This window comes from Salmo trutta, chromosome 16 (assembly GCF_901001165.1).
Source record: "Salmo trutta chromosome 16, fSalTru1.1, whole genome shotgun sequence".
Classification (NCBI taxonomy): Eukaryota; Metazoa; Chordata; class Actinopteri; order Salmoniformes; family Salmonidae; genus Salmo; species Salmo trutta.
In genome coordinates, this window is record NC_042972.1 from 23,263,262 (window position 1) to 23,393,201 (window position 129,940).

A 129,940-nucleotide genomic window follows, 5' to 3' on the forward strand; every position below is an offset into this window, starting at 1 on the left:
GTCCTCAGCCATCTCATTGTCCCTCCTAGCCAGAAGAAAGGGAAGGAGTCAGATGGCACAGGAGACCATCGGAGGGGAACCCCGCCTTGGCTCAACACCCCTACCACCAAACTCCTTCTCGTACATGTACAGACACACACACGCACGCGCACACACAAGGATTGACATTAAGGGTTGCCCTATTGCCTGGGGCAAGTGAACTGAGCAGTTGTGCAAGTTTAGCCTACTCTGAGGTTGCCCATTGGGTAGGTAAAAAAATACAAAAAGTGACTAAACTGCTAAGAATTCTGAGCCTAAATCGGATCTTTCTGGTTCATCCCCATTGTTTAAGTGAAAGACAGATAATGTACGGCAGTCAGGCAAGTTTAGCCTGCTCTGTGATTTTTTTTTTCAAATAAAAAACAAAATACAAAGTATTCCAGTACTGATCTTTCTGATCCCACCCCTATGTGTAGGTGAAAGGCAGGCAATACATGGCTCTTCTGTGTGTAAGCCTATAGAATCCATATTGTTATCATTATTCCCAGAAACCTGTGAAATGGCACCACCGTCACATCTTGCTAATGGAAACGTTTTACAGGTGTCAGAGGTTAGGCAGGCTGAAATGTTAAGGCTCTTGTAAATAAGGCACAGCATGGAGACGAGGCAGAGAGAGGAGACCTGTAAAACTAGGTCCAATTAGGAGTAAAGAACCCAGAAGGCTGCAGCTTTCTGTCCTCCCCATGACTCCATAGGTCAGTAGAGACCGTCTCTTTACAAGACTGTGCTTCCAGAGACACGCCGGCTGGGGTTAATTGGCGAAACCTTTTCATTTTACAACATCATTTTTAAACCTCTGACACATTGTGTCTTATAATTCGTTTTCATTATCATCTATTGGAGCTTCCGATTAGATAGAATGTTCCTCCCGGAGCATTCCATAACCTTTTTAAGTAGTTAACTGCCCGTCAATTTAACAGCTAAAATCATGGCGCTTGAAGCCATGGGCTGGAAACTACATCACCTTTTTATTACAAGCTTTTATAATGTGTCTGTTCGTTACTCTGGGGTGAGAGGATCTTAAATGTGGATGTGCTTATTGATGTGAAGAGAGTGTCTGGAGAAGGAGAAGTTTAGGTCCACCTCGGTCCGCAGACCCTTACAGCCTCCCAGGAACCATTTCATTCCACAACTAGTTCTGTTCACAGGTTAGTAGGGGGACCGATTCATGGTTTACACTGCTTGGTCTAGTGTTGGCAGTTACTTCGGTCTTGCACTTATAGTTCATACAGGGTCGTGTTCAGTTCTCACCAAAGAGAGATCCCACCTAACAGGAAATCAGACAGTTTATTCAGTCATATACTTCTACTATATTTATGTATGGTGTGTAGTATATATTTTAGCGAGCTAAACATCACTTAGCAATCTCATTAAGCGGTTTGGACCTAGGTTATGGCGTTGGAAATTGGAATGGTCGTAGAGAGCCAAGTTCACCCCCCATGTATGTGCATGTTTAATCAAATCAAATCACATTTTATTTGTCACATGCGCGTGTAGACTTTACCGTGAAATGCTTGGTTACGAGCCCTTCTTAAAGATGCAGAGTAAAAAAAATGCTTTTTTAAAAATTGTAACAGGAGGATGAAAATACACAAGAATGGAGATATAAACAGGAAGTACAGGTACCAGATCAATGTGCAGGGGTATGAGATTCTTGAGATAGATATTTATATGAAGGCAGAGTAAAGTGATAGATAATAATAAGAGTTTATACTATATGTGAATGTATTGTTCCTCCTGTGTGTGTTTCAGGAGCTGATGGATCAGTGAATGGAGAAGATGACTAGGAGGAGGAGTATCTAAATCTGCTCAAAATGCATGAAAAGGAACAGAACCAGGAGCGTTTCTAGGAGTTGAAGACATTAGGGGCTTAGCCCAAAGCCAGTAGGGGGGTCCGGGGGTATTTTCCCTTGGCAAAAAAAATATAATTTCAACAGCTAATTAAAGAATCCCACAGTACCAAAACTCTCTCTCTCTCTCACACACTCACTCTCACTCTCACTCTCTCACTCTCACTCTCACTCTCACTCTCACACTCACACTCACACTCACACTCACACTCACACACACACACATCGACCTGGCCGGGGTATCCTGGAATGACACTGACCTCATCCCGTCAGTTGATGATGCCTGGCTATTCTATAAAAGTGCCTTCCTCACCATCTTAAATAAGCATGCCCCACTCAAAAAAATGAGAACGAGGAATAGATATAGTCCTTGGTTCACTCCAGACCTGTCTGCCCTTGACCAGCGCAAATACATCCTGTGGCATTCTGCGTTAGCATTGAATAGCCCCAGTGATATGCAACTTTTCAGGGAAGTTAGGAACAAATATACACAGGCAATTAGAAAAGCTAAGGCTAGCTTTTTCAAACAGAAAATTGCATCCTGAAGTATTAACTCAAAAAAGTTCTGGGACACTGTAAAGTCCATGGAGAACAAGAGCACCTCCTCCCAGCTGCCCACTGCTCTGAGGCTAGGAAACACTATTACCACTGATAAATCCACTATAATTAAGAATTTCAATAAGCATTTCTCTACGGCTAGCCATGCTTTCCACCTGGCTACCCCTACCCCGGTCAACTGCCCGGCACCCTCCACAGCAACCCGCCAAAGCCCCCACCATTTTTCCTTCACCCAAATCCAGATAGGTGATGTTCTGAAAGAGCTGCAAAATCTGGACCCATACAAATCAGCCGGGCTAGACAATCTGGACCCTCTCTTTCTAAAATGATCTGCCGCAATTGTTGCAACCCCTATTACTAGCCTGTTAAACCTCTCTTTCGTATCGTCTGAGATTCCCAAAGATTGGAAAGCTGCCGCGGTCATCCCCCTCTTCAAAGGGGGTGACACTCTAGACCCAAACTGCCACAGACCTATATCTATCCTACCCTGTCTTTCTAAGGTATTTGAAAGCCAAGTTAACAAACAGATTACCGACCATTTCGAATCCCACCGTACCTTATCCGCTATGCAATCTGGTTTCAGAGCTGGTCATGGGTGCACCTCAGCCACGCTCAAGGTCCTAAACGACATCATAACCGCCATCGATAAGAGACATTACTGTGCAGCCTTATTCATCAACCTGGCCAAGGCTTTCGACTCTGTAAATCACCACATTCTTATTGGCAGACTTGACAGCCTTGGTTTCTCAAATGATTGCCGCGCAATGAAATGAACTGAAAATGAACTGTGTTTGCGTGTGATCAGGGGTGTATTCATTCTGCTGATTCCTTTGAAAAAAACGAAGCAAAATGAGGATAAACATATAACTAATTTGCAACTTTTGGACTAGTGATTACACCCTAGATCAGCTAGATGCAAGCAAGAGTGTGCAAGGCGGTGTTGAATGTGTAACTGTCACCTTGATTACTCAAAAGTCCCTTGACCTGAGCACCTACGTTGTAAACTTCCGTTCATAGTTTAGGTTGTAGTAACCTCATGATGGGTACAGGGAAAATTCAAGTATCGTGTAGTCGCCTAAACCTATTGCTGTTACATTGAGCTGGGTGAATGGAATATGAATGACAGTCATCCAATATGCTGTAATAGAAATAAGGCCATGCTTATAAAAAAATAACATCCTCCCTCATCTTAAACGTCACCGACCGCCACTGAATTTAAACAGGGTTAAATATAATGTTGTAGTAAAGTTCAGCTTCGGTTCACAGGGGGCACTGTGTCACTATGCTTCAGTTAGAAAAACATTTAATTTCTTCGGTCTTAGTTAGCTAGCCAGCCAGTAGTTACCAAAGTGGCTAGCCAGCCAAGCTAGCTACAGAAATGAAACCCATCAAATACACTCCCTGGAAATAAACACTTTTCATATCCTGAAATATATCAACATCCTTAGCTTGCCCACTCACTAAATATACTGTTAAATAACTTTTGATGAGACTTAGAAAATATGTACTGTATAGTATTCTGTCATCCTCGGTTGTATTTGATATGGAATGGTGAGGATACTCTTGTAATACATTTTTTATACTGTGGCTTTTTGAAGTGTACTGTATAGTGTATGTTTGTGTGTAGTTGTGTCATGTGTGTCCTCTACAAATATTTGTGAGGAGTTAGTTTTATCCTTGAGTCTAAATGTTTTTTTCTAACCATTTAAGTGGTTAGACTTTACAAGAAAAATCAGGACTGCACTTAAAAGATGCACTATGCATAAATCGCTCCACCATTCCTGGTTGCTAAATTCCAATAGTTTGCTTAATTTCAGTTTATGTTACGAAACAATGAAGTATAGTGTAGAGAATCATTTTACCATCTAAATAGTTATGAAATATATTTTACATAACCAAAAATATTGTATTTTCAGCTGTTTGAAGCTAGTGTACCAAACAGAAAGTAAAAGAGACAAAAACCAAACTTAACAATGGGAAACATAGACATAGCACACATAGAACAGATCTACTGCTTCTTAGACTTGCTTTCAATCAGAATGAGAGAGCTATAACACACATTTCTATATGAATTTGGTTGGGTCGCACAAAAAGTGACATATTGCAGCTTTAAATAGATGATCTTCATATTCCCCCATTCACTCTTTTTCTGTAGATTTCACTGGTTATGAATTGTTAATACTATATTATAATCATTAATTTCAGACTCAGAGTTCAAAATACAAAAACAGGCATATAGTTTATACAGCTGTTTCATGGAATTTGTACTTTTTCCCATTCAAGAAACATGCACAACTCTATCATGCAATATCACCTACCTGTACATAATGTACCTTATTGAGGCCTTTGCCCTCGCTTGTCCATAGATGCTGTTCTCTATAATGCCCCTAAATAAAAAATTCTACCTACAATCAGAAAAGCTGTTCTTTTACACGTAAACAGGTGTGAAACCCCACCAGGAAGTAAAGAATGATGGCGACGAGTTCAAGAAAAATTGTTTATCATGTTTGAAAACTATTTATTATTTTGTTTATTCAATTCACACTGTGAGACACACGCCACTAGTTTATCTTTATCCCAGAAGTTATCAGAGGATGGGAATGGAATCCATATGAGAAGTGCCACCCCCACAAAGGCGTCAACTCAACAGGTGAAGTAGCATATCTGATATCTGTCACTTTATCATTGTTGACAGTAGTAAATATGCGTTCACCTAGGCATTCGGTTTATGGCAATCATATTTGTGACAGGCAATCTCATTTCTCAGATTGATTTCTACATCTCTGTCTGTCGTTCAATAGGCAAGACTGCACCCTGGGCTCATTGCAGCTGTTATATTCGTATACACTACATGACCAAAAGTATGTGGACACCTGCTCGTTGAACATCTCATTCCAAAGTCATGGGAATGAATATGGAGTTGGTCCCCCTTTTGCTGCTGTAACAGCATCCAAACTTCTGGGAAGGCTTTCCACTAGAAGTTGGAACATTTCTACAGGGATTTGCTTCCATTCAGCCACAAGAGCATTAGTGAGGTCGGGCACTGACGTTGGGCAATTAGTTCTGACTCGCAGTCGGCGTTCCAGTTCATCCCAAAGGTGTTCGATGGAGTTGAGGTCAGGGCTCTATGCAGGCCAGTCAAGTTCTTCCACCCTGATCTAGACAAACCATTTCTGTATGGACCTCACTTTGTGCAAGGGGGCGATGTCATACTGAAACAGGAAAGGGGCTTCCCCAAAATGTTGCCACAAAGTTGGAAGCACAGAATCATTTAGGATGTCATTGTATGCTGTAGCCTTAAGATGTCCCTTCACTAGAACTAAAGGGCATTGCCTGAACCATGAAAAACAGCCCCAGACCATTATTCCTCCTGCACCAAACTATACAGTTGGCACTATGCGTTGGGGCAGGTAGCGTTCTCCTGGCATCTGCCAAACTCAGATTCGTCCATCGGACAAATCATCCAGCAATCATACACTGTCAAACACTGTTTACCAGGGGGCAGGGCTACCGACGTTAAGGCTAATCTGAAGATGGTGCTGGCTAAAGCTAAAACGAGCGAGTGTAGAGAGTATAGGGATATTGTTATCCACGTCGGCACCAACTATGTTAGGATGAAAACGTCAGAGGTCACCAAGCGCAACATAGCTTCAGCGTGTAAATCAGCTAGAAAGATGTGTCGGCATCGAGTAATTGTCTCTGGCTCCCTCCCAGTTAGGGGGAGTGATGAGCTCTACAGCAGAGTCTCACAACTCAATCGCTGGTTGAAAACTGTTTTCTGCCCCTCCCAAAAGATAGAATTTGGGACTCACCCACAAACAGGACCAAGCCTGGCCTGTTGAGGAGTGACGGACTCCATCCTAGCTGGAGGGGTGCTCGATGGAGTTGAAGTCAGGGCTCTATGCAGGCCAGTCAAGTTCTTCCACCCTGATCTAGACAAACCATTTCTTATCTACGAACATAGACAGGGCTCTAACTCCCTTAGCTCCACAATGAAATAGGGTGCAGGCCAGGCAGCAGGCTGTTAGCCAGCCTGCCAGCTTAGTGGAGTTTGCCACTAGCACAGTCAATGTAGTCAGCTCAGCTATCCCCATTGAGACCGTGTCTGTGCCTCGACCGAGGTTAAGCAAAACTAAACATGGCGGTGTTCGCCTTAGCAATCTCACTAGAATAAAGACCTCCTCCATTCCTGCCATTATTGAAAGAGATCGTGATACCTCAAATCTCAAAATAGGGCTACTTAATGTTAGATCCCTCACTTCCAAGGCAGTTATAGTCAATGAACTAATCACTGATCATAATCTTGATGTGATTGGCCTGACTGAAACATGGCTTAAGCCTGATGAATTTACTGTGTTAAATGAGGCCTCGCCTCCTGGTTACACTAGTGACCATATCCCGCAAAGGCGGAGGTGTTGCTAACATTTACGATGGCAAATTTCAATTTACAAAAAACCCTGACGTTTTCGTCTTTTGAGCTTCTAGTCATGAAATCTATGCAGCCTACTCAATCACTTTTTATAGCTACTGTTTACAGGCCTCCTGTGCCATATACATCGTTCCTCACTGAGTTCCCTGAATTCCTATAGGACCTTGTAGTCATAGCAGATAATATTCACATTTTTGGTGACTTTAACATTCACATGGAAAAATCCACAGACCCACTCCAAAAGGCTTTCGGAGCCATCATCGACTCAGTGGGTTTTGTTCAACATGTCTCCGGACCTACTCACTGCCACAGTCATACTCTGGACCTAGTTTGTCCCATGGAATAAATGTTGTGGATCTTAATGTTTTTCCTCATAATCCTGGACTATTGGACCACCATTTTATTACGTTTGCAATCACAACAAATAATCTGCTCAGAACCCAACCAAGGAGCATCAAATGTTGTGCTATAAATTCTCAGACAACCCAAAGATTCCTTGATGCCCTTCCAGACTCCCTCTGCCTACCCAAGGACGTCAGAGGACAAAAATCAGTTAACCACCTAACTGAGGAACTCAATATAACCTTGCGCAATACCCTAGATGCAGTTGCAACCCTAAAAACTAAAAAAGAAACTAGCTCCCTGGTAAACAGAAAATACCTGAGCTCTGAAGCAAGCTTCCAGAAAATTGGAACGGAAATGGCGACACACCAAACTGGAAGTCTTCCGACTAGCTTGGAAAGACAGTACCGTTCAGTATCAAAGAGCCCTCACTGCTGCTCGATCATCCTATTTTTCCAACTTAATTGAGGAAAATAAGAACAATCTGAAATTTCTTTTTGATACGGTCGCAAAGCTAACTAAAAAGCAGCATTCCCCAAGACAGGATGGCTTTCACTTCAGCAGTAATAAATTCATGAACTTCTTTGAGGAAAAGATCATGATCATTAGAAAGCAAATTACGGACTCCTCTTTAAATCTGCGTATTCCTCCAACGCTCAGTTGTCCTGAGTCTGCACAACTCTGCCAGGACCTTGAATCAACAGAGACACTCAAGTGTTTTAGTACTATATCTCTTGACACAATGATGAAAATAATAATGGCCTCTAAACCTTCAAAACCTCTAAACCTTCAAGCTGCATGTCTGGCAGACATATCAGTGTGGATGACGGATCACCACCTCAAGCTGAACCTCGGCAAAACGGAGCTGCTCTTCCTGAACCTCGGCAAGAAGGACTGCCCGTTCCATGATCTCGCCATCACGGTTGACAACTCCATTGTGTCCTCCTCCCAGAGTGCTAAGAGCCTTGGCGTGACCCTGGACAACACCCTGTCGTTCTCCGCTAATATCAAGGCGGTGACCCGATCCTGTAGGTTCATGCTCTACAACATTCGCAGAGTACGACCCTGCCTTACACAGGAAGCGGCGCAGGTCCTAATCCAGACACTTGTCATCTCCCGTCTGGATTACTGCAACTTGCTGCTGGCGGGGCTCCCTGCCTGTGCCATTAAACCCCTACAACTCATCCAGAACGCCGCAGCCCGTCTGGTGTTCAACCTTCCCAAGTTCTCTCACGTCACCCTGCTCCTCCGCACACTCCACTGGCTTCCAGTTGAAGCTCGCATCTGCTACAAGACCATGGTGCTTGCCTACGGAGCTGTGAGGGGAACGGCACCTCTGTACCTTCAGGCTCTGATCAGTCCCTACACCCAAAGAAGGGCACTGCGTTCATCCACCTCTGGCTTGCTCGCCTCCCTACCTCTGCGGAAGCACAGTTCCCGCTCAGCCCAGTCAAAACTGTTCGCTGCTCTGGCACCCCAATGGTGGAACAAGCTCCCTCACGACGCCAGGACAGCGGAGTCAATCACCACCTTCCGGAGACACCTGAAACCCCACCTCTTTAAGGAATACCTGGGATAGGATAAAGTAATCCTTCTAACCCACCCCCCCCCATAAAAAAAGATATAGATGTACTATTGTAAAGTGGTTGTTCCACTGGATATCATAAGGTGAATGCACCAATTTGTAAGTCGCTCTGGATAAGAGTGTCTGCTAAAGGACGTAAATGTAAGTTGCATACTGGACCCTATTCCAACTAAACTACTGAAAGAGCTGCTTCCTGTGCTGGGCCCTCCTATGTTGAACATAATAAACGGCTCTCTTGCCATTGGATGTGTACAAAACTCACTAAAATTGGCAGTAATAAAGCCTCTCTTGAAAAAGCCAAACCTTGACCCAGAAAATATAAAAAACTATCGGCCTATATCGAATCTCCCATTCCTCTCAAAATGTTTTGAAAAAGCTGTTGCACAGCAACTCACTGCCTTCCTGAAGACAAACAATGTATACAAAAGGCTTCAGTCTGGTTTTAGACCAGACAAACATATCAAGACTGTTTCAAGGACAGCTTTTTTCCATCTACGTATCATTGCAAAAATCAGACATTTTCTGTCCAAAAATGATGCAGAAAAATGAATCCATGCTTTTGTTACTTCAAGGTTTGACTACTGCAATGCTCTACTTTCCGGCTACCCGGATAAAGCACTAAATAAACTTCAGTTAGTGCTAAATACGGCTGCTAGAATCCTGACTAGAACCCAAAAAATGGATGATATTACACCAGTGCTAGCCTCCCTACACTGGCTCTCTGATAAGGCAAGGGCTGATTTCAAGGTTTTACTGCTAACCTACAAAGCATTACATGGGCTTGCTCCTACCTATCTTTCCGATTTGGTCCTGCCGTACATACCTACACGTATGCTACGGTCACAAGACGCAGGCCTCCTAATTGTCCCTAGAATTTCTAAGCAAACAGCTGGAGGCAGGGCTTTCTCCTATAGAGCTCCATTTTTATGGAATGGTCTGCCTACCCATTTGAGAGACGCAGACTCGGTCTCAACCTTTAAGTCTATACTGAAGACTCATCTCTTCAGTAGGTCCTATGATTGAATGTAATCTGGCCCAGGAGTGTGAAGGTGAACGGAAAGGCACTGGAGCAACGAACCACCCTTGCTGTCTCTGCCTGGCCAGTTCCCCTCTCTCCACTGGGATTCTTTGCCTCTAACCCTATTACAGGGGCTGAGTCACTGGCTTACTGGTGCCCTTCCATGCCGTCCCTAGGAGGGGTGCGCCACTTGAGTGGGTTGAGTCACTGACGTGGTCTTCCTGTCTGGGTTGGCGCCCCCCCTTGGGTTGTGCCGTAGTGGAAATCTTTGTGGGCTATACTCGGCCTTGTCTCAGGATGGTAAGTTGGTGGTTGAAGATATCCCTCTAGTGGTGTGGGGGCTGTGTTTTGGCAAAGTGGGTGGGGTTATATCTTGCCTGTTTGGCCCTGTCCGGGGGTATCGTCGGATGGGGCCACAGTGTCTCCTGACCCCTCCTGTCTCAGCCTCCAGTATTAATGCTGCAGTAGTTTGTGTGTCGGGGGGCTAGGATCAATCTGTTACATCTGGAGTATTCTCTTGTCTTATCCGGTGTCCTGTGTGAATTTAAGTATGCTCTCTCTAATTCTCTCTTTCTTTCTCTCTCTTGGAGGACCTGAGCCCTAGGACCATGCCTCAGGACTACCTGGCATGATGACTCCTTGTTGTCCCCAGTCCACCTGGCCGTGCTGCTGCTCCAGTTTCAACTGTTCTGCCTGCGGCTATGGAACCCTGACCTGTTCACTGTGATTACTATTATTTGACCATGCTGGTCATCTATGAACATTTGAACATCTTGGCCATGTTCTGTTATAATCTCCACCTGGCACAGCCAGAAGAGGACTGGCCACCCATCATAGCCTGGTTCCGCTCTAGGTTTCTTCCTAGGTTTTGGCTTTTCTAGGGAGTTTTTCCTAGACACCGTGCTTCTAAACCTGCATTGCTTGCTGTTTGGGGTTTTAGGCTGGGTTTCTGTACAGCACTTTGAGATATCAGCTGATGCAAGAAGGGCAATATAAATACATTTGATTTGATTTTGATGACTGCCAGATGGTGAAGTGTGATTCATCACTCCAGAGAACACATTTCCACTGCTCCAGAGTCAAATGGCGGTGAGCTTTACACCACTCCAGCCAACGCTTGGCATTGCGCAAAGTGATCTTAGGCTTGTGTGCAGCTGCTCGGCCATGGAAACCCATTTCATGAAGCTCCCGACGAACAGTTACTGTGCTGAAATTGCTTCCAGATGCAATTTTGAACTCTGTAGTGAGTGTTGTAACCGAGGACAGACAATTTTTACACCTTACGCACTTCAGCACTTGGAGGTCCTGTTCTGTGAGCTTCTGTGGCCTACCACTTCGTGGCTGAGCTGTTGTTGCTCCTAGAAGTTTCCACTTCACAATAACAGCACTTACAGTTGACTGGGGCAGGGCAAAAATTTCACGAACTGACTTGTTGGAAAGGTGGCATGTTATAACAGTGCCACGTTGAAAGTCAGAGCTGTTCAGTAAGGCCATTCTACTGCCAATGTTTGTCTATGGAGATTGCATTGCTGTGTGCTCAATTTTTTTTCACCTGTCAGTAACTGGTGTGGCTAAAATAGCCAAATCCACTCATTTGAAAGGGTGTCCTCATACTTTTGTATATATAGTGTCTTTGCTGTGATTCTTGCTGCAGTTTTTATCAGCAGAAAATATTGCCTTCTCCTCAGGTAAGTGTGAGATTGATATAGCTCATCATAGAGCTGTGTTGGGCCTATGTATTTTTGATCATTATGGATCTATCAGGAAAAACCAAACATTTTGCCTGCCTGGAGATCCAGTAATCTGTATCTTGGCTGCATTTGTGTCAATATGAATGGAGCCTTTTATGGATTTATGATTGTTTTCCCTGGGTTGTCCATTATGCTATGTTCATGTTATTTAATCAATGTATTTTGCTGATGTAGTACCCATGCTGCTATAGTAATGAACAGCTTAAGTTATAGTCTGATTAATAAATGCATGTGTGTCCTGGAGTAACTTAATGTAAATGTTAAAATGTGTTTTTTATTTTCAATGAGGCCACATACCGATAGTGCTAAGGTGGGAGGAGGGACTGAGGAGGAGGAGATGGGAAGGGGTCTCGGTCCTACTCACCTGGAGAGGAATCTGATTAGGTTGGTGGTCCTGGTCATGTATCTCTGTCATCCTCCTTGTCCCTATAGTGGTATAGGGTGAAGTTTTCCCTAACAATTGTAAAGGTTAGGATTGGGGGAGGGGAAGCTGATCCTGGATTTGTACCGAGGGGAACTACAGTCTACTCCAGAACAGCTGTCTCAATTAGCGGTGATATTAACTTTTTAGAGACAGGAAAAGCGTGAGCAACACTTAAGTTATACCATATCATTTAGTAATTTTACCTGCATGTGCAGTACTTGGCTCCTTAACAATGGAACATGACAGATTATTTATTCTATAGGCCTAGCCTACTATATTTTTGCAGGGCTTGTGGGTATTTTTGCTGTGGTAAGATATCTAATTTTGTCCTCCTTCTCCCATCTCCCCTCCAACAGGATATGTTGGAGTGATTCATTAGTTGGATGACACTGCTCTTATGTTAGCTGAGGTGGACTGTGAAGTGTATGTGTGTGGGTGGGTGTGTGTGTATGTGTGCATTTGTTAAGCTGTTACCTCTTCTTCTCCCTGTACCCCTTCCAGTCTACATGCACCAGAAATAGCTGGGCTGTTTTGTCTTGATTAGTTCTAACAGGGCTATTATCCACTGATGTTGAAGTTGGTTATAATTCAGGGAATTGTCATCATGACATGCATGCCTCATTCTACACACCCACTGTTAATAATAAGTGCAAAATGTAATATATGGCTGATACCAATGACAAGAAGAGCCATTCTTCTGTATAGAAGTATAGAAACTGTGTCTGCACTGCATAGGTCTAAGACAATCAAATATCTTTGTTTGTTACTTATGTCCTCAACCATTGTGTCAGTTGGCGAGTATTGTTGCATCATCTTTATGTCACGCCTGCTCCAGCTTGATGTCCAATTTCCATGAAATGTTCACTCCCTGTACTTGCTTCTCGTCTCCAGCGTCGGTCCTTACAGAATGCTGACACCACTATTTGAAGCATCAGGGAGTTCTTGTTTTTTGTTTTTGGTGGTGACGTTTGGTCCGGATGCCACCGCCAATGGAACCAGGGAGCCTCAGCTGGCTATAGAGGTTTCCTTGCCTCAGTTGGCTCGGCAGGCTCCCATCCCACATCATGCCTCAGCCGGCTCGTCTGGCTCCTACGCCACAGCTGGCTCATCAGGCTCCCATCCCAAGTCATGCCTCAGCCAGCCCTACAGGCTCCACGCCTCAGCCGGCTCGTCAGGCTCCCACAACTCAGCCGGCTCGTCAGGCTCCCACAACTCAGCCGGCTCGTCAGGCTCCCACAACTCAGCCGGCTCGTCGGGCTTCTACGCCTCAGCCGGCTCGTCTGGCTCCTACGCCACAGCTGGCTCATCAGGCTCCCATCCCAAGTCATGCCTCAGCCAGCCCTACAGGCCCCACAACTCAGCCGGCTCGTCAGGCTCCCACAACTCAACCGGCTCGTCAGGCTCCCACAACTCAGCCGGCTCGTCGGGCTTCTACGCCTCAGCCACTTAGTCCAGCGCCCATGGCTCAGCCAGGAGGGACTGTTACACCTGCTCCCCGTTCTCCGCTCTAGAGCTCGAGGGCGCCAGGCTGCCCTTCATTATGGACACCTGTCATTTTGTAGTTTTGTTCCCCCGTCCAGATGCTGTTCTTGTTTTGTTTGATGTCCGTTTTCTATTAAATGTTCACTCCCTGTACTTGCTTCTCGTCTCCAGCGTCGGTCCTTACAGAATGCTGACACCACTATTTGAAGCATCAGGGAGTTCTTGTTTTTTGTTTTTGGTGGTGACGTTTGGTCCGGATGCCACCGCCAATGGAACCAGGGAGCCTCAGCTGGCTATAGAGGTTTCCTTGCCTCAGTTGGCTCGGCAGGCTCCCATCCCACATCATGCCTCAGCCGGCTCGTCTGGCTCCTACGCCACAGCTGGCTCATCAGGCTCCCATCCCAAGTCATGCCTCAGCCAGCCCTACAGGCTCCACGCCTCAGCCGGCTCGTCAGGCTCCCACAACTCAGCCGGCTCGTCAGGCTCCCACAACTCAGCCGGCTCGTCAGGCTCCCACAACTCAGCCGGCTCGTCGGGCTTCTACGCCTCAGCCGGCTCGTCTGGCTCCTACGCCACAGCTGGCTCATCAGGCTCCCATCCCAAGTCATGCCTCAGCCAGCCCTACAGGCCCCACAACTCAGCCGGCTCGTCAGGCTCCCACAACTCAACCGGCTCGTCAGGCTCCCACAACTCAGCCGGCTCGTCGGGCTTCTACGCCTCAGCCACTTAGTCCAGCGCCCATGGCTCAGCCAGGAGGGACTGTTACACCTGCTCCCCGTTCTCCGCTCTAGAGCTCGAGGGCGCCAGGCTGCCCTTCATTATGGACACCTGTCATTTTGTAGTTTTGTTCCCCCGTCCAGATGCTGTTCTTGTTTTGTTTGATGTCCGTTTTCTATTAAATGTTCACTCCCTGTACTTGCTTCTCGTCTCCAGCGTCGGTCCTTACACTTAAGTATTATTCACACGTAATGTACAGTTCAAATCGGAAGTTTACATACACTTTTGATATCATCTTATTCTGGAAAAGGATTCCAGAATGGACGAAAGGGTGGAGGGGTCACGAGGAATTAGTATAGGGGTTACCAAACCTAAAATGAACTTTACATTTTTTTTTGTGGTGTGGTGGTTATGGAGAATCATGGGGAAAAGGAGACCAGTGTATCGTTAGACTCGGTGGAGAGATAAGGTCGCCGTGTTGTGGGATTTATTGGATGGGGTCTTTTCAATTCAGTTAAATTGGGTATGCAGGAGGATGTAAATGTTTTCCGAAGGACAGGGAAAGAAAGGGAGAGGAAACATTTTAATGGTGTCGAAAGCCCTATATACTAACAATTCCTAATAAGGAATGATCAACCTCATTAGAAATTAACGGAACAGGGGGATTTAATTATAAAATTCATGAGAAATACTATTCTCTATCCAAATTGTACCATTACTTTAGGAGATTATTGTTATTTCCGAAGGGAGTTATAAAGAGTTGTAATTCTAAATTGATTAGTTATTCGAATTAGTTTATTTTTGATTTAACATGTTTTTTTTATCATGTGCTTGAAAGGGGAAAAATACCAGTTCCCTGAGGTCCTGGTCTTTGGGTGCTTATACAGTGGTTCAGTTTGCATATAGAAAGGAAAATATATGTTAATAAGGGATGACATTTACTTCAAATGGATTGTGATACATGTATTTCTGATTTCATGTTGTGTTTTTGTTTTGATACAAATTTCAGTAGATTGGGATCCTGGAGTTGGAGTTCTGCAAGGGGTTAGTGTGCTAACTTCATAATCTGGTAACTCTTCCAAGAGGTCGCCAGTAGAGTAGGGGAGTATGGGCTAATTTAGAAAATGGTTTTAGCAGTAACAGTATGTTATGCTTTTTGACATTTGTTTTAGAGATGTTATTAAGAAAAGGTTAATGCTATAATTCGTCATATAGTCAATGTTTGTCTGGTTTCATGAAACAGAAATGTAATGAACTTAACTGTTATGATCTGTGCTTTGTTGAGGTTATCATGGAAGGTGACGTCAGGTCGTGTCTTAATGCATGGTAGGAATAATTTGACCACAGACAGTGTGTGTAGACCTCAAAACCCTCCCTAACCGGCTGAAGAAAGAGCGACAAAGGCATGCAATGAGAGACAGTGACTTTTACCACTCCTATCTGAGTCTGAGCCATAAACCGGGGGCCGGGGTGCTGAGAGAGCGTGTGGAGTGAGCATGGAGAGAGAACAAACTCAGGTGAGAGACACGTGTATGTGGGAGGAACGGAAATATCTACTTGGATATTAAATTCAGGACATTATCAAGGGACATGAAATGTGACAGGGAAAAGTGACATGTGCCGTTGGGAAAATGAACTGTAAAAGATATCTGAAGAAGACACAATAGAATGATAAGTGCCGGGTGAAGGAATGGGGGGGGGGGGGGGTATACGCCCTGCTAACTATTTAGACTGAGAATGCATTGAGAAACTGATCTTTCATTACCAGGCCACTCAGGACAGGGACAAAGGGGGGCTGTAATGAGAAGACTTATGACCGGCAATAAAAGGTTGTTTATAAATGTATGTTCTAACAGGGATGATGTGTGCTAAGTTGATAAACTGGAATTCGAGCCCTAGACTCAAAGTAAGCACTGAGGTCAGTCACTCTAAAGTTGGGTTGGATAATTTATCAAATGTTTTAGTTGTGATTGGGATAAAGCGAGAGAGAATTGCTCAAGAGCGATGAGGGGTGGGGGCACTGCTAACATTTATTTGGCCGAGAGAGTCTCCAGAACCTTATCTCTAAGTATCATCCTGAGGGGAGGGGGTTTGTTAGGGGAATCACTGGATGAAGCATGGGACAACCATGAAAGTGTTTTGTTCTCTTTTGTTTTACCCTGTATTCAGAATGTTTATGTTACATCGCATCAATGAGTGGTGCTGAGTTATTAAACATGTACTTTGTTTCTCTTTCCTTTTCAAGTCACTATGTTTTTAGGTTTCGTGGAACAGTTCATTGTTCCAGAGGAGGGAATGATGTATATTGACTAACTGATTTGAGAATGTGTTAATATGTTTATAACTGTAGAAAATGCATTAGGAGTATAGTATGTTATGGGTTGGATGTAATGATAGAGGAGTATCATTCCCAGAGACTGTATGTTGTTACAGGAGATAGCTCATAGAAGAGGGAGGACAGCTAACTGTACAAAAATGGGGATTTAGTCGAACATTACACATACCTAGATCATGGTGAGAGTAGAAGAGATAGTGGTGGCATTTCAGACACTATGGTAAACTTTCAGGACACCTGTGACTCAGAGTTTTGTTAGGTTGGATATTATTCCCAACTCATTAATTTTTCTCCAATTTCTAACAGTCGGTGAACATTTGACAGATTACATGCAGGAAGTGTTCTCACGGTAGTCGCTGTAAGGACACTGACTGAAGAAGCAGTACTAGTAGTGAAGGATGCTATATTGACAGCATGTAATTGGACTACTGCGCAAATGAGGGGTATTGTGAGACTATAGTCAAGGGCCATGTTGGTAGTAGCAGTGGTTACTTTAGTAGCATTGTTGGGATATCAGTTTATGATGACTCATGTCACATTGATTGGTAACTGTTAACTGGGGGACCGATGGGAGGACAGGGGATGCGGTTATTCAAATGTCAAAAATTATGTTGTCAGGAAATGACCCATGTGTTGCAGTGTGTATATCCTCAGGTGAAAGCAGAGATAACCAAGGGCACGTGCTGAATTCTGGAGATTGAATGTAGGGGTGTTGGGCAGGGGTGTTGGGACAGCATTTGGAACACACACTACTCTGTACAGTACCTGCAGTGGTAAAGATCGTTATGTCGCTCCTTGGGGGGGGGGTGCATAGTTCTCATGTGAAGTGAGGTACAGCTGCATAATGGGTGAGTGAGGACACCATGACAGAGGAAGCGGAGCGAGAGAGAGAGAGAGACTAGATTCCACTGTAAGACATACAGATGGGTTGGGTCTGGGAGCTACTTTAAACATCATAGTTGGGTTGGGGTTAGCTGCTTTATTGGTTAATGCATCATATGATAGAGGGATAATTGTACTCTGAACAACATTTTGAAGGCATCGATGGGAAAGCATATACAGTGCTGAGTTACCTCAAGAGGATGTAATGTTGATTAGGGATACACACTTGCATATCAGGTGACGTGCCTATCAGGTGAAAGGGAGGAGATGGGGAACAAAGTGAAAATGACATGACTTGGGAACACCACGAAAGCATGAGGAAGCTTTTTAGAGTTTTCATTTTTGTGGAACCCAGCAGAAAATTATCCTGGAAGCATAGAGTCAGGTGAAGAGAGAGTGGGAATTGTCATGGTCTCAGGCTTTGGTTTTCATGTATATATAATTAGGCATAGCTTATCACATTGTTAATACTGTTATGTTTTATGTAGTTTTGTTGCTTTCCAAGTCTTGTGCTATTTTCTCTCTTAGGAACCAGAAGTGGGAAGTGGAGAAACTAAAAGCTGCTCCATCTGACATAGAACGAGACCACAGATTCAGCTGGAATGGCATTTTGTTGTGTGATGATAAATGGAAATAAAATTGTGTGATCATAGTACAGAGGCCATAAGTCTCTGAATTTGTAAACCTCGCAGTGAATGTTTGTTCATTGTTTGTTGATTTGTTAGTTTGTTTAATTCATGTTTTATAATCATTTGTTCATTTTTTTATTCATGTTTTATTATCATTGTTTATCCATTTATAAGTAATTTCCAAGTTTATATAAATTGAACATTAGGATGCTATTGTTCAAGAGGAAGGACTGTTGTATTCGACATTTTGAACATTGAGATATTAAATAAACGATAGAGAAGAAGAATGGTTCTCTGTAGAAAGAAAGATGCTTTGGAATGTGTTGGGTGGACGGGAGGAGAGCAATGTGTTGATATAGGGGAGACAGATGGACATCTGTGGATTAGGTGAAGGAGGGGTTGAGGTCAAGAAGTGAGGTCAGATCCCCTGAAGGGAGTAATAAGGGTTTAGTATCCTGTTACTCTTTTCCTGTAGCACCAAAAGATGTAAGGATTGGAGAGAAGGAGGAGTGTCTTAAGTGGCATATATATATATATATATATATATATATATATATATATATATATACAGTGAGGGGAAAAAAGTATTTGATCCCCTGCTGATTTTGTACGTTTGCCCACTGACAAAGAAATTATCAGTCTATAATTTTAATGGTAGGTTTATTTGAACAGTGAGAGACAGAATAACAACAAAAAAATCCCGAAAAACGCATGTCAAAAATGTTATAACTTGATTTGCATTTTAATGATGGAAATAAGTATTTGACCCCTCTGCAAAACATGACTTAGTACTTGTGGCAAAACCCTTGTTGGCAATCACAGAGGTCAGACATTTCTTGTAGTTGGCCACCAGGTTTGCACACATCTCAGGAGGGATTTTGTCCCACTCCTCTCTGCAGATCTTCTCCAAGTCATTAAGGTTTCGAGGCTGACGTTTGGCAACTCGAACCTTCAGCTCCCTCCACAGATTTTCTATGGGATTAAGGCCTGGAGACTGGCTAGGCCACTCCAGGACCTTAATGTGCTTCTTCTTGAGCCACTCATTTTTGTTGCCTTGGCCGTGTGTTTTGGGTCATTGTCATGCTGGAATACCCATCCACGACCCATTTTCAATGCCCTGGCTGAGGGAAGGAGGTTCTCACCCAAGATTTGATGGTACATGGCCCCGTCCATCGTCCCTTTGATGCGGTGAAGTTGTCCTGTCCCCTTAGCAGAAAAACACCCCCAAAGCATAATGTTTCCACCTCCATGTTTGACGGTGGGGATGGTATTCTTGGGGTCATAGGCAGCATTCCTCCTCCTCCAAACACGGCGAGTTGAGTTGATGCCAAAGAGCTCCATTTTGGTCTCATCTGACCACAACACTTTCCCCCAGTTGTCCTCTGAATCATTCAGATGTTCATTGGCAAACTTCAGACGGGCATGTATATGTGCTTTCTTGAGCAGGGGGACCTTGCGGGCGCTGCAGGATTTCAGTCCTTCACGGCGTAGTGTGTTACCAATTGTTTTCTTGGTGACTATGGTCCCAGCTGCCTTGAGATCATTGACAAGATCCTCCCGTGTAGTTCTGGGCTGATTCCTCACCGTTCTCATGATCATTGCAACTCAACGAGGTGAGATCTTGCATGGAGCCCCAGGCCGAAGGAGATTGACAGTTCTTTTGTGTTTCTTCCATTTGCGAATAATCGCACCAACTGTTGTCACCTTCTCACCAAGCTGCTTGGCGATGGTCTTGTAGCCCATTCCAGCCTTGTGTAGGTCTACAATCTTGTCCGTGACATCCTTGGAGAGCTCTTTGGTCTTGGCCATGGTGGAGAGTTTGGAATCTGATTGATTGCTTCTGTGGACAGGTGTCTTTTATACAGGTAACAAACTGAGATTAGGAGCACTCCCTTTAAGTGTGTGCTCCTAATCTCAGCTCGTTACCTGTTTAAAAGACACCTGGGAGCCAGAAATCTTTCTGATTGAGAGGTGGTCAAATACTTATTTCCCTCATTAAAATTTTTAACATGCGCTTTTCTGGATTATTTTGTTGTTATTCTGTCTCTCACTGTTCAAATAAACCTACCATTAAAATTAGAGACTGATCTTTTCTTTGTCAGTGGGCAAACGTACAAAATCAGCAGGGGATCAAATACTTTTGTCCCTCACTATATATATATATATATGTGTGTATGTATGTATGTATGTATGTATGTATGTATGTATGTATGTATGTATGTATGTATGTATATATATATATATATATATATATATATATATATATATATATATATATATATGATGGGAGAAATGTTGGGTTGTCTGAATTACAGCTCTACAGATCCTTTGGACAGAATTAAAGTTGGTTAAAGCTTCTCTAGAGTCTGTGAGTTATTTACTCTGAAAAATAAGAACCTAACACAAGAGTGTTGGCATTTACTCTCGGCAGGCTACACTACAATCACTGTTAGTTCTCTATTGAGTTTGAACACAGTGCTGTAGATTTTAACAGTCAGCATGCTGTAGATTTTATCAGGCTGTCGGTGGAGAGTCCTCCAGGCTGACAGGAAATACTTCAGGAATCTCTTCTTTCAGTGATAAGAACTGCCAAAAATACCCAGGGATTGCCTTTTGATTGACTGTTGAGATGAGACCGAGAGGTGAGATCTCTGTCTGTGCATGGTATGGGAATATTTTTTATAAGTTTCATGCGATTGAGTGTGAAATTTGCATTATCTCACTTATGTATTGTTGTGGTTGTGGTTGCTAGATGTTTTGTGTGCTGTTAATCTCTTCATCATCTCTACCAATCCACCCTACATCCATGAAAGAGTCAGAAACATACAACAAGTTATCTTAGGTAAAGTTACTCTTTCTCCATTTGTATTTCTGTGTATCTCTTTTGCCCTCTCTTTATTAGTTTCCCCTCCTAATAATATCATTGTGTTGTGTTTCTCGTATTTCAGCAACAGTGATCACTAAACATTTCCATTTCATTTATTTCCCTATCTTATTCAATACTCTCAATCATTCTTCATAGCTGAACACAGCAATTAGAATTTGACCCTATCTCCTCAACCAAATATTCCAAAGGAATAATTGATTATGAAGTAAATAATTGAATATCAAAGTGATACAGACAGTTCAGAAGACTCTTATGATGTCTGAAGTTTTCTCTTTGTTCCTGATCCATGTATCAGAACTCTGTCATCTATCAGTCAGTCATCTTTATTTATTCATAACCTCCTCCCTCACTTCTTGAAAGTAACCCAGTACTCTGTTTCATCAGAATTAGGAGCGTGATAGCGCTCGTTGTAAAGGAGATAGACATAGGAGGGGGGTCCTACATGTTAATTAAGTCTGTCTCTTAAGTCTGTCTCTCATAATATGATTTTCTTAAAAGTTCTTAAAAAGTGTCTTATCATCATTCGCTTTTTATTAATGTACACTTTGTATCGCACTTTATATTACATGTGTAACCCTTTGGCTCAACTTAGATCTCATCAGAAGAGAGTTTAGTCTTCATAGGTTGCTTGACTAGTTGTACATGAGACATATTATAAAGATGTGTTACACCTTGATGAGTATTTTGTTTTCTCTGTTGGTTTGTAAATATATCATTTCAACACACCTTTCTCTCTGTGCTCATATTGGGGGAAAAATGCTACTGATATTGATATAGATTTTCCATATCGGTGCCCATTCCTCATTCATAATTCAACATACATTTTACATCCTGTGTTCAAATTACAACAGTCAAACATCCACTCTGACCCTCAATCTCTCGTCGGGATGACTGATGAAATTGGGGACATATTTGTCGGACTGGGAAGCAGCATAATCAAGGATGTCAAATTCAGAGACAGCTGGGTGTTTGCTGGAGGCTCCGGGACAAAAGAGAAAAGCCCCTTTGTTAAGGTGAGAAAGCATCTGTAGCATCGACACTGTCTAGTGTAAATATCTATTCTGTAGGGGAAAATGTTGAGTAGTACATCAGTACTATGCACTAGTACTCTCGTCTATACTGTAGTAGTATAAACTGTAGTATATACTATAGTACTGTATAACTTAATACCTATAAGCTCCCTCTTTAATTGTAATGAAACAGATGGTATAGTGTGACAGGTTCTTAAATGGAACCACAGTGTGATTAATTCCTATCTTCTACTGTTCAGCTGGTTGCAAATAATCAGAAGTCCAATATGTACGTAACCTGGCAAGAGATGGTGCACACAGTTGGCTGCTTCCCCAGGAAGATCCGATAGACTAGACATCCCATACATAGATCCCAGAGTAGGACTGCTGATCTAGGATCATGTCCATCCTGTCCATTTATTCTTATTCATTATGAAGGATAAACGGATCCTAGATCAGCACTCCTACTACGAGATGTTTTATAGTTAAGGGCCTTGAGAGACATCCTATGAAGAGGGATCTAGACTGGATCCAGACTGGCTTTTGACTGATGATTGAGGTATTAAAGAAACCACTGTCAGCATCACTCAACAACATGGAACACTTCCCTGTACAGGCTGGGAATTGTGGGGGTTTTCAAGTCAAATTAATCTAGTTTACAGAATTTGAACAAATTCATTGTGTCATTGTGGAATGAGAGTAGAGGAAATTGTTTCAATATAAATGATGCAACTTGGGCTCTCTCTATGGGCTATTTGTTGAACTGCAGTTTGTGGGTTCCACATCATACAGACTATATATCGTACCAGTCAAAAGTTTGGACACACCAACTCATTCAAAGGTTTTTGTTGATTTTTCTACATTGTAGAATAGTAGTGAAGACATCAAACTATGAATTAAACACATATGGAACCATGTAGCAATCATGTGCCTTGTTAAAAGTTAATTTGTTTATATGTTTGAGCCAATCACTCTGTTCATGTTCATGCAGTGTAAAACATTTTTGTTTATGGAAAATATATTTCACAGGGGGTTTACATGGTACAAAGATTATCTTCACTATACTTGATTGTTTTGTCACATAAACTGAAATTAGGCAAACTGTTTAGAATTTTAGCAACCAGGAAATGGCATAACGATTGTTGCATATTTAAAGGTGCAATCTGCAGTTGCTACATATATTGTTAACCTATAAATGAATATGCCCATTGATTCTTGAAGAATATAACTTATAAATGCCTCATGAGCTTAGTCGTAAATGTAAACGAACACTATAAAAGCCTCAAAACATGGTTAAAAGTTCACATTTGATATAATTTATGGTCAGGCCTTGCATCCATTGCTCTATGAATTTGAGAGTGGTTGCATTTCTCTAACCCCATCCCTCAGCTTTTTACTGAAACAGGAGCTGGGAGTACTGTTGTTTCAAATGCTGATTGTTGCTTTAAGGTGTTTAGTATGATTCAGAGAAGTTTCATATGATTTCTCAAAATGGTCACAAGACCACAAGCATAAATCTCCAAGGTGTACTTTTACTGTCGAATTTGGCACCAGAAATCTATATTCAACAGGTAAAAAAAAAGACATTTTTTGACATTCAAATCCATGTGAATGTGGTGTCTTTTCCTATGATATGACATACAAATTATTTTCAGCCTACGTTACGTTTCCGAGATTGGTTGTATTTTATTGTTAACACTCATCAGCAAGGCATTGTTTATTCATCAGATACAGCTGCAAAGTTATTCCTCTTCACGACTGAGATGAGCTAAACAGCCTTAATCCACTGAACAAATAAAAATAGGGGGTGCAAATGTATGTTTCTGCACCTCCAGCTTTAAAAAAAAAAGATCATATGATAACATTTTGCAAACCCACTGCCCCAAGATGAATGGTTTTGACCACTTAAGTTTTGCTCCTTTACATGCTCCACTGCTTTTATTTGTGCAACGTTAGCTAGAAACCACAAGTGTCTATCTAAATTACGTCAAAATAGTGGTGGCAACTTCTTCTGGGGGGGGGGGGGGGGTCCTTTAATCTGTGTCCAGGACAGTAGCCTGTAATGTGTATCTACCATGAGGCGTGTGGAGGTGCTTTGTGATACTGTAAATCCCCAACAATATTGTGGTAGGTGTGATTATGTAAATAGGTCCGCCGATTAGTTTCCTGTGAGTGGTTTTAAACAGGGTGGGGCTTGAGCCCCTGGATAATCCAACCTAGCCTAGAGAGTGAGGCACGGTGCAGAGTGGAGGGAGAGGGGAGAGGGAGATGGAGGGAAGAGATAGAGGGACACTGGAGGGAGAAAGATGGAGAGAGAATGACGAGGGGAGAAAGAGAGTCACAAAGCAAAGGGGAGGGAAGGGAGAGGTAGAGGTAGAGGGAGACAATGGGTGGATAGCGAGGCTACAGGACGACCTGAGTGATCATGTGAATAGAGGTGTGGCCAGGGTGGTAGGCGGGGCTGAGGTGTGATGGAGACAAAGGTGTAGGGTAGTGGAACAGGGATTGGCTGTAGAGGTAGACTCCCAGTCCAAGCCCTGCCCACCTCTGACCAGACCTCGGGATTCATAGTGCCAGTCAGTGACAGCTGTGGTAGCTAGTCTACAGCAGCAACCACCTTAGCTGTATTACAAATCAAATAATGGTAACTATTCAAATAGTCTGAGATTCATATCTTTAGTTCACCTGTCTGAACTCATACTTCTTTATTTGACCAAGTTGGTACAATTATATCAATTCTAAAATCTATTTTTCAATAATTACATTGTGGGAAATAGTTTTATTTAAAAACGAGGACATGATCTCAAGCAAAAAGTTGACTTTGTCTCTGTCCCCCAGCCTCAGCCCCTGCTGGCCTGCTGTCGGACCGAGATGGAGAGCAGGGTCAGGGTCAAGGTGCAGAGGACCAGGAGGGCCCAGGGCATGGGAAGGCAGGTGGACCACCACCTCAGCCAGAGAGTCAGGAGGTGGAGGGGGTCAGTGATCTGATCATCCAGCTCAAGAAGCCACTCAACCCGGTCAGAGTCTCCAAGAGCCACCAGGAGCTCCACAGGGAACTAAGGATGACACACAAGACGTGGGGCTTGCACAAGGTAGCGCACACACGCATGCTGAACATACATACGAACACGCGCACACACAGACATCAACTGCCTTAATTTTTCTCTGACAGAGGTCCATGTCTGGAGGGGAAGCCAGAGCTCCAGCATGTTCTGGAACAGAGGAACTGGGAACAGGGGAGAGGCAGAGGAGGAGAATAAGAACAGGTTCTCTCTCCAACAGGAACTGCTTAAGAGGCATCAGAGGCTGAAGGAGGTTGGTATGCTCCATGTCAACATCATGGTCACATGACTGCCATTGGCTTAAGCCAAGCACACCTTGCTCTCCATGACATGATTTGCATTGCACACAGTTTCAATCATGCCTTACTAGCTCATTTACACACAATGCTCAAAGCAGAGCAGACATTACTTATTCAGCTCCTGCAACCTGTACATACTACATACTGTATATCACGTGTCAAACTCATTCCACGGAGGGCCAAGTGTCTGTAGGTTTTTACTCCTCCGTTGTACTTGATTAAGGTCACTGATCTAGGTCTTAACTGAAAGGGAAAAAATAAAACTAGCAGATACAAGGCCCTCCATGGAGTGAGTTTGAGACCCCTGCTGTATACCATTGGGTTGCAGCTTTGTACATACACACTGTATTCATTCCAATCTGCTCTTGTATTCACTGACTGTCAGTGTCCATCTCTTCCCTGCAGCTGGAGAGAGAGCTAAAGGCACAAAAACAGGGCCTGCAGAGTTCCCCAGAGTTCATCAGAGTTAAAGAGAGCCTGAGATGCACCACCATACTGGATGTGGGGGAGAAGGCAGTTTAAAAGGACTGACAGGAAGCTGTGTAAAGTATGGTTAGAGTGGCATGCTGTTGTTAGAGCGTCTCCATGAAGTGTGGATAGAATGGTGGGGATACGTGACTACATGGAGGTGTAGTAGTGAAGGTGAAGGAATACAGTATCCTGGCAGAATCTCAATTGCATACTCCTTGTGTCCTCTCTCCTCACCTCTTTCTCAAAAGCCATTGAAGGAGAAAGCCGGAGGTCCCTCCCCTCTGACCTTCTTCTCCAATGGCTTTTGAGAAGGGGAGAGGAGAGTGGACGCAAGGAGTATGCAATTGAGATTTTCCCCGACTGGTTGACATTGAGCTATTGGATCTTGTTGACAGATCATGTTGGTGGGATAGTATGCTTGGCATGGTTCAGCTGCATGGGAGTACAGATAATAATAATAATAATAATAATAAATCATTTATTCAACCTTTATCGCGCTATTCATTACATGAAGAAATCTCAAAGCGCTGTAAAGCAACAACAACAAAAAACAAGCAATTTAACATCATTAATCATCATGAGTAGATTGATGGTCAAGAGACTGAAGGTGAGATCAGTGGAGGGAGGTGGTGGGGAAAGATGGATGCATGCATGGTGCAGATTGGTACCTGAACATGTCTTCGACGTGTTCATTTGGCCATTGAAGAACATCTTTACTTACTCCAATTAGGGATTGAGTCCCTCCTAGCCTGGTCCCAGATTTACTTCTGTTGTCTTGCCAACCTCATATGAACATGTTTTGCATGACAACAACTGTCGGATCTGGCTATACATCACAAACAGATCTGGAACTTGATGACTTGCATACAGCTTGAAAGGGTTACAAAAGTATCTCTAAAAAAATTAAAGTTAAATGGATTTCCATCTCATTTTCAACTCTACTGATGGTTTTGTCACTGAACATGTTGCTGTTTAATAGCGAATGTGCCCACTCTGGTCATGGCATGTGTGCTCTAGCTAACAGCTCCTAGATACAGTGTGGGAATAGGCTACATGATGAGAAACTTATGGACAAAAAGAGCCCGATTATGTTTTATTTGTCAAATGGCAGCCAAGCATCAATCATCATGTCATTAAAATAAGACCCTCAATATTTATTGGAAAGGAGCATCAACCTCATCACCGTGCACCTTTTCCACACTGCAAAGTTCATTACTTATTCCATCTGTAGCCTTATAACCTGCATGCTTTCATAATGGGAGGACCACACAATATCATCGTGTGACTCCAAGTTTACTTTTATATGATGGTTTTATATAAATACTTGCGCATAAAGGCGTTTCCACCACCATTTCTCACATACAGTGGCAAGAAAAAGTATGTGAACACTTTGGAATTACCTGGAAATTTGATCTGATCTTCATCTAAGTCACAACAATAGACAAACATAGTGTGCTTAAACTAATAACACACAAATTATTGTATATATTGAATACATCATTTAAACACTCACAGTGTAGGTTGGAAAAAGTATATGAACCCCTAGGCTAATGACTTCTCCAAAAGCTAATTGGAGTCCAATCATTGAGATGAGATTGGAGATGCTGGTTAGACCTGCCTTGTCCTATAAAAACACTCACAAAAAAAAGGCACAGCACACCAACATCAAAACCTCATCCAAACTGTAAAGTATGGTGGAGGGAGCATCATGGTTTGGGGCTGCTTTGCTGCCTGGACAGTTCGCTATCATCGACTGAAAAATGAATTCCCAAGTTTATCAAGACATTTTGCAGGAGAATGTTAGGCTATCTGTCCGACAATTGAAGCTCAACAGAAGTTGGGTGATGCAACAGGACAACGACCGAAAACACAGAAGTAAACCAACAACAGAATGGCTTCAACTAAAGGAAATACGCCTTCTGGAGTGGCCGAGGGGGAGACTTGACCTCAACCCGATTGAGATGCTGTGGCATGATCTCGAGAGCAGTTCACACCAGACATCCCAAGAATATTGCTGAACTGAAACAGTTTTATAAAGAGGAATGGTACAAAATTCCTCCTGACCATTGTGCAGGTCTGATCCGCAATGACAGAAAACGTTTGGTTGAGGTTATTGCTGCCAAAGGAGGGTCAACCAGTTATTAAATCCTTTGGGTTCACATACGTTTCCCACCCTTCACTGTGAATGTTTACACAGTGTGCTCATTAAAGACATGAACACATATAGTTGTTTGTGTGTTTGTCTATTGTTGTGACCTAGATGAAGATCAGATCAAATCTTATGACCAATTTATGCATTTCCAAAGGGTTCACATACTTTTTTTTGCCACTATAATACATTTTATGGACACAAAAAAATTCCACCTTTTCTAGCGTATTTGGTTTTGTGACATTTGGAAAGATTACCGACAAATTTGCTGTTTCCACAGGCCCCTCTTGAAATGTTTTATCCGACATGTACTTTACTCGCATGAAAAGGTTGGATGGAAACCTGGTTATAGTTGAAGTCTCTTCTTTGAGTCATAAAAGTGTATTGAAATGACTTAGGAACTGTGTACACTTTGGAGAGGGGCGTGGCCACTTGGAGACACCAGTTAGTCCTCTCACTCAAACCCTTGTCATTTTTTGACTTCCGTTGCACCTTCCCCACATTTTCCAGAAATATTCTCTATCTATCTTGTTACTGAGTGTATCCAGAGTATTTTCAGATTTCGTTATGAACAAACAAGGCGAAAAGTACAGTAAATTTAAAATGCACATAAATCAACAGCGTAATGTTTGGATTCAGTCTTGTGAACAGCTGTGTCTTCAACTTTGGTCTAATATCTTGAATTGCTACCATGGTTATGCCTATGCTTATGCCATAACCCTATCCATATAGACCAATTCCCACGAGTGGGAACAAAACCAAGGAGAGGTTCAACAGAAGAATGTCTTTACCAAACAAATATTGTGATACTAGTGAATCATTGTTTGGTGACACATTAATGTCCTTGGACACATTTTTACTTTGTCAAAAATAAACCGGACATTGAAAATATTATTAATGGGCATCTATATTTTATATATTTGTAGCGTAACAGACAGCATCCTATGTCTGTTGTACCATACATCCTCTATCAGCCACACTCAGGTATATACTGCCCCCACCAAATGGCAGAATAGATCACAAGGTAAATGTATAAGCAATGTTATTATTATAACATACCATGACACTCACTGTAATGACATCTACTGAGTCGTGTTCAGTAGGGCACACTGTAGCGAAACATTTTGAAATGTTTCGAACAGAACATTTTAAATAGTTTTTCTTAAAGTCCCTCCCTGTTTGAGACTGTTTTCTTCTGTTTGGTGCCTAATGAACATGGCCCTGACTAAATAAAACAAATGACAGTAAAATGACAGAACACACAATGCATAGACAAGGAAGTTGTATTGAATTTCCTGCGATCATATATCGAAGGTACAAATCATTGGCTTCTTCCTTACATGTTGATCAATAAGCCATGATGCATTGCATCCATACATTATTGGCTCAAAACAGCTTTTACAAAAAAGGATAAACAATATATATATATATATACTTATAATAAAGACACTTTTTTGTATTATTTTTTCATACACGTTTCTTTGTGCATTTAAAAGTGTTGGTCATGAGTCAAATAAATCAGTTTGTTAAAAACAAATAGTAACCAAGGAAAGGTTCAACAGAAGAATGTATTTACCAAACAAATGAACACAGGTTATCAGGTTATCAACAAAGTCATGAACAGCAAGTATACCTAACATATAACAATAAGCCATTCACACAGAGTTTGCATATTTTCCATTCTGCAGTCAGTCAGTCACTGTCTTGTGAAGCTAGAATGATTGCTTTTGAGCAAGTATAGCCTGCTAAGGACCAAACACAGGTCATTGGCCTAAACAAGGTAGAGTTCAACTAGAAGGCTTTAGCTAGTACCTCTGATTCAACTTAACAATAAGGATTTGGTATCTAATCCGAACGGCAGTGAAAATGCAGCGCAGCGTGAACCAAACAGAGTAAGGGCTCTGTTCCATCCGTATCGCTGAAGAGGTACAGATTGTGAAATATAAAGATAATTTACGATTGAGTTGACGAATGCAGTGATTACCATGAATGCAGTCTCTGCTAATGCGGGAACATTGCCTTTAAATTTCAAGCAAGCTGTAACGCTGAACTTTTTTATTTATTTATTTATTTTATTTAACCTTTATTTAACCAGGTAGGCAAGTTGAGAACAAGTTCTCATTTACAATTGCGACCTGGCCAAGATAAAGCAAAGCAGTTTGACACATACAACAACACAGAGTTACACATGGAGTAAAACAAACTGACAGTCAATAATACAGTAGAAAAATAAGTCTATATACAATGTGAGCAAATGAGGTGAGATAAGGGAGGTAAAGGCAAAAAAGGCCATTGTGGCAAAGTAAATACAATATAGCAAGTAAAACACTGGAATGGTAGATTTGTAGTGGAAGAAAGTGCAAAGTACAAATATAAATAATAGGGTGCAAAGGAGCAAAATAAATAAATAAATAAATACAGTAGGGGAAGAGGTAGTTGTTTGTGCTAAATTATAGATGGGCTATGTACAGGTGCAGTGATCTGTGAGCTGCTCTGACAGCTGGTGCTTAAAGCTAGTGAGGGAGATAAGTGTTTCGAGTTTCAGAGATTTTTGTAGTTCGTTCCAGTCATTGGCAGCAGAGAACTGTAAGGAGAGACAGCCAAAGGAGGAATTGGCTTTGGGGGTGACCAGAGAGATATACCTGCTGTAGCACGTGCTACAGGTGGGGGGGACTTTACCTAGCAGGGTCTTGTAGATGACCTGGAGCCAGTGGGTTTGGCGACGAGTATGAAGCGAGGGCCAGCCAACGAGAGCGTACAGGTCGCAGTGGTGGGTAGTATACGGGGCTTGGTGACAAAACGGATGGCACTGTGATAGACTGCATCCAGTTTATTGAGTAGAGTGTTGGAGGCTATTTTGTAAATGACATCGCCGAAGTTGAGGATCGGTAGGATGGTCAGTTTTACGAGGGTGTTTGGCAGCATGAGTGAAGGATGCTTTGTTGCAAAATAGAAAGCCAATTCTAGATTTAACTTTGGATTGGAGATGTTTGATGTGAGTCTGGAAGGAGAGCTTACAGTCTAACCAGACACCTAGGTATTTGTAGTTGTCCACATATTCTAAGTCAGAACAGTCCAGAGCAGTGATGCTGGACGGGCGGGCAGGTGCAGGCAGCGATCGGTTGAAGAGCATGCATTTAGTTTTACTTGTATTTAAGAGCAGTTGGAGGCCACGGAAGGAGAGTTGTATGGCATTGAAGCTCGTCTGGAGGGTTGTTAATTAACACAGTGTCCAAAGAAGGGCCAGAAGTATACAGAATGGTGTCGTCTGCGTAGAGGTGGATCAGAGACTCACCAGCAGCAAGAGCGACACCATTGATGTATACAGAGAAAAGAGTTGGCCCAAGAATTGAACCCTGAGGCACCCCCATAGAGACTACCAGAGGCCCGGACAACAGGCCCTCCGATTTGACACATTGAACTCTGTCAGAGAAGTAGTTGGTGAACCAGGCGAGGCAATCATTTGAGAAACCAAGGCTATTGAGTTTGCCGATGAGGATGTGGTGATTGACAGAGTCGAAAGCCTAGGCCAGGTCAATGAAGATGGCTGCACAGTATTGTTTCTTATCGATGGTGGTTACGATATGATTTAGGAACTTGAGCGTGGCTGAGGTGCCCCATGACCAGCTCTGAAACCAGATTGCATAGTGGAGAAGGTGTGGTGGGATTCGAAATGGTCGGTAATCTGTTTGTTGACTTGGCTTTCGAAGACCTTAGAAAGGCAGGGTAGGATAGATATAGGTCTGTAGCAGTCTGGGTCAAGAGTGTCCCCTCCTTTGAAGAGGGGGATGACAGCAGCTGCTTTCCAATCTTTTGGAATCTCAGACGACACAAAAGAGAGGTTGAACAGGCTAGTAATAGGGGTTGCAACAATTTTGGCAGATCATTTTAGAAAGAAAGGGTCCAAATTGTCTAGCCCGGCTGATTTGTAGGGGTCCAGATTTAGCAGGTCTTTCAGAACATCAGCTGACTGGATTTGGGAGAAGGAGAAATGGGGAAGACTTGGGCGAGTAGCTGTGGGGGGTGCAGTGCTGTTGACCGCGGTAGGGGTAGCCAGATGGAAAGCATGGCCAGCCGTAGAAAACTGCTTATTGAAATTCTCAATTATAGTGGCTTTATCGGAGGTGACATAGTTTCTTATCCTCAGTGCACTGGGCAGCTGGGAGGAGGTGTTCTTATTCTCCATGGACTTTACAGTGTCCCAGAACTTTTTTGAGTTTGTGTTGCAGGAAGCAAATTTCTGCTTGAAAAAGCTAGTCTTGGCTTTAACTGCCTGTGTATATTGGTTTCTAACTTCCCTGAAAAGTTGCATATCACGGGGGCTGTTCGATGCTAATGCAGAACGCCACAGGATGTTTTTGTGTTGGTTAAGGGCAGTCAGGTCTGGAGAGAACCAAGGGCTATATCTGTTCCTGGTTCTAAATTTCTTGAATGGGGCATGCTTATTTAAGATGATGAGGAAGGCATTTAAAAAAAATAACCAGGCATCCTCTACTGACGGGATGAGGTCAATATCCTTCCAGGATACCCGGGCCAGGTCGATTAGAAAGGCTTGCTCACTGAAATGTTTCAGGGAGCGTTTGACAGTGATGAGTGGAGGTCGTTTGACCGCTGACCCATTACGGATGCAGGCAATGAGGCAGTGATCGCTGAGATCTTGGTTGAAAACAGAAGAGGTGTATTTAGAGGGCAAGTTGGTTAGGATGATATCTATGAGGGTGCCCGTGTTTACGGCTTTGGGGTGGTACCTGGTAGGTTCATTGATAATTTGTGTGAGATTGAGGGCATCAAGTTTAGATTGTAAGATGGCTGGGGTGTTAAGCATGTCCCAGTTTAGGTCACCTAGCAGCATGAGCTCTGAACATAGATGGTGGGCAATCAGCTCACATATGGTGTCCAGAGCACAGCTGGGGGCAGACAGTGGTCTATAGCAGGCGGCAACAGTGAGAGACTTGTTTTTAGAGAGATGTATTTTTAAAAGTAGAAGTTCAAATTGTTTGGGTACAGACCTGGATAGTAGGACAGAACTCTGCAGGCTATCTCTGCAGTAGATTGCAACACCGCCCCCTTTGGACGTTCTATCTTGTCTGAAAATGTTGTAGTTAGGGATGAAGATTTCAGAGTTTTTGGTGGACTTTCTAAGCCAGGATTCAGACATGGCTAGGACATCTGGGTTGGCAGAGTGTACTAAAGCAGTGAATAAAACAAACTTAGGGAGAAGGCTTCTAATGTTAACATGCATGAAACCAAGGCTATTACGGTTACAGATGTCATCAAAAGAGAGCGCCTGGGGAATAGGAGTGGAGCTAGGCAATGCAGGGCCTGGATTCACCTCTACATCACCAGAGGAACAGAGGAGGAGTAGGATAAGGGTACGGCTAAATGCTATGAGAATTGGTCGTCTATGACGTCCAGAATAGAGAGTAAAAGGAGCAGGTTTCTGGGGGCAATAAAATAGCTTCAAGGTATAATGTACAGACAAAGGTATGGTAGGATGTGAATACAGTGGAGGTAAACCTAGGCATTTAGTGATGATGAGAGAGATATTGTCTCTAGAAACATCATTGAAACCAGAAGATGTCATAGCATGTGTGGGTGGTGGAACTGAAAGGTTGGATAAGGTATAATGAGCAGGTCTAGAGGCTCTACAGTGAAATAAGCCAATAAACACTAACCAGAACAGCAATGGACAAGGCATATTGACATTAAGGAGAGGCATGCTTAGCCGAGTGATCATAAGGGTCCCGTGAGATTCAGACAGCTAGCCGGGCCATAGGTAGCAGCAAGCTGGCGGAAGATGGGGGGAGGTCTGTTTTTAGCCACCTCGTGCGTTTCCGTCTGTAGATTAGTGGGGTTCCGTGTGGTAGGGGGGACCAGTCCAATTGGCAAAATAGTTATAGTGGCCCAAGAAAATTGTCCGATAGACCTATTCAGATAGCAGCCGATAAGACAGCTAACGATTAGCGGGCCGCAGATGGGTGTTCAGGTTACGTCACGACGGAGGGGCCAGTTGGATAACTCCCTCAGGCAGATAACGTCGGTAGTCCAGTCGTGAAGGCCCGATGGGGCTCCGCATCGGCAGTAAAACGGGTCCAGATAGGTGATTGTAGCCCAGGAGTGGCTGATGGAACTCTTCAGCTGGCTAGCTCCGGAATAATTGATGTTAGCTCCGGGACCGACGTTAGCCAATAGTCATTCGGGTAGCAGCTAGCTAGCTGTAAGATCCAGGTGTAAATGTCCAGAGCCTGCGGTAGAAATCCGGGGATATGGAGAGAAAATAGGTCCGGTATGCTCTGGTCTGAGTCGCGCTGTATAAAACTGGCGATAGCTTTTCGAACTAAGGGATAGCTGATGACCGCCAACCGTGGCTAGCTGAACTCCAACGTTAGCCAGTGAACTGGCCAACCTCTGGATAACCGCTGGCTAGCTTCTGTTGTGAATTTAAGATTATAGGTAAATAATACTTATTTTTTTTAAATTGGTGAGGCGGGTTGCAGGAGAGTGTTTTGACGTTGAGTTTTTTGAAAAAATATATAAAAAGATATGCGAAGAAAAGATGTAAACATATATATACATGGGACACGACAAGACGAAGGACAAAGACGTCTGACTGCTACGCCATCTTGGAAAGTGAACTTCAGTGATACAGATTGAATAGAGCCCTAAATCTTAAATAATAAATATAGGCCTACCCATTTTCAGCCTTATTGATGTGTTTAAACTGTAATCATACAGGTAAGACTGTACCTTGAGATTTTCTATCAGACTGCATTCTGTCTTGTCATCACAGTTAGAGAACTGGCTTTATCTTTCCACTCCTAAGCAAACTAAAATATTTCAAATAGTATTTGAACTCAGGTCTGTCTTGGTCACTCAACATGTTGTATGTTACAAACAGAACTGTTACACAGTACCAGGGCAAGGGAGGGGTCAGGGACTATTTATATTTGGTAGGTTGAGAAAGACTACAAAACGACAAATAAACAGACTCCCACAACAACTTATTGTACATCCTAGAGTTGTAATCTAAACTAAATCAACATGGTTACCAGGGAAATGGTGTCAGTGTGTCACTGGGTAGAGATATGACCATCATATAGTCAATGAGGAGGTTAAGGTAACGTTACAGTTCAGACCGTGCTACACGTATGTACGTTCTTCTCACGTCACATTTTATAGTTTTCAGAATTACAGAAATAAATGTTCATCAGGACAACAGAGTAGTAATAATAATCATATGCATGTTTTTGTATATTTCTATGTTGATTATCAACTGTGTAAACATATTATAACCAGGTCATGCAGACAGTAGACCGATACTTCTTCCAAGAGAGATAGGTGCAAAGTACAGAGAAACCAGAGAACACACACTGAGATCCTCCCACCACCACAGAGGACAAGGGTGAAATATTGTTTAAATGGGCATAACATTGAGGGACCTTTGCAGATAGAAATGGCATGCATACAACTGATTTGATTCCCTAGCACGTGGAATATAATTGTAAACTATTCCTAACTGAAATGGTCTCAACATCAAACCCTGTGGTACCTGAACTCTCATGTTAAGTGGTGTGGCTACTATGGAAATGCTCATTGGCTGAGAGGTTGTATAGGATTAATCTGATAGGCTATACGGTATGTGTGTTGCCATAGGGATCTCAGTGTGAACCTCTGGTAACAGAACAGCCATAAAATAAAAAGTATGCCTTTTATAGCCATACATTTCACATTTTATCATTCAATCGACGCATGCATGTGCCTCGAACCAGAAACGCTTTTATGAGCCCAGTCTGAGCCAGAATACAGAGTCAATCCAGAGCCCAGAAAGTCAACTCACTTGTAAACCCTGAATGTTTCTGATGGGGCTGTACATTTCAAAACCAAAACAAGTAAGAGGATGACTAATGAGCCAAATGGGACAAAAAAAACACATTACAATGGTAGGTGATGGAGTCAAATTGGGGTCATGATAGGGGCTGCACCAAATGTTTGATGTATTATAATAATTGATTATGCTTATGTTGTATTAATATCAAATCCAAATAAAATTTATTTATATAGCCCTTCTTACATTAGCTGATATCTCAAAGTGCTGTACAGAAACCCAGCCTAAAACCCCAAACAGCAAGCAATGCAGGTGTAGAAGCACAGTGGCTAGGAAAAACTCCCTAGAAAGGCCAAAACCTAGGAAGAAACCTAGAGAGAAACCAGGCTATGAGGGGTGGCCAGTCCTCTTCTGGCTGTGCCGGGTGGAGATTATAACAGCACATGGCCAAGATGTTCAAATGTTCATAAATGACCAGCATGGTCAAATAATAATAATCATAGTAGTTGTCGAGGGTGCAATAAGTCAGTAACACAAGAGTAAGTGTCAGTTGGCTTTTTCACAGCCGATCTTTGAGAGTATCTCAAAGGGGAGGGGCTAGGGACCCCTCCTCCTATACATGTATAGGGTCCTAGACTACAGATTAACTAATATATATATATATTCATTATAAGGTTTTTAAAATTGTTCCACAGTCTCTCTTAGTCTTTTCTAAGTCTCTGCCTCTTATGAAGAAATGGTCTGAGAAATGTGTGAATTATTGCATGGGGTCTGTGAGAAAGCACTTCAAATAAACATAGAGCCAGGGAGGGGAGTAGAAGAGATAAGAGGCTAGTCAGACATACCTCTATAAATCAACTTGGGGAGTGGACATTTACTGCTGAGGCCTTAGAAAACACTGGAACTATTGTATCTCTCTTGCAAGTTTGTATAGCTGTGTACGCATGGGCTTGGTCTGAGGAGTAGCAGGTAATGACGTATGCAGTGACATCACTAGGGCTGGACTTCGGGCTTAATAAAATAACTTGGGACTTTTCCTATGGGGCAGAACTCATGACAGACATCAGTTGCATATGTGATGTTTGATCTTTGACTTCTGTCCACAGCTGTATTTTGATGAAAATTGTTATGATTTATAAGTGCACATTTTGAGTGTTCCTTATTTGTTAAGTAAATAAAACGGAGCACAGAAAAACGGAACCAACATAGGAACGAAGTAGTAGTGGTTTGAATGTTGATTAACTGGTATTGGTTTCAGTGACATAGAAACAAATGATAAAACATGGTTAAGTGAATAAACTAAGGCACAAAGATATTCTACTTTCTCAGACAGAAAACAACAACATTGCCCTCTCCTAAGACCATATGCACTGTTTGGTCTGGTCTGAAACAGCTCTGAAAGTATGGACTAACAGTGGGATATGACACCATGAATATAGGGAGGTGCAAAAGGATATGCCATAAAATGAGAACAATGTTGGGAAAGGAAACCATTGTCTGTATGCCACAACATCACCAATAATACGTCACCTTCATGTGTGCCCAGACCCACCTCCTATGACTTCTGCTTCAATTTGCATGGGGGTATTTTAACCCCATACATCTCTGTTATTTTAATTAAGGATGTGTAACCTAATTAGTAAACTAGTATAGGATCAGAATTAGTTGACCTAATAGTCATTTTGGTCAAGTCAGCACTGATCTGTTGATTGTCCATGTCATAATATTTTTATTTAATTTTTTATTTAATATTTTATTTCACCTTTATTTAACCAGGTAGGCTAGTTGAGAACAAGTTGTCATTTACAATTGCGACCTGGCCAAGATAAAGCAAAGCAGTGCGACACAAACAACAACAACACACATGGAATAAACAAACATTCAGTCAATAATACAATAGAGAAAGTCTATATACAGTGTGTGCAAATGAGGTAGGGTAAGGGGGGTGAGGCAATAAATAGACCATAGTGGCGAAATTATTACTGTATGGCAAATTAAACACTGGGGTGATAGCTGTGCAGAAGATGAGTGTGCAAGTAGCGGTACTGGGGTGCAAAGGAGCAAAATAAATAAAATAAATAACAATATGGTGATGAGGTAGTTGGATGGGCTATTTACAGATTGGCTATGTACAGGTACAGGGATCTGTGAGCTGCTCTGACAGCTGGTGCTTAAAGCTAGTGAGGGACATATGAGTCTCCAGCTTCAGTGATTTTTGCAGTTCGTTCCAGTCATTGGCAGCAGAGAACTGGAAGGAAAGGCGGCCGAAGGAGGAATTAACTTTGGGGGTGACCAGTGAAATATACCTGCTGGAGCGCATGCTGCGTGTGGGTGCTGCTATGGTGACCATTGAGCTTAAAATAAGGTGGGGACTAACAACGACTTATAGATTACCTGAAGCCAGTGGGTTTGGAGACGGATATGAAGCGAGGGCCAGCCAATGAGCGCATACAGGTTGCAGTGGTGGGTAGTATATGGGGCTTTGGTGACAAAACGGATGGCACTGTGATAGACAGCATCCAATTTGCTGAGCAGAGTGTTGGAGGCTATTTTGTAAATGACATAGCCGAAGTCAAGGATCGGTAGGATGGTCAGTTTTACGAGGGTATGTTTGGCAGCATGAGTGAAGGATGCTTTGTTGCGAAATAGGAAGCCGATTATAGATTTAATTTTGGATTGGAGATGCTTAATGTGAGTCTGGAAGGAGAGTTTACAGTCTAACCAGACACCTAGGTATTTGTAGTTGTCCACATATTCTAGGTCAGAACCATCCAGAGTAGTGATTCTGAACGGGTGTGTAGTATGTCATAACAGCTGACATAACTTGTCATAACCTGTCATAATATGGTCATAACATTGTCATGACACATATTTAGACCTGTTGTGACAAATATTGCATCATTCTGTGGCTGGTTATGACACCTACATGAGAATATCAAAACCCACAAAACCTACCACACAAGGCAAAACATTCCATTACACCATAACCTACTTCTCAATAATGTTTGTTATATTCCATTTTATGAAATTGACCATACTAAATTATCATTGTACAGTAATTGAGCACAAATTGATGTCAGACATGTACCTACGTCAATGCTAGGTTGCTGATGACTGGGATGAGTGCAGGAGCAGATTTCAGGAGCAGGACAAGGCACCCTCTTTGTGACTGATTACTGACATAAGGGCATGTACGTGATAAGCCTATTTGGCTTATATGATTATGATGGTCATAATGCTTCTTGACAGTGTCATAAAGTGAATTTTCTTAGTCCAAGTAAAGTGACACAGGATAGTCGTAATGCTTCATGACAGTGTCTGCAAGTTATTTAAAATATGATGAAAAAAAATGACTAAAGAATTTATTACAACAACAACAAAGGACTTTAAAACAAAAGGAAACTTCATGACAGTGAAAAACACATTTGAATAAATGTGGGTTTTGACACTCTTATGTAGAGCCATAAAATAATGCCATGTATGTCACAACAGGTTTAAATATGTGTTATGACAGTGTTATGACCATATTATGACATGGTTATGATGCTGGGTGTCAAGTAAAGTGTTACCGCATACTCTACACAAACATCAGTGTTTGTGGACATTGAATTTAACAAAGTAATACCTGCATCCAAAACTCCCCTCTAAAAGTAACTGGAGATGGTTTATTCTGGGCAAGCATCTGGAGCTAGAAGGTGGCTCTGGACATGGCTGCTGGCTGACTCATCACCACCCTACTCTACTGGACACAGCCTGTCATAACATCACTCTGCATTCATGGCCAGACTAGGCAGACAGGGCGGGCTCTGGGTGGCTCCATGGAAACATACGTATCCCCATGTCGACAAAGGGGAGGGGTCTGTGGCCACTCAGACGTGACTGGCTGGCCTGCAGCAGTAGGTGCAACTCGTCAGACTGTCCCGGTCGGAACTGCCCTCTGCACTACCGCGCTGCTGCTCATCCTCACAGTATGACACTGGAGAGGAGGGGAGAGGAGATGACAGGGACGGTACTCCACAGTGCTGTACTAGAGTGCTGTACTACTAGAGAATCACTAGAGTACTGTACACACCACTGTACGTGCTCAGAGGCTCAACAGTACTGTAGGCTATGTGCTCAGAGAGAAAGAGAGTAAGAGTCTGAGTGAGAGAGAGAGAGAGAGAGAGAGAGAGAGAGAGAGAGAGAGAGAGAGAGAGAGAGAGGGCGAGAGAGATAAGTGGCTGGCTGGCTGAGTGGGGGACAAGCTCAGTGTTTGTCTCACTTACAGCTCTCCTCCTCCTCTATCCCCGGTCCCTCCTCCTCCTTGTCCTCCTCCCGCAGCAGGAGTGTGTGGGCATGACAGGGGCTTGTGGGGGTGATCTGGCTGGGGCTCTCTAGACTGGTACCCAGTTGCAGCCTCCGCATGTGTCTCACCACTGCTGTGGCGTTGAATGCTTGCTGTGTAAGGATCGTGATAGGAGGGACAGAGAGATAGAGGGGGGATAAGGAGAGGGAGAGAGAGAATGACGGGGGAGCGAGAGAGGGGGAGGGGGTTGAGAGATAAGGAGGAGAAAGGGGGGTGAGAGAAAGAAAGAGAGAGAGAGACAGAAAGAGAGAGAGAGCGAGAGGGGAAGGTGATAAAAACACAGTGATTTACCATATACACTATATATACAAAAGTATGTGGACACCACTTCAAATTAGGGGATTTGGCTATTTTAGCCAAACCCGTTGCTGACAGGTGTTGTGTGCATCAAGTTGATGCACACAGCCATCCAATCTCCATAGACAAACATTGGCAGTAAAATGGCCTTACTGAAGAGCTCAGTGACTTTCAACGTGGCACAGTCACAGGATGCAACCTTTCCAACAAGTCAGTTCGTGACATTTCTGCCCTGCTAGAGCTGCCCCAGTCAACTGTAAGTGATGTTATTGTGAAGTGGAAACGTCTAGGAGCAACAACGGCTCAGTCACGAAGTGGTAGGCCACAAAAGCTCACAGAACGGGACTGCCGAGTACTGAAGCGTGAAAAAATCGTCTATCCTCGGTTGCAACACTCACTACAGAGTTCCAAAATGCCCCTGGAAGCAACGTCAGCACAATAACTGTTTGTCGGGAGCTTGGGTTTGGGTTTCCATGGCCGAGCAGCTGCACACAAGCCTAAGATCACCATGCGCAATGCCAAGCGTCGGCTGGAGTGATGTAAAGCTCACCGCCATGTGACTCTGGAGCAGTAGAAATGCATTCTCTGGAGTGAGGGATCACGCTTCACCATCTGGCAGTCCGACAGACAAATCTGGATTTGGTGAATGCCAGGAGAACGCTATCTGCACTAGCTTCGAATAGTCCCTGCGATATGCAACTTTTCAGGGATGTCAGGAACCAATATGCACAGTCAGGAATGCAAAGGCTAGCTTTTTCAAATAGAAATTTGCATCCTGCAGCACTAATTCCAAAAAGATTTGGGACACTGTAAAGTCCATGGAGAATAAGAGCACCTCCTCTCAGCTGCCCACTGCACTGAGGCTAGGAAACACTGTCACCACCAATAAATCCACAATAATCAAGAATTTCAATAAGCATTTCTCTACGGCTGGCCATGCTTTCCACCTGGCTACCCCAACCCTGGTCAACAGCTCTGCACCCCGTGCAGCAACTAGACCAAGCCCCCCCTCTCCATTTCTCCTTCACCCAAATCCAGACAGCTGATATCCAGAAAGAGCTACAGAATCTGGATCCCTACAAATCAGCTGGGCTAGACAATCTGGACCCTCTCTTCCTAAAATTATCCGCCGCCATCGTCGCAACCCCTATTGCTAGTCTGTTCAACCTCTCTTTCGTATCGTCTGAGATTCCTAAAGATTTGAAAGCGGCCACGGTCATCCCCCTCTTCAAAGGGGGAGACACTCTAGACCCAAACTGTTACAGACCTATATCCATCCTTCTAAAGTCTTCGAAAGCCAAGTGAACAAACAGATCACCGACCATTTCGAACCCCACCGTACTTTCTCTGCTATGCAATCCGGTTTCCGAGCTGGTCACGGGTGCACCTCAGCCACGCTCAAGGTCCTAAACGATATCATAACCACCAACGATAAAAAACTGTACTGTGCAGCCGTCTTCATCGACCTGGCCAAGGCTTTCGACTATGTCAATCATCATATTCTTATCGGCAGACTCAACAGCCTTGGTTTCTCTAATGACTGCCTCGCCTGGTTCACTAACTACTTCTCAGATAGAGTTCAGTGTGTCAAATGGGAGGGCCTGTTGTCCGGACCTCTGGTAGTCTCTATGGGGGTGCCACAGGGTTCAATTCTCAGGCCGACTCTTTTCTTGCTGCGGGTGATTCTTTGATCCATCTCTCGAGCTTCAATGCCATACAACACTCATTCCGTGGCATCCAACTGCTCTTAAACACTAGTAAGACAAAATGCATGCTCTTCAATGCTGCCCGCACCTGCACACCCATCTAGCATCTCTACTCTGGACGGTTCTGACTTAGAATGTGTAGACAACTATAAATACCTAGTTGTCTGGCTAGACTGTAAACTCTCCTTCCAGACTCACATTAAGCATTTCCAATCCAAAATAAAATCTTGAATCGGCTTCCTATTTCACAACAAAGCATCCTTCACTCATGCTGCCAAACATACCCTCGTAAAACTGACTATCCTGCCGATCCTTGACTTCGGCGATGTCATTTACAAAATAGCCTCCAACACTCTACTGAGCAAATTGGATGTAGTCTATCACAATGCATCCGTTTTGTCACCAAAGCCCCATATACTACCCACCATTGCGACCTGTATGGCTGGTCCTCGATACATATTCGTCGCCAAACCCACTGGCTCCAGGTCATCTATAAGTGATTGCTTGGTCAAGCTCTGCCTTATCTCAGCTCACTGGTCACCATAGCAACACCCACCCGTAGCACGCGATCCAGCAGGTATATTTCACTGGTCATCGCCAACACCTCCTATGGCCGCCTTTCCTTCCAGTTCTATGCTGCCAATGACTGGAACGAATTGCAAAAATTACTGAAGTTGGAGACTTATATCTCCCTCACTAACTTCAAGCATCAGCTGTCAGAGCAGCTTACCGATCGCTGCAGCTGTACACAGCCCATCTGTAAATAGCCCATCCAACCAACTACCTACCTCATCACCATATTTGTTTCTTTTTTTTCTGCTCTTTTGCACACCAGTATTTCTACTTGCACATTATCATCTGCAGATCATTCACTCCAGTGTTAATTGCTAAATTGTAATTACTTCGCCACTATGGCCTATTTATTGCCTTACCTCCTTTCTTCATTTGCACACACAGTATACAGATGTTCTATTGTGTTATTGACTGTACGTTTGTTTATCCAATGTGTAACTCTGTGTTTTTGTCGCACTGCTTTGCTTTATCTTGGCCAGGTTGCAGTTGTAAATGAGAACTTGTTCTCAACTGGCCTACCTGGTTAAATAAAGTTGAAATCAATAAATAAAAATATATATAAAAATGCATAGTGCCATCTGTAAGGTTTGGTGGAGGAGGAATAATGGTCTGGGGCTGCTTTTCATGGTTCGGGCTAGGCCCCTTAGTTCTAGTGAAAGGAAATCTTAACGGTACAGCATACAATGACATTCTTCCAACTTTGTGTCAAGTTTTGGGAAGGCCCTTTCCTGTTTCAGTATGACAATGCCCCCGTGCCCAGGTCCATACAGAAATGGTTTGTTGAGATTGGTGTGGAAGAACTTGAATGGCCTGCACAGAGGCCTTACCTCAACCCCATTGAACACCTTTGGGATTCATTGGAACGCCAACTGCAAGCCAGATCTAATCAGTCAACATCAGTGCTCCACCTCACTAATGTTGTTGTGGCTGAATAAAAGCAAGTCCCCACAGAAATGTTCCAACATCTAATAGAAAGCCATTCCAAAAGAGTGGAGGCTGTTATAGCAGAACAGGGGGGACCAACTGATATTAATGGCCATGATTTTGGAATGAGATGTTAGACAAGCAGGTGTCCACATACTTTTGGTCATGTAGTGTACATGAGACAGATAGAAGAAGAACAAAAGTAGAAAGAAAATTAGAGTTATCAAAGCAGTAATATTGAGCCACTGACCTTCCATTTACTTTTAGCAAAGTTCTTCTTTATCTGAGCACTGACAGATTCATGGATGTTCTTATCAAGAGCTGTGTCTCCACAGATCCTGCAAACAGGAAAAGCGAGAGTTTAGAGAGAGAAAGAGAGCAAGGAGGGGGCAAGCTCTCAGAAGTTTAAAGTTTGAGTTATGGGACATAGACATCCTAGCCTGGTTTAACCAGCCTGAATGTTACGCAAGCATGCATTGAAGGGCTTGGGGAACCAGGATGTGGACATGAAGCAATGGCTAGGGTTAGAGTTGTGGTTGAGGGTTCCAAAATAGTTATTTGGCTGTCCCCATAGGATAATCATTTTAGGTTCTAGGTAGATCCCTTTTGGGTTCCGAGTAGAAACCTTTTGGGTTCCATGAAAAACCCTCTGTGGAAAGGGTTCTACCTGGAACAAAAAAGGGTTCTTTAAAGGTTTCTCCCATCGGGACAACCGAAGAATCCTTTTAGGTTCTAGATAGCACCTTTTTTCTAAGAGTGTAGGGTTAAGGTAGTATCGGGATGTGGAGATGAAGCTAGGCTTAGGTTTGTGGTTAAGGCTAGGTTTAGGGTTGAGGCTAGGGTTGAACCGGGACGTGGAGATGAAGCTAGGCTTAGGTTTGTGGTTAAGGCTAGGGTTAGGGTTGAGGCTAGGGTTAGGGTTGAACCGAGATGTGGAGATGAAGCTAGGCTTAGGTTTGTGGTTAAGGCTAGGGTTAAGGCTAGGTTTAGGGTTAGGGTTAAGGCTAGGTTTAGGGTTAGGGTTGAGGCTAGGGTTAGGGTTGAAGCTAGGGTTAGGGTTGAACCGGGATGTGGACATGTAGCTGGAGTTAGGGGTAAGGAAATCTTGTATTACCAGGGGTGTTGAAGTGCTTTATCAGTGGTATATCTCTTCATAAAGTCTTTTTCCATCAGGTGACAGATAAAGTCCTTAGCTGGAATGAATAAAAACAGTTTCAAATCATTTCAGAACAGATATAATACAGTATAACTAATGACTTACAATTCCACACAAAGTAGACATGGTATTAATTCACAGTCAAATGTAATCTATGTCTTTGAAATAATTACAGATCATTGAAAAGGATTCATGCTATTTGAATTTGATTCAGTTTGTTTTGTGTATGTGATCCTCTTTGTCTTTTTTCTGTTTGTCCCTATTGTTATAAAAAAAATTTAAACGAAGGAAAATGGGGGTTTAAGCTACCTGAATCGGAGATGTCATCCCAGTACGGAGAGTCAAACTCATACTCTGCCTTCAGTATCTGCTCAAAAAGCTTAGCATCGTTCTCGTCGTAAAACGGAGGGTATCCGCATAACCTGAAAGAGTTCATATAACATGAGGTAACAGTTATTGCTCTATACATTGAACCCAGATAATAAAATGTCCAATATAAATTTGGTTAGGATATAATATCCATATAGTGCTATTAAGTGCCAAGAGTCCCAGCCACAGATGGACTGTACTTTCTCAGACATAAATGTGGAGGTGTGAAGGTCATGCACAGAACCATTTTAGAATTTTTTTTACATTTGGAATGAGCTGCTCAATGCATTGTCAATTGGCGCGAATTAAGATTTAATTAAAAGTGCATTACAGTGGTTTGGAAACACAATATAATTTTTGGACAATCTTTTGTCATCATTGTGAAGTCACCAGATTGACTTTAGATGCAGTATTTAGCTAGCTAGTTTGAGGGGACAGCACCAAATTTTAGCTAGCACCGAATTTTAGCTAGCTAACGTTAGCATTGCTAGCTATTTTTGACAAACTTTGCTATCTAATGGCAACATTGCCCTTTCTTTAAGTACATTTGACGGTATCATAATGATGGCAAAGTTGTTTCGTACAAATGATTTGCCTTCTTTAGCACTGTCATCGTATTTCTAAGCCACTGTACCATCATCAGCCCCCGCTCAGAATGACTGGGCATCAATCATCAGTCGGTCATCATTATGGTTACGGCGCTATGTAGAACGTTCATAATAATGGCAACGACGCGACCGAGTGACTGAGGTGCAACCCATGAATATAACAGATGTTTAAATGCACAGGCACCAGTATACAGAGTATGAGGGACTGTATTTGTGTTAGAGTACTAAGCAGATGACTTACAGAATATAGGAGATGACTCCGATGGACCAGCAGTCTACTGCTTTGCTGTACGGTTTCTGAGCCAACACCTCAGGAGCTGCCAATAACATGAAACAGCAAAGTCAGAAGAAGGAGAGAGTGAGAATGAGAAAGACAGAGATGGAGAGAGGGACAGGAGCACTGAGAAAGACAAAGGGGAGAGAGGGACACTGAAAGAGAGAGCGGAAGCGAGCGAAAGACAGAGATGGCGACAGAGAGGGAGACAGTGACTGAGACAGAGGGAGAGAGAGTGACTGAGACAGAGGGAGAGAGAGTGACTGAGACAGAGGGAGAGAGAGTGACTGAGACAGAGGGAGAGAGAGTGACTGAGACAGAGGGAGAGAGAGTGACTGAGACAGAGGGAGAGAGAGTGACTGAGACAGAGGGAGAGAGAGTGACTGAGACAGAGGGAGAGAGAGTGACTGAGACAGAGGGAGAGAGAGTGACTGAGACAGAGGGAGAGAGAGTGACTGAGACAGAGGGAGAGAGAGTGACTGAGAGAGGGAGAGAGAGTGACTGAGAGAGGGAGAGAGTGACTGAGACAGAGGGAGAGAGAGTGACTGAGACAGAGGGAGAGAGAGTGACTGAGACAGAGGGAGAGAGAGTGACTGAGACAGAGGGAGAGAGAGTGACTGAGACAGAGGGAGAGAGAGTGACTGAGACAGAGGGAGAGAGAGTGACTGAGACAGAGGGAGAGAGAGTGACTGAGACAGAGGGAGAGAGAGTGACTGAGACAGAGGGAGAGAGAGTGACTGAGAGAGGGAGAGAGAGTGACTGAGAGAGGGAGAGAGTGACTGAGACAGAGCCCATTGAAGTTCTTGTTTTACCCTCTCAATCAGAGCTCTAGTGGGCAACATCAAACAGAGAGAGAGATAGTGAGAGGGAGTGAGAAAGGGAGACAGAGCGAGAAAGAAAGGGAGATAGAGAAAGAGAGAGAGGGAGAAAGAGATATAGAGATTTCACTTGCTTTGGCAATGTTAACATATGTTTCCCCTTTGAATTGAATTGAGAGAGTGTGTGCTTTTCAAGCACTAACAGATGACACAATAGCACTCCAATATAATAGCATGCTTCAGAGGAGGTTGTCAGTGGATCAGGGAGAGAGTGAGGGGGTAGTGAGAGAGATCCCACACACACACCCACGGACACACACACACCTTACCCACATATCCTGGGGTCCCACAGGCTGTAGACATGACACTGCCCGTGTCCTCGATCTTAGACAGGCCAAAGTCACTGATCATTATCTTAGAGTCCTCGTCCATACTGTAATACAACAGATTCTCTGGCTACCGAGAGGCAGGGAGAGAAAGAGAGAGAGAGATTGTAGGGTTAAGGTATTATCGAGAGAGAGAAATAGAGAAATAGAGAAAAAGAGAGGAAAAGAGAGAAAAAAGTGAAAGAAAAAGATAGAGACAAAGAGAGTGTCACAGTATCTAATGAAGGTGGCGCCCCTCCTCGGTCGGGCGGCGCTCGCCGGTCGTCGTCGCCGGCCTATTAGCTGCCACCGATCATTGTTTCTGTGTCTGTTGGTTTTGTCTGTTGATCCCGCACCTGTTTTGTGTTTTTCATTAGTGGGGGGTTATTTAATGTGTATTTTCAGTTGGGGTTCTCGTGCGGGATTGTTCGTTTGTTCATGAAGGACAGTTGTGTTATCTCCGATTTAGGAATTCATTATATTGCCGGGCTGCGCCCCGCGCGCTGTTTGTTTTTTTTGTGCGCTTCTTGGATTTCTTTTTTTTTTTGAGAAAAGTGTTTTCTCCTGGCGGACTTCGCCACTCGCCCTGTGCCCCAACGGCTATTGCGACTGGTATTGCCTATTAAAACTCAGTTGCTCCGGCCCTCTGTCTCCTGCTCCTGATTTCATACATCCACTGGTCCTAGACGCTCGTGACAGAATCCCGCACCTATAAAATGGAATCAGCAGGAGCAGAAGCGCCGTCCATGGCTGAGCAGGTGTCTCAACACGCCAGCCTCCTCCACCGCCTAGGCTCGGCCATGGACCAGGTGTTGGCCAGGTTGGAGAATTGGGAGAGAGGTGCTTCCCCAGCTGGACCAGCTCCGGTCCCTCACCCTGCGCCCCTACACACACCCCCTGAAGCGGGCGCCGGTGGTATCCGGATTACTCCTCCCCGGGAGTTCGATGGGACGGCCGCTGGGTGCAAGGGGTTCTTGCTCCAATTGGAACTCTACCTGGCGACCGTCCGCCCCCCCCCCTCCGACGAAGAGAGGGTGAGCGTCCTCGTCTCCTGTCTCACGGGTCGAGCCCTAGAATGGGCCAATGCGGTCTGGGATGGCCCAGACTCGGCTCGGGGCGACTACCCAGAGTTCACCCGCCGCTTCCGGGCGGTGTTCGATCATCCCCCGGAGGGCAGGGCGGCGGGTGAGCGGTTATTCCATTTGAGACAGGAGACGAGGAGCGCTCAGGATTTCGCCCTAGAATTCCGGACTCTCGCCGCTGGATCGGGGTGGAACGAGCGGGCCTTGATAGACCACTATAGGTGTAGCCTTCGCGAGGACGTCCGCCGGGAGCTGGCCTGTAGGGACAACGCCTCCACCCTCGACCAACTGGTGGACTTGTCCATTAGACTGGACAACCTGCTGGCTTCCCGGGGACGTTCCAGTCGGGGCCTGTTCGTTCCGCCTCCCAGTTCCCCCGCTCCACAGCCCATGGAGATAGGGGGGGCTGCGTCGAGGAGGACCGGAGGGGGGGGTCTCTCCTGCACCCGATGTGGACGCAGAGGACACACTGTGGACCGGTGCTGGAGTGATCCCCCCGGGAGTTCGGAGGGCAGGCAGAGCACTACTTCGAAACCCCAGGTGAGTCCGCACCAACCACACCCAGAGCCCCCTGTCGACCACATGTACACCTCGGTTTGTTTTCCAGATTTTTCCCCTCACTTCCAGTATAAGGCACTAGTCGATTCAGGTGCAGCTGGGAGTTTTATGGACCTTGGGTTAGCTAAGAGGTTAGGGATTCCCCTGGTTCAGCTGGACCACCCCTTCCCCGTGCACGCCTTAGATAGTCGACCGCTAGGGTCAGGCCAGGTAGGGGAGGTCACAGTGCCACTGGTGATGCAGACGTGGGGGGGTCATGAGGAGCGTATCAGCCTGTTCCTCATTGACTCCCCAGCGTTTCCGGTGGTACTGGGAATCCCCTGGCTGGCTACGCACAACCCTCAGATTTCGTGGAGACAGAGGGCTCTGACGGGGTGGTCGAGGGAGTGCTCAGGTAGGTGCATAGGAGTTTCCATCGGTGCGACTACGGTGGAGAGTCCAGACCAAGTCTCCACCGTGCACATTCCCTCAGAGTTTGCCGATTTGGCTATCGCCTTCAGTAAGACGAAGGCGACTCTATTACCACCCCATCGACGAGGGGATTGTGCGATAAACCTCCAGGCCGACGCGGTTCTTCCTAGGAGTCACGTGTATCCTCTGTCTCAGGAGGAGACAGTGGCTATGGATACATACGTCACTGAGTCCTTGAGACAGGGATACATTCGGCCCTCTAAATCCCCCGTCTCCTCGAGCTTCTTTTTCGTGAAGAAGAAGGAGGGAGGTCTGCGCCCGTGCATTGACTATAGAGGTCTAAATGCTATCACAGTGGGTTTCAGTTACCCACTACCTCTCATTGCTACGGCAGTGGAGTCATTTCACGGGGCGCGCTTCTTCACGAAATTAGATCTCAGGAGCGCATATAACCTGGTGCGTATCCGAGATGGAGACGAGTGGAAAACCGCATTTAGTACCACATCGGGCCATTATGAGTACCTCGTCATGCCGTATGGGTTAAAGAACGCTCCCGCTGTCTTCCAATCCTTTGTGGACGAGGTCCTTCGGGACATGCTCGGGCAGGGTGTGGTGGTGTACATCGATGACATCCTGATTTGCTCCGCCACACGCGCCGAGCATGTGTCCCTGGTGCGTAAAGTGCTTGGGCGGCTGCTGGAGCATAACCTATACGTCAAGGCGGAGAAATGTGAGTTCTTCAAAAGAGCCGTCTCATTTCTAGGATATCGCATTTCCACCTCGGGGGTGGAGGTGGAGTGTGACCGCGTGACGGCTGTGCGTAATTGGCCAACCCCAGCCACTGTGAAGGAGGTACAGCGGTTCTTGGGGTTCGCTAATTATTATCGGAGGTTTATCCGGGGTTTTGGTCAGGTGGCGGCTCCCATTACCTCACTGTTGAAGGGGGGGCCGGTGCGGCTACGATGGTCAGCAGAGGCGGACAGAGCCTTCCTTCGTCTGAAGGCTCTGTTTACCAACGCACCTGTCCTGGCGCACCCGGACCCCTCTTTGCCATTCATAGTGGAGGTGGACGCGTCCGAGGCTGGGGTAGGAGCTGTGCTATCGCAGCGCTCGGGCGTTCCTCCGAAGCTCCGCCCATGTGCCTTCTTTTCTAAGAAGCTGAGCCCGGCGGAGCGCAACTATGATGTGGGGGACCGGGAGCTGTTAGCTGTGGTCAGGGCTTTGACGGTGTGGAGACATTGGCTTGAGGGGGCACGTCACCCTTTTCTCATCTGGACCGACCACCGTAACCTGGAGTATATCCGGGCAGCGAGGAGGCTTAATCCCCGTCAGGCAAGGTGGGCCATGTTTTTTACGAGGTTTAACTTCACTCTCTCGTACATTCCAGGTTCCCGGAACCGGAAGGCTGACGCACTGTCGCGTCTCTACGACACCGAGGAGCGGACCATCGATCCTACTCCCATACTTCCCGCCTCCTGTCTGGTGGCGCCGGTGGTATGGGAGGTGGATGCGGACATCGAGCGGGCAGGTCGGTCAGAACCCACTCCACCGCAGTGTCCCGTGGGTCTGAAATACGTTCCGCTTGGTGTTCGCGATCGACTGATCCGATGGTCCCACACTCTACCCTCCTCGGGTCATCCTGGGGTGGAACGGACAGTGCGGGGCCTGAAGGGAAGGTACTGGTGGCCCACCTTGACTGAGGATGTTCGGCGTTATGTCTCTTCCTGTTCGGTGTGCGCTCAGTGCAAGGCTCCTAGGCACCTGCCTCGAGGGAAATTACAGCCCCTCCCTGTTCCGCAGCGACCTTGGTCTCACCTCTCGGTGGATTTCCTCACGGATCTCCCGCCGTCCCAGGGGATTACGGCGATCCTGGTCGTTGTGGACAGGTTCTCTAAGTCCTGCCGTCTGCTCCCTTTGCCCGGTCTTCCTACGGCCCTGCAGACCGCGGAGGCCCTGTTCACCCATGTCTTCCGGCACTATGGGGTGCCCGAGGACATCGTATCTGATCGGGGTCCCCAGTTTACGTCCAGGGTGTGGAGATCGTTTATGGAGAGGCTGGGGGTCTCGGTCAGCCTGACCTCGGGTTTCCACCCCGAGAGTAATGGGCAGGTAGAACGCCTCAACCAGGAGGTGGGCAGGTTTCTGCGGTCATATTGCCAGGACCGGCCAGGGGAGTGGGCGCAGTTCGTGCCATGGGCCGAGATGGCCCAGAACTCTCAGCGCCACTCCTCTACCAACCTGTCACCCTTCCAGGTGGTCTTGGGATATCAGCCGGTCCTGGTGCCATGGCAACAGAGCCAGACGGAGGCTCCTGCGGTGGAGGCATGGGTGGAGCGCTCTCAGGCGACCTGGAATGGTGTCCAGGAGTGCCTAAGGAGAGCTGTTGAACGCCACAAGGAGAGCGCTGACCGCCACCGCAGTGACGCCCCCGTGTATAATCCGGGGGACAGAGTCTGGCTCTCGACGCGGTACCTGCCCCTCCGCCTGCCCTGCCGGAAGTTGGGTCCGCGGTTTGTGGGGCCGTTCAAAGTCCTGAGGAGGATAAACGAGGTGTGTTACAGGTTACAACTCCCTACATATTACCGCATTAACCCCTCGTTTCATGTGTCTCTCCTCAGGCCGGTGGTAGCTGGTCCACTACAGGACGGTGAGGTGCTGGAGGTCCCCCCGCCCCCCCTGGACATCGGGGGGGCCCCGGCGTACACAGTCCGAACCATCCTGGACTCCCGACGTCGGGTAGGGGGCCTGCAGTACCTCGTGGACTGGGAGGGGTACGGTCCGGAGGAGAGGTGCTGGGTTCCGGCGGCGGACATTCTAGATCCACCGATGCTACAAGAATTCCACCGTCGCCGTCCGGATCGGCCGGCGCCTCGCCCTCCGGGCCGTCCCCGAGGCCGGCGTCGGCGCGCGGCTGGAGCCGCGCGTCAGGGGAGGGGTACTGTCACAGTATCTAATGAAGGTGGCGCCCCTCCTCGGTCGGGCGGCGCTCGCCGGTCGTCGTCGCCGGCCTATTAGCTGCCACCGATCATTGTTTCTGTGTCTGTTGGTTTTGTCTGTTGATCCCGCACCTGTTTTGTGTTTTTCATTAGTGGGGGGTTATTTAATGTGTATTTTCAGTTGGGGTTCTCGTGCGGGATTGTTCGTTTGTTCATGAAGGACAGTTGTGTTATCTCCGATTTAGGAATTCATTATATTGCCGGGCTGCGCCCCGCGCGCTGTTTGTTTTTTTTGTGCGCTTCTTGGATTTCTTTTTTTTTTTGAGAAAAGTGTTTTCTCCTGGCGGACTTCGCCACTCGCCCTGTGCCCCAACGGCTATTGCGACTGGTATTGCCTATTAAAACTCAGTTGCTCCGGCCCTCTGTCTCCTGCTCCTGATTTCATACATCCACTGGTCCTAGACGCTCGTGACAGAGAGAGAGAGAAGGGGAAAAGAGAGAGCAAAAAAGAAGAAGGGTCAGAAAAAGAGGAGGGGAAAAAGAGAGAGGATGGGAGAAAAAGAGGAGGGGAAAAATTAATACAACTTGGTTTACTTGAAGCTTTTCTCACAGAAACCTTAATGATTCTGGTAAGAAAGAATTGGCAAGACAAGCTGTTGAGGCAGTACATTGGTACCTCCATACAGCCTGGGATGTAAATTAACCTCGATTTCCAGATTTCTCACGTTGGTGAACACGAGACATGGATGTGTGGCAATGCAAGACAACGCGTAACGAGAGTGGTTATTTTGTTTGAGTACATAACTTATGGACAGCATCTAATGCATCTCTGTATCTATTTCTACAGGATCCATTACAATTGCACAAGAGTAGTGTACAAGTTCTTACATACTGACTCTCCAAGGAGTAAGCAAACAAAATCAGCCCTCTCCCCTCTTCTGAGCCCTAATTTCTGGTCCCTTGTGTAGAATGCTCATGTCATGGAGATGTGTGTATGTATTTGTGCGCATGTGTAAATGTGTGTGTGTTTGAGTGTGTGTGCGTGCGTGCGTGTTTGTATGTGAAGAGTTGGAGTACCTTCAGGTCCCTGTGTACGATGCCCGTGTCATGGAGGTATTTGACAGCGTCCAGGATCTGGTGGATGAGTTGGCTGGCGTCTCTCTCTGTGTAGAAACCCTTCTCTACGATGCGGTCAAACAGCTCCCCTCCAGACACCCTGACAGAGACACAGAGGAGAAACATTAAAGGGAGAGGCTTTACACCCACATGTATTGAACTCATACTCCAAACCAATCCCCCAATCTGTCCCCGATTTGTGACCTACACTATTCCTAACAGAACACTGAATAAGGAACATGTTTAATGCAACATTACCAGAGAGAAAGAAAGACAGAGAAAGAGAGAAAGAAAGACAGAGAAAGACAGAGAGAGAGAGAGAGAGAGAGAGAGAGAGAGAGAGAGAGAGAGAGAGAAGAAAGAGGAGACTCACAGCTGCATGACCAGATACAGGTGGGATGTGCTCTCAAAGATGTCCTCCAGTGAAACAATGTTGGTGTGCTTGATTCTGAAAAGACAAAAAGACAGAGTAAGACAGAAATACATGAATATTGTTATGAGTACAATGCCAGCCCTGACAACATGAACAACAACCTACTGCTAATGCAGCAGTGCTATGCCCAATGTTTTCCAGCAGTGCTATGATGCCCCACGGTGTCTCACTCGCAATACTGTCATATGATCGCCAGGTGGCACCATTGCTGTGTGTAAGAGTGTGTAGGAGCGCCACAAACAAAAACATTAGGTTAATGCTCAATGAAAGAGCTCTACACGGGATCCAATCAATACAGAACTAGCCATATCGTAGGGCCAGTTGTTTTCTCACCACATCAAACAGTGGTCTGACATAGATGAATGTTTCATAATCTCTAGCCAGAATACGGGTCCAGCGGCTGACATTGGTTGAACACCTGTGTCCATGTCTTCATTCAGCACCACTGATGAGAGAGAAACTAGCCAGTTAGGGGTAGTTCTACAGTGACTGAGGGAAATACGCTGGCAAAAACAGCACTGGTAATACACAAGCCAAGAAAGAGACAATCAAGGCTGAAGCAGGACATTGCTCTGTTGTTATAAGCAGTTATGTAGGTGATATGTGACACTGTGTGTTCTTGCTGTAAAGGAGAGGAGGAAGGAGAAAGTATAAGTGTGTTGGGATCCGAGTCAGTGTCTGTCTATGAGTATTTCCTTGTATCACCCTCTGTTTACTTCTCCCTCATCTCAAACCGCTCTCTCTCTTGCTGTCGCTCTCTCTTTTGCCTTCTCTTGCTCTCTCTCCTTCTCTTTCTCTTCCTTCATCACACTACTGAAAGGAACTCCACACACACAATCTCCCTCCGCCTCTGTGTGTGATGTTACCCTGGCAACAAGGACACTAAAAATAGGGCTTTACTCCTGACATTTCTGGTGAACAACCCACTGTTTCTACTGACACATAGATACCGTACCATACCATACTATACTATACTATACTATACTATACTATACTATACCATAACATGAATCCAGCCAGTCCCCTTTCTCCATTGACCTCCATATACTAAAATCACATATACTATAACCACATACTACTGCTTTGCATCAAGCTGGCTCTGCTGTACATTACCACGATGAGCCAATCAACACCATGCAGTCAGTCCTTTACATTGATAGACCCTGTGTGTTATGATCCCTCAGCCTCGTTCCTGACCATAAGGACTATTAAGTCATTTCAATGACTGATGATGGGGGAACAACCTGGTATTATTAAAGATATTGTGTTATGTGGTGGTGCGGTGCGCTGCAGTGTGTTGTGTTGATCTGTGCAGTACAGCAATCTCATTCTCTATGTTACTGACGTGTGCAGCACGACAAGCTCATTCTCTATGTTACTGACCTGTGCAGCACGGTGAGCTCATTCTCTATGTTACTGACCTGTGCAGCACGGTGAGCTCATTCTCTATGTTACTGACCTGTGCAGCACGGTGAGCTCATTCTCTATGTTACTGACCTGTGCAGCACGGTGAGCTCATTCTCTATGTTACTGACCTGTGCAGCACGGTGAGCTCATTCTCTATGTTACTGACCTGTGCAGCACGGTGAGCTCATTCTCTATGTTACTGACCTGTGCAGCACAGCGATCTCATTCTCAATGTTGTTTTCCTTGCCCTCCAGAGCCTTCTTTGGGATACACTTGATGGCTACGAGCCTCTGGGTCCCCTTTTCCTCCGCTAGCACCACCTCCGAGAACGCCCCCCTGCAACACAGGAAACACACATTTTCAAAAACATCACACACACACACACACACACGTACAGTTACACTTACTAACTGCAAAGACCAATTCAAATGCTGTACATTAACAAATCAAATGCAGTAAACTGTATTAAAGGGTGGTTACTGAACGTATGCCACCAATGAAAAAGTGAGGCAGCTAGTCTTGGTCCCAAGACCCCAAGTCAATATGGCCTGTCTCTGAGGTGGGTCACTAAAACGATAGTGACATTTAAATAAGAGGAAAGGTTCGGTTTCAAATGAATAGGTGGAGTTCCTGGGGAATAAGGCGAGTGTCCACCCTGTGTGCGTGATGTGTGTGTGTTTGTGTGGCTCACTTTGCTCGGACAGTGTTTGCACGTGAGCTGCATGACTCATGGTGGGGCGAGTGTGGGTACAGACAGAGCCTTCCCCCTCGAGAACACACACCAAGGTAGGTAATCCCCCTGGATCCCCCAGGCCTAACCAGCCACAACCTGTCCAACCCTAACCCATTCCCCATGGCCAGTCACTATTAGCAGGCACATTCTGTCCAGTGTCCACAATTCCCTTCCCTCCCAAGACCACAGTGTCTCTCTACCTAGGGAGGGGATCCCCATGGTCTAACCAAGCACATCCTGCCGGTCTCTCATCCTATCCTTCCCATGATACCTCCCAGCACCGTAGGCTCTCTCCACCGAGGGAGGGGATCCCCATGGATCCCCATGCCAGCTATAACCAGGCACATTGTGTCTGTCTCTAAGCGATCCCAGTAGCCCAGCAGGCAGCACCTCTCTACCCAGGGAACGTGTCCCCACGGCCAGTCTCTAACCAGGCACATCCTGTGTCTCCCATCCCACCCACCCCACCGCATCCTTCCCAGCAGCACCACAGGTTGTCTCTCCACCCATGGAGGGTTTCCCTACTGAGGGCGAGTCATAATAACAAGAACATCACATGCTGTCCGTCCCCTCATCCAACCCCAGAAGCACTGCACGGTACGTCCCAGGCCAGCAGCCTCTCACAGCCGTGTGTGTCTTGGCAGCCGGGTCCCGTGGGGCCGAGAAGAGGCTGTACAAACAAAAACATGACTGGGTTCTCTCTCACTCACCATCACCAGCCATCATAACAATCCATCCACATCAGCCATCCGAACCCTGTCTGACTCCCACAAAAACTGCACTCCATCTATCTATTATTGAGATGATAAAGCATTTCCTTTTTTATTTCTACAAGCCACTCTCTCTCTCACCACTCTCTCTCTCTCACTGCTATTCCGGATAACTTGTGTGCTTTTTGTTGTCCCCACCACCCTCAATGTCACTCTCAAAGTTCACATGGAAGAACACTTTAGAGGCACTACAGTAATGTCACCATTGTGAATTATTCAATAGACCACTCTGAAACACACACAGCCACCGTGCAATCAGAGACAGATGACAATGAAGATGTATATCTATATCTACCTACCTATCTTACTGTACCTACAGTACCTACCTCCCTAACTGTATCTAAGCCTGCCTGCCTGCCTGCCTGCCTGCCTGCCTGCCTGCCTGCCTCCCTCCCTCCCTCCCTCCCTCCCTCCCTCCCTCCTACTCCTGCATCGCCCCATGACAGTTTGGATGTATTGGGCTGTTTGGTTTCTGTTTATGCTCTCTGGTGTGACTCATTCCCCTTGTTCCGCACACACGTGCACACGCACACACACACGCACTCACAGGTGCAGAAAGAGTTTGATGCTATTATTAGATTTTATAGAAGGAATGGAACAAAAAAAGAACAACCGAGTGTTTAAGCGCGTAAAAATAGTCTGTCCTCGTTGCAACACTCACTAAAGAGTTCCGTCAGCACAATAACTGGCCGAGCAGCCGCATACAAGCCTAAGATCACCATGCACAATGCCAAGCGTTGGCTGGAGTGGTGTAAAGCTCGCCGCCATTGGACTCTGGAGCAGTGGAAACGCGTTATCTGGTGTGATGAATCACCCTTCATCATCTGGCAGTCCAACGGACAAATATGGGTTTGGCAGATGCCAGGAAAATGCTACCTGCATAGATCCAACAGTTTTTCATGGTTTGGGCTAGGCCCCTTGGTTCGAGTGAAGGGAAATCTTAACGCTAGAGCATACAATTACATTCTAGAAGATTCTGTGCTTCCAACTTTAAAATTGGTACTTAATGCGAAAAAAATTAAAGTATGTTGTTTTCTAATTCTTGTAGAAATATTTCAGATGGTTTACACATTTATGCTTTGGATGGTTCTTTCATCGAGCAGGTTCCTGCCTATAAATATCTGAACTTTTGGATTGACAAAAATGTTATGTTTAACAAACATACAGATGAGCTAGTTAAGATGCTGATATTTACAGTACGCTTCTTTTATAGAAATAGATCATGCCTCTCCCTAAGCAGCAGGAAGCAGGTTGTATGGGAAAACCTTCCTGCCAACTTCCTGCAGCAGCCACTACTCTAAAACCCTTGGATGCAGTATATGATAGCGAGCTTCACTTTATCACAGGTGACAGGTTAAATACTCATCACTGCATCCTTTATCAGAAGATCGGCTGGAGCTATCTTACAGTGACTTCAGAAAGTATTCATACCCCTTGACTTATTGCACATTTTGTTGTGTTAGAGCCTGAATTCAAAACTGATTACAGTAAATTGTTTTTTTTCCCCCTCACCCTACACACAACACCAGATGATGACAAAGTGAAAACATGTTTTTAGAAATGTTTGAACATTTATGGAAAATTAGGTACAGAAATACAGTGCTTTCCACACCTGGATTGTGCAACATTTTCCCATTATTCTTTTCAAGTGGTACTCAGTAATGTGTTGTATTGGATGTTCCCCAAACATAACATGTAGTATTCAGGACAAAAAGTCTATTGATTTGCCACATTTTTTGCCGTATTACTTTAATACCTTCTTGCAAACAGGATGCATATTTTGGAATATTTCTATTTTGTACAGGCTTCCTTCTTTTCCCTCAATTAGGTTAGTATTGTGAAGTAACTACAATATTTGTTGATCCATACTCAGTTATCTCCTATCACAGCCATTAAACTCTGTAACTGTTTTAATGTCACCATTGGCATGGTGAAATCCCTAAGTGGTTTCCTTCCACTCCGGCAACGGAGTTAGGAAGGACGCCTGTATCTTTGTAGTGACTGGGTATATTTATACACCAAAGTCTAATTAATAACTTCACCATGCTCAAATGGATATTCATCGTCTGCTTTTTTTTTCTTCATTTTTACCCATCTACCAATAGATATCCTTCTTCGCGAGGCATGGAAAACTTCCCTGGTCTTTGTGGTGTAATCTGTGTTTGAAATTCACTGCTCGACTGAGGGACCTTACAGACGCTTGCGTCCCACCTAGTCAACAGCCAGTGGAATCGCGTGGCGCGAAATACAAATACCTCATAAATGCTATAACTTCAATTTCTCAAACAATCAACAATTTTACACCATTTTAAAGACAAGACTCTCGTTAATCTAACCACATTGTCCGATTTCAAAAAGGCTTTACAGCTAAAGCAAAACATTAGATTATGTCAGGAGAGTACCCTGACAAAAATAATCACACAGCCATTTTCAAAGCATGCATATATGTCACAAAAACCAAAACCACAGCTAAATGCAGCACTAACCTTTGATGATCTTCATCAGATGACACTCCTAGGACATTATGTTATACAATATATGCATGTTTTGTTCAATCAAGTTCATATTTATATCAAAAAACAGCTTTTTACATTAGCATGTGATGTTCAGAACTAGCATACACACCGCAAACTTCCGGTGAATTTACTTAATTACTTACAATTAATGTTCACAAAATACATAACAATTATTTTAAGAATTATAGATACAGAACTCCTTTATGCAATCGCGGTGTCAGATTTTAAAATAGCTTTTCGGCGAAAGCACATTCTGCAATATTCTGAGTAGATAGCCCGGCTAGCTAATTTGACACCCACCAAGTTTGGCCCTCACCAAACTCAGATTTACTATAAGAAAAATTGGATTACCTTTGCTGTTCTTCATCAGAATGCACTCCCAGGACTTCTACTTCAACAACAAAATGTTGTTTTGGTTCAAAATAATTTATAGTTATATTCAAATAGCTCTGTTTTGTTCGTGCGTTGAGGTTCCTATCCGAAGGGTGACGTGCGGGCGCATTTCGTGATAAAAAAATCCTAAATATTCCATTACCGTACTTCGAAGCATGTCAAACGCTGTTTAAAATCAATTTTTATGCGATTTTTCTTGTAAAATAGCGATAATATTCCAATCGGGCGATGTTATATTCATTCATAGACTGAAAGAAAAACATGGAGTCCTCTCGTGGACGCGCACTGCAGTGTCAGTGTTCTCAGCCTGACCACTCACAAAAACTCCTGCTTTTTTTCACCCAGAGACTGCAGAGACGTCATTCCACTTTCTGGCGCCTTCTGAGAGCCAATGGAAGCCTTAGAAAATGTCACGTTACAGCAGAGATGCTGTATTTTTGATAGAGATGCCCTAGAAGTAGAACAAATTGTCAGACAGGGCACTTCCTGTATGGAATCTTCTCAGGTTTTGGCCTGCCATATGAGTTCTGTTATACTCACAGACACCATTCAAACAGTTTTACAAACGTTAGAGTGTTTTCTATCCAAATCTACTAATTATATGCATATTCTCGTTTCTGGGAAAGAGTAATAACCAGATTAAATCGGGTATGTTTTTTATCCGGCCGTGCAAATACTGCCCCCTAGCCCCAACAGGTTTTAATGCACACAGAGTGAGTCCATGCAACTTGAGAAGCACATTTTAATTCGTGAACTTATTTAGGCTTGCAATAACAAAGTGGTTCAATACTGGTTCAATACATTTCAGCTTTTCATTTTTAATTAATTTGTAAAAACTTAGAAAAACATAAATCCACTTTGACATTATGGGGTATTGTGTGTAGGCCAGTGACAAAAAAAATCTAAATTTAATCAATTTTAAATTCAGGCTGTAAGACAACAAAATGTGTGAATATTTTTCTGAAGGCACTATATTTCCCATAGATCACACAATTTGATTTGGCTGACAGCACATCTCTTAATTGAAAGGATGCAAACTTTCCGGTTTTCAGCCTCAGTCACTATTAGCAACCCTGTCCTGCTATAGGGTAGCATGGTGCATAGCGTTAACTTACGGTCTATCACTGAGCTGAGCATAACACCAACCACACACACGCACACACACACGTGCACGCACATGCACACACACACATGCAGGCACACCAGGCACGTGTACAGATAGGGCTCAACTAGTGCCCGAGCCCCTGCCCTTTTGCCCTCCTTTGCCCTGTCTCTTTAAAAAACATATTTTAAATGTAACTAATTGCACATCAAACTAGTACATTTCAGATAGGGCTCAACTAGTGCCCGAGCACCTGCCCTTTTGCCCTCCTTTGCCCTGTCTCTTTAAAAAACATATTTTAAATGTAACTAATTGCACATCAAACTGGTTAATTTCATAAACTCTTGAATCTCAGAAAATTCCCCCTTTCCCGGCCCTCCAGCCCCAAGTGCACCCGTCTAACTTCTGCATGCAGCGGCCACTTGCTACTAACACTGGGCGTTTGAATACTGGTAGGCTACTTTATGTTGGCTCTGTCATATGTATATATCTCACTGTTAGGGGCCAAGGAGGAGGCAATTCGACTGCGTGTTTGTAAAGGCAGATGTTGGCACAGCAGTAGAACAAACTGAAGTCAAGTAAAAACATGTTTGTTTTAACAGCATAGCTAACTAGCTAGCTAGCAGATTTACATCATTATTCGCTATGATCAGCTGACAGACACTCTTTTCCCTTATGTCAATAAATTTGTCGTCTAGTTAGTAGGCCTAGGAGTCAGTGGCATGTGTGATGAGTGATTGTGTTGTTGCAGAAAACAAATAGGCCTACAAATGTTTACATTTCGGCTACAAAGACAGTTGGTATATAGTATGAATTTCAAGTTATGAATTTGCCCTATTTTATTTTGAGCACCTGCCCTCCCAAAGCTCTCTGCACGGCCCTAACGCACACTAAACTATCTTACATAACTTAAATCATACTGTATATATTCTAATCCTATGCATTCCGTTGAATTCCCATATATTGTTTGTTCCCCTTGCATTCATTTTTAAAGTCGCTGTAAGGCTCCCCATGATGAGAAATCCTGCCACAAATGGCCTTCAGTCTTGTGCTCAATGAGCCAGTGGTGCAGAAATGGGTGCATGGTTAGGCTGATTCCAAAAGGGGGGATCAAATCTCACACACTCACTGCACTTCCCATTCTACAGAACTGTTTTTAAATCAAATAAAGTTGCACTTGTCATCGACTCGGAAAAGAACTCGGCTTTATATGGGCTGTTCGACCATCTCTATATTCGGGCTGTAGCTATAAAGTCTGCCCTGGCCTGTTTTACAGTAAATATTAACTGATATTTTATCACTAGTACAAAAAGCCCTGTCTGGCCTGTACCTGGCAACCCCTAAAAAGCACTGGGCTGAGGGCCTGGGGACTAGTGAGAGAGACAATCAGAGAAGAATGTATGGCTCCCTCACTCCAGAGTGCTAAACATACAGTAGATGTCAGAAGTTTACACACACCTTAGCCAAATACATTTAAACTCAGTTTTTCACAATTCCTGACATTTAATCCTAGTAAAAATTCCCTGTCTTAGGTCAGTTAGGATCACCACTTCATTTTAAGAATGTGAAATGTCAGCATAATAGTAGAGTGAATGATTTATTTCAGCTTTTATTTCTTTCATCACATTCCCAGTGGGTCAGAAGTTTACATACACTCAATTAGTATTTGGTAGCATTGCCTTTCAATTGTGTAACTTGTGTAACTTGGGTCTAACATTTCAGGTAGCCTTCCACAAGCTTCCCACATAAGTTCGGTCAATTTTGGCCCATGACAGAGCTGGTGTAACTGAGTGAGGTTTGTAGGCCTCCTTGCTTGCACACGCTTTTTCAGTTCAGCCCTCAAATTTTCTATAGGATTGAGGTCAGGGCTTTGTGATGGCCACTCCAAAACCTTGACTTTGTTGTCCTTAAGCCATTTTGCCACAACATTAGAAGTATGCTTGGGGTCATTGTCCATTTGGAAGACCCATTTGAGACCAAGCTTTAACTTCCTGACTGATGTCTTGAGATTTTGCTTCAACATAACCACACAATTTTCCATCTTCATGATGCCATCTATTTTGTGAAGTGCACCAGTCGCTAAAGCAGCAAAGCACCCCCCACAACATGATGCTGCCACCCCTGTGCTTCACGGTTGGGATGGTGTTCTTCGGCTTGCAAGCCTCCCCCATTTTCCTCCAAACATAACGATGGTCATTATGGCCAAACAGTTCTATTTATGTTTCAACAGACAGAGGATATTTCTCCAAAAAGTACAATCTTTGTCCCCTTGTGCAGTTGCAAACCGTAGTCTGGCTTTTTTACGGTGGTTTTGGAGCTTCGGCTTCTTCCTTGCTGAGCGGCCTTTCAGGTTATGTCAATATAGGACTCGCTTTACTGTGGATATGGATAGGTTTTTTTTCTGAGGTCTGCTGATTTCTTTTGATTTTCCCATGATGTCAAGCAAACATTTTTGAAATGCGTTTTTCAGGATATTTTTGTTGTTATTCTGTCTCTCACTGTTCAAATAAACCTACCATTAAAATTATAGACTGATCCTTTCTTTATCAGTGGGCAAACGTACAAAATCAGCAGGGGATCAAATACTTTCCCCCCCCACTGTATATATATATATATATATATAGTTGTTGTGATGTGTGTTTTGTCCTACATTTTTATTTTTAATCCCAGCCGCCGTCCCCTTTTGCTAGGCCGTCATTGTAAATAAGAATTTGTTCTTAACTGACTTGCCTAGTTAACAAAAATTTTGATAAAAATATACAAACTGAAATATATAAATCGCAACATGCAACAATTTAAAATATTTTACTGAGTTACAGTTCATATGAGGAAACCATTCAATTGAAATCAATTCATTAGGCCCTAATCAATGGGTTTCACATGACTGGGAATACAGATATTTATCTGTTGGTTACAGATAACTTTAAAAAAAAATGGGCCTCACAATGGGCCTCAAGATTTACACTTTTTGTGCGTATGTAACATTTCTGGAACTTTTATTTCAACGTGTCTTTTATTTCAGTATTATTACTTAATACTTTACATGTTGAGTTTATATTTTTGTTCAGTATATACAGTGCCAGTCAAAAGTTTGGACACACCTACTCATTCAAGGGGTTTTCTTTATTTTTACTATTTTCTACATTGTACAATAATAATGAAGACAGCAACACTATGAAATAACACATATGGAATAACACATATGGAATCATGTAGTAACCAAAAAAGTATTGGTAAAATACCAAGTCCATATTATGGCAAGAACAACTCCAATAAGCAAAGAGAAACGACAGTCCATCATTACTTTAAGACATGAAGATCAGTCAATCTGGAAGATTTCAAGAACTTTGAAAGTTTCTTCAAGTGCAGTCACAAAAACCATCTAGCGCTATGATGAAACTGGCTCTCATGAGGACCGCCACAGGAAAGGAAGACCCAGAGTTACCTCTGCTGCAGAGGATAAGTTCATTGGAGTTATCAGTCTCAGAAATTGCAGCATAAAGACACAGCGATTGGAAACAAAAGTCTCAAATTTGGACTCATCATACCAAGGGACAGATTTCCACCGGTCTAATGTCCATTACTCATGTTTCTTGGCCCATGCAAGTCTCTTCTTATTGGTGTCCTTTAGTAGTGGTTTCTTTGCAGCAATTCGACCATGAAGGCCTGATTCACGCAGTCTCCTCTGTCATGACTTGCACTGGGAGGAGGATCATAGCCCCCGCGGCCCCTCTCTCTCTAGTCTAGTTTGAGAAACAGACGCCTCACAAGTCCTCAACTGGCAGCTTCATTAAATAGTACCCGCAAAACACCAGTCTCAAAGTCAACAGTGAAGAGGCGTCTCCGGAATGCTGGCCTTCTAGGTAGAGTTGCAAAGAAAAAGCCATATCTCAGACTGGCCAATAAAAAGAAAAGATTAAGATGGGCAAAAGAACACAGACACTAGACAGAGGAACACGTGTGCCTGAACATGTGTCACAGAGAGACAGAAATATAAGAATCTTTAGACTGTCTAGTTATAGCCTGTACATTATAGTTACATTACATTCGGAAAGTATTAACAACTCTTGACTTTTTCCAAATGTTGTTACATTACAGCCTTATTCTAAAATTGATGAAATAAAAAATCATTTTCAATCTACACACAATACCCCATAATGACAAAGCAAAAACAGGTTTTTAGATATTTTTGCAAATGTATTAAAATAACAAACAGAACTACCTTATTTACATAAGTATTTAGACCCTTAGCGATGAGACTCGCAATTGAGCTCAGGTGCATCCTGTTTCCATTGATCACCCATGAGATGTTTCTACAACTTGATTGGACTCCACTTGTGGAAAATTCAATTGATTGGACATGATTTGGAAAGGCACACACCTGTCTATTTAAGGTCCCACAGTTGACAGCGCATGTTAGAGCAAAAACAAAGCCATGAGGTCGAAGGAATTGTCTGTAGAAGGGTACCAAAAAATGTATGCAGAATTTAAGTTTCCCAGGAACACAGTGGCCTCCATCATTCTTAAATGGAAGAAGCTTGGAACCACCAAGACTCTTCCTAGAGCTGGCCATCCGGCCAAACTGAGCAATCGGGGGAGAAGGGCCATGGTCAGCGAGGTGACCAAGAACCCGATGGTCATTCTGACAGAGCTCCAGAGTTCCTCTGTGGAGATGTGAAAAACTTCCAGAAGTACAACCATCTCTGCAGCACTCCACCAATCAGGCCTTTGTGGTAGAGTGGCCAGACGGAAGTCACTGCTCAGTAAAAGGCACATGACAGCCCACTTGGAGTTTGCCAAAAGGCACCTAAAGGACTCTCAGACAATGAGAAACAAGATTCTCTGGTCTGATGAAACCAAGATTGAAATCTTTGGCACCATCTCTACGGTGAAGCATGGTGGTGGCAGCATCATGCTGTGGGGATGTTTTTCACTGGCAGGGACTGGGAGACTAGTTAGAATCAAGAGAAAGATGAACGGAGCAAAGTAAAGAGAGATCTTGATGAAAACCTGCTCCACAACACTCAGGACCTCCGACTGGGGCGAATGTTCACCTTCCAGCAGAACTACGACCCTAAGCACACAGCCAAGACAATGCAGCAGTGGATTCAGGACAAGTCTATGAATGCCCTTGTGTGGCCCAGCCAGAGCCCGGACTTGAACCTGATCGAACATCTCTGGAGAGAACTGAAAATAGCTGTGCAGTGGAGCTCCCCATCCAACCTGACAGAGCTTGAGAGAATCTGCAGAGAAGAATGGGAGAAACTCCACAAATACAGGTGTGCCAAGCTTATAGCATCATACCCAAGAAGACTCAAGGCTGTAATCACTGCCAAAGGTGCTTCAAGAAAGTACTGAGTAAAGGGTCTATGTAAATGTGATAGTTTTTTTATTTGTAATATAATTTGCAAAAATGTAAAAAAAATAACAGTTTTTACTTTGTCATTAGGGGTTGTGTGTAGATTGTGTGTATATTTGAGGGGGAAAAATAGCGGTCTAAGGCACTGCATCGCAGTGCTTGAGGCGTCTCTACAGACCCTGGTTAGATCCCAGGCTGTGTCACAACCGGCTGTGACCTGGAGTACCATAGGGTGTCGCACAATTGGCCAGCGTCGTCCGGGTTAGGGGAGGGTTTGGCCGGGGGGGCTTTACTTTGCCGGGCGCCTGCAGGCTGACCTCGGTCTTCAGTTGAACAGTGTTTCCTCCAACACATTGGTGCGGCTGGCTTCTGGGTTAAGCAGGCGGGTGTTAAGGAGCGCAGTTTGGCGGGTCATGTTTCGGAGGATGCAGGACTTGACCATCGTCTCTCCTGAGCCCGTTGGGGTGTTGCAGGGATGAGACAAGATCGTAATTGGATATGATGAAATTGGGGAGAAAAAGGAGGGTAAAATACAAAAAAATATATATATATACATTATTATATGGCTGTAACGTAACAAAATGTGGAAAAAGTCAAGGGGTCTGAATACTTTCCGAATGCACTGGATGTCTCTACATTCTGTAAATGTCAACAGACCAAATGGTCTCCAAATAGTGAATCCATCTCAAGATATATCATTTCAGTCCAAGAAGCCCTCTAACTACACCTTGAAAGCAAACTGTTGAATTGCAGTTGTCTCACCAATCCAGCCCTGGGAATACCCCTACATCTGCAGAGGAGGGATGGGGGCTCTAAAGCAACCTGAACCGCACATGCTAACCCTCACTGCACAGATGAGTACACGTATAAGAACATATAAGCTACTGTAATGTGCCCCTAGTGCAGTGATGGTTCAGTTACTGTAACGTGCCTCTGGTGCAGTGATGGTTCAGTTACTGTAATGTGTCTCTGGTGAAGTGATGGTTCAGTTACTGTAACGTGCCTCTGGTGCAGTGATGGTTCAGTTACTGTAACGTGCCTCTGGTGCAGTGATGGTTCAGTTACTGTAACGTGCCTCTGGTGCAGTGATGGTTCAGTTACTGTGACGTGCCTCTGGTGCAGTGATGGTTCAGTTACTGTGACGTGCCTCTGGTGCAGTGATGGTTCAGTTAATGTGACGTGCCTCTGGTGCAGTGATGGTTCAGTTACTCTAACGTGCCTTTAGTGCAGTGATCTGAGTGCACACAGGAATATGAGCGGTGAGTGAGAATGAGAGGCAGAGAGGAGAGGAGGCTGTGTTTAAGCTATGTTGACACGCAGGGGAGAGGGGGGGACAGAGTGTGACAGAGGACACAGCAACTTGAGGCTGCAGCAGCAGTCTAGAGAAATTTAACTAGCCTTTTAGCGCTGAGCTGGTTAGTGTTCCATCATTAGCATGTGAATACTTATCAGCCATGAGATAACTATTACATCCAGCACCCAATCCAGACCAAACATTTCATACTGTGCAACTGTAGCCACACACATCAACACACTGGCTTGAAGTCAATGTTTGCCAGTAGCTATTGATGTAAACCTTTGTGGCTGAAACCAGACAATCCCTGTGGACTCTCCTATTACCAAAACATTGTAGTTACCAGTGCCAATATGTGTAACTATACCAGTTTGTATTTAGGATCCACATTAAAAACTAATGTAGGTGTGGTGATGTCTTCCCTACTCTATAAAAGCTTCATTAACTAATCAAATCCAACAAGTGCTGCGAGCTAAATGCAAATTGATATATATACCAGCCAAAACTATAGTGAACAGAAAAATAAAACGCAACCTGCAACAATTTCAAAGATTGTACTGAGTTACAGTTCATATAAGAAAATCAGTCATTTGAAATGAATTTTTTAGGCCCTAATCTATAGATTTCACATGACTGGAATTCAGATACGCATCTGTTGGTCACAGATACGCATCTGTTGGTCACAGATACCTTAAAAAAAAGTTAGGGCGTGGATCAGAAAACCAGTTACTATCTGGTGTGACCAACACTTGCCTCATTCAGCGTGACACATCTCCTTCGCATAGAGTTGATCAGGCTGTTGATTATGGCCTGTGGAATGTTGTCCCACTATTCAATGGCTGTGTGAAGTTCCTGAATATTGGTCGGGAACTGGAACATGCTACCGTACAAATAATCCAGAGCATCCCGAACATGGTCAATGGGTGACATGTCTGGTGAGGATGCAGGCCATGGAAAAACTGGGACATTTTCAGCTTGCATGAACTGTGCACAGATCCTTGCAACATGGGGCCGTACATTATCATGCTGAAACATGAGGTGATTTTATTTATTTAACCAGGTAGGCTAGTTGAGAACAAGTTCTCATTTGCAACTGCGACCTGGCCAAGATAAAGCATAGCAATTTCACACATACAACAACACAGAGTTACACATGGAATAAACAAAACATACAGTCAATAATACAGTAGAAAAAAATACTATATACAGTGAGTGCAAATGAGGTAAGATAAGGGAGTTAAGGTAATAAATAGGCCATGGTGGCGAAGTAATTACAATATAGCAATTAAATACGGGAATGGTGGATGTGCAGAAGATGAATGTGCAAGTATAGATACTGGGGTGCAAAGAAGCAAGATAAATAAATAAATACAGTATGGGAATGAGGTAGATAGATGGGCTGTTTACAGATGGGCTATGTACAGCTGCAGTGATCTGTGAGCTGCTCTGACAGCTGGTGCTTAAAGCTAGTGAGGGAGATATGAGTCTCAAGCTTCAGTGATTTTTGCAGTTCATTCCAGTCATTGGCAGCAGAGAACTGGAAGGAAAGGTGACCAAAGGAAGAATTGGCTTTGGGGGTGACCACTGAGATATACCTGCTGGAGCGCGTGCTACGAGTGGGTGCTGCTATGGTGACCAGTGAGCTGAGATAAGGCGGGACTTTACCTAGCAGAGACTTGTAGATAACCTGTAACCAGTGGGTTTGGCGACGAGTATGAAGCGAGGGCCAACCAACGAGACCGTACAGGTCGCAGTGGTGGCTAGTGTATGGGGCTTTGGTGACAAAACAGATGGCACTGTGACAGATGACATCGCCGAAGTCGAGGAGCGGTAGGATGGTCAGTTTTACGAGGGTATGTTTGGCAGCATGAGTGAACGATGCTTTGTTGCGATATAGGAAGCCGATTCTAGATTTTATTTTGGATTGGAGATGCTTAATGTGAGTCTGGAAGTAGAGTTTACAGTCTAACCAGACACCTAGGTATTTGTAGTTGTCCACATATTCTAAGTCAGAGCCGTCCAGAGTAGTGATGCTGGATGGACGGGCAGGTGCGGGCAGTGATCGATTGAATAGCATGCATTTAGTTTTACTTGCATTTAAGAGCAGTTGGATTCCACAGAAGGAGAGTTGTACGGCATTGAAGCTCATCTGGAGGTTAGTTAACACAGTGTCCAAAGAGGGGCCAGAAGTATACAGAATGGTGTCATCTGCGTAGAGGTGGATCAGAGAATCACCAGCAGCAAGAGCGACATCATTGATGTATACAGTGAAGAGAGTCTGCCCGAGAATTGAACCCTGTGGCACCCCCATAGAGACTGCCAGAGGTCCGAATAACAGGCCCTCCGATTTGACACACCGAAATCTATCAGGGAAGTAGTTGGTGAACCAGGCGAGGCAATCATTTGAGAAACCAAGGCTGTCGATTATGCCAATTAGAATGTGATGATTGACAGAGTCGAAAGCCTTGGCCAGTTCGATGAATACGGCTGCACAGTAATGTCTCTTATCGATGGCGGTTATGATGTCGTTTAGGACCTTGGGCGTGGCTGAGGTGCACCCATGACCAGCTCTGAAACCAGATTGCATAGCGGAGAAGGTACGGTGGGATTCGAAATGGATGATAATCTGTTTGTTAACTTGGCTTTCGAAGACCTTAGAAAGACAGGGTAGGATATATATATAGGTCTGTAACAGTTTGGGTCTAGAGTGTCTCCCCCTTGAAGAGGGGGATGACCGCGGCAGCTTTCCAATCTTTGGGAATCTCAGATGATACGAAAGAGAGGTTAAACAGGCTAGTAATAGGAGTTGCAACAATTTCGGCAGATAATTTTAGAAAGAGAGGGTCCAGATTGTCTAGCCCGGCTGATTTGTTGGGGTCCAGATTTTGCAGCTCTTTCAGAATATCAGCTATCTGGATTTGGGTGGAGGAGAAATATGATGGTGGCAGATGAATGGCACAACAACGGGCCTCAGGATCTCATCACGGTATCTATGTGCATTAAAATTAAAATTGATAAATGCAATTGTGTTCGTGGTCCGTAGATAATTCCTGCCCATACTATAACCTCAACGCCACAATGGGGCACTCTGTTCACAACATTGACATCAGCAAACAGCTCTCCCACACAACAATCTGCCCGGTACAGTTGAAACCGGGATTAATCCATGAAGAGTACACTTCTCCAGCGGACAGTGGACATAGAAGGTGAGCATTTGCCCACTGAAGTCTGTTATGACGACTAACTGCAATCAGGTCAAAACCTTGGTGAGAAAACAAGCATGCAGATGAGCATCCCTGAGACGGTTTCTGACAGTTTGGGCAGAAATCCTCCTGTTGTGCAAACCCATAGTTTCATCAGCTGTCCGGTTGGCTGGTCTCAGATGATCCCGTAGTTGAAGAAGCCAGATGTGGAGGTCCTAGGCTGGCATGGTTACATGTGGTCTGCGTTTGTGAGGCCGGTTTGATGTACTACTAAATTCTATAAAATGATGGAGGCAGCAGCTCTGGTGGTCATTCCTGCAGTCAGCATGCCAGTTGGACACTCCCTCAAACCTTGAGATATCTGTGGCATTGTGTTGTGTGACAAAACTGCACATTTTAGAGTGGCCTTTATTGTCCCCAGCACAAGACGCACCTGTGTACTGATCATGCTTTTAAAATCATCTTCTTGATATGCCACACCTCTCAGTGGATGGATTATCTTGGCAAAGGAGAATGCTCACTAACAGGGATGTAAACAAATTTGTGCACACAATTTGAGAGAAATAAGCTTTTCGTGTGTATGGAACATTTCTGGGATCTTTCATTTCAGCTCATGAAACATTGGACAAACACGTTTATATTTTTGTTCAGTATAATAGTGACTTAGTCACACACACTGGGTCTAACACACACCTAGGCATCTGGGCTAATATAATGAATAGGTAACAGAGACAAATACTGCGAATGCAGCCCAAATGGCACCCTATTCGCTCTATATAGTATATTACTTTTAACCAGAGCCCTATGTGGCCGTAATTGTAAATAAGAAGAATTTGTTCTTAATTGACCTGCCTGGTAAAATAAAGTAGTGCACTGTAAAGAGTGTTCCATTTGGGATACAGCCAGTAAGGTAATAATGTAGCTAGCTGCAGCCTCCCCAGCATGTGCCCAGAGTGGTGTATTTAAAGCCGGCTCCAATCCATCTCTCTCCCATTGATGTCTCAGCCACTGCCTGTCACCAAGGGAGTACCCCAAGGCTTGATCCTAGGCCCCACTCTCTTGACAATTTACATAAACAACATAGCTCAAGCAGTAGGAAGCTCTCTCATCCATTTATATGCATTTATATCCCCCCCGCCCCAGATGTTGTGTTAAACGCTCTCCAACAAGCTTTCTCTGCCCTTAACCTTGTTCTGATCACCTCCAAAATAAAGTTAATGTGGTTTGGTAAGAAGAATGCCCCTCTCTGCACCGTTGTGATTACTACCTCTGAGGGTTTAGAGCTTGAGGTAGTCACCTCATACAAGTATGGCTAGACGGTACACTGTCCTTCTCTCAGCACATATCAAAGCTGCAGACTAAGGTTACATCTCGACTTGGTTTCCTCTATCGTAATCACTCCTCTTTCACCACAGCTGCCAAACTGACCCTGATTTAGATGACCATCCTACCCATGCTAGATTACAAAAACGTAATTTATAGATCGGCAGGCAAGGGTGCTGTCGAGCGGCTAGATGTTCTTTACCATTCGGCCATCAGATTTGCCACCAATGCTCCTTATAGGACACATCACTGCACTCTATACTCCTCTGTAAACTGGTCATCTCTGTATACCTGTCGCAACTGGTTGATGCTTATTTATAAAACCCTCTTAGGGGGGAGTGAGGCCTATCTGAGATACCTACTGCAGCGCTCATCCTCCACATACAACACCTGTTCTGCCAGTCACATTCTGTTAAACGGTCCCCAAAGCACACACATCCCTGGGACGCTCCTCTTTTCAGTTCGCTGCAGCTAGCGACTGGAACGAGCTGCAACAAACACTCAAATTGGACCGTTTTATCTCCATCTCTTCAAACACTGAATCATGGACACTCTTACTGACAGTTGTGACTGCTTCGCGTGATGTATTGTTGTCTTTACCTTCTTGCCCTTTGTGCTGTTGTCTGTGCCCATGTCACGGGTGCTATCTTCAAATTCCCTGTCATAGATTAGCCAAGGCGCAGCGTGCCGGTAGTTCCACATCTTTTATTTGTGAACTCGAACAAAACAAGAAAACAGGTGAAAACTGAAACAAACGTGACGTTCTGGGGCTGCTCACACACAGCTGCACAAAAACAAGATCCCACAAAAACACAGGGAAAAACAGGCTGCCTAAGTATGGCTTCCAATCAGAGACAACGATAGACAGCTGCCTCTGATTGGAAACCATACCCGGCCAAAACATAGGTGGGTGGGCATTCTATCACACCCTGACCTAACTAAACAGAGAAAACACAGCTCTCCTAGGTCAGAGCGTGACAGTACCCCCCCCCCCCCCAAAGGTGCGGACTCCCGGCCGCAAACCTGAACCTATTGTGGAGGGTCCGGGTGGGCATCTATAATTGGCGGCAGCTCTGGTTCCGGGCGTAGCACCCCCCCGCCCACTGATCCCCCCGCTTCTGTGCGTCCGGAGGAACCAGACCGTGGATCATCGCTGGAGGCTCTGGAACACCAACCGCCGCTGAAGACTCCGGGCTGCAGACCGCCGCCGGAGGCTCCGGACTGAGGAGCGTCGCCGGAGGCTCCGGACTGGGAAGCGTCATTATAGGTTCCGGACGAGGGACCATTGCTGCAGGCTCCATGCCATATATCATCTCTACAGGTTCCGCACCATGGATCATCACTGGAGGCTTCGTGCCATGGATCATCTCTACAGGTGCTGGGCCATGGATTATCCCTACAGGCTTCGTGGCATGGATTATCCCTACAGGCTCCGTGGCATGGATTATCCCTACAGGCTCCAGACCATGGATAATCTCTACAGGCTTCTCGCCATGGATTATCTCTACAGGCTTCGTGCCATGGTTCCTCTCTACAGGCTTCGGACCATTGATTATCACTGGAGGCTTTATTCGTGGAGCTGGAACAGGTCTCACCGGACTGGGGAGACGCACTGAGGACCGAGTGCTCAAAGCAGGCACCGGCCGTACTGGGCTATGGAGGCACACTGGAGGAAGAGTGCGCGGAGCAGGCACCAGACGTACTGGGCTCTGGAGGCGCACTGGATGAGGAGTGCGAGGAGCAGGCACAGGACGTACTGGGCTATGGTGGCGCACTGGAGGGAGAGTGCGCGGAGCAGGCACAGGACGTACTGGGCTCTGGAGGTGCACTGGAGGGCAGGAATGCTGAGCGGGCATACTCCAAGCTGGCTGAGTGCCAACCTTAGCATGACAACGGTGAGGAGCTTGCACCGAGCGCACCGGGCTGTGAGTGCGCATGGGAAACATCGTGCGCACCACCGCATAACGCGGTGCTTGTACAGTCACTCGCTCCCCACGGTAAGCACGGGGAGTTGGCTCAGGTCTTAAACCCGCCTTAGCCAATCTACCTGTGTGCCCCCCCCAAGATTTTTTGGGCTGCTGCCTCACAGGCTCCTGTAGCTCCCTTAGCCGTTCTTCCCAGTATCGCCGTTACGCCTTCGCTGCCTCTATCTCCTCCGGCGGGCGGCGATACTCTCCCGGCCTAGTCCAAGGTCCTGCCCCATCCAGGATCTCTTCCCAGGTCCAGTCCTCTGAACCACACTGCTTGGTCCCGCTCGTCTTCCTGGTGAGCGCACGCTGCTTGGCTTTCTTTTGGTGGGATCTTCTCTCACGAGTGCTGTCTTCGAATTCCCTGTCATAAATTAGCCAAGGCGCAGCGTGCCGGTAGTTCCACATATTTATTTGAAAACTTGAACAAAACAATAAACAGGTGAAACTGAAACAAACGTGACGTTCTGGGGCTGCTCACACACAGCTGCACAAAAACAAGATCCTACCAAAACACAGGGAAAAACAGGCTGCCTAAGTATGGCTTTCAATCAGAGACAACGATAGACAGCTGCCTCTGATTGGAAACCATACCCGGCCAAAACATAGAAAACAAAACATAGAATGCCCACCCAGCTATCACACCCTGACCTAACTAAACAGAGAAAACACAGCTCTCCTAGGTCAGAGCGTGACAGCCCAATAATGTTTGCACCATGTTCCGTGCTGCTACCATGTTGTTGTCATGTGTCGCTACCATGCTGTGTTTTCATGTGTTACGGCCATGCAATGTTGTTGTCTCTTTATGTAGTGTTATGGTGTCTCTCTTGTCGTAATGTGTGTTTTGTCCTATATTCTTAATCCCAGCACCCGTCCCCGCAGGAGGCCTTTTGCCTTCTGGTAGGTCGTAATTGGAAATAAGAATTAGTTCTTAACTGACTTGCCTAGCTGAAAAAAGATTCAATAAATAAATAAAAATGTATGTTTGCTGAGGTTGGCAAATATGCTGAGGGCCTGAGCTATCTATCAGGAGTAGAGCCTGGGAGTGTTAGAGCCTGGGAGGGGAAGGATTTAGAGGAAGGAGGGATAGAGGGAGGGCCTCATGTTAACTCATCAGTTAGCATAGCAATGGGTGTTTTCAAAGAGTGATGATTAGTCCATCATGCATATTAGAGCGATTTTGTCCCAACTCCCAACCATACGTCATTATCCCTTATGACTTACCGTGTTAATGTGGAATTGACATTATCTTCTACTGTAATTTCTTTATTACTTTAATGCAGGAGTAATATTCATGGGGGGGATGGAGCTAAACAGAGGAGTAGTCTGACAGCTTGCATCTCTCACCCCCCCTCCTTCCACCTACCTTACCTCCTCCCACTCGCCTCCCCCCTCCTCTCCTCCCTTCATTTACAGCCTTCAGAAAGAAGATAAACACGCCGGCTGACAACCAGTCCCAGCCTTTAGATAATCCCAATTAGGAGAGCTTGAGTCAACAGGAGAGGGGATCTCACTGTGCCTCACTACACATTCATCTGCCTGCCCAAAAAAATTACTTCTGCATCCATAGTGATTGGCTGACTGGAGAAAATCCATATGGAAACTTTCTCTTGCTGTTGTCAAGACAACCAGATGGTTATGATCTCAGAGCAGTGCAAACAGTTAAGACATGTAGGGATCTTTGTTTCCATTAGGCATTGACTACTGATTGGCTAAAAGCAAAACAAACAGAGAATAATAATTTGTCCAAAACACGTCATCAGCTGGCTAGTTCTATTTTAGCCTAGTGAGTCTGAAAAAAAAAAAAAAAAAAAAACACTGTCTAGTGCTATCTGGGATCCTTGGAAAGTCCCTACCCCAAACCTAACCCTACCCTTAATTCTTATCTTAACCATTCTAAATGTAAACTTAAATTGTTGACAGAGTTGGCACGTCCCAAGGAACTCGTTTAAACTTTTCCAAGTATGAAGTGCACTAAATTTGAACAATTAACACCTCTTGGAAGGGCAATCTGAAAGGCTATAATATAATGGTGCGCTTTGCACGTCTATGTCTACAGTATTTGACATGCTAAAGTATTCTGAGGTGAGTCGTGTGTGTAGCTCTTTCCTGCAGTCAATGACCAAAAGAGCCCTCTTTGGCCTTGTGGGTGGAATGTTATTCATATTTTTCATAATTTCATATTGAATAAAAAAAAAAAAAATTACTGACTAAAATCTGGTGTTTCTATGTCAAACAGATTTGTTATATTTCAGTCTCTGTGATGAACAGTGGCTTGTGAAAGTATTCACCCAGTTGGCATTTTTCCTATTTTGTTTCCTTACAACCTGGAATTAAAATGTATTTTTGGGGGGTTTGTATCATTTGATTTACACTAGCACTTTGAAGATGCTATATATTTTTTTATTGTGAAATAAAAAAGAAATAAGACAAAAAAAACAGAAAACTTGAGCATGCATAACTATTCACCACCCTTAAGTCAATACTTTGTAGAGCCACATTTTGAAGCAATTACAGCTGCAAGTCTCTTGGGGTATGTATCTATAAGCTTGGTACATCTAGCCACTTGGATTTTTGCCCATTCTTCAAGGCAAAACTGCTCCAACTCCTTCAAGTTGGATGGGTTCTGCTGGAGTACAGCAATCTTTAAGTCAAGATTCTCAATTGGATTGAGGTATGGGCTTTGACTAGGCCATTCCAAGACATTTAAATGTTTCTCCTTAAACCACTTGAGTGTTGCTTTAGCAGTATACTTAGGGTCATGTCCTGCTGGAAGGTGAACCTCTGTCCCAGTCTCAAATCTCTGGAAGACTGAAACAGGTTTCCCTCAAGAATTTCCCTGTACTTAGCGCCATCCATCATTCCTTCAATTCTGACCAGTTTCCCAGTCCCTGCAGATGAAAAACATCTCCACAGCATGATGCTGCCACCACCATGCTTCACTGTGGGGTTGGTATTCTCGGGGTGATGTGAGGTGTTGGGTTTGCGCCAGACATCGCATTTTCCTTGATTGCCAAAAAGCTACATTTTAGTCTCATCTGACCAGAGTACCTTCTTCCATATGTTTGGGGAGTCTCCCACATGCCTTTTGGCAAACACCAAACATGTTTGCTTATTTTATTTTTAAGTAATGGCTTTTTTCTGGCCACTCTTCCGTAAAGCCCAGCTCTGTGGAGTGTACGGCTTAAAGTGGTCCTATGGACAGATACTCCAATCTCCGCTGTGGAGCTTTGCAGCTCCTTCAGGGTTATCTTTGGTCTCTTTGTTGCCTCTCTGGATAATGCCCTCCTTGCCTGGTCCATGAGTTTTGGTGGGCGGCCCTCTCTTGGCAGGTTTGTTGTGGTGCCATATTCTTTCCATTTTTTTAATAATGGATTTAAAATAGTGCGACGTGGGATGTTCAAAGTTTTGGATATTTTCTTAGAACCTAACCCTGATCTTTACTTCTTCACAACTTTGTCCCTGACCTGTTTGGAGAGCTCCTTGGTGCCGCTTGCTTGGTGGTGACCCTTGCTTAGTGGTGTTGCAGACTCTGGGGCCTTTCAGAACAGGTGTATATATACACAGAGATCATGTGGCAATTAGATTGCACACAGGTGGACTTTATTTAACTAATTATGTGACTTCTGAAGCTAATTGGTTACACCAGATCTTATTTAGGGGTTTCATAGCAAATGGGGTGAATACATATGCACGTACCACTTTTCCATTTACATTTTTATTATTACATTTTTTGAAAAAACATATTTTTTTTCATTTCACTTCACCAATTTGGACTATTCTGTGTATGTCCATTACATGAAATCCAAATAAAAATCCACTTCAATTACAGGTTGTAAAGCAACAAAATAGGAAAAATGCCAAGCGGGATGAAAAGCATTATATAAAGTGTAATATTGGGATGCAAACTCAAAATTGAATACTTTATATTCTATATCTGACATGGTACAGGTGTCTTCTTTCTTTGTCGCCCATAACCACATATGTGAGGTGTATACTTTTGTTTCAAAGTAGATTTGTTTAAGACTAACAATAATCACTCTGTGTTACCCTGATTTAGCCCACTGCAGTAAAAGGTTAAACACTGTAAATCAAATAAAACTTTTTGTCACATGCGCCGAATACAACAAGTGTAGACTTTACTGTGAAATGCTTACTTACAAGCCCTTAACCAACAATGCAGTTCAAGAAGAGTTAAGAAAGTATTTAACAAGTAGACTAAAATGTTATCATAAAAAGTAACACAATAAGAATAACAATAACGAGGTTATATACAGGGGGCACCGGTACCGAGTCAGTGTGCGGGGGTACAGGTTAGTTGAGGTAAATTGTACATGTACAGTGAGGGAAAAAAGTATTTGATCCCCTGCTTATTTTGTACGTTTGCCCACTGACAAAGAAATGATCAGTCTATAATTTTAATTGAGGTTTATTTGAACAGTGAGAGACAGAATAACAACAAAAAAATCCAGAAAAACACATGTCAGAAAGGTTATAAATTGATTTGCATTTTAATGAGGGAAATAAGTATTTGACCCCCTCTCAATCAGAAAGATTTCTGGCTCCCAGGTGTCTTTTATACAGGTAACGAGCTGAGATTAGGAGCACACTCTTTAAGGGAGTGCTCCTAACCGCAACTTGTTACCTGTAAAAAAAGACACATGTCCACAGAAGCAATCAATCAATCAGATTCCAAACTCTCCATCATGGCCAAGTCCAAAGAGCTCTCCAAGGATGTCAGGGACAAGATTGTAGACCTACACAAGGCTGGAATGGGCTACAAGACCATCGCCAAGAAGCTTGGTGAGAAGGTGACAACATTTGGTGCGATTATTCGCAAATGGAAGAAACACAAAAGAACTGTCAATCTCCCTCGGCCTGGGGCTCCTTGCAAGATCTCACCTCGTGGAGTTGCAATGATCATGAGAATGGTGAGGAATCAGCCCAGAACTACACGGGAGGATCTTGTCAATGATCTCAAGGCAGCTGGGACCATAGTCACCAAGAAAACAATTGGTAACACACTACGCCGTGAAGGACTGAAATCCTGCAGCGCCCGCAAGGTCCCCCTGCTCAAGAAAGCACATATACATGCCTGTCTGAAGTTTGCCAATGAACATCTGAATGATTCAGAGGACAACTGGGTGAAAGTGTTGTGGTCAGATGAGACCAAAATGGAGCTCTTTGGCGTCAACTCAACTCGCCGTGTTTGGAGGAGGAATGCTGCCTATGACTCCAAGAACACCATCCCCACCGTCAAACATGGAGGTGGAAACATTATGCTTGGGGGTGTTTTTCTGCTAAGGGGACAGGACAACTTCTCTGCATCAAAGGGACGATGGACGGGGCCATGTACCGTCAAATCTTGGGTGAGAACCTCCTTCCCTCAGCCAGGGCAATGAAAATGGGTCGTGGATGGGTATTCCAGCATGACAATGACCAAAAACACACGGCCAAGGCAACAAAGGAGTGCCTCAAGAAGAAGCACATTAACCTCCTGGAGTGGCCTAGCCAGTCTCCAGACCTTAATCCCATAGAAAATCTGTGGAGGGAGCTGAAGGTTCGAGTTGCCAAACGTCAGCCTCGAAACCTTAATGACTTGGAGAAGATCTGCAAAGAGGAGTGGGACAAAATCCCTCCTGAGATGTGTGCAAACCTGGTGGCCAACTACAAGAAACATCTGACCTCTGTGATTGCCAACAAGGGTTTTGCCACCAAGTACTAAGTCATGTTTTGCAGAGGGGTCAAATACTTATTTCCCTCATTAAAATGCAAATCATTTTATAACATTTTTGACATGCGTTTTTCTGGATTTTTTTGTTCTTAATCTTTCTCTCACTGTTCAAATAAACCTACATTAAAATTATAGACTGATCATTTCTTTGTCAGTGGGCAAATGTACAAAATCAGCAGGGGATCAAATACTTTTTTCCCTCAATGTTGGTGGGGGTGAAGTGACTATGCATAGATAATAAATAGCGAGTAGCAGCAGTGTACAAAAGGGAGGGGGGGCGGTCAATGTGAATTGACTTAATTGTTTTAGTAATTGTTCAGCAGTCTTATGGCTTTGGGGTAGAAGCTGTTGAGGAGCCTTTTGGTGCTAGACTTGGTGCTCCGGTACCGCTTGCCATGTGGTAGCAGAGAAAACAGTCTATAACTTGGGTGACTTGAGTCTCTGACCATTTTATGTGCTTTCCTTTGACACCGCCTATTGTATAGGTCCTGGATGGCAGGAAGCTTGGCCCCAGTGATATACTGGGCCGTTCGCACTACCCTCTCTAGCGCCTTACGGTCAGATGCTGAGCAGTTACCATATCAGGCGGTGATACAACCGGTTAGGATGCTCTCGATGGTGCAGCTGTAGAAACTTTTGGAGATCGTGGGACCCATGACAAATCTTTTCAGTCTCCTGAGGGGGAAAAGATTTTGACGTGCCCTCTTCACTACTGTCTTGGTATGTTTGGACCATGATAGTTCGTTGGTGATGTGGACACAAAGGAACTTGAAACTCAGCCCGGTCAATGTTAACCTGTTGGGGATAGGGGGCAGTATTTGCACGGCCGGATAAAAAACGTACCCGATTTAATCTGGTTACTACTCCTGCCCAGTAACTAGAATATGCATATAATTATTGGCTTTGGATAGAAAACACCCTAAAGTTTCTAAAACTGATTGAATGGTGTCTGTGAGTATAACAGAACTCATATGGCAGGCAAAAACCTGAGAAGATTCCTTACAGGAAGTGGCCTGTCTGACCATTTCTTGCCCTCCTTGATCATCTCTATCCAAAACAGGGGATCTCTGCTGTTACGTGACACTTCCTACGGCTCCCATAGGCTCTCAGAACCCGGGAAAAAGCTGAATGATGTAATTCCAGCCCCAGGCTGAAACACATTAGCGCGTTTGGCAAGTGCTCTATCAGAGGGCCATCAGACTGAGGCTTGTGCATGAGGGGATCCCATGCTTTTACTTTCACTCTCTTTGTATTAAAAAACAATTTCCCGGTCGGAATATTATAGCTTTTTTACGAGAAAAATGGCATAAAAATTGATTTTAAACAGCGGTTGACATGCTTCGAAGTACGGTAATGGAATATTTAGACATTTTTTGTCACGAAATGCGTCGTGCTCGTCACCCTTATTTACCCTTTCGGAAAGTGTCTTGAACGCACGAACAAAACGCCGCTATTTGGATATAACAATGGATTATTTGGGACCAAACGAACATTTGTTATTGAAGTAGAAGTCCTGGGAGTGCATTCTGACGAAGAACAGCAAAGGTAATAACATTTTTCTTATAGTAAATCTGACTTTAGTGAGTGCTAAACTTGCTGGGTGTCTAAATAGCTTGCCCTGTGATGCCGGGCTATCTAATTAGAATATTGCAAAATGTGCTTTCACTGAAAAGCTATTTTAAAATCGGACATATCGAGTGCATAGAGGAGTTCTGTATCTATAATTCTTAAAATAACTGTTGTGTTTTTTGTGAACGTTTATCGTGAGTAATTTAGTAAATTCACCGGAAGTGTTCGGTGGGAATGCTAGTCACCTGCTAATGTAAAAAGCTGTTTTTTGATATAAATATGAACTTGATTGAATAGACATGCATGTATTGTATAACATAATGTCCTAAGATTGTCATCTGATGAAGATCATCAAAGGTTAGTGCTGCATTTAGCTGTGGTTTGGGTTTATGTGACATTATATGCTAGCTTGAAAAATGGGTGTCTGATTATTTCTGTCTGGGTACTCTGCTGACATAATCTAATGTTTTGCTTTCGTTGTAAAGCCTTTTTGAAATCGGACAGTGTGGCTAGATTAACGAGAGTCTTGTCTTTAAAATGGTGTAAAATAGTCATATGTTTGAGAAATTGAGGTAATAGCATTTCTAAGGTATTTGAATAACGCGCCATGGGATTCAACTGGCTGTTGAGGTTAATAGGGGCCTGCTCGGCCTGCCTTTTCCTGTAGTCCACGATCAGCTCCTTTATATTGCTCACATTGAGGGAGAGGTTGTTGTCCTGGCACCACACTGCCAGTTCTCTGACCTCCTCCCTATAGGCTGTCTCATCGTTGTCTGTGATCAGACCTACCACTGTTGTGTTATCATCAAACTTAATGATGGTGTTGGTTTCGTGTTTGGCCAGTCGTGGGTGAACAGGGAGTACAGGAGGGGACTAAGCACGCACCCCTGAGGGGCCCCAGTGTTAAAACTTCTTATGGCTCAAATCCCGTTGACGGGATCGAATTGACAACATCCGGTGAAATGGCAGAGCGCCAAATTCCCAAAAAATTATAAAAAATATTGAACTTTCATAACAAGTGCAACACACCGAATTAAAGCTGAACTTCTTGTTTATCTAGCCACAGTGTCAGATTTCAAAAAGGCTTTACGGCGAAAGCAAACAATGCTATTATGTGAGCACAGCAACCCATCAAACAACACAGACAATCATATTTCATCCCGCCAGGCGCGACACAAAACTCAGAAATAACAATATAATTCATGCCTTACCTTTGACGAGCTTCTTCTGTTGGCACTCCAATATGTCCCATAAACATCACAAATGGTCCTTTTGTTCGATTAATTCCGTCGTTACATATCCAAAATGTCCATTTATTTGGCGCGTTTGATCCAGAAAAACACCGGTTCCAACTCGCGCAACATGACTTCAAAATATCTCAAGTTACCTGTAATCTTTGTCCAAACAACTTTCCTAATACAACTTTAGGTACATTTACATTCTAGTCATTTAGCAGACGCTCTTATCCAGAGCGACTTACAGTAGTGAATGCATACATTTCATAAATTTTTTTCTTCTCTGTGCTGGCCCCCCGTGGGAATCGAACCCACAACCCTTGCGTTGCAAACACCATGATCTACACATTGAGCTACGGGAAAGGTATTTTTTTACGTAAATAATCGATCAAATTTAAGACGTGATAAACTGCGTTCAATACCAGAGGAAAACAAAGTGGAGAGTGCTTTTCAGGTCACGTGCCTCTATCAAAGAGTACACTTCCCTCGACCCTCATTCTGAACAGGGCTACTTCTTCATTACACAAAGGAAAAACATCAACCAATTTCTAAAGACTGTTGACATCCAGTGGAAGCGATAGGAACTGCAGGCAACTGCCTTAGAATTGTGGATTCTCAATGAAAACCTATTGAAAAGAGAGTAACCTAAAAAAAAAGAAATCCTGGATGGTTTGTCCTCGGGGTTTCACCTGCCAAATAAGTTCTGTTATACTCACAGACATCATTCAAACAGTTTTAGAAACCTTAGAGTGTTTTCTATCCAAATCTACCAATTATATGCATATCCTAACGTCTGGGCCTGAATGGCAGGCAGTATACTTTGGGCACACTTTTCATCCGGACGTGAAAATTGCACCCTCAAGCCATAAGAAGTTAAGGATCAGTGTGGCAGACGTGTTGTTGCCTACTCTTACCACCTGGGAGCAGCCCTTCAGGAAGTCCAGGATCCAGTTGCAGAGGGAGGTGTTTAGTCTCAGAGTCCTTAGCTTAGTGATGAGCTGTTGAACGCTGAGCTGTAGTCAATGAACAGCATTCTCACATAGGTGTTCCTTTGTCCAGGTGAGAAAGGGCAGTGTGGAGTGCGATTGAGATAGCGTCATCTGTGGATCTGTTACGGCGGTATGCAAATTGGAGTGGATTTAGGGTGTCCGGGAGGATGCTATTGATGTGAGCCATGACCAGTCTTTCAAAGCACTTCATGGCTACCGATGTGAGTGCCACGTGGCGGTAATCATTTAGGCAGGTTACTTTCGCTTCCTTGGGCACAGGGAATATGGTGGTCTGCTTGAAACATGTAGGTATTACAGACTCAGTCAGGGAGAGGTTGAAAATGTCAGTGAAGACACTTGCCAGTTGGTCCGCGCATGTTTTGAGTACACGTCCTGGTAATCCGTCTGGCCCGGCGGCTTTGTGAATGTTGATCTACTTAAAGGTTCTGTTCATATCGGCTACTGAGAGCGTTATCACACTGTCATCCAGAACAGCTGGTGCTCTCGTGCATGCTTCAGTGTTGCTTCCCTCGAAGCGAGCATAAAAAGGCATTTAGCGTCGCTGGACAGCTCACGTCTGTGTTTCCCTTTGTAATCCGTAATAGTTTTCAAGCCCTGCCACATCCGACGAGCGTTAGAGCCAATGTAGTAGGATTCATTCTTAATCCTGTATTGACGCTTTGCTTGTTTGATGGTTCGTCTGAGGGCATAGCGGGATTTCTTATAAGCGTCCAGATTAGTCTCCCGCTCCTTAGAAGCGGCAGTTCTAGCCTTTAGCTTGATGCGGATGTTGCCTGTAATCCATGGCTTCTGGTTGGGATATGTACGTACAGTCAGTGTGGGGATGACGTAGAATGTAGAATCCGTGTCATCTGACCACTTCCGTATTGAGCGAGTCACTGGTACTTCCCGCTTTAGTTTTTGCTTGTAAGCAGGAATCAGGAGGATATAATTGTGGTCAGATTTGCCAAATGGAGGGCGGGGGAGAGCTTTGTATGCATCTCTGTGTGTGGAGTAAAGGTGGTCTAGGATTTTCTGATTTAAGTTTGCCTGCATTAAAGTCCCTGGCAACTAGGAGCGCCGCTTCTGGGTGAGCATTTTCTTCTTTGCTTATGGCCTTATAGAGTTGGTTGAGAGCGGTCTTAGTGCTAGCTTCGTTCTGTGGTGGTAAATAGATGGCTACGAATAATATAGATGAGAACTCTCTTGGTAGATAGTGTGGTCTACAGCTTATCATAAGGTACTCTACCTCAGGTGAGCAATACCTCAAGACTTCTTTAATATTAGACATCTCGCACCAGCTTTTATTGACAAATAGACACACACACCCACCCCTCACCTTACCAGAGGTAGCGTCTCTGTTCTGCCGGTGCATAGAGAATCCCGCTAGCTCTATATTGTCCGTATTGTTGTTTAGCCATGTCTCAGTGAAACATAAGATGTTACCGTTTTTGATGTCCCGTTGGTAGGATAATCTTAATCGTGCATCATCATTTTTATTTTCCAATGATTGCACGTTAGCAAGAAGAACGGATGGCAGTGGGAGTTTACTCGCTTCACTATGGATTCTCAGAAGGCTGCCTGATCTGCGGCCCCTTTTTCTGCGTCTTTTCTTCATGCAAAAGGCGTGGATCTGGGCCTGTTCCATTAAAAGCAGGATATCCTTCTCAACGGACTCGTTAAAGGAAAAAGTTTCTTCCAGTCCGCGGTGAGTAATCGCTTTTCTCATGTCCAGAAGTTATTTTCGGTCATAAGAGATGGTAGCAGCAACATTATGTACACAATAAGTAAAAAAAATAAGTTACACAAAACGCAAAAAAACTAACAAAATAGCAAAATTGGTTGGGAGAATGTAAAACATCAGCCATGTTCTTCGGCGCCATCTTCTTCAACGCCTAGCCTACAGAACAATGTTTGGTTTGAAGAGAAACAGTAGTCTACCATGGAACATGCTGACCTTATTCTTCCTAATGCTTAGTACTAGACCTGGCTATAAACACACTGGGTCAATTGCAACCAGAATTGGCCAGCGTACTAAAATGAGGTAAACTCTCGTTAAACCATCAATACAACATAATATCACTGGCACAGCTGATTTCAATTGCAACCATCATCGGGCACTAAATTGCTGCTCTCTAAAGCTCACTAAGTGTTCCTGGTCGCTGTCAACATCTTTGAAGACATTCTGGTGGGAATTATCATTGGGGTAAATGAAACCTCCTTTTTAGCAGACAGTGTAGATTTAAAGTGCAACTGAACCAAAAAAACAACTTCTCTGGTTAAAATTGGCCTATGTGGCATCGATATGAGTTTGAAAAATGTATTCTAGTATAAAAAATTGACTACGAAGCGTCAATTGGATAATGATGGTCATAAAATCAGTTTCGTTCAAAACTGAGATTAGCAAGATGACTAGAAAAAATTGTTTGTCACAGAATAAAGGGTAGGCCAGTTTTCCGTGGGTTGGGTTTATTTCAATCCTGCCCATATGCCCACAGCTGGCAGCACCCAAGTAATCAACAATTCAGTGCACAGCTGCACACTAAGCACAATATTCTTGTGCTTCTTCTGCCAAAGTAGGTAATCAACTCCTTAATTAATTGACACTCCCCTCGACCACTCAACCACTTACCGGGCCACGGAGGAGAGACAATGTACAGGGGACACAATGTACAGGGGACAATATTTAAACATTTCAATAGCTCCAAATTTCAATGACTTAAAAACCTTGTATAAATTAATATGAAATGCATATTGTCCATTTACATTGTGTAATTTATTGACGGTCCCTAACTAGCCCCTCAGACAGGCAATCCAAAGTGAAACCAATTTTGCCACTGTCGCACACCTGCCTGCTGAAGCTAATTTCTGAAAGAAGTTGGCTCGCTTGATTACGAATAGCCCTGAATGAATTGTGAATAATGACGAGTGAGAAAGTTACAGACACACAAATATCATACCCCCAAGACATACCTCTCACCATTAACATGGCGGGACTATGTTCAACAAGTCATTGTATTATTTAAAATCTAAAGTGCTGGAGTACAGAGCTAAAACAATAGCAAAACTGTCACTTTCCCACTGTTCCAGATACTTTTGGAGCTCACTGTAAATGATAACATCTGGATCCATAAAACAAATGATATTTGGAGGTCATTGTTCCGTCAACCCCACAAACCCACAAGGACAGAACAGCACTGGACCGGACACAGGACAGGACAAGAACCGACAGAACAGTTCATCCTAAAGCCGCCACTGAGTAAACACATGAGGAATGTCAGGATTTAACCAGAAGAACTTAATACAACATTTCCAAATAAATCTATTAACTCCCTACCCTGCATTCCTGGATAAAGCTGTATTCAGTAATCTGTCTGGGAGAGTAAGAAGCTTTCCGTCAACACATACAGTGGGATTATATTCTGCTCTCTGCCATGTCTCACTGTGAACCATGACAACAGGGAGGGAAGATTGCTATGAGGTTTTCATAGGAAGAAGGCGATGCTATCCTCCTGGCTCCTGCTTATATAAGACTTTTATAATATCTTAATATTCTGTCAGACGCCACACCACTGTATTGAGTTCTCTATCCAATGTTACTGAAAGAAATAGATAACAATGAACAACTCTGGAAGGTTGAAATATGCGGACGAAGATCGTCGCTCATGTTATTTTGCCACTGTTTAGCACTGAAGCAGTGTGACGTTCTGCTTCTCTCACATTGATGTGACATTGGGCTAAATATGGTGTGATACTGTAACTGTATATCACAGACTTTACTCTGACTCACTACTTCAGTTTACTCCTCTTGGCTACACCAGTTCTAGTCTCACAGTACAGGACATCACAGCGAATGACTGGAGTCCAGGCTACACCAGGTCTGATATTCTGTAAGGGACCACAACAGTGGTTGCATCACAAATGGCACCCTATTCCCTATATAGTGTACTACTTTTGACCAGAGCCCTATGGGGAATAGGGTGCCATTTGAGACAAAGCCACTATCAAGTCACCCTGTCTGAGCTGCCTGCAGTAGAGCCATTTATCTCCAGCCATTCCTGTCCCAGGAAAACACCTGTTAATAATATGCGATTCCTGACAGAGGTGAGCATCCACACACAGCACCATATCTCTGTTAACACCAGTGCATGTATGTTAGGTCATTGCATGGTGCTTTAGTGGGGGGGAGCGGAAAGGTGGAGAGGCGACCCCTGACCATCTGGAGTCAATGCTGTCCTCCTGTTGCTTAGTGTCACATCGTCATCTACTCGATCTAGTCTGTCCCCTCCAGATACAAACCATCAGTCATAATGCCAAGGGCTGTGTTCAGCTTTCTGCTTGGAAATTGATTTTCTGGTCCATTGGGGTGCATAGGCTTGTGTGAACTGACCAAAACATAATGTGATGATCGTAGGCTTCATGTGTGCTTCAAGGTTTGGACCATTAAAATGTAAACTGAGAAATATGTGCTAACTTACGAACAAAACAATGCAGTTGAAAAATGAAATAAGAGTGTTGCTCTGTAGTCTGATCAGAAACCCATGGACAGAAAGGGAAATGGTCTGAATGAGACAGTGGCCATCAGACAGTGGCCTGTTTCCGAATACCCATACTGCGTCCTAAATAGTAGGCCATTTGAGGGTGCGAAAAAATTACATTTAATAGTATGCAACATTTCGAAAATGTTGGATACTTTAAATGCCCGGATGTCATACTCATTTGGGCTTTAACAACAGCTGATCAATTAGACACGTGATGCACTACCAAAATCAACAAATAGTGGTAATCAACACAATTGTGCATGTCACATTCTAATTATGCGAAAAAATAATGTTTTATAGTATGTGAATTTTCCCCAAAAAATGGAGTATGGTTTAAATGCCGGGATGTTATACTCATTTCAGCTCTTCATCTAGAATTCGATGCACACTTTTCCACAATACATTGGAAGAGGTGGGCTGTGAGTGATAGGCCCTAGTTCTTGTCAAGTAGCCAAACTACAAAACTAGGCTAATTAATAGCAAAGCTTCTGTGGTGGTGTTCAAATGTAGGCTAAGTAGTTTTTGTTCTCCTTAAAATGATCACAAGTATTGCTTCTTTGGCTACAGCTTTAAAAACAGAAGAATTTGTTTTTACCCAAAGTGGATTTCTGTTCTCATTGAAAATTGTTTCTTGTTCTCCTGGTCTTCTTCAGAGCTTTTAAACGAAATACTAAACCATATTTGGATTTCTGAATATGTTGGCACAGGGGACTCAGTGTCACCGGTGTAGACTGTCTCTGCATTGTGTTTTGATCGGCTTACATATGACCAAAGTATCAGGGTTGGTGTTGATCTTTTATTCTCTGATAAAGAAACAAACAACATCCACAAATGGAATGTTGTGCTGTCCTTATGCACCAACTCCTCTCTTCCACATAGGTACAGTAGACAGGGAAGAGGTGAGGGGCAGAGGATGTTTATGAGGGGGAATGCAGAATTAGAAGGAATCATGCAACGTTAAAAAGGGAACTTACAACAACAAAAGGAATGTACAGTAATATCAGGCATGGAAACTATTCAGATGTTGTGTATTTATACATGAAATTCAACACTTGTTACATCGGGATGTGGCTGCGTTATTAATGTCATGTTAACCAGGCCTTTTGATTTGAATATATGGATTGTTTTAGTTTTGTAGTACACATTCTAAATTTAACTACTCAAGGACATAATGGAGTTCTCACAGAGATCATATCATTCGTAATGAATGATATGATCTCTATGGTTTTGGATCATATCCAAATGTGTGTTATTTCCTCAATGATATCCAGGTCACGGTCACCCTCGCAAAATACATTTCTAACCTCAAGGGTGTTTCCTGGTTAAATAAAATGTCTTCTCACCCTGTTTTTCTTTCTTCTTCTTTCATTTTCCCTCTTTGCTCCTCTCACACGCTGCTGTTACTGTGCCATTTGGCCTGGCTGCTCTATGCTCTGCTCTCACTGAGACACTAGAAATAAATACAATAATGTCCAAGAGCACTAATCTCTCTGTTATGCTAAACGTGATATACCTCTTCTTGCACATCTCTCTCCCAGCAATACATTGAGACTTACTGTATTTAGCTATTACTGTAACAGTGGTGTCAGAACACTTACGTTCCCAGAACTTCTTTGAAGTCATAGTTTTCTTTGATGTCCGATGTCTTCTTTTTCCATCCATTCCCGTCCTCTAGATCTCCAAGGGGCATCCTAACCTATTCTGTCAATCCGATCGGCCACGGGAGAACTGTGGAGGGATGAAGTGGTGGACAGTCAGGCAGAAAGTTTAGCATCCACATTTATTAGCAGGCAGACCCTGCTCACTGGAAAACACACACACACTTCATGCTTTAAATCGAGTTACTGGAGAAGAGCAGCCAAGCATGTTAATGATGACACAGACAATCTATCATCTAGTCATTCAAAACCAAATTATGATAGGCTTTGAAAGATGTGGTATTTACATGGATGAGACATGGAGGGTCTTAACTGGGCATGGGCTGTGTCCCAAATGGCTCCCTATTCCCTATATAGTAGACTAGTTTTGACCAGAGCCCCATTGGCCCCGTGGTGTGCCTAATGCGAAATCAGATGTATGAATCAACATGGGAGATTTAAAGCACTTTTCAATGCCAACTCTCTTTAGTATTTTAATTAATTACAACTCACAGAGGTCATTTCAATCGATAAATAACCAGAGAAAAGAGTGATCAACACCCAAGGTTGTATTTACCACAAGGCTAAGAGAAGGGAGGAAGGGAGGAAGGGAGACAGACAAAGAAAGAGGTGTAATGGGTTCACACTCAAAAATAAGTTGCATAAAGCTTACTTCACTATTCAATGTTTTACATTTTTTACTGCATCAGGGGTAGTGTACACAGATGTTTCGGCTCTACAGCCAGATCTGGACAGGTTCTGAAATTAAATTAAATGAATTTCTTAACTACATTAACTCTAGAATACAATTTATTTCCTTCACTATGGAAAATACCATTACATCTAAGAAATGTTTAGAGTTACTTGTTACAAAGAAGAGACAATCTCTCAGTACTACAGTTTACAGAAAACCTACAGATAAAAATACTATATTGATAGCTGATATTTATCCCCCTCTCCCCCTAAAAAGAGGTTTACCAGTAAGACAACTTCATAGACTGTGTCGCACCTGTAATACAGAAGAAGAATATGATAGACAATCAAATTCTCTCCTTGAGCATTTTCACCTGAGAGGATACCCGATACCTGGCATGATAAAGCTCAAAAACAAATTAAAAGCTTGAACAGGAGCCAGTTACTTAATAAATCCTAACAAAAACAGAATAAAGTGTTTTCTGTTAACTATATACTTACTTTCAATGATAGTTGTTATGGCATCAAGTCTATTGTCATAAACACTGGCACATCATCAGACACCTCTTTAAATTGTGCTTTCCAGAGTCCACCTTTATTCACCTATAAATGATCAAGAAATCTATCAAACATTTTGATTAAATCAGATGTGGTCAGAGAGAGAAAAGAGGCATTCATAAAAGGATGCTTCCCCTGTAGATCTTGTACCTCTTGCAGCACCATAAGTACATGTTGTAACTTTGTATGCCCTCAGACTTCTAGAACCTATGAGATAAAGTCATGTATAACTTGCGCTACCAAAGGAGTTATGTATGTTACAATGTTCTTGTAATACGATTTTTATTGGAAAAACATCCCCTGCCTTGAAAGTACGTCTAGAGAACATAAATCCACAATTAGACGTAGAGAACATAAATCCACAATTAGATGTCAAGATATCACCTTGCCAGTTCCAAGACACATTATAGAACAAAATCATTATATTAATGAATTGCTTTGCGTCGGTATTCTAAAAAGTTAATAGCTATGTGGATATATATATATACATTTACAGTGGGGGAAAAAGTATTTGATCCCCTGCTGATTTTGTACATTTGCCCACTTACAAAGAAATGATCAGTCTATAATTTTAATAGTAGGTTTACTTGAACAGTGAGAGACAGAATAACAACAAAAAAATCCAGAAAAACACGTGAAAAATGTTATAAAATGATTGGCATTTTAATGAGGGAAATAAGTATTTGACCCCTCTGCAAAACATGACTTAGTACTTGGTGGCAAAACCCTTGTTGGCAATCACAGAGGTCAGACGTTTCTTGTAGTTGCCCACCAGGTTTGCACACATCTCAGGAGGGATTTTGTCCCACTCCTCTTTGCAGATCTTCTCCAAGTCATTAAGGTTTCGAGGCTGACGTTTGGTAACTCGAACATTCAGCTCCCTCCACAGATTTTCTATGGGATTAAGGTCTGGAGACTGGCTAGGCCACTCCAGGACCTTAATGTGCTTCTTCTTGAGCCACTCATTTGTTGCCTTGGCCGTGTGTTTTGGGTCATTGTCATGCTGGACTACCCATCCACAACCCATTTTCAATGCCCTGGCTGAGGGAAGGAGGTTCTCACCCAAGATTTGACGGTACATGGCCCCGTCCATCGTCCCTTTGATGCGGTGAAGTTGGCCTTTCCCCTTAGCAGAAAAACACCCCCAAAGCATAATGTTTCCACCTCCATGTTTGACGGTGGAAATGGTGTTCTTGGGGTCATAGGCAGCATTCCTCCGCCTCCAAACACGGTGAGTTGAGTTGATGACAAAGAGCTCCATTTTGGTCTCATCTGACCACAACACTTTCACCCAGTTGTCCTCTGAGTCATTCAGATGTTCATTGGCAAACTTCAGTCGGGCATGTATATGTATTCTTGAGCAGGGAGACCTTGCGGGTGCTGCAGGATTTCAGTCCTTCACGGCGTAGTGTGTTACCAATTGTTTTCTTGGTGACTATGGTCCCAGCTGCCTTGAGATCATTGATAATATCCTCCCATGTAGTTCTGGGCTGATTCCTCACCGTTCTCATGATCATTGCAACTCCACGAGGTGAGATCTTGCATGGAGCCCCAGACTGAGGGATATTGACAGTTTGTGTTTCTTCCATTTGCGAATAATCACACAAAATGTTGTCACCTTCTCACCAAGCTGCTTGGCGATGGTCTTGTAGCCCATTCCAGCCTTGTGTAGGTATACAATCTTGTCCCTGACATCCTTGGAGAGCTCTTTGGTCTTGGCCATGGCGGAGAGTTTGGAATCTGATTGATTGATTGCTTCTGTGGACAGGTGTCTTTTTTTACAGGTAACAAGCTGCGGTTAGGAGCACTCCCTTTAAGAGTGTGCTCCTAATCTCAGCTCGTTACCTGTATAAAAGACACCTGGGAGCCAGAAATCTTTCTGACTGAGAGCGGGTCAAATACTTATTTCCGTCATTAAAATGCAAATCAATTTATAACATTTCTGACATGCGTTTTTCTGGATATTTTTGTTGTTATTCTGTCTCTCACTGTTCAAATAAACCTACCATTGAAATTATAGACTGATCCTTTCTTTGTCAGTGGGCAAACGTACAAAATCAGCAGGGGATCAAATACTCCCCCCCCCCACTGTAATTCTGTATCTCCATACGGTTTAAACAAATAATTAGATTTCACCACCATAAGCTACATTTAGACTGTTATACAAGAACACTGTCCATATCAGATTTTGCATATCGTTCATGAGTTGGCCCCACATATTTATGAACAACTTTCCCTGATGTCCATTGTGGTGGGCTATCTCATGAATTGATGTGACGTATTTAGGTGAGCGGACACCTGGGGCGATCATGTGTGAGTTGCCCTTCGTGCCCGCTCCCATACCTTATAATTCTGTATCTTTTTGGGAATAATTTGTATAGAGGTAGACCAGAGGGGCCGCGTCCCTGATTGGCAGATGAGTGGAAATCCTGATTACAGGATCTGTTGTTCTTTACAAATGCTGTTTAGAATTATTTTTTTTTAAACGTACCTACACACTGAAGAACGCCGTAAAGCCGAAATGGCTGTGTACAATATCCCTGATCCAGTAAAAAAATGTGACATATTTTTGAGTGTGAACTCATTACACCTCTTTGTTTGTCTTAATTTGCGGGTTTATGCAGCAATACACCAACCCACCTGGTTTGCACTTAGTGGGACTATCATTTTTCTTTCAACAGGACATTGACCCGACACACCTCCAGGCTGTGTAAGGGCTATTTGACCAAGAAGGAGAGTGATGGAGTGCTGCATCAGATGACCTGGCCTCCACACTCACCCGACCTCAACCCAAATTAGATGGTTTGGGATGAGTTGGACCACAGAGTGAAGGAAAAGCAGAAAACAAGTGCTCAGCATATGTGGGAACTCCTTCAAGACTGTTGGAAAAGCATTCCAGGTGAAGCTGGTTGAGAGAATGCAAAGTGTGCAAAGCTGTCATCAATGCAAAGGGTGGCTACCTTGAGGAATCTCAAATATAAAATATATTTGGATTTGTTTAATACTTTTTTGGTTACTACATGATTCCATAGATTTGATGTCTTCACTATTATTCTACAATGTAGAAAATAGTAAAAATAAAGAAACCCTTGAATGAGTAGTTGTGTCCAAACTTTTGACTTGTACTATATATATATATATATATATATATATACTACCATTCAAAAGTTTGGTGTCACTTAGAAATGTCCAAAAATTTTGTCCATTAAAATAACATCATATTGATCACAAATACAGTGTAGACATTGTTAATGTTGTAAATGACTATTATAGCTGGAAACGCATGATTTTTTTATGGAATATCTACATAGACGTACAGAGGCCCATTATCAGCAACCACGTTCCAATGGCACGTTGTGTTAGCTAATCTAAGTTCAGAATTTTAAAAGGCTAATTGATCATTAGAAAACCATTTTGCAATTATGTTAGCACAGCTGAAAACTGTTGTCCTAATTAAAGAAGCAATAAAACTGGCCTTCTTTAGACTAGCTGAGTATCTGGAGCATAAGCATTTGTGGGTTCGATTACATGCTCAAAACGGCCAGAAACAAAGAACTTTCTTCTGAAACTCGTCAGTCTATTCTAGTTCTGAGAAATGAAGGCTATTCCATGTGAGAAATTGCCAAGAAACTGAAGATCTGGTTCAACGCTGTGTACTACTCTCTTAACTGAACAGAGCAAACTGGCTCTAACCAGAAAAGAAAGAGGAGTGGGAGTCCCCGGTGCACAACTGAGCAAGAGGACAAGTACATTAGAGTGTCTAGTTTGAGACACAGACGCCTCACAAGTCCTCAGCTGGCAGCTTCGTTAATTAGTACACGCAAAACACCAGTCAACAGTGAAGAGGCGACTCCCGGATGCTGGCCTTCTAGGCAGAGTACCTCTGTCCAGTGTCTGTGTTCTTTTGCCCATCTTAATCTTCTATTTTTATTGGCCAGTCTGAGATATGGCTTTTTCTTTGCAACTCTGCCTAGAAGGCCAGCATCCCGGAGTTGCAACTTTAGGGTTGGCACTATGCATTACGGCAGGTAGCATTCTCCTGGCATCAGCCAAACCCAGATTCGTCCATCGGACTGCCAGATGGTGAAGTGTGATTCATCACCCCAGAGAACGCGTTTTCACTGCTCCAGAGTCCAATGGCGGCGAGCTTTACACCACTCTAGCCGATGCTTGGCATTATGCATGGTGATCTTGGGCTTGTGTGTGGATGCTTGGCCATGGAAACCCATTTCAAGAAGCTCCCGACAAACTTTCATTGTGCTATCGTTGCTTCCAGAGGCAGTTAGGAACTCTGTAGTGAGTGTTGCAATCAAGGACAGACGATTTTCATGCGCTACGCGCTTCAGCAGTCGGTGGTCCCGTTCTGTGAGCTTGTGTGGCCTACCACTTCGCGGCTTAGCCGTTGTTGCTCCTAGACATTTACAGTTCGCAATAACAACACTTACAGTTGACCGGGGCAGCTCTAGCAGGGTAGAACTTTGACAAACTGACTTGTTGGAAAGATGGCATCCTATGACGTGCCACAGCGAAAGTCACTGAGCTCTTCAGTAAGGCCATTCTGCTGCCAATGTTTCTCTATGGAGATTGTATGGCTGTGTGCTCGATTTTATACACCTGTCAGCAATGGGTGTTGCTGAAATAGCTAAATCCACTAATTTGAAGGGGTGTCCACATACTTTTGTATAAATAGTATACTTGTTTAGGACTACAGAGAAAGGGAGATTTAGCTGGACCCTGACATATGTTGTACAACCGCAACCTCTCTAACAAGTATTTCAAGCCAGCCTGTCAAGAACTGATCATGACCATTAGTACCCTATTGGCCAAGTCCCAGTTTATAGCACAGTGCACCCATAGTCACAAGGAAATGTGTGGAAGTCCTGGACATTATTGCTCTATGTATAAATAGTAAGTAGTAAGGACAGGCAGAGGCCGAATGGGCTATTGCAGAATATCACCAATTGCATGGGAAAGATACAACATCTTGTTCCATAGCCTCATAGTTCTTCTAGATTTATTCAAATTCCAACAGGCTATGATAACACTTGAAATGTAAAATAGCAAGATTAAGAGAAAAATAGTTCTGATATGGAATAGATTGGATTACAATATGTATACTTTTAATTTAGTGAGAAACATTCTGGTCTTTCTTGGCACGATTAGGCCGTCAACGAAAACGGTACTATAGCAGACGGGTTGACCAGTGAAATTATGAATCAGAACTGGCAAAAAATGTAATCTACACAATTATCATACATACATATTTTAATCTATCCAAGTACAAGTATAGCGCACATCAATAGGCGATTGTTGAAATGAAAATGAAAGGAGTGTGTGGGTGCGCTGTGCATAGGCCTAAGCATGTTCTTAACGTTCAAGGGTATAGTCTAACAAGCATATATGAGCATCTTGGATATTAATTGTCGGCTACGGTATAAGAAGACATAGTTTATGCAAAATCGAAGATGCGCCGGTTGAATAGGATTAGGAAGGCTATAGAATAGTCTACTGCGATAATATACCCGAGGCCAAAAAACTGAAAGGTGGTTACATTTTCTTATGCATCCAAATACAATTAAAATCTTACCTGAATGCACGGAGCTCAAGAATCCCTTCTCCCTCTCAATGGGCGGTTTCAGGTTTGGCTCTCTGTGCGCATCGCTAGATCAGTTCAGGCTACTCGCCTGACGCCAAGAAGGGTACTCGCTTCAGAGCTCAGGAAATGAAACAGTCTTAAATCATTGAATAAAAAGTAGCCGACTATCTGGTCCTACCTTAAATTAACTCTATCGCCTGACATGGATTGTATTGCCTAAAGCTAACATACCGCATTAGACTTCATGATGATGTTATTATAAGCTATTTGGGCTGGCTATTCATGAGGGGGTGCAATTTCATTACATACAATAGATATACAATAGAAATTGCGTGTGAGATTTAATTTCAGAATTTTAAAACAAAATAATGTTTATTCGGAGAATTGTAGACTAATATTGCATGTCAATTCAATCGAATCTGTATTGAGGTAGTTACCATCCAGACATCTATCTATGTTACCCGCAAGGCACATTCTCAACACAACCAAATTAAATTAGTCTAGTTCTTCAGTGCCTCAGACTGGGTAGTTTATCTATTACATTAAATCAAATGTAAACCATTTAGGTGGTTTGGAATTGGCCCCAGCTCTAGGCAAGGAATCTTTGCTATTTCCCACTTTTTCCAAATCGAACGCAGCTGTATATTGTCACTTCCGGCAATGATGGGGAGGAGCTTGACTTGCTAACGTTTCGAATGAATTGACTTTAGCGAGATATACAGTACAACACATTATTTTGCTCAGGGAACTATACAACAATTGAGGTAAGCCTGCTTTGCATTTTGCCTTGAATTAGTTTAACAAAGTAGCTAACATTACAACTAGCTTGCTAGTTATTTGATCTAATTTCTGTTTGAGCGTGTAGCGAATAATTTTAGGTGCTCGCCTTTGTTTGTAGCTGGAATGTTAGCAGCTACAGTAGCTAGTTAGCTACATTAGCTAGCTACGCGCTAACGGTCTGCTACCACCGTTGCTCTGTATTTGTTATGGTTAAGTTAAATGAAGTATCGCTAGATAGCGAAATAAACCAATAGTATACGAAGATCTCCGTGTCCCGCGTTTCAAATATCTAGCTAGCAAACTAACGTGAGCATAAACGTATAACTAGCGGCTACATAGCAAGCTAAGTAGTTAATTAGCTAACAACTTTAAAGGGAACATGGTCATATTTGCGTTAATGTCAGTCAGTCTCAACAGACAATTAAGGTTACAGGGCTAATCAGTGTGTATAATATATTATACAGTAAGTTGCAGAGTTACCTAGCCACCAAGCTAACGCGGTGTGTGTTATTTTGAAGGTACCATCAGTTATGCCAATGAGTTCGAAAAGAAGAAGGGCCACCTCTCCCTCCAGTAGTGTGAGCGGAGGGGACTTTGACGATGCATCCTCCACTCCTGGAAGCGGACGAAAGAGACGAAGAGCCTTTAATGTTCCTACAGTAGACCCTGTGAGTTGATTTTCTTAGTTCTAGCGCTGATGTATGAAATTATTGAGATCAGACCAAACTAACTACCCCCTTAAATAAAGCTTTTTATTCTTAACATCCTTGTTGTTTGACACTTGGGCAGCTTTGACATGTTTTATTCATGTGATGCAGTGAATCCAAGTATCCCAAACTTGGATTTGTGTACTGTAACCTGCTTTGACACGTTGTTTGATCATGTTTTGTGTTAAACAGATTGCTGTGTGCCATGAGTTGTACAACACTGTCAGGGACCACAAGGACGACCAGGGGAGGCTGCTTTGTGAGCTGTTCATCAGCGTACCAAAGAGAAGGTAATGTACCATCTGACATTAGAGATGGGTGGGTCATGTTCATCAGGGCACACAGTAACAAAACATTCAACAGAAAACTTAACTTGTTTATTTTTTATTGACATGTCCAAGTAGTCCCTCTCCATTTCAACCCACTTTCTAACATTTGACGCCAAATGACCATAGACTTAATGTAGAAGTGACCTGGAGGCTCTCCCTCCTTCAGGAACCTGCCAGACTACTATGAGGTGGTGTCCCAGCCCATAGACATGACCAAGATCCAGCAGAAGCTCAAGTCCGAGGATTATCAAGATGTGGAGCAGCTCACTGCTGATTTCCAGCTTATGTTCAACAATGCCAAGAACTACTATAAGGTGGCAGACACACTATGTTCAGTGGAAACTCTGAGATTAAAATCTTTTGAAGGCTTGATTATGCTGTACTTTGTGCCTTTACACTTGACTAATAACAAACATTGTTACTCTTTGACTAGTATGAAAAACATCCTTTAGACACTGCAGGTTAGTCATGGTTTTATCTGACTTGTCAGGCTGAGAGTGAAGAGTACAAGGCGGCCTGCAGGCTGTGGGAACTCTATGTCCAAATCAGGAATGAGTTTGTGCAGCCAGGGGATGGTGATGAAGATGATGACGATGGTGAAGACATGCTGGATAATCCTGCTCTCTCCACTGAAGACGAGGTAAAGATCATCTGGACAAATCAGTTTTTACCTCTGTCATGATCTTTGATTTCCTTGCTGCTGTGCATGTTTTATATTCTATGATACACAATCTCGATAGCTTATATCTCGTGTCAGGTTAACCACCTAATACTGTTCATTATCACTTTTTATGTGTCTACAACTGCTACTATCAAGCTAAGTTGGACCATTCTTTATAAGCTCTGTAACACTTGCAACTCAAGTTCCATAGTCAGTGGATGTGCATGGGATCATAGCTTATTGTTCCTGTATGCTCTGATCTGCAGACTCCACCGAGCTGCCTGAAGGAGGTTTTGGAGCAGCTGTTGGATGCTGTGGTGTCATACACGGACACATCAGGACGGGTCATCAGTGAGCTCTTTCAGAAGCTGCCTTCCAAAATGCACTACCCAGACTACTATGCCGTTATCAAGGAGCCCATTGATCTTAGAGCCATCGCTCAGAGAATACAAGTATCCTATTCACCTCCTGAAGCATTGTGATTTGTGTAGAATTGATTGATTTAAGCATATTGATACATAAACAAGTTAATATAGACCTACTTGACATAATTTCTTGCTTTGTATAATTATATAAGATATAACTGTGTAACCTAACCATGATCTTTTGTGACTGCTACTGATTATTTGTCTTTTTCAGATTGGATACTACAAAAGTGTCACCGCCATGGCCAAGGATGTTGACCTTCTGGCGAAAAATGCAAAAACATACAATGAACCAGGATCTCAGGTTTTTAAGGTATATTTATCTTATGCTAAATATAATATATTTTATACTGCATTTCTGTATTCTTATCATATGTTCTGGTGTACAATTGAGCTGAAAGTCTAGTTTCAGTAGAGCTATCTTGTACTCTAGTTTTTACTGCATGTTTACAACTTTCCAAATGTACTGTAGATGCTATACAAAGCACACTAATCACAATGTTTTCCCTAATATGATGTTAAGGATGCTAACACCATCAAGAAGGTCTTTATCCAGAGAAAGACTGAGATCGACCATGCTGAGCCCACTAAGACCAGTGTCCGCATCAGGAACCGGAGGTCAGCCCAAGGAGACCGTCTCTCTGCCATCACTCTGGCTCTGCAGTACGGCTCAGAGAGTGACGAGGACGCCCTGCTCTCTGGTGAGTTTGTCTCAACACATACACACTCTAACTAGAGTTGAATTGTTTAATCTTTGAGACCAAACCCTCTTCATAGCTTTATTTCAGTAGGGTTAAGTATGTGACTAATTGTGCGCACTCCTCTGTCCATCATGTGTTCCAGGCTCTGTGCGTTATGACGAGGGTGAGTCTGAGGCGGAGTGCCTGAGCTCCAGTATGGACATGGGTAACCCAGTGTTCCAGCTATACGAGGCTGTGAGGGGGGGCAGGAACAGCCAGGGACAGCTCCTCTCTGAACCTTTCCTCCAGCTGCCCTCCAGGAAAGAATACCCTGACTATTACCAGCAGATCAAACAGCCCATCTCCCTCCAGCAGATCAGGTAGGAATAGGCTACCACAGTACATCGTCCTATAGGTACTGTACATGGAGAGTTTTTTGCCGTGTAACTAACGTCATTGAGTGATGAACTGGAGGAAAAGATCATGTCCACTCGCTGTTTTGCTTCTCCCAAATGTGATATTTTTTTGCGACCAGCAAAACTCTTTGGACCTTCTTTTTGCCCAGCTCCTGTTGCTACTTTGGATATACAGAAAACTCATCCGTTCAGTGAATGATGACTGACCTTGTCCTCTGTTCCAGGGAGAAGATGAAGAACGGGGAGTACCAGAGCGTGGAGCAGATGGACTCTGACCTCACTCTGATGTTTGAGAACGCCAAGCGCTACAACGTGCCCAACTCGCCCATCTTCAAACGGGCCCTGCGGCTGCAGCAGATCCTGCTGGTCAGTAGGGTCTTAGACCTTATCTGCCTTTTATACTGTTGATTGTTTAGGAAAGGGCTGAATATAATAAATGGTCATTCAGAGTACACTGGTAGGATTTCTTTCTGTAGGTGAGTTGGGAATGCAACTAGGAATACAAGACATTGAAACGTAAATGCTGGTAGGGTTTCTGTGTAGAGAAGACTAAGTGGTGAGTACAGAATTGTTGACCGTGGTATGTAATGAATGTTTTGCAGATGAAGAAGAGGGAGCTGTTGAGGAGAGGTGATGAAGAGGATCAGGACAGCATTCTGTCCTCTGACACAGGAACTGGCAGTGCTACCAAGAAGAAAAGGTAGGACCACCGCCCTCTCTCTCTCTCTCATTCTTTCATTACCACATCTAGATAGATGCAATCGTTGACATCTCACACCAAGTCAACCACCTATAGCTTTCATTCTCATTTTTTTTGTGTCTATCTACATTTGCTGCCCTCCTGCTTATAAGTTTACCCTTTGCAAAGGTAATTAGACTCAAGTCAAGTTGCCTACAGGCGGCCCAAATCCGTTCTCTTATATCGAGGTGGAGTTGAGTTTTGATAACTGGTCGTGCGATTTACTAGCAACAACATTGAGTCACCATCAGTTGGTACTTTAAGGGTTTTCTGAATGTACATTTTTATCTATACCTATTTTTGTCCTATACAACTGTGGCCATTTCGCGGGGTGCTGAAATTCATACTTTTATAAAAACATTTATTGAATACAACCGCCTCTCTTGCCATGCAGCCATAAGAAGAATGTGAAGAAGAACCGTATGAAGGCACTGTATGCTGCAGTGACTGAAGCCAGAGAAGCAGGGACCAACCGGAGGCTCTGTGATCTGTTCATGGTGAAGCCCTCCAAGAAGGATTACGCAGACTACTACAAGGTAGGCATGAAGTCAACACCAGGTTTTCACAATCCACTAGTTGGTGGTTTGATAGGGCTGCTAAGATAAAATAAATTTAAAAAACTTCATCTTTGTTTTCCTAACAGAATATAGTGAGGCGTACTGGACATCCTATTGCAGTGGAGAAAAGCCACACATTTTAAATCGAAGCAGAATCTTGTTTATTGGAAACATAGATCTTGGTCCAGCAATGGAAAATATTACTTTAACATTTACATTTTTGATTCCCTAATGTTGGTATGGATACGGATGCTGTAGATCGGCTAATCTATGAACCTTTTTGATTCCCTAATGTTGGTATGGATACGGATGCCGTAGATCGGCTAATCTATGAACCTAACTCCTCCCTACTACCAGGTGATCCTGGAGCCCATGGATCTTAAGACCATGGAGCATAACATCCGCTCAGAGCGCTACGCCACCGAAGAGGCCCTTATGGACGACATGAGGCTGATGTTCCGCAACGCACGCCACTATAACGAGGAGGGATCTCAGGTAGGACCACTGCCAATCACTCACAGGGCCATGTCACAAAGTGTTCCGTAGGCATAAGACAAAGTAAAACGGGGAGTTATTACCTGAACTTGGCCAATAAGAAAAATAATTTTGTTTTTCTATGCTATGCCCTAATGGGCGGCAGGGTAGCCTAGTGGTTAGAGCGTTGGACTAGTAACCGAAAGGTTGCAAGTTCATATCCCCGAGCTGACAAGGTACAAATCTGTCATTCTGCCCCTGAACAGGCAGTTAACCCACTGTTCCTAGGCCGTCATTGAAAATAAGAATCTAAATTTACAACACAGGAGGGAGGACTGAATGACTTGTTTTGCTGTGAAGGTTTATGATGATGCTGACATCCTGGAGAAGATAGTGAAGGACAAGAGGAAGGAGCTCGGAGCTTCTCCTGAGGAGGGCACTGACAACATGGGATCTCCTAAGCTCAAACTAAGTATGTTTGACTCTTTTCTATGGGTGTTTAACAAAACTTCTGAAATATGTAAAAAAATTAAATTATATATTTATTTATTTTTAAAACGAGCGTAAAGGCTATATTGTTGTTTTGATAACATTTACATGGAAATTCTCATATTTTTGTAGTTTGTGTATACTTGTCCCATACACATGCATGTTTTTCACCATCATCTCTCTCTGTAGGAAAGAGTGGCACGTCTCCTAAGAAGTCCAATAAATACCTGACCCCGCTGCAGCAGCGCCTCAATGAGCTGTATGATGCTGTGAGGAACTACACAGACGGCAGGGGGCGACGTATCTCCACCATCTTCCTGCGCCTTCCGTCCCGCGCCGAGCTGCCTGACTACTACTCCACCATCAAGAGGCCCATCGACATGGAGCGCCTGCGCAGGTAAGCTACAGCCTAACCTGTGTGTGGCTAGCTAGAGGTGAGGTTGCTGAGAGGTTAGAGAGCTGGGCCAGGAACTGTAAGTTAGCCCTGTTTGAATCTGGTGCAGAGTGAGCCAGCAGCTGAAGGGTTTCTGGTATCAGTATCCTAGATGTACCATCTTCTGGTGTTGTGCCCTTGAGCAAGGCACTTATCCCCTAAAGTGCGCTCTGTGCGCCAACCTCTGTGTGTCTCTGGGGTTGGGAGCCGATAGAGCAAAAAAGATAAATCTGTTTCGATAGAAAATAAATAAAGTCCTATGTTCTCCAGCCACATGGCAGGCGGCCGTTATCAGGACGTGGATGCACTGGTGGAAGATTTTGCCCTGATGTTCAACAACGCCTGTACCTACAACGAGCCAGAGAGTCTGATCTACCGCGACGCTCTGCTTCTCCACCGTGTGCTCCTGGAGACCCGCAGGCTGCAGGAGAGAGTGGAGGAGGGTGGCTCGCCCCCCGCTGTGGGGCCCCTAGTCAGGGAGCTGATCAGGAACCTGTTTATGTCTGTGCTCGGGCACCAAGACGAGGAGGGGAGGTGTTACAGCGACTCACTGGCTGAGATCCCTGCCCAGGTAAGAGAGAGGAGATCGTCCATACCCTACCTGGGGCCGTATTCAAAGTTTCTCAGGGTGGGAGTGCTGATCTAGGATCAGGTGCCTCCTGTCTACAATCTTATTCAATGTGATCTAACAGGCAAAACTAAATCAGCACTCAAATGGCCTCCGGTCAGACTCTTTTTAAGATTTAAACAAAGATGTGTAGCATTTAGAAATTCTTATTTATTCAACATTGTTCAACATGTTTATTGTAATAGCAGTCATTTGAGTTTTTAATAAAAAGTTCTGCACGACCATTAAACTAAGTGAACTAACCTCAACAGGACCCGGCCAGCCCAGAGAAGCCTCTGCTCAACTTTGACGTGATCCGGGCCAACGTGGAGCGAGGACGCTACCGCAGGCTGGACGTGTTCCAGGAGCACATGTTTGAGGTGCTGGAGAAGGCCAGGCGCCTGCACAGGTACGTAGTCTGCACATCATTAGAAAGGCCTTTGTCGCTTTGAATTGCTCGCCAACCTTTGAGTCTTTGTTTTGTGTTTGAGTTTATGCATCTGATTCTAGATTGCAGCATTGATAGAAAGCTGAAACATGCCACAACTTAAACCAGGAACCAAGTTAAATCTTACTAATCTCTCCGTGAACCCTCAACCTTTGACCCTGCATGCCTTGCCCTGTCTCTTCACAGGACAGACTCGGAGATCTTTGAGGATGCGGTGGAGCTGCAGCAGTTCTTTATAAAGATCAGAGATGAGCTGTGTAAGAACGGCGAGATCCTCCTCTCCCCGGCTCTCAGCTACACCTCTAAACACATGCACAGTGACGTAGAGCAGGAGAAGAGAGAGAAACTGCCCAAGGAGATGGAGGAGGACAAACTGAAGAGGGAGGAGGAGAATAAAGGTGTGTGATGGCAGGGTGTGTCAGTGCAGGTGATTGATTGTGACTGAGTCTGAAGCAGATATAATGTGAGGTTGATGTATTATCATATTCTATGTGGTTTCCAGAGGAGGGAGAGAAGGCTGAGGACCCAGCTGGGGGAGGTGCAGGGCCAGAGAGGACGTACAGTCAGGACTGCAGCTTTGAGAACAGCACCTACCACGTGGGAGACTGTGTCTATGTGCAGCCAGCCGAGGCCAACCGCAAGCCTCACATCGTCTGCATCGAGCGCCTGTGGGAGGACGAAGCAGGTAACCAACACACACTTTGAGAGACACACACACACACACACACACTGCTTTACTGTCAGTAATGTGTTATTCTGTTTTTCCATGTGTGTAGGCGAGAAGTGGCTGTATGGCTGTTGGTTCTACAGGCCTGGTGAGACCTTCCATCTGGCAACACGCAAGTTCCTCCAGCAAGAGGTCTTCAAGAGTGACTACTTCAACAAAGTACTAGTCAGCAAGATACTGGGCAAATGCATGGTCATGTTTGTCAAGGTAAGGTCATATCTATGTGAACGGTTCTGATAATACACACAGCTGCACCATAGATGTATGTAATTCAATTGAAATGTTATCCTCATCTATTGGATTAGATAACATCATTATTTGAGCTGAATTGTAATGTAATTTGTAATATAAGATACACTGACTACTAGGGCAGGGAATTGCCAGGGACCTCGCGATACAATGTTATCACGATACTTTGGTGCCGATACAATGTGTTTGCGATTTGATACTGTTATTTTTTTATTGCGATTCAAGGTTCCAAACATATTGCTCGACGTATGTCTGCTGTAGTGACGAGAGCCAATGGAAAACAAGTTTTGATCAGTCATTGAAATAAGTGCCTAAAACTCCCTATTTTGATATTCTAATGCAGGTACAGCCAACTAGCGCAATATTGTCAAAACGATATGCTATATCATCAAAGTTACATATTGGGATATTATTTTTCGATTTACACCTCCCTCTACATTGCAGTCCTACTGCGCAGAATCACTGATCTACAAATCACCTTGTATTCCAAAGAACTTCTCATTATATGATTAGCCATAGCCTTGCTTTAAATTGATCCCCTCCAACACACTGATCATCTGTGTGCTTCCTCTACAGGATTACTTCAAGCTGCAGCCTGAGGGAGTCAGACCAGAGGACGTGTACGTCTGTGAGTCTCGTTATTCTGCCAGAAACAAGGCCTTTAAAAAGATCAAGCTGTGGGCCGTGCCAGCCGCCGTGAGGTTTGTCCCTCGGGACGTGCCGTTGCCCGTCGTCCGGGTGGCCTCCATGTATGCAAAACGTGATCAGGAGAAACTGCTGGCTGTGGCTGATATCGGCAGCCGCAGCATCGTCGACAAGGTGAGAAGTCTGAGCACAGGGGGTCTCTTTATTTTAGAGTGAAATACTGTTGTCCTGCTTATTGGACATGTCCATCACAAATAAGACCACCACTATTACTGTACTTGTAAGGCACTTCATTGGGCACTTACCTCCGATGTAATATTAAATAACACTCAACATTGGAATGTATTAAATATTACTGAGCTGAGCCAAACTAAACTGAGACAAGCTGTGCTGGTTAAGCTTCCACCATAGTTGCTGGAGCTGTGCTGGAAAGGAAAATATTAGTCGGCACAGTACACTTAGTGTAAAAGGTGTAACGGTGTTAGAGGGGTAAAGCTGAATATTGTTGGTGCGGCGCCAACACTACCAGTGTTACTGAGTGTGTGTGTGTGTGTGCTCTCCTACTGTGTGATGTGTAGGAGCGTGAGGATGTGCCAGTGGAGATGACTGGAGGGGAGCCAGGCTGTCAGTACTATGACCAGCTCCACTACAACAACATGTGGCTGAAGGTGGGTGACTGTGTCTACATCCAGTCACATGAGCTCATTAAACCACGCATCGGCAGGTATGTCAATCAAACCTTCTAGTATTTCTCTTCATGTGTATTGTGTGTGTGAGAGGCTCTTTAGTCTAATCCTTGCATCCTCTCGCTGCCTCCTCAAAATGTATTGAAGAACAAGGTGGGGAGGGGAGGCACCTACTTCTCCCATATGGTTGAGAAGGCGAGGGCGATGGGATGTGAGAAGTCCCAGAAATATGTAATTTAGTCAGTTTTCAATATGGAAATGTGGTTTAAGTCTGAATGTGACAATTAGGAAGCTAACAGTTCTGTTTTAATTGATTGGGCTGTAACAGAATAGAGAAGCTGTGGGTGCGTGACGGAGCAGCGTTCTTCTTCGGGCCCATCTTTATCCACCCAGAGGAGACTGAACATGAGCCCACCAGGATGTTTTACAAGAGAGAGGTGTTTCTCAGCAACCTGGAGGAGACATGTCCCATGACCTGCGTTATAGGTACCGTACCACTTTATAAGGCTTCCGCACTACACTCAACATGCAAATACTCAATCTACACTCAAAATGCAGACATTATTGCTGTTTACATTATCAAACCTTTGCCAGACTAGTCTCTGAAAACCGTTTCTGACATATAGCACCCCCTGGAATGGTCCTGTAATTAACCATCACTCTCTCTCTCCCTCCTGCAGGTAAATGTGTGGTGTCGTCCTTTAAGGACTACCTGTCGTGTCGGCCCACTGAGGTGTCTGAGGAGGACGTGTTGCTGTGCGAGAGCCGCTACATCGAGAGTGAGAAGCAGATGAAAAAGTTTAAAGGCCTAAAGCGCTTCTCCCTCCACGCTAAGGTGGTGGACGATGAGGTCTACTACTTCAGGTGGGAGCCACTCGCATACTGAACATTTAAAGGGGCTATCAGCAGTTGCTACATCCATTTAGGAAATATGCATGAATCATATGTACCGATTTGATTCTTGAAGATTATAACTTATACATGCCTCATGAGCTTAGTTCAAATGTCGTACCCCATCAGAACCCAAAATATAACCTCTTTTTTTTTTTACTCCAATGTTTGTATACAAACACTGTATAGCCTCAACATGGTTAAACTGTGATTTTTAATAACATGGATGGTCAGTCTTTGCATCCATAGCTTTGTCTAATTTGAGTGATTACATTTCTCCAGCCGCATCTCTCAGTTTTACAGAAACAGTGGTCGGGAGAACGCTTTGTTATAGTTTCAACTGCTGATTGGGCCTTTAACATAGAACAGGTTAAAGCCCTATTCTGTTTATTCCAATTTCCCCCTTAAGTGTGCACTGAACTAATTCACTCCCCCTCATGGATTGGACCGGTGCACACACAGGCTAAGAAACCTGCTCTGCTCACTTCAGGGAGAACAAGGGAAGAGAATCGAAAGATTTTATTTGCTTGATAGCATATGTGAGTTTCTTGTCTGGCTTGTATCAACCCTCTTCTCTGATTTGGTTCATATCCAGGAAGTTGATAGTGCCCCAGAAGGAGCCGTCTCCTCTGCTGAATAAGAAGATTGAAGAGTTGGAGATGAAGCTGGCAGACATGGATGAGGGGGATGAGGATCTGGATGACCTGGAGGATGAGGACGAGGCTCCAGAGACTCCCTCCATGCCCATCATGCAGACCCCTCTGGCAAGCGATTTGGACGTCATGCCTTACACCCCTCCTCAGGTCTTACATCCACGCACCCACACCCTTTGCCCAAATGCTGTACCCTTCTGCCCACACACAACCCACCTCAACAGATTTACCCTTCCACCTCCATGCATACACCCACCTTTGTCCCAACAAGTCTCTTACCTCCAATCAAACACACACCCAACCCCTCCATTCAGCCACTCATGCATCATACACAGCCCTACCCAGATTTTACACCCATTACCATCATTCCCCCAAGATTTTAAAGCTCTTCACACACCCCTACAAAACCAATGTGTACATCACTACCCAGGCCAGACATCACTACCTAGGGCCTCTCGATCTCTCTTTAAGGAATTGAGCATGAATTCATTAAAATACTATACATGTTACTGTTGATTGACCCGTCTACCACCGTTTCTCTTCACAGTCCACGCCCAAGGTAAAGGGTGTGTCTAAGAAGGATGGAGCCAAGAGGAAGATGAACATGAGCGGCTACATCCTGTTCAGCAGTGAGATGCGTTCAGTCATCAAGACCCGCCACCCTGACTTCTCCTTTGGGGAGCTCAGCCGTCTGGTGGGAACCGAGTGGAGGAACCTGGAGGCTCCCAAGAAAGTAGAGTATGAAGGTAGGAAGGCCAGGGAAGCATGCTAGTACTGAGGTGTCTATACAGAGCCTTTTAGTTACACCAGTAGATTCATGCGCTGGTTGAGATCTGCAATCAGAATGTACCAGCCAGGTGACACTGTCATTATTTAAAGGGACATTATTACACTCCATAATCTGTTTTCATGTCACGAAAGTAGTCCAAATCCCATAACAAACATCTGACAAACTTAGATTTTGGACTGTAATGTCCCTTATCTAAGCATGCATGTTACTGTTTGTTCCAGAGCGGGCAGCAAGGGTGGTGGAGCAGCAGGAGAGGGAGAGGGCAGCCCAGCAGCAAGCGTCCCCTAGAGCAGGTACCCCAGTAGGGGCCATGATGGGAATGACGCCTGGTCCAGGTAACCCCTTACTCACAGAGACAGGCAGTGAAACCCAAATACACCACTAGCCCCTAAGCGCACAGATGTGCATACGTTTCTATAGAATAGGGGCTAGGGGTTGATTTGTGATTCAGGGAGACAGCACGATCGCTTGGGACTTAGCAACTACCAGGAAATAATGAAACTGGACTGCTAAAATGATTCAACCTTTATTTACTGTTTTCTCCTATCTGAAAATTGTCCAGTGCCTTTCAACTGCATCATCATTACAGGCTGTGGTTGTTTATGTTGCTACTAATTAACATTTATTTAATCCGTTTATTTGTTTTGCATCAAATGCATGATCCAAATCAACTGCATGACCAAGAGTATTTGTTTTATTTAACCTTTTATTTCATTCCATCAGCATGTAGATATATACAGTAACACCATGCTTGTTTTGCTTACTAACTGTTTAAAAAAAATATATATATATAATAATAAATTCATGTGTAGTGCATGTCAGTTGCATGTCACTTATGCATGGATATGTTGTTGTCCATTCCCTGCCTCCTCCTCCTAAGGCATGATGGGAGCTTATGGCCCCCCCTACGGTATGCCCATGCAGGGCCCCTATGAGGGTTTGCTGGGTATGGGCCCAATGCCACCTCACCATATGGGCTCGATGCCCCCCCAACACTTCCAGCCAGGGTGCCACCCTGGCATGCCCCACCTGGGTAAGGACCCCCAACCAGCCACCGTCCACTCCAGGCCAAGGCCACACCTGTCCTGGTCAGTCAGTAGCTCCCAGTCAGTCGTGTCTGTCTCTCCTGCTGGAGGGGCTTACCTGGTCTACAGGCAGGCTGTGCTGTGGTGGCCCACTGACCACTCAGGCTGCCAAACATCTCTGTCTACTGGGAGATAAAGTGCACTCCAGAGTTGGTGAGGTGCAGGCGGCAAAACAAAACGCATTGAAAGTAGAGTGTAGAGTAGAGGTACTTGCTTGACTGCCTGGCGGACAGACAGTTTGAAATGAAGATGCTCTGCATCGTAGCTATATAGTGTGCGACTGACTACCTTTTCAGTCCGTCTGTCCGTCAAGCACTACAGGGGTTCCGCCGTCCTTTACTTCTCTACACACTTACTTCTCTACACATCTGCTCTCATCTAATTTCTCTCAAACATCGGAATCCATGTTCGCCTCAATTAACACATGAACAAACATGTAATGCCTGTGGAGCTATGACTACAGCTAACCCTCTCTCACCAGTTTCTGTAAAGATCACACATTTATTTTACAGCATGCATTCTATGCACATCCACCATGTTATATAGCCTACACTATGAATGTATCATGCAGCAACTATTACCCTCATACAACAGTGCTTGCCGTCTTGTCACGATTTTGTGGGAACTCGTTGTGATAGGTATGATGGGTCCTGGTATGAATGGCATGCAAGGAAGTCCCGGAGGCCACCACTACATGCAACAGGTAAAAGTCGAACTTACGAGACCAATGAGCTACTGCACTGATACTGTTTTCTATCATCTGGAACAATTTGCATGTTGTGTATGATTCCTGATTGGATTTCCATTAGTTCCATATGTTATATTGTATCCAAATGCAGTGGAAAAGTTATTATTTTTCCTGTATCTCCCTCAGCCTGGGATGCAGGCCCCTCCACCATACCCAGGCATGGGCCAGCTAGGGCAACCCTCCCACCTCCAGCCCACAACCCCCATGTTCGTGGCTCCACCACCCAAGACCCAGAGGGTGCTCCACTCTGAGGCCTACCTCAAGTACATTGAGGGCCTGAACGCAGAGAACAACACTGTCAGCAAGTGGGACCAATCTCTCAAAGGTATATTTCTACTCACAAATTTGCTGTTCTTCTATACTGCGTTTGCCTTTCTTTCCATGCACCTGTCCTACAGCATACTGAATGAACTACAACAATTTCCTTCTCACTGTACTACCATGTTTTCTAACTTTCTCTTGAATAGCTGTCCTCTTAGGTGTCAGTTATTGTTGAATTTTTTGGACTGTTCAGTTTTTGGGTGTGTGTTATGACTTGTGATGGGTAAAGTGTCACATTTCCATTGTAATTTCCACAGCACGTAGGAGAGATGTCCACCTGTCCAAAGAGCAGGAGAGCAGACTCCCTTCCCATTGGTTGAAGAGTAAGGGAGCCCACACGACGATGGCAGACGCACTGTGGCGCCTGCGGGACCTGATGCTTCGAGACTCACTGAACATACGTCAGGCGTACAACTTGTAGAAACCTCTAACAACTGTACGTGTTCCTGGCTGACTACATTGCACACACCTGCCAGATCTCCAAAATACTTGGATAGGTGTGTAACATATTAGCTAACCACGTGATATGGCATGCAACCATTGGTTGATTCAATGCAAATGTCTGCAATGTAGTTGACCTGGTACATGACCACTGTCACACGCTCACTGTCCTCATCGTAGAATGGACACAGGAAGAAGAATTAGGTTATAGAGATGCAATATTTTATAGTGAATCAATCATGGATTTTATATTTTCTTTAGAGCAGGATAAGCTTAGGTTTGTCATTTTATTTTGTATCATGGCTGTGAAGATTTCTCAATGTAAGTTCATGTTCTTAGCAGCTTATGGTCAGTCACTGACAAAATAAATTTGCTGAGGACATTTATGGTTGTTTCATTTGTGTTGTCTGTTTTGATTCACCCATTCACCACAAGGCTTATAACGGGAGATATCCCGCATAAAATACAGGCCTAGGTGTGGCCACTTTCATATGTTGTCTTCACAAAAGGTTTCTGAGCCTTTATTGGAGCTATGGATGTGCTTGTCTGTGGCTAACAGACATGACTATACTATGAAATATCTAATATGTTAATTCATTAGCTACAAAATAGTCCACTTTCCAGGCAGACATCCTCCTAACTGAACGATGTCATTTCCCGGAAGAGACAGCCAAGATTTGGGCCATTCTCTTTAGTGTTTGCCTTGTCTGCCTTTCCCCCACCTCTTCACTAGAAACATTTTGATCCAAAATCACACGGAAACCCTACACAACTGGCGCAAAAACAAACCAATACAACACTTAAGCAACGTATCCAAATGGAATAACTAAGAACTGCACAGAAAGATAACGAGGTGAGGTTTATTAGACGACTCTTCTGACTAGCTAGCCAGACATGATTTGCTGCAGGAGTTAGCTAACGTTAGATAGCTAAGCTTGCGGCTTCGGATCGTTCGTTTATAAGCTCAGTGCTTCAGAGGTAGCTATGCCGGATGCAAACGTGTCATTGCAAAATATAACTATACTGTAGTTATGTTTTCAAAGCACATTTAAAATTCAAATACAAACGCCATGAGTGTGAAATGTATTGACGTCGCCTCGATAACTTAGCTAACTTGCATATCTAGCTTAATATTAGGCTAGGTTCGATAGCTATCTACCGGTACTTAACACGCGTGTAAACAAATGGCACAACCGCATGAATTTGTCTAGACAACCAGAATTAATCAATGACACTTCACGTTTTGTAAAAAAATACATATATAGTAGTTAGGTACTAACGTTAGTAGGTAAGTTATGTGATATGAAACGAAGTTAGCTGTCTAGCAAGCTGGCTAACGTCCGTTAGCTAAGTTGTAGCTAGCGGAACACGCCTTACAAAGAACCTTCAAACGACACACTCTTATCTTCTAAAGTTGTCCTCTCACCAAGTTTGGTATTAAGTTATACTGACTATGTTAGCCATATTGCAGGGAAATAGCTGTCGTTCGAATGTTCTTTGTATTGGATGTATTGTAATCCATTCATGTTGTATGTCTGATGCAAAATCACAGCACCCTTATAACCATTTCATGCATAGGTGTTGCAACGTATTAATTGCTCTGTCTTGTCACTGCTGGCCTGGATCAACAAAGGCCCCTGAAAGCCAGTTGTGCAAGGCACTGACAGTGGGCGTTGTTGTAGTGATGCGAATGTGGCATCTCAAAATGCAGTTAACAAGCTACCCCAAAACAAACTATACCATTATCTGTTATCCTCTTTTCAGGGAGAGCTTTGCAGTCACTCCTCTCAAAATCCAATAAACCCTAAACGTCTATAGCTGCTGCACTGAAAAGCACCCACCTCAACTCAACCTGAGCCTACCGCCTGACTCACCTAAACCCAACCAGCCATTATGTTCCAGTGTCCGGGTAACCCAATGTCCAGCGCTGCTGCCAGCCCCATGCAGCAGCTGTCTCAGCCCCAGCCAGGGTACAGCATCCCCTGTGCCTCGAGTCCCCTGCCCTCTGAGAGCGCCAGTCACCCTCTCCGGAGCTCAGCCCTGCCCTTGGGCTCAGCCACTCCCTTCAGCCCCACCTCCACAGGTGTGTGTGTGAGTGTGTGTCAAAGTTGTCTGTGTGTCTCTCTCAATGGGCTTATCTGTTTTTGTTTGTTTGTTTTTAGTATCTAACATGGCAAACCCTAAAGAGAAGACCCCCATGTGTCTGGTGAATGAGTTAGCCCGTTTCAATAAGATCCAACCTGAGTATAAGCTGCTCTGTGAGCAAGGACCAGCTCACTCCAAGGTAACCCAACAACCCAGCCCCTGGTAACTCACTAGCAAACTCGGGTTGTATTTATAAGGATACACTCACTGTAGCAAAAGGTTTTGCAACTGAAAATAAAAACAAATATTTCTTGTTGGACAAGTTCAGATAGTGCCACACCATTTCTGGCCTTTTGTGACAACTGAACACAAGCCTGGAAAGATCAGTCATCAGTGTGCTTTTTATGTCTACCTTCCTGCTCTTTAATACCTATAACAGAGATTTATCCCTATCTACTTCTCTCTTCTGTCTCTGTTTCCTTACTCTCCCAGATCTTCTCAGTGCGGTTATCACTAGGGGATCAGCACTGGGAGGCAGAGGGGACCAGCATAAAGAAGGCCCAGCACTCTGCAGCTGCCACAGCCTTGGCCCAGACCACAATGCCCAAACCTAGCATGAGGAACAATACCCGCAACAACACAGGTCATCACTTTGAGTTGCACAGTATCATGATAGGGAAACATTCATAGTCAGTGGCATTAAGTATCTACATTAAATAGGGTTTGAGTTTGATCACTAGGTGCATTAAAGTTTTGGTGCCTATTGTTCTTTAATGTGTTCTGTTTTCTGTTTTGTCTGTGTGTGTACTACCACAGTAGACTGCATGACGCAAACGGTGGAGCTGAATTCCCTCTGTATGAAGCTAGGGATGAAGCCTATGTACAAGCCCATAGACCCTTACCCCGGGATGAGACCACCCAGCTTCAACTACAACATCAGGGCCCCGGGGCCTTACCAACGCTCCATGCAACAGTACGTCCATTTGTTTTTCTGGGGGGGTATTCATGGTAAAACTTCAATTAATACCCCAGGCATTTATTGGAGGCCAGCATGATTAGGTAAGTCAGTCAGTAAAAGCTATACCTGAGCGTCTCCTGTCTTCTCGGTGTGTGGTCAGGTACTACTACCCGTTTCCCCCGGTGGGGCCGGTGCTGTACCACATGGAGCTGAACATCGGGGGCCAGCAGTTCCACGGAAAGGGGCGTACGCGGCAGCTCGCCAAACACGACGCCGCCTCCAAGGCCCTGAAGACTCTGCAGAAGGAGCCCATACTGCTGCAGCAGCTGCCTGAGGTCAGAACTGCCTGGGGTCAGAACTGCCTGGGGTCAGAACTGCCTGGGGTCAGAACTGCCTGGGGTCAGAACTGCCTGGGGTCAGAACTGGGGAGAAAACACTAGGGTTGGAACAGTCCCTACTTATTCCTTTCTGTTTCTGGGAATACTCTAACTGGAATTCCTGGAAAAAGTTGGATGAAAGTTTGGGAACATTTCTGGTATTTTGCCCAAAGGGCAACACCTGCTACATGGATCACTACACCGGTCTGCTTCACAACATGAAGGGCACATATTTGACTCAATACTGACACACAGAGCAATTCCTCTGCATCTTATAACCACTCTGCTGCAACATACACAGCTGTCAGATAGAATGTTTTGACACAAACTATTTCATTTCAGATGAATGGAGAAGACACTGAAGAGAACCTCAATAAATCAGAAATCAGCCAGGTGTTTGAGATCGCACTGAAGAGGAACATGCCTGTCAACTTTGAGGTAGGCTTTGGTCCTGCATTGGCTCAACTAACAGTGCAGTTATATAGTGGAACTAATTTTGTTTTCTCCCCTGAGGATATACCTTTCTAATTGTCTTTCCCTTACCTTTTCCCACAGGTTCTGAAGGAGGCAGGTCCTCCCCACATGAAGAGCTTCATGGTGCGTGTGGCAGTGGGGGAGTTTTGTGGTGAGGGCGAGGGCAAGAGTAAGAAGATCGCAAAGAAGCTGGCAGCTACAGCCGTGCTGGAGGAACTGAGGAGACTGCCCCAGCTGATCCCCTGTGTGGAAAAGATGCAGCCAGTACGCATCAAGAAGAAGACCAAGTCCATCATTAAGGTGAGAGGACCAGGGTGATGAGGTCAGGGAGAATAGAGGGCAGATGGGAATAGAGGGCAGATTTGCTTCCTAGCTGGCAGTGAATAAAAGTACTGTACATCATAAAAAAGAACAAGGGCTTCTAAGAAGGCCATTGTTAATTCTTAAAGGGCAACAGAAGGGAGAGGAGGGGTGATGGGGAAAGCTTTTGCAGGGTTGGAAAATTGTTTTATAGGAATGTTTGATCTTGTGCTTGTTCTCTCCATCCCCCTTCAGCTGCAGACCAGTCCAGAATATGGGCAGGGCATGAACCCCATCAGCAGACTGGCTCAGATCCAGCAGGCTAAGAAAGAGAAGGAACCAGAGTACAACATGCTGACAGAGAGGGGGCTGCCCAGACGCAGGGAGTTTGTTATGCAGGTGAGACAGGAGGCCCTGGGCCTGGCACATAGCCTACCACTACCTGCTCTTGACCAAATCAACCCCATGCTCTCAGCCTAGGGCACTTGGTTTCTCAAATGATTGCCTCGCCTGGATCACCAACTACTTCTCTGATAGAGTTCAGTGTGTCAAATCGGTGGGCCTGTTGTCCGGGCCTCTGGCAGTCTATGGGGGTGCCACAGGGTTCAATTCTTGCGCCGACTCTTTTCTCTGTATACATCAATGATGTCGCTCTTGCTGCTGGTGAGTCTCTGATCCACCTCTACGCAGACGACATCATTCTGTATACTTCTGGCCCTTCTTTGGACACTGTGTTAACTACCCTCCAGACGAGCTTCAATGCCATACAACTCTCCTTCCGTGGCCTCCAACTTAAATACAAGTACAACTAAATGCATGCTCTTCAACCGATCGCTGCCTGCACCTGCCCGCCCGTCCAGCATCACTACTCTGGACGGTTCTGACTTAGAATATGTGGACAACTACAAATACCTAGGTATCTGGTTAGACTGTAAACTCTCTTTCCAGACTCACATCAAACATCTCCAATCCAAAGTTAAATCTAGAATTGGCTTCCTATTTCGCAACAAAGCATCTTTCACTCATGCTGCCAAACATAACCTCGTAAAACTGACCATCCTACCGATCCTCGACTTCGGCGATGTCATTTACAAAATAGCCTCCAATACCCTATTCAATAAATTGGATGCAGTCTATCACAGTGCCATCCGTTTTGTCACCAAAGCCCCATATACTACCCACCACTGCGACCTGTACGCTCTCGTTGGCTGGCCCTCGCTTCATACTCGTCGCCAAACCCACTGGCTCCAGGTCATCTACAAGACCCTGCTAGGTAAAGTTCCCCCTTATCTCAGCTCGCTGGTCACCATAGCAGCACCCACCTGTAGCTCGCGCTCCAGCAGGTATATCTCTCTGGTCACCCACAAAGCCAATTCCTCCTTCGGCCGCCTCTCCTTCCAGTTCTCTGCTGCCAATGACTGGAACGAACTACACAAATCTCTAAAACTGGAAACACTTATCTCCCTCACTAGCTTTAAGCACCAGCTATCAGAGCAGCTCAGAGATTACTGCACCTGTACATAGCCCATCTATAATTTAGCCCAAACAACTACCTCTTCCCCTACTGTATTTATTTATTTTGCTCCTTTGCACCCCATTATTTCTATTTCTACTTTGCACTTTCTTCCACTGCAAATCTACTATTCCAGTGTTTTACTTGCTATATTGTATTTACTTCACCACCATGGCCTTTTTTGCCTTTACCTCCCTTATCTCACCTCATTTGCTCACTTTGTATATAGACTTATTTTTCTACTATATTATTGACTGTATGTTTGTTTTACTCCATGTGTAACTCTGTGTTGTTGTATGTGTCAAACTGCTTTGCTTTATCTTGGCCAGGTCGCAATTGTAAATGAGAACTTGTTCTCAACTTGCCTACCTGGTTAAATAAAGGTGAAATAAAAAATAAATTAAAACTTGTGTAGGTCTGAGAGGATTGGACAGGTGTGAGCAATATGACACCTAGCCTATCAAAGGGCAATGTGGAGCTTGCGCCATAGTGTGTATGCCTATCTAGGCTAGTTCTCTCAGATCTCCCTAGTGTCTATGGTTCTCTCATTCTGACCTGTGGTTGTGGTCACCAGGTGATGGTGTGTGGTCAGTGTGCGGAGGGCTTGGGCCCCAGTAAGAAGGTAGCTAAGAAGAACGCAGCAGAGAAGATGCTGGAGCTTCTAGGTTTCAAAGTTCCCCAGCCCCACAAACCTGCGCTCAAAACGGACGAAAAGGTACAGTAGGTCCCCAAGAGCCACCAGAGGCATCCCATCCAGACCACTGGTTTAGTTAGACTCCACTCGTGCTTATCTATCCAGTAGTACATAGCAGAGATAGTTTGTATTGACTTGAATGATCATTGAGCCGCCAACTGACGTGTATTCTTTCTGTTGATCATGTGACCCAAGGTTCCACTGAAGAAAAATGGAGACGGGAGGAAAGTGACCTTCTTTGAGCCAGGCTCTGTGGAGGAGAGCCAGTCGCTGGGTGAGTGGTTCAAGCTCAGGGTTGAAACTACACATACTTTGATATGTACTCAGTTTTATGCAGTACACTTTGCGTTTGGATGTGGTATGAGACATTTTACTTATTCGACTTAAACCCTTTTGTCTCTTTTGGGGAGCATAGGTAATCCACAAACTTCCCCCAGACTGTTATGAGGGATGACTGATTTAGTATTTTGGAACGTGGGATACTTTTACGTGACATGGCTGTTTCATTCCGTGACTGTCTCTGGTGACCCCCCCCCCATCTCTCAGGTTCCAAGGAGGAGGACTACCGCCTGCCCTTCCTCAGCCACCAGCAGCTCCCAGCAGGCATCCTGCTCATGGTGCCCGAGGTGGCCCAGGCTGTAGGGGCCAGCCCTAGCCAGGGGCACCAGAACAAGGACTACGGTCCCCGGGCCAACCCTGCCAAGGTGTGTCCCTTTGTTTTAGTGAAATTAGCCATGGTATTATTTTAGCTCTGCTATCTTTTACCTCACAGTTTGTATGTTTATTTTAGTCCTGTGATGTTCTCTTTTACTTCTTCAATATTTTGTTGTAAATGTGTCTTTGATTAGCAAGATAAGCACTATGCAAATAAACAGTATTGTTATTATTATATTAAGGCCACCCTGACGGCCATCATTGCCAATGAGCTGCTGTACGCTGGTGCCTCCCTGACCGCCGAGACCATTCTGAAGAGCCAGAACAGTGTGGGCCATCTAGTACCCCATGGACCCCTGACAAGACCCTCTGAACTGCTCAGCTACCTGGCCAACGTACAGGGACTGCAGGTACACACACACACACACGTACGTTAACACACACAAACACCTACCCCATGGGTTCCTGACCAGACCCTCCGAACTGCTCAGCTACCTGGCCAACGTACAGGGACTGCAGGTACACACACACACATACGTTAACACACACACACACACGTACGTTAACACACACAAACACCTACCCCATGGGTTCCTGTCCAGACCCTCCGAACTGCTCAGCTACCTGGCCTAATGTACAGGGATTACAGGTAGTCATAGACACAATGGTGCGCATGCATGTGTGTGCACACGAACGAAAATACACACAATTAAACTTTTTATTAATGCAGTGGTATTCAAACTTTTTCAGTGGGGACCGCATTTCTTCCCCACCAGAATATCTGGGGACATAAAATTTTCTCCCACAAATTTCTGGCTACTCCACCCCATCCCAACTTTAAAATCAGTAAATTCATCCATTTTACATTGACAAATAACCTTCAATTTATTATGTTTTCATCTCTTATCCAAATGATAAGAAACTGATAAATATATTTACTCAATATTATTAAATTTTTTAAATTATCTTTCTCAAAAATGTTTGTATGTTGTCCCATACAATCTCTACCTTTTTGTTGTTGGGCGACCCCACTGCAGTTCCTGGGGTCGCGACCCCGATTTTGAAACAACTATATTCATGTTTTGTGGAGTGTTAATGTTAGTATTAATATCCTCTGTTGCTTTTCTTCCAGGTGGAATACAAAGACTTCCCCAAAAACAACAAGAATGAATTTGTATCGCTGATCAACTGCTCCTCCCAGCCCCCCCTCATCAGCCACGGCATTGGCAAGGACGTGGAGTCCTGTCACGACATGGTTAGACTCGCACACAACCACACTGAAGGAGCTTTAGTGTTTAGACCAGGATCTTGTTCATTAGGGCACACTGTCGCAAAAAAAAAGCTGGTCTCCCAAGAGGCGTAGCAGTCTAAGGCAATGCATCGCTATGAAAAAAAAGTATATTGGACATGTTCACAAAGTTCCTCCCTGTTTCACATGTGCCCTCTGAACACAACCCTGATGCTCTAAATTAGACATATACAGGCACAAGCAATAGGGAGATGATGATATAGGCTACATCAAATATTCTACATCCTCCCTCTGTCTACAGGCTGCCTTGAATATCCTGAAGATTCTGTCAGAGCTGGACCAGCACCAGCAGCAGACCAATGACAGGACAGCGAACGCACCACTCTCTGGGTAAGACCATGCATCTAATAGGTCAGATGAGGACCAATGTTACAATATTGTTGAGGTTGAATAAGGTTGAGGTTGAATAATAATAATAGTTTAATATATTTGTCTTATTTTCTAGGGTTGCAAACTCCGAAAACATTCCAAAAGCTTTTCAGAAATCCTAGTTTCTCTCCAACTTGAGAACTAGGTCCCTTATGACTTGGTAACACTTGTTTGTCTTGTGTTGGGTTTCTGTAGGTGTGGTAAACAGGACATGGAGGGCAGTGACTCTCTCCTCATCAAACAGGCTAACTCAAGCACCTTGGGACAACAGACTCTGGATGGCACTGTGTAGACAGACGCACACCATTGGTTGTTTGAAAGAAGCACTAAAAGAAAACTAACACTGTTCTGATAGGCTGTTTTAGATTTCTACAGGAAGCTGAGGGCAACCATCACTAGTGTTCATATTGTATTAAATGTTCCAAAATGTTCACAGTTAAACAAGATTGATAGAATAAAAATTACATTTATTTTCTCCTTGATTTTGTTTAATTGTGCACATTCATTCTTTTTTTGTTGCTTTATAGAAGAAAAAGGCTGCATCATATCCAATATATATATATGTTGAGATAAGATGGAATAATGTTAATATGATAACTGTGAAAATCAGCTTTTGAAAAGAAGCGTTTTGTCTATTTTTCCCTTTTTTTCTGTTAATGAGATCTTTCTCTTATTTTTAAATGTTGTTTTATTCTTCATTGACCCTGGAATTATTGGGGTGTTAGCAGACCTGGGTTAGAAAACAAATTAAATCTTTCAAATACTTGGAGAGTTTGCTTTATGAGTGCCAGATGGGCGGAGTTTGCCGTTTTGCCTCTATTCCATTGCTCCAGGCAAGCTCAATCAAGCCCAGCTAAAGTATTTAAAATGATTTAAAATAGCTTTTTAACCCAGGTCTGGTTGTTACAATAGCGTTTACTTGTGAAGTATGGGACCCCATAGAAGGATAGGATGCAACTAGCGAGCCACTGTTGATTTTCCTAGAGTGCTTTATAACAACAACCACCGCTGCGAAGGTTTTGTGACTAAGTATAGCGTGTGTGATGTCCTGTGATTTTGTCTGTCCCCACTGTCAGAGGTGTCGGGGCAGTATAAGTCTGTTGCGTACGGTCCTAGCACGATATCCCCCCCCTCTCTCCCCTTGTTGTCCCTCCCTCAGTGTCAAACCAACGCTCTGCTCCCCATGAAATGTAAGTAAAACTTGTATGCTATCACGCACAAAACAAAACCATCAGAGTTGTTGTATTTTTGTTCTTCTTACTGTATGTGCCCTCATGTTCCAAGAGAAAATGGTAGATGATAGAGAAAGGTAGGTACATTTGGGGGTACTTTTTGGACTGGATTTGTAGTGTAAGCCTAAACTAGTCTCAACAGGCGTGTTTCTGCCAAAGCGAGTCTTGCCCTACACAGATGTGATATCAATGACAGAACAACCAACCTGTCACACAGTGGCTTTACTTTGACAACAGTGGATGTTTTTACCACATATCAACACAGTTTAGTATTATAAGCCAAACAAATGGCTGACACATTATTGACCTGTCAGAAACACATGGTACAACCACCCTGTCCTACAAGACTTAATTTCTGGCCAATGACCATTACTGGCAGTTCCAGCACAACTCGGGTTTCTTAAAACGAGCTGAACAGGACCTAGGGTGCCAGCCTGCCTTTAAACCAGTCGAGGGGCATGGTTGGTTGGCCATGGCCTTCTCAAACCAGCTTGGTAATAAGTGTAACAAAGGCAGGCTGACCTTGGACTGGACCACACTGGAAAACATTAAGCTGTAAGAGTAGTACAGTTGGGATTGGTCATTTTATTTCCCCATCATATAGTTTTTATCCCATTTTCAATATTTGTTTATCCATTCAGGCCTGGTTTCCCTGACAGATTAAACCTACTGGAATAAAAAAAACATGGTCACCGTATCATTTTAGTCCAAGACTAGGCTTATTATGTGTCTGGGAAACCCACCCTTAGATTTTATCTGTAGAGACTAAGTCTACAGGGAGAGTTAGTTAGCTGCGGTCAGGGTAGTTTCTCCATTGGTCAGCTCCACTTGCTCTCAATGAAAGGCTACGTGCACTAGTCTGACCCCATGAACCGATCTGTCACCACGGAGGACTCCCACGGCAACAGCCTGCAGGAAGAGGAAGAAGGGTGCAGTTACACAGGTTAAACCTGGCTGTATCGTACAAACGCACTATGTTAGATATAGTATGCTTATCTTGTTTCACCCATATATATACAGTGGCTTGCGAAAGTATTCACCCCAAAGGGCATTTTTCCTATTTTATTGCCTTACACCCTGGAATTAAAATAGATTTTTGGGGGGTTTGTATCATTTGATTTACACAACATGCCTACCACTTTGCAGATGCAAAATATTTTCTATTGTGAAACAAACAAGAAATAAGACAAAAAAATCAAACATGAGCGTGTACACTTGTTTATTCAATGTGTAACTCTGTGTTGTTTCTGTCACACTGCTTTGCTTTATCTTGGACAGATCGTCACACGCAGGCATTGACACACGGACAGACAGATGCACACAACAAGGACAGACAGGCATACTCACACGGAGAGAGAGAGACAGACACACACACAAGCACGCGCGCACGGACAGATGGACAAGCACACAAACACACACACAGATACTTTTATTTGGTGAACACAATTACTGACTATCAGGATTATCAATAATGATGAGATAATGATTTTGAATGAGCTAAATGATGCAGTAGTATTGTACTGCCGTCCTAATGGGACTTCTGCCTAGCTAGGCCTCAGGTTTCTCAGTGTGAAGCAGGCTTACTGTTCCCCACTGTAAGAGGATCAGGGAGGGAATCCTCTAGCCCTTTCATTGTAATTGTGTGTGTGTGTATTGTGTGTGTGTGTGTGTGTGTCTCTCTCTCTCTCTTTAATACACTGTGTATGTGTTGTCGTTGCTCCGCTAAGGGGATAAGAACTAATTAAAGCTGTACATTTTACATGTGTCACATGCAGGCCTGGGCAACTCCAGTCCTCGGTGGCCTGATTGGTGTCACTCTTTTGCCCCAGCTAACACACCTGACTCCAATAATCAACTAATCATGATCTTCAGTTAAAAATGCAATTAGTTTAAATCAGGCATGTGTGCTAGGGAGGGGGGGAAAGTGTGACACCAATCAGGCCCCCGAGGACTGGAATTGCCCAGGCCTGAATAGCTGATGAATAGGGATGAATAAAAGTAATGTACATAGGGATAAAACGGCTTGAAAATTAACTTCTGCAATGCAAAGATTTAAACCTAAACTATTCATATTTTCAGACTTCTAGTCTAATATTCTGATTGTTTTCACATACCAGTATGCGTTTCTTCTTCATGTTACCTCTATAGCCCTGGTAACACTATGGCTGCGTAAGACGCTCTGCATAAGAGCGTCTGCTAAATGACTAAAATGTAAATGTAAAATGTGTCAATTGTTGTTTTATATGTCAGTTCATAGACTCGATGCCAAGTTATTGGGCCTTCAAAAATATTTTCCGAACTGACTTGAATTTGATACGGTATTGCAGTCCAACCTTTGAGTGAAAACCTTTAAGTAAAACTGATACATTTTTCAATTTATACTAATCATTTTAAGTCATTTATGATTTTTTTTCTGGGTGGCAGACAGACTAGTTCTTTAATTTTTTAAAGTAATTGTCTCTTCCAATTTTGTGGCAGAGCTGCGATGAGTTGGTTATTTTGTATTGAGCATATACCTCCATACACTGTTGTTAGTTGCTTGAGGATACATTAAACAGGGATACATTGTCAATCCACTGAAAATGTAAGGTTTTAATCTGCAAAAGGCAAAGAGCCCGATCTTAAACATAGGATGGGCCTCTCTTAGTAGCTTGATAGAAAACCAATTTGGATACAATTACGGCACAATGGAGACTTTAAGAGAGAGGTTTAATGCCTTAATATTTAATAGTTTTAAACCTCCAAACTCATGTTCGTTATATAAATAAGCTTATTTAACTTTATCTTGTTTGCCATTCTAAATAAAGTGAAATATTTATTCCTAGCATGATTTGAAAAAGGATTCTCCTCTAGTCGGTAGAATAATTAATTAATATGTAAACTACGATATCACTAGGGTATTAGTCAGGGTAATCTTCCCTAGAGAATTAGTCAGGGTAATCTTCTTGTAAATGTATAAGTGTTTTCCTCTCCACGGTTTCAAGATTCTATCTATTTTGCTAAGTTTTCGATCAAAGTTAATAGTTGCAAGATCGCTGAACTTTTCCGGGATAGGTACACCAAGCACATCGACTTCACCATCTGCCCATTAATTGGGAGACAAAATGGCAATTTATATATTTTATATCTTTTAGAGACCCAATCTGTAATATAGTACAAATCAAATCAAATTGTATTAGTCACTTGCACTGAATACAACAGGTGTAGACCTTACAGTGAAATCCCGGAACATATTCCAGTCTGTGCTAGCAAAACAGTCATATAGCTTAGCATCTGCTTTATCTGACCACTTTTTTATTAATCTAGTCATTGGTGATTCCTGCTTTAATATTTGCTTGTAAGCAGGAATCAGGAGGATAGAATTATGGTCAGATTTGCCAAATGGAAGGCGAGGGAGAGCTTTGTATGCGTCTCTATGTGCGGAGTAAAGGTGGTCCAGATTTTTTTCCCTCTGGTTGCACATTTCACATGCTGATAGAAATTTGGTAAAACAGATTTAAGTTTCCCTGCATTAAAGTCCCCAGCTACTAGGACCGCCGCCTATGGGTGAGTGTTTTCTTGTTTGCTTATGGTGCAATACAACTCATTCAATGCTGTCTTAGTGCCAGCCTCTGACTATGATGGTATGTAAACAGCTACGAGAAATACAGATGGAAACACTAGGTAGGCTGTGTGGTCTACAGTTTATCATGAGATACTCTACCACAGACGAGCAATAGCTTGAGAATTCCTTAGATATCGTGCACCAGCTGTTATTTACAAAAATACGTAACCCGCCGCCCCTTGTCTTACCAGACATTGCTGTTCTATCCTGCCGGTGCAGCATATAACCAGCCAGCTGTATGTTGATAGTGTCGTCGTTCAGCCACGTCTCCGTGAAGCCTAATTGGGGTTTTGTTCAGAGAAACTGGAGAAATAATCCAGATCCTCAATGAAGCCCCTCCAGTAATATTGAGGACAAGAGAGAACTTGAATCATTGGCATCATTAGATCAGATTTTTAAAGTTAGCAGTTCAATGGCAATAATAAATAGGAATGATGACCAAGGGCAACCTTATTTTACAACTTTTGACAATTCAAAGTTCTCAGAGAACTAACCGTTATTTATTATTTTACATAAAGGATTGTTGTACATTACTTTCACCCATTTTACGAGAGATTCTCTATAAAGTAGAAAAAATCTAGGCACTTATAAACAGATTATATACGTACTGTATCAAATGCTTTCTCAAATCTGCTATAAAGATTATCCCTGGTTTCCCTGCATTCTCAAAGTTTTCCATTATTTTTAGTAGTTGTCTAATGTTGTCTCCAATATATCTTCCTTTTGAGTTTGTTAATACAGTGTATTCGGAAAGTAGTCAGACCCCTTGACTTTTTCCACATTTTGTTACATTACAGCCTTATTCTAAAGTTTATCAAATAAAAACACACAATACCCCAGAATGACAGTGAAAACAGGTTTTTAGACATTTTTGCAAATGTATCAATAAAATAAAAATAAATACCTTATTTACATAAGTATTCAGACTCACAGGGTCTTGCTATAAGACTTGAAATTGAGCTCAGGTGCATCCTGTTTCCATTTATCATCCTTGAGATGTTTCTACAACTTGATTGGAGTCCACCTGTGGTAAATTCTATTTATTGGACATGATTTGGAAAGGCACACACCTATCTATATAAGGTCCCACAGTTGACAGTGCATGTCAGAGCAAAAACCAAGCAATGAGGTCGAAGGAATTGTCCATAGAGCTCTAAGACAGGATTGTGTCGAGGCACAGATCTGGGGGAGGATACCAAAATGTCTGCAGCATGGAAGGTCTCCAAGAACACAGTGGCCTTCATCATTCTTAAATGGAAGAAATTTGTCACCACCAAGACTCTTCATAGCCCGGCCAAACTGAGGAATCGGGTGAGAAGGGCATTGGTCAGGGAGCTGACCAAGAACCCGATGGTCGCTCTGACAGAGCTCCAGAGTTCCTCTGTGTAGATGGGAGAACCTTCTAGAAAGCCAACCATCTCTGCAGCACTCCACCAATCAGGCCTTTATGGTAATGGCCAGACGGAAGCTGCTCCTCAGTAAAAGTCACATGGCAGCCCGCTTGGAGTTTGCCAAAAGGCACCTAAAGGACTCTCAGACCAAGAGCAACAAGATTCTCTGGTCTGATTAAACCAAGATTGAATTATTTGGCCTGAATTCCAAGCGTCACGTCTGGTGTGAACCTGGCACCATCCCTTCGGTGAAGCGTGGTGGTGGCAGCATCATGCTGTGGTGATGTTTGTCAGCAGCAGGAACTGGGAGACTAGTCAGGATCGAGGGAATGATGAAAGGAGCAAAGTACAGAGAGATCCTTGATGAAAACCTGCTCCAGAGCGCTCAGGACCTCATACTGGGGCGAAGGTTCACCTTCCAACAAGAAAACGACCGAAGCACACAGTCAAGACAACGCAGGAGTGGCTTCTGGACAAGTCTCTGAACATCTCTGGAGAGACCTGAAAATAGCTGTGCAACGACACTCCCCATCCAACCTAACAGAGCTTGAGAGGATCTGCAGATAAGAATGGGTGAAACTCCCCAAATGCAGGTGTGTCAAGCTTTTAGCATCATACCCAAGAAGACTGTAATAGAGGCTGTAATCGCTGCCAAAGGTGTTTCAACAAAGTACTGATTAAAGGGTCTCAATACTTATGTGATATTTCAGTTTTCATTTAATTCAATACATTTGCCAAAATTTGCTTTGTCATTATGGGGTATTGTGTGTAGATTGATGAGTGGGAAAAAACAATTCTATTGTCACGACTTCTGCCGAAGTCGATGCCCCTCCTTGCTCGGGTGGTGTTCGGCGGTCGACGTCACCGGCCTTCTAGCCATCATTGACCAGTTTCTACTTTTCCATTGGTCTTGTCTTGTTTTCCTACACACCTGTTTCCAATCCCATTAATTAAATGTTGTGTATTTAACCCTCTGTTTCCCCTCATGTCCTTGTCGGTGATTGTTTTTGTTATGTTATGTTACATGTGTTTTGTATCGGTGTGCGACGGGTATTATGTTACCCATGTTATTTTGTACTTTGGTTGTGGAGTTTGTTTTTTAAATTAAATATTCCAGAATAACCAATTTGGTTTCTCCTGCGCCTGACTTCCCTGCCACCAACATACATGAATATGACATCTATCTTTTTTAGAATAAGGCTGTAACATAACAGAATGTGGAAAAAGTCAACGGGTCTGAATACATTCCGAATGCACTGTATCTCAAGAATTTCATTGAGACCAGAGGTTTTCCCCATCTGAAAATAATCAATTGCCAACCATAGTTTGTCGTGTAATTAGGCCGTCACAAGATTTTTTTGTGTGTAGAGGATAGTTTAAAAAAAATGATATCATAAAACTTATTGTCAAATGAGGTTGGAGGAACTTGACAAAATAACATTTGTTTAAAATATTATTTTATTTTATATCAAAAATGTCTGTTGGTGAGATAAGGATGCGCAGACCAGCTGGCTGGAGTGTTTACGGACATATTCAACCTCTCACTATCCATTCCAAGTCTGTTGGCCCAACTTGCTTCAAGATGTATAAAATCGTTCCTGGACCCAAGAAAGTGAAGGTAACTGAACTATACTGAACAAAAATATAAACGCAACATATGAAGTATTGGTCCAATGTTTCATGAGCTGAAAGAAAAGATCCCAGAAATGTTTCATACGCATGAAAGCTTATTTTGCTACAATTTTGTGCACCAACTTGTTTACATCCCTGCTAGTGAGCATTTCTCATTTGCCAAGATAATCCATCCACCTGACAGATGTGGCATATCAAGAAGCTGATTAAACAGCATGATCATTACACAGGTGCACCTTGTGCTGGGGACAATAAAAGGCCACTCTAAAATATGCTGTTTTGTCACACAACACAATGCTACAGATGTCTCAAGTTTTGAGGGAGCGTGCAATTGGCATGCTGACTGCAGGTATGTCCACCAGAGAATTGAATGTTCATAAGCCGCTTCCAACATTGTTTTAGAGAATTTGGCAGTACGTCCAACCGGACTCACAATCGCAGACCATGTGTAACTACGCCAGCCCACAACCTCCACATCAGGCTTCTTCACCTGCAGGATCATCTGAGAACAGCTACCCAGACAGCTGTCTGTAATAAAATTGTTTTGTGGGGGAAAACTATTTCTGATTGACTGGGCCTGGCTTCCCAGTGGGAGGGCCTATGCCCTCCCAGGAAGGCCAAGAAGATCACCAAGGACGTCAGCCACCTGAGTCATGGCCTGTTCACCCCACTACCATCTAGAAGGTGGAGACAGTACAGGTGCACCAAAGCTGGGACTGAGAGACTGATGAACAGCTTCTATCCCTAGGTCATCAGACTGTTAAACAGCCACCACTAGACACTTCCTCGCACTACATACAGTATTTGCATATGCAATAGAGGTGTTACTTTTCTGTAAGCACTCGTACAGTAGGGTGAGTTTATTAATAAGTGCTTCGTACATGAGCCCCAAGACGGCACAAACTGTTTTGAGGACAGACGTTTTAGCAGCACCTTGAGGTTTCTGTCTGTGGCTGTTCTTTTTACATGTATGTCCGATTTGGCCCACTCACTGTGAGCACAGAGCGCTTTGAAGTTAGACAGTTCCGCACACTGTGTGGAAAGAGCTCGCTCCCCACCGTGGCCTCCGCAATAGCCTACAGTTCTTCATCATTCTCTCCACCGCTAGAGAGAAGACCGGGAAGATATCACCATCTACCTACTTCTAGGCTGCTCTACATATTGTAACGATCGTCTGGAAGAGGGGACCAAGATGCAGCGTGGTAAGTGGTCATAATGATTTTTAATGATACACTTCAAAAAACAAACAGGGAAAACGAAAGCCAAACTGTTCTGTCGGTGCAAACCACACAACAGAAACAACTACCCACAAAACCCCAAAGGAAAACAGGCTGCCTAAGTATGATTCCTAATCAGAGACAACGATAGACAGCTGCCTCTGATTAGGAACCCTACTCGGCCCAAAACAAAGAAATACAAAAACATAGAAAAAGGAACATAGAACGCCCACCCAATGTAACACCCTGGCCAAACAAAATAAAGAACAAAAAACCCCTCTCTATGGCCAGGGCGTTACACATATGTATTTGGTTTGTCATTCTATAGTTTTTCATGGAATATCTGTGGTGATTTAAATTTAATTGATTTAGAATTTATCAGAATAAATATTCCAGAAGTAGTTTTACCAGCCCCATGCTACGGCAGCACTACAGCCCTGATAACGCCTGCTAAAATGTGTACAAGACCAATACCATTTTATTTAAATATAATTTTATTTGAACTCCTAATGATCTAATATGAATTCAATGTCACAGGCACGCATCAAACTTACTGAACAAAGGGAATACAAGACACAAACACATGCATGTGGATCAGGGTTGTGCAATCAATGTAAAGACTTACGGCTATTTAAGGTCATAACTTTGCAGTGTTATGGTAGGGGAGCAGCCATAGAAGTATAATTACTCCAATGACTAATTCTATTTCTATGGAACAGCACAGTGTTCTATAATTTAGGTGTGGTTGCTTCTTTGGTGGTTAGAAAAGAAAAAGGTTAACACTCATTTCTACTTGGTGTTTATTTATTTCACCAA

At 43.9% G+C, this 129,940-nt stretch overlaps 3 protein-coding genes across 10 annotated transcripts; 2 read left to right on the forward strand and 1 right to left on the reverse strand.

Moving 5' to 3' along the window:
• Positions 1–39,072: 39,072 nt before the first annotated feature.
• LOC115150331 (calcium/calmodulin-dependent protein kinase type 1-like) lies at positions 39,073–96,639 on the reverse strand. 4 transcript variants are annotated; one of them, XM_029693514.1, is made up of 15 exons: positions 96,326–96,639; positions 90,682–90,783; positions 90,466–90,496; positions 90,161–90,246; positions 89,449–89,578; positions 55,327–55,458; positions 53,656–53,730; positions 53,244–53,382; positions 47,144–47,270; positions 45,964–46,039; positions 45,055–45,167; positions 44,704–44,782; positions 43,840–43,927; positions 40,010–40,181; positions 39,073–39,720 (listed from the first exon to the last, which is right to left on the reverse strand). In XM_029693514.1, exons 5-15 carry the CDS (start codon positions 89,538–89,540, stop codon positions 39,614–39,616), a joined length of 1,200 nt encoding a protein of 399 aa, XP_029549374.1. In that variant the 5' UTR covers positions 89,541–89,578; positions 90,161–90,246; positions 90,466–90,496; positions 90,682–90,783; positions 96,326–96,639; the 3' UTR covers positions 39,073–39,613. The 4 variants fall into 4 exon arrangements, with proteins under 4 accessions (XP_029549374.1, XP_029549376.1, XP_029549375.1 ...); XM_029693516.1 differs by lacking the exons at positions 90,161–90,246; positions 90,466–90,496; XM_029693515.1 differs by lacking the exons at positions 90,161–90,246; positions 90,466–90,496; positions 90,682–90,783.
• A 326-nt stretch (positions 96,640–96,965) lies between these two features.
• LOC115150329 (protein polybromo-1) lies at positions 96,966–111,701 on the forward strand. 4 transcript variants are annotated; one of them, XM_029693507.1, is made up of 31 exons: positions 96,966–97,098; positions 97,633–97,782; positions 98,014–98,111; positions 98,317–98,464; positions 98,641–98,790; positions 99,078–99,263; positions 99,451–99,549; positions 99,760–99,937; positions 100,080–100,296; positions 100,557–100,698; positions 100,935–101,032; positions 101,466–101,607; positions 101,986–102,123; positions 102,463–102,574; positions 102,781–102,988; positions 103,295–103,595; positions 103,904–104,040; positions 104,266–104,477; positions 104,582–104,764; positions 104,856–105,013; positions 105,632–105,874; positions 106,279–106,424; positions 106,715–106,872; positions 107,067–107,250; positions 107,873–108,080; positions 108,478–108,676; positions 108,942–109,055; positions 109,601–109,753; positions 110,444–110,508; positions 110,680–110,878; positions 111,132–111,701. In XM_029693507.1, the coding sequence occupies exons 2-31, from the start codon at positions 97,645–97,647 to the stop codon at positions 111,293–111,295; spliced, it is 4,878 nt and encodes a 1,625-aa protein (XP_029549367.1). In that variant the 5' UTR covers positions 96,966–97,098; positions 97,633–97,644; the 3' UTR covers positions 111,296–111,701. The 4 variants fall into 4 exon arrangements, with proteins under 4 accessions (XP_029549367.1, XP_029549368.1, XP_029549369.1 ...); XM_029693508.1 differs by lacking the exon at positions 109,601–109,753; XM_029693509.1 differs by lacking the exon at positions 109,601–109,753 and having other exon boundaries at positions 108,942–109,013.
• A 100-nt stretch (positions 111,702–111,801) lies between these two features.
• LOC115150330 (double-stranded RNA-binding protein Staufen homolog 1) lies at positions 111,802–121,276 on the forward strand. Of its 2 annotated transcripts, none has more exons than XM_029693511.1 (16): positions 111,802–112,168; positions 113,080–113,398; positions 113,478–113,599; positions 113,893–114,043; positions 114,217–114,373; positions 114,519–114,693; positions 115,078–115,173; positions 115,291–115,509; positions 115,765–115,908; positions 117,597–117,737; positions 117,912–117,990; positions 118,263–118,420; positions 118,613–118,780; positions 119,503–119,625; positions 119,921–120,009; positions 120,244–121,276. In XM_029693511.1, the coding sequence occupies exons 2-16, from the start codon at positions 113,209–113,211 to the stop codon at positions 120,338–120,340; spliced, it is 2,109 nt and encodes a 702-aa protein (XP_029549371.1). In that variant the 5' UTR covers positions 111,802–112,168; positions 113,080–113,208; the 3' UTR covers positions 120,341–121,276. The 2 variants fall into 2 exon arrangements, with proteins under 2 accessions (XP_029549371.1, XP_029549373.1); XM_029693513.1 differs by having other exon boundaries at positions 114,220–114,373.
• Positions 121,277–129,940: the final 8,664 nt, after the last annotated feature.

Excerpts from the sequence above, each read along its gene's own strand:
- LOC115150329 (XM_029693507.1), top strand. The coding sequence starts at position 97,645 with ATGCCAATGAGTTCGAAAAGAAGAAGGGCCACCTCTCCCTCCAGTAGT. Across the intron at positions 102,989-103,294 it reads GACATGGAGCGCCTGCGCAG|CCACATGGCAGGCGGCCGTT; the intron begins GTAAGCTACAGC and ends TATGTTCTCCAG. Across the intron at positions 110,509-110,679 it reads GCCACCACTACATGCAACAG|CCTGGGATGCAGGCCCCTCC; the intron begins GTAAAAGTCGAA and ends TATCTCCCTCAG.
- LOC115150330 (XM_029693511.1), top strand. The coding sequence starts at position 113,209 with ATGTTCCAGTGTCCGGGTAACCCAATGTCCAGCGCTGCTGCCAGCCCC. Across the intron at positions 115,174-115,290 it reads ACATGCCTGTCAACTTTGAG|GTTCTGAAGGAGGCAGGTCC; the intron begins GTAGGCTTTGGT and ends CTTTTCCCACAG. Across the intron at positions 118,781-119,502 it reads CCAACGTACAGGGACTGCAG|GTGGAATACAAAGACTTCCC; the intron begins GTACACACACAC and ends CTTTTCTTCCAG.
- LOC115150331 (XM_029693515.1), bottom strand. The coding sequence starts at position 89,540 with ATGCCCCTTGGAGATCTAGAGGACGGGAATGGATGGAAAAAGAAGACA. Across the intron at positions 53,383-53,655 it reads CTGTATCTGGTCATGCAGCT|GGTGTCTGGAGGGGAGCTGT; the intron begins GTGAGTCTCCTC and ends TGTCTCTGTCAG. Across the intron at positions 43,928-44,703 it reads AAAGCACTTCAACACCCCTG|GATCTGTGGAGACACAGCTC; the intron begins GTAATACAAGAT and ends TCCTGTTTGCAG.